This window comes from Lynx rufus, unplaced genomic scaffold (assembly GCF_022079265.1).
Source record: "Lynx rufus isolate CCGP_SWC_20201006 ecotype Redwood Valley unplaced genomic scaffold, mLynRuf1.p SCAF_27, whole genome shotgun sequence".
NCBI lineage: Eukaryota > Metazoa > Chordata > Mammalia > Carnivora > Felidae > Lynx > Lynx rufus.
This window is the reverse complement of record NW_025814842.1, coordinates 726,789-864,663: the sequence shown is the minus strand read 5'-3', so window position 1 is coordinate 864,663 and position 137,875 is coordinate 726,789. Positions and strand designations below refer to the sequence as shown.

General features: G+C 59.8%; 3 protein-coding genes and 2 long non-coding RNA genes across 11 annotated transcripts; 2 read left to right on the top strand and 3 right to left on the bottom strand.

The window, feature by feature from the left end:
• Positions 1-13,276: 13,276 nt before the first annotated feature.
• On the top strand, positions 13,277-14,966 carry LOC124519263 (uncharacterized). Its single transcript, XR_006964071.1, has 3 exons — positions 13,277-13,666; positions 13,756-13,848; positions 14,202-14,966. It is a non-coding gene; the product is annotated as an uncharacterized LOC124519263 (long non-coding RNA).
• A 10,005-nt stretch (positions 14,967-24,971) lies between these two features.
• Positions 24,972-133,157, top strand: CUNH7orf50 (chromosome unknown C7orf50 homolog). Of its 2 annotated transcripts, XM_047089128.1 has the most exons (5): positions 24,972-25,054; positions 33,019-33,142; positions 122,399-122,595; positions 127,956-128,037; positions 132,497-133,157. In XM_047089128.1, the coding sequence occupies exons 1-5, from the start codon at positions 24,972-24,974 to the stop codon at positions 132,677-132,679; spliced, it is 669 nt and encodes a 222-aa protein (XP_046945084.1). In that variant the 3' UTR covers positions 132,680-133,157. The 2 variants fall into 2 exon arrangements, with proteins under 2 accessions (XP_046945084.1, XP_046945085.1); XM_047089129.1 differs by lacking the exons at positions 24,972-25,054; positions 33,019-33,142 and adding an exon at positions 120,770-121,523.
• Positions 62,417-63,496, bottom strand: GPER1 (G protein-coupled estrogen receptor 1). Its single transcript, XM_047089124.1, has one exon. The coding sequence runs from the start codon at positions 63,494-63,496 to the stop codon at positions 62,417-62,419; it is 1,080 nt and encodes a 359-aa protein (XP_046945080.1).
• Positions 87,789-104,968, bottom strand: GPR146 (G protein-coupled receptor 146). 6 transcript variants are annotated; one of them, XR_006964034.1, is made up of 4 exons: positions 104,880-104,968; positions 103,546-103,661; positions 88,772-93,471; positions 87,789-88,357 (listed from the first exon to the last, which is right to left on the bottom strand). XR_006964034.1 is itself a non-coding variant. In XM_047089125.1 (3 exons), the coding sequence occupies exons 2-3, from the start codon at positions 103,555-103,557 to the stop codon at positions 92,461-92,463; spliced, it is 1,023 nt and encodes a 340-aa protein (XP_046945081.1). In that variant the 5' UTR covers positions 103,558-103,661; positions 104,880-104,968; the 3' UTR covers positions 87,789-92,460. The 6 variants fall into 6 exon arrangements, 2 of the variants coding, with proteins under 2 accessions (XP_046945081.1, XP_046945083.1); XR_006964033.1 differs by having other exon boundaries at positions 87,789-90,509; positions 90,960-93,471; XR_006964035.1 differs by having other exon boundaries at positions 87,789-90,435; positions 90,960-93,471.
• On the bottom strand, positions 101,990-103,539 carry LOC124519127 (uncharacterized). The gene is made up of 2 exons (XR_006964037.1): positions 102,670-103,539; positions 101,990-102,419 (listed from the first exon to the last, which is right to left on the bottom strand). It is a non-coding gene; the product is annotated as an uncharacterized LOC124519127 (long non-coding RNA).
• Positions 133,158-137,875: the final 4,718 nt, after the last annotated feature.

The window sequence follows — 137,875 nt, the reverse complement described above, 5'->3', positions numbered from 1 at the left end:
TGGTGGTCTGCCACAAGCAGGGGCCGGGGAGGACCCGGCTTGCATGTACACCAGAGACTGCTGCCATGAGGTTTTCTATCCGGCTTCCCCAAACCCAGATGCCACTGAAGGAGAAAGGTGGGAGGAGTTGAAGAAAGACGCCTCAGAATGACCAAGATTGGAGCCCAACGGTGAATGAGGTCGAGATAAACTGGACCCAGACAGAGGACAAACAAGAACACTGCGGGCTGGGCTATACTAACGAGCGAGAACAGCGGCCTGCACACAGCAGCCCAGGGCTCCAAAGCGGAGTTCCATTTTACAACACAGACAATGTTGGATATTCTTCGTACGGCTGTGTGAACTACGCATAAATCTTGTTCCCTGTCTACTCCTCAAGGCCAATCTTTAAAAGTTTTCTACGATACCTCTTTGCATTCAAGATAAAGTCTGAACGGTCCGGTCCCTGCCTGCCTCTCTACCCTGATCTCTGGCTAGCATATATAGGGGACAGAGGAAGAATTCAATTTCAAACGGGGCCGCAGGAGATCGTGTTTCGAACACTTCTGTGCCTCAGTTTCCCTGTAGTTAAAGCTGAGATCAGAAGAGTGAGCTGTTGGGCATCTCTTGACAGAGAAACGCGTAGCCGGAAGTGCACTGGAGCCTCTTCCTTTGAAGCAGACTTCTTGACGTTTCCTAACCAAGGCTCCGAGGTCTGCTTCCCCTTCCCTGTGGAGCATCACGAGTATTACAAGGTCATTCTTTTCCTGGTGACCTCAAGGCAGTTCTCAGAGGACATCTTAGGAAGCCCTCAATCTTGATGTGGTAAGAAGCTTAGAGGTAGGAGGTCACTTGACTTCTGCTTGGTGGCAGCTCTTTGTATCCATGTGGACGTCAGTCAATGGCAAAGCTGCACGTCAAAAAAATCTGACCTGATAATCTTTTGTTCCCACAGCAATTTGGTGTGGTCTGAGCCAGATCAGGACCAAAAAGAACAGCAGAGGTACATCTAGTGCGCTCCTGGGTTGCCTACCTTCACATCTTTCCCTGACACTCCCCACGTGCCAGCTCGTGCTGTGGGTGAATTCTTTCTGAGAGCACGCAACTGCCCACACATGTATGTGCACACACGTATGCTTGTGTGTATCTGTATCTGGGAATGGGAGACAGTGGTGTCCAACCAATTACATTTCTCTTCTTTGGTAAGAAACTCATTTATGAATCTAGTTGTTTCGAAAACATTTATTCATAATTTTTCAATATTTTTCATTAAATGCTTTTTTACATTTCAAAAAAGGAGATAAAAGTATAACACGGAGAAATTTTAACATCTTACTTTTATTTTGAAGAATCTTGTCTTTCCTTTTTTTTTTGTTAAATATAACTTTTGTCAAGTTAGCTAGCATACGACGTATACAGTGTGTTGGCTTCGGGAGTAGATTCCCATGATTTGTCAAGAATCTTGTTTTTCCTAATGGCAGTGTGGTCACTACCTGTGGTAGCAGAATAATGTTCCTTCCACTCCCATGTCCATGTCCCATTCCCTGGAACCACGAATCTGTTATTTCACATGACAAAAGGGACTTTGTGGATGTGCTCATGCTAAGGATCCTGAATGGCACGGGCAGGCTCAATGCAATCCTTCTACGTGAAAGAGGGAGAATGAGAGTCAGACGAGGAGATGTGGCAATGGAGGTAGAGGCTGAGGTGATGTGATTGGCCAAAGAATGTGGGCAACCTTCAGAAGCTGGAAAAGGCCTGGAAGGTCCGTCCTACAGCCCCCAGAAGGAACAGTGCCCTTCTGACACCTTAATTTTAGGCCTGTGAGACGCACTTTTTACTTCTGACCTCCAGAACCATAAAATTTGTGTTGTTTTAGGCCACATAACTTGCAGTAATTTGCAAGAGCAGCAATAAGAAATATCCTACCAAGTGCAAAATTATGAATCTGTAGCATGGCATGTTTGATTCCACGCAAGAATTTGATTTCTGCTCTAAAACTCAGTAATGTAAATAAAACATAAAACTTTACGTTTTAGTGTGTTACAATTGGTTCTACCAAGACTCAGATAATCTTGGAATACATGGATCTAAAGACATTTTGGGGCACCCGAGTGGCTCAGTCAGTTAAGCATCTGACTCAATTTTGGCTCAGGTCACGATCCTAGGGTTTGTGAGTTCGTGCTCCACATTGGGCTCTGCACTCACAGTGCTAGAGCCTGCTTGGGATTCTCTCTCTGCCCCTCCTCCATTCTCGCATGCACTCTCTCTCTCAAAATAAACTTAAAAAAAAAAGACTTTTCATTTCAACATGTGAGATAAAATTTACGGGAAAGGGCAATATCTAACCCACTTTCCTGATTAATAATGTGTATATGATTTTTGACCCATGAATAACAACAATCTTAAAAACTTGTATTTATGCTTCCTTAGTAAATTGTCCTCTCTTATAGAAAACTTGTGGAAGAAAACTGAAGGTTTTGATTGGCACTGGATTTTGACCAACTGGAAGAAGGGAGGAGCAAGAGGAGTTCGTGGAGGACGTGCCTACGATTGCTTAAGGTGCTGAAGGAGTCTGTGCAAAGTAGGTGAGGTGACAGCCAGAGTGGTCTGTTACATCAAGCAAATAAATAGACCAAAAAATAAGAAAATAGAATAATGTGGGGCACCTGGGTGGCTCAGTCAGTTGAGCATCTGGCTTTGGCTCAGGTCATGATCTCACGGTCGGTGAGTTCGAGCCCTGCGTCGGGCTCTGTGCTGACAGCTGAGAGCCTGGAGCCTGCTTGGGATTCTGTGTCTCCCTCTCTCTCTGCCCCTGCCCCACTCCCACTCTGTCTCTCTCTGAAAAAATAAACATTAAAAAAAGTAAAAAAAAAAAAAAAGAAAATAGAATAACGAAACCTAGGTTTTTTATTGCTGGAGGAGTTATTTACAAACACAAAAAGAGAAAATTCGAAAAATCCTGAGGTGTTGGATTGGAATTGAAGGTAAGAATACGGATGTTTTCCTAAAAAATACACACACGAGTACAGATGGTTATGACGTGTAGGTATATGTGAGCAAACATACATACATTTCCTGGCCCATGTCTGCTGAGAAGGCCTAGAAGCAACGACACCCTTGTAGCAATAGGCACACCACACACTCAAATCTTGATTTCTAAATACCATCCTCCGCTAAAAAGGAACAATGCTCCTTGGAGAAATGGTGGATTCCAGCACTGCAGCAGGAAGAGTAAAAAAATGAGCCTGGGGCATCTTGTACCAAAAGTAAAGGAAGGGAGCAAGGAAGGGACACGTCAAAAGGACTCAAGAGCCAGCTGCGCGGGGCTCTCTGGCCATCAAAATAAATAACAGCAACAGGGGCACCTGGGTGGCTCAGTCAGTTAAGTGACTCTTGGTTTGGGCTCAGGTCATCTCACGGTTTGTGAGTTCGAGCCCCAGGTCGGGATCTGTGCTGACATCACGTTGGTATTCTCTCTCTCCCTTTCTCCGCCCCTCCCATGCGTGCTCTGTCCCAAAAATAAGTAAACTTAAAAAAACGACAGCAACAGAACATGACGCACTGAATAAAAGAGAAATCCACAAGTATACACTGATACAAATAAATGGATTAAAAAAACAAACGAAAGGGAACTATCTCCCTTATAGAATGCCAAATAACAAACGTAAAAGGAATGATGGAAATTTTAAAAAGCACTATCTGGACGGCACCTGGCTGGCTCAGTCGGTAGAGCACATGACTCTTGATCTCGGGGTCGTGAGTTCAAGGCCCACATAAGAGCGTAGAGCTTACTTTAAAAAAAGTAAAAAGCGCTACCTGGCAACGATCACAGTGATCGAGGCACAAGTCACTGACGCAGCTAAAGGTTGCCGGGCAAAGGCTGATGAAGAATAATGGTGGCATCTCAGAGTAACTCCCTACAAGATACTAACCAATTTACCAGTGACAAAAAGGAGAAACCTAGCAGCCATCCACATGACTAGGTAATCGAGGTGAGGATCACCCACGGTAGGGTGGGTCGCGGCACAGCACCATTCCTGCAGCATTGCTACTAAAAAACATGACCTGAATCTGGTCCCGAGGAAACATCCATGGACCCCGAGTCGTTGCAGTCATCTCACATGTAAGAAAAACCTGTGGCCTTTAATAAAAACTGTCAGGGACAGAAAGGATGGAGGGCCCGTCCCAGCAGGGAGGAGACTGCACACGTGATCGTGGATGGGACCCTGGAGCAGGAAAGAAAAAGAGACGTGGGCACAGTGTGGGTTGGACCTTAATGCTGTCTTGATACTGACTTCCTCACGTGGACGGCCACGGAATGGTGATGTAGGAACGTCTGCTTCCGGGCACACGCACACTAATTGTGGGGGGTGACGGGGCACCCCGGTCATACTCGGCATACTCGCAAACGGCTCAGAAAGACTAAAAACATGGGTATGTGCACGTACACATACACACACGCCTGAGGCTCTCATGTGTGGATCCCACGCGTGCGAAGGTGCCCATGTGAGACGTTCACTTGCAACTCCAAAAGCGACGCTTGCGGGACTGGGGCAGCTGTTCGCAAACGCGTGCAGATGGCGAACAACTCGAGCTGCCCGAGGAACGCACTTCCCTGCCAGGGTCACACAGGATGACACGCACCTTCTTTCGTGTTTCCCCTCTGATACAGTTAAGTGTCCATTCCGCAGCCTATCCAGGGTCACGGTCGTCCCGTTTTTGGGCTCTCTGGCGGGAATCTTGCCGTCTAAAGCGGCCCCAGGCGGGAGCCCGCGCGCCGTCCGGTTTCCTAAGCACAGGAGGCCGCGACGCACCGCACGGAGATCAGCGGCGAACGGGCCCGGGCTCGGGCACGGGTCATGGCGCGGCGGGCCGTGACCTCAACGCGAACGAACCAACGACACGTCAACGCAAGTTGTCTTCAAATAGAGACACACGTAAAACAAGGTTAGGGACCGACGGCTGGCTGTGACCACAGGCCCCGGGGCGGTGAACCCCGCGGCCCGACAGCACCCGCGGAGCCAGTCTGCTGGGACCTCACAGAACCATGCGCTCCCAGAGAGAACACCAACCGCGGCTCCTTTGCGGGGGGGACGGGGGGGGGAGCTGAGCAAGGGAGGCGACGGAGTACGGGGCCATGGCGAGGCGGGACAAGTAAGATGACATGGTGAGAGGCCCAGGGAGGTGACACGGCCGGGGACCCGGGGATGCAATAAGGGGACAAGTACCGGGACGTGGAAAGGGGATCCGGTAAGGGGACAAGTCGGGGGATGTGGCAGCGGAACAAAGTGATACAGTGAGAGGAAAGGGGTGAGGAAAAGGCGACACGTTGAGGGGACAAGGAGACAAGTGCGGGGGCGCGGTGAGGGGACCCGGCGGGGGGACAAGCACGCGGACGCGGTGAGGGGGCAGGACAGGCCACAAGCGCGCGGACGCGGCGGCACCGGCGGAGCCCCCGAGGCCGCGCCGGGCGTCGTCTCCCCGGGGCCGGGCCCTTCTCTCCCGCTGGGGAAGCCCCCGCCCCGGCCGAGCCGGCTCCGTACCTCGCGGCGGCCCCTCTGCGGCGCGGACTCGGGCCCTCCGTGCGCGGCCCCGCGCGACGCCGGCCTCCACTCAGCCCCGGCGCCGCGGCCTCGGCCGCCCCGACACAGCTTTCCCGCGCCGCGCCGCGCGGCCGGCCCGGTGCGCCTGCGCGCAGCCGGCTCTCGGCGACCGAGCGGGCGGGGGGAAGCGGCCGGACTGTTCCAGAAGGAGGAGGAGGAGCGAGGAGTGGGCGGGCCGACGGGGGCGGGAGGGGCCGGCCGCTGACGTCATCGGGGCGCGCCGGGCGCTCTCCGAAGCCGCCGCGGCGGATGAATGGCGGGGGCGCTGGCGCCGCGAGACGCCTCGCTCTCCCGCGGGCCGGTCGGCTCCCTGCCGCGCCCCGGAGCCCCTTTTCCTCAGCCTCCCCTTTGGTCTCGTCCCCCGCGGCTGACTGTCGGAAGGGGGGGAGCCGGCTGCCCGTCTGCGCCGCCTTCCGGTCGCCTCCGCGGCCGCCCGGGTCCCGATCGAGAGCCAGGTGCGGCGCCGGGCCGGGGGCATCCCCCGGGGAAGGGTTTCCCGTGCCGCCGCGCTGCCGGGAGTGGGCCCGCGCCGGGGCAGGGGCTGCAGCGTTCCCGCCCCGGGGGCGTGGGAGAGGGGACGGGCCCGCGCGGGCCAGGCACCGCGCGGCGGCCCCGCCCCGGCAGGGAGGGGGCCGACGGGGAGGTGCGGAAAAGCCCCTGGGGGACCCGGCTTCTGCGGCGGCCGGGCCGTGCAAGGGGCCTCGGGAGGCGCGGTGCGGACCGAAGTTTCCCCTCCGGGGCGGTAGCTTCGCTTGTCGGCCCGTTTTCCACCGGGAGTGAACGGCTTGTCCTCCTCCCTCATCACCCCCGGGTTGCTGTCGTCGGGGAGCCGGTCCTGAGTCAGCTCTCCGCGGGAGGGAGTTGAGGGGCTCAGCAGGGGCAGCGCTGAGTCTCTCCGGGGTAGCGGCGCGAGCTAATGGGACTTAGCACCCGGCGACACTTGGCTTACGTCAACAAGTATACTCAGCGGATGAAACTGTGCCCCAACTCGTTGCGGGCAGTTGTGGGAATTGAATATGGGAAACGCCTGTCGCTGCGAGTCCAAGTGGTTTAATGCACACCTGAATTCGGGGGGAGCTTTCTCGAGTAGGGATTTGAAGGACCAAGAAGCCATCGCTCTCACGACAGGGGTGATTCTGAATGAGCCAGTGCTTGTACCGAACGCCTCGTGTCTCGGCAAGAATTTGAGACGCTTTAGTCCCCTGCAGGGGCCGGGGGTCACTTGCACACCGAAGGCTTCCTACAGAGCAAGTCTGTTCATTTTCATCAGCTGGAAGTTAAGGAACGCTGGTGACTGAAAATCTGGCCACACTCAACCGACTGAGCCACCCAGGCGCCCCTGGCCGTTTTTCTAATTAGCTCTTTAGTGTTGGGAGGCCGGCCTGAGGTCCAGGTTCTGGTCACGGTTGCTACGTAGCCTCTTCTGAAGGCCAGGAACCAGGGCCAAGGCCAGGTGGATACAGGTGTGCTGCTTAAATATTTCTGGGACTACATGGGATGGGGTTCTTTTGAAAAGACAGCTTCACAGGTTAGGTTCTTCAGAACCGCTGTCATTGCGAAAGTCATGGTCCCCAATTTTTTTCTCACCTGTGGTACTTCAAAGATGTATTTGATAGGCATAAAGAACTGACCGTACATAAATACCTGTTTAACGTGATCTATAATTTTTTCATCCTAATCTTTAGAACACTTCATTGTTTTTTTGGTGTTTGTTTTTTGTTTGTTTTTAGATTTTCTTCCGTTACAATGCGATGTGTGTAAACAAGATTTCCATAAAGACCATTTTACTTGTGCTGCACATAAATGTCCATTTGCATTCGAGAAGGTAATTGGTCGTATTTTATTTCAAAGATTCTAGCTTTTGTTGTCTAAAGCTGTGCTGTCCGAAAATAGTAGCCATTTGCCACATAGAACTAATAATCTCATTCGGATGAAGTAAGACTTAAAATCTGGTTTCGCCATCAGACTAGCCATATTCCAGGTGTTCGGCCACCACGTGTGGCCATGGGTGGTGCAGATACGGCATGTTTCCACCATCACAAGAATGTCTGGATGGCACAGCTCTAAAGCAACAGATTCTATTTTCAGGGGCTCTCGAAGTCAAATTGTTGTATCCAAACCTTGAAAGTTTATTTCGCGTGTGAAAATATTCAGTTCCTTTGATTCATCGTGCTAAGGAAGAACATAGTGGTGTCTTTGTGAAGCACCAGAAATGGTTAATATCCGACAAAGAACCTAATCTGGAAGCCATTAAAAATGCTAGTTTATTTGGGTGACTTCATGGCCGCTGTTTAGTGGCAAATAGTACATTGTAGAAACAGGAAGACGAGGACTCTAAGAAGACCTACGTGCATGAGTCCGAAGGAGTGACACCTTGTTATTGGCTTTGCAGGTGGCTCTTGACCTGTATTCGTTTTGTTCCTGGTGGTTCTGAGGTTTTGTTTTGTTTTTTTTTTTTTTAAGTTTATTTATTTTGAGAGAGCATGAGCAGGGGAAGGGCAGAGAGAGAGAGAAAGAGAGAGAATCCCAAGCATGCTCTATGCTGTCAGCGCAGAGCCTGTTGCAGAGCTCGAACCCATCAGGTGCCCCCGCTTGAGCCGCTCAGGTGCCCGATTCAGAGGTTATTTTAGTGAACTCTATAGCCTGAGTGTTGCTTCCTTGAGGTGGCAGTTGGAAAGGTGAATGACTTATTAGCATTATTACATGCTTCCATTAGTGTTGGCTGGGGTCTGACCTTCCAGCGTTTTCTAGGTCATTGGGGGGGGCGGGGGAGGGTGACTCCTATTTACCAGGCCCCGATGACTAGGCCAAACTATCCAGTTGATTTGTTGACTTGACCTCCCCACGTCCCTAGATAGGGAGAGTCTGGCTAGACATCAGTAGTAATGCCTTATTTGGCACAGAGTTGTCAACTGAGGGAGTGTTCCTGGCGACCCTGCGGCTTGACCCAGACGGCAGGCCTCCTCACACTCTGTGATGACACGTTTGGATGTCAGTTGTCACGTCCGTCCGTTTTCTTGCTGAGCTTAGTTTCCTTAGCTCCTGCCCTGGCTCTGAGGTTTTTAACTGCTGGGCGCGCATCTGCTGGGCGCTTGGTTCTTCCCTATAGAGCCCCTCCCCCGCCGTCTGCTTGGGTGGCTGTTAATGAACCTGAGAGCTCAGCCTAGCTGTGTGCTCTCCAATCAGCCGCGTGCGTCTCCCTGCGGGTGAAAGCCACAAAAGGATCAGGCGGGCTGTTGGCAGTTGAAGGGAGCCGGAGGCTGTTCACGGTAGTGTTCTCTTCCGTTCTCTCTGTTCCGGAGGTGTCCGGGCTGGCTCCCCACCTGCCAGGGCGGTGCTGGATGAACGGCCCTGCTGCCCTGAGACCAGATCCGTTTCACCAGCTTTTCTTTGGCTGCCTTTCACCGTCTCAGGGCCGTGTCCACAGCTGGTTAACAGTCTGTTAGGTTTAAATTCTACTGGATTCCACTTCCTGTCCTGAATCTGTAGGGAAGCCTTACTATTCATCCTCAGGGGTAACAACGCCGTCTTCTAATGAACAGTTGGAATATCCGTGCTTGTCCTCTATTTGATTTTCAATGCACTATACCTTTTCCTTTTGTGAGTTTTGTCTGAATCTGGAATATGATTTTATATCATTATTTTTGGGACGTTCGGGTCCCAGTATGCCCACTTTGTAACAAACCAGTACCAGTAAAAAAGGGAGAGATCCCAGATGTGGTGGTTGGTGAGCACATTGATTGAGAGTGTAGCTGTCATCCTCGGAAGAAAGAGAAGGTGAGGACAAATTCTGTCCATTCTGTGAATGGGGATTTTTTTCCGTAGGGGGGAAAGGTCCATTATCTAACTATGATCCGTAGTCCTAATCGTCTGCTTACAGATGAAACCTTAGTGACGTCAGTGCTTCCCCGAGTAGTGGACGGCATGGGCTTTTACAGATACGGAAACGTATTTTCTAAATATAAGCGTCTCTGCTAGGATCTGCTGCTTCTATAGGAATTTCATACTTTGTCTCCCAAAGTGAAGAGCTAATGTGGTTTCTAGAACCGTTTGGTTAAGGTGCGCTTTTATTAGCTGCTCCTAGTGAAACGTAAAAGGATATATACAATTTGACCTTGCAGCGTTCTTCGTGAGAGTTGTACGTTTGTTCACTTGGAGTAAATCATGCCAGTGAAAATAGCAGGCCCCATTCTCCTCACCAGTCTTGGTCGCTTGGGGTCCATCCTTTTCTCCAGGTGAGTGCGCTGTTGTGTCTCGGGTTTGTCTTATTCCCTTGTAGTCGTGGGCATCGTTAGCTGGTTCGGCACGGTGTAGGCTGAGCATGGGCTACCGGCCCCATTGCTACGCTGCCACCTGTCTGGCTGCCCGCCCCCGCCCCGCCCTGGAGACGAGTGGGGTCCCTGCACAGGCCTTCCGGGGCTCGTCTCTCTGAGGACACAGCTGAGCGATTCTGTCTGTATTTCTCTTAAGGCTAGATCCAAGTTTCCCTACTTTCTGTGTCTCGTGTTTTTTTTCTTAGTTTTTCCCTGATGTGTGGGGAGGCCCATGCCCCCGCTGCTCCCCGGGAAGGACTGTGGAAGATAAATAAATGGAGGCCGTGTACCTCGCCGGATCTTCATTCTTGGTTTCCCCTGGCTTAGCGGCATGAGGTAGCAGCCAGGCTCTGAATTCTTCATTTGGGTACTTACCCTGTTCATTTCCTCACTTGCGCTGTTGCCGTAGACAATTCCGTGTAGTTGTTCTACCGGGTCCTTTGTGGGGCCAGTTTGCTTCTGGCAGTTGAAGGACCTCCCCCTCGTCCCAGAGTCTGGAAGCTTCCCACCGAGTGTTCCTGGTGTAGATCCCTCTTCATCTGTCACACTAGGCAGGCAGTGGGCCCTTCCAAACCGCAAATTCCAGCGCTTCCGACTGGAGTTTGGATTCTTTGATATTCTCTAGCCTTCTGTTCCTTAGGTGCTGCACTTTCTGGATCGGTCTCCTTTTTTTCGCCCTGAAGTTTTCTTTCCCTGTGAAATCTGTGTCCAGGGTATTTTCTGTGCGTCACAGTAAATGTCCTCCTCCGTGCCCGATCTGCTGGCTGCCCACTCGCACAGTTGGTGCAGTGTGAACTCTGGCCTTTGCTCTGGGGCATCTGACCGGCCCACTTTCTCGGGAAACCCTGGAGCCCTAGGACGTCGGGGTCTTTCTCTTAGGCTGATCAGGTTCCCTGGAGAAGGTGGGGTTCTGTTCTGTTCCCTGCCTGGGGAGAGCACACTGTGGCTTCCAGAATCATGGAGCCAGGTGGACAGAGCTCTCGCCTCTCCCCTTCGTGGAGCACAAGCTCCTTGCTGCCTTCTGCGTGCCCCTCCCATATTTGTGGGGGTCCTCCTGCCCGTTGCTCCCCAGGCCAGAGCCTCTGTGAGACCCTCTGCGGAGCATCCGTCTTGTGCCAGCGTTGGGTGGAGGTCTGATTCTCGCCCTCTCCCATTGTGGTCCCACGTCACCCTCACCTGCCGGCACTGCTGATGTCTGAGCCTTTGAGGGTTTTGTTTCATGAAGAGGGGTGCTTCTTGACTTTCCCCACCAGCTCACAATTTGGCTTTCTCACTTTGCCAAGCTCATTGTTGTCGGGTGCTTTCTTCTCTAAAATCTCGTTAACTCTTTTTTCTCTCGATCTTGTGGATTTATCCCTTTCCAAAAAAATCTGTTTCCTGTCGTTTCAAGGAGACTTCAGCAGAAGGCACGTGTCTACGTGCCCTTTCCTCTTGGACCGCACTTTCTCAGAGCCTCTCAGGCCTTCTGGGGGCTGGTCTGGGCCAGCTCCGCAGCTCGCCCTTCCTGAAGGCCCTCCCAGGTTTCGGAGACGCCCTGCTTATGCTCCATAGGCAGTGATTGCAGGAAGTAAGCAGAAAGCCTATTAACCCCTTACTTGCTGCTCTCGGCCTCCAGCACGAGAGAGCAGCCCAGCACACAAAACCCTTTCTTGACCAGCCGACTAACCCTAACCCTAACCCTAACCCAGTCTCCCCACAACCCCGATCTGTTCCCGCTGCTCTGGCCGTATGGTGGTGTGCTTTTCCCTTCAGGCCCTCTGGGAGCTCTACTAAAACCTCCCTGCGTCTATACAAGACCACAGCTCCCCTCGCTCTGCTTCCCCCCCGCACTGACAAGGCCCTCCTCTTTCTTGGCTCACCGCAGATTCATGACCCAAGCCCACCCCAGGGCGGGCATGCCCTCCTTTGCTCCCCTGAAGCAGGCCCTCTGCTCCCTGCACTGGGTGCGCATGCTCAGGTGACTTGAGGCAGTCCACGGCTGCCCGTCCTTGCCGGAAGGCTGCCCTTAGGCCACTAAGTGAGCATCTCTTGGCTGCCACCCTTAGCTCACAGCGCCAGCAGTGCCTGGGAGTCTATACCACTCCCTCCCGTTAAAAGAAAACAAAACAACCCTTCAGTAACCGATGGGAATAGGGGCTATAGATCTTTAGCTCCCTGGAATGTCCCCAGAGCCTCCCGAGTCAGCTCCCCTCGGTGGGACTGTGCGCCATGCCGTGGGCTTGGCCTCCTTCCCTCCGTCCCCAGTCCCCACTCCGAACTCTCCTAGGTCTGAAGGGTTTTTGCTGAGGACACGTCCAGGTGCCTCGTGTGAAGACCAACTTAACGCACTGCTTTCTATTACTTGCTAAAACCTTTTAGTTAGTATCTGCGTTTGCCCGACAGTAAGATGTTTGTGTAAAGTCTTGGCGTTTTTATTTCTTGTAGCTAAGAACTGATTCTAGTTTAAATGCTGGCAGTCTTATTGGGTGTTTGTTAAATAATTGCTTATGGAAGCTATTGAAATGCCCAGTTGGTTCCGTCAGTGGGACATGTGACTCTTGACAGCAGGGTTATGAGTTCAAGCCCATGTTGGGTGGAAAGATTACTTAAAACAATAAAAAAAAAGAAACGTTAAAGCAGCCCTTGCTTTCTCAGATTTTTATGTGCCGGCGCTCAAAAGAGGGGTGCAGGAAGGAGATGCTGCAGGTGATTTGTGACCAGGGCCGCGGCAGTTTCCGTATTCAGCGTAGACACCCTCTGGATCACAGCTGCCCACGCGGGAACCTTGCCGTCAGTGTAGCCGGGTGAGCAGAGCGGCTGAGCTGGGACGTGCTGGCCCGCGTACACGGACCCGGAACCCTTACGGTGGGGATAGTGTACCTTTGAGCATTGCACTGAACTAAGTTGTTGACGTGAAGTATTTGTTGTAGAGACTTGGATAAATATAATCTAAATTAAAGTTGGATTCTAGTTGTGTTGTTTTCTTGTGGCCGCCAGAGCAAAGTACCACGGCCTGGGCTGCTTACGCCACAGAAGTTCATCGTCTCCCTGCTCTGGAGGCTGGAGTCCAAGATGGGGGTGTGGCGGGGGTGTGGCGGGTTCCTCCCCGAGGTTCTGGGGAGATGCCACTCCGGGCCGCTCCCCCCACTGTGGGTGGTTTGCAGGCTGCCTCTCCCCAACCTCTCTGTCTGTCACACGGGTTTTCCTTATGTGTCGCTGTCCAGGTGTCATCTTTTTTTTTTTTTCTAAAATTTTTTTTTAATATTTGTTTATTTTTGACAGAGAGAGAGACACAGTGCATGAGCGCGGGAGGGGCAGAGAGAGAGGGAGACACAGAATCTGAAGCAGGCTCCAGGATCCGAGCTGTCATCACACAGCCCGACGCGACGCGGGGCTCGAACTCACGGACCGCGAGATCATGACCTGAGCCGAAGTCGGACGCTCAATGGACTGAGCCACCCAGGCGCCCTGGGGCGTCTTCTTTTGATGAGGACACAGTCATGTTGGATTAGGATCCCACCCTTTTCCACTCTGAGCGCATCTCCTTTGATTACATCTCCGATGACCTTACTTCCAAACATCACGTTCTGAGGTCCCGTTTAAGACGCATCGGCCTATCTTTCTGTGGGGACACGATTCAACCCACTCGCTAGTAGTGTAACCAAGAGCACCTTCCTCAAGTCAGTAGAAACATCTCCCTAAACCTGCTGTTGAAGGAAAGCGGAAGGGTAACCGTCTTTTAGTTTCTGCTTATTTCTCGCATTGTCTGTGCCCGAGCCGGGTTGACGGGTGAGTGCCCTGGCTCCCTAACTGAGCACGTGGCTCTCCGGGTAAGCCGACGGAGGGGTCGTGACTGCTGGTCCAACCTTTCTGTGTAGGTGTGCAGCTGCCAGAGCCTCTGATTCCGAGCCATCCAAGCCGTCGGGAGCCCTGAATACGTCGTCTTCCAGTTGGCTAGCTCAGCGACTCAGGTACTGGTCCGAACGGTGTGCACAGATTCACTTGCCTTGTCCTGGGTGTGGCGGTTCTTGTCGGGTGAGCACGGAAAAGTCGGTGCAGTACAGGTACTAACTGAGCGGTTCAAATTCTGTACTCCGAGTTATGTACTCCTGGCACACGGCTTAGACTAGACAGGGTGATCGAGAGTCTGGATTGGAGCTTTCTTGAGCTCCGGATTATCAGTGCAATTTATTCCAGCACAGAGCGGATCACACGGTTGGCGTTTTATAGCTGTTTCTGAAATACAGATCTTTTATATGATCAGCTGCTCCGGGTTAGTCAAGATGGACCTAAAAAAATAAGCTGTTGTTTTGTTCTCTTTCAGATGGAAAGTAAAGAGATGATGTGACTCAGTCCACATGGAGACATTAGCTTGTGTTGCGTATTTTAACTTTACAGACCGTGTTTGTGCTGTAGCGCCTTTACGCTTCTCATGGCAAACAGTCTGGAATGTCATTAAAACTTTTCCAGTAAAATGTGCAAATTTTGGCAAAACAAACAGAAGGGTATCGATATTCTGAGCTTGGCTAAACTGCGTCAGCCCCTGCTTCCTCCCTCCTGCCCCCAAATGAAGTGACGTGGAGAGCAAAGGGCCTGAGTATTACCCGGCCTGAGTCCCGCAAGAACCTGGCACTGTGGAGGCCTCTGTCCCTTACATACCCGCACAGCTGATGGCACTCTGTCTTTATCAGTGGCTTCCGTGGTGACCGCCCCTGGAGCCCAGAAGAAGGGGGAGGCCTTGGGCCTACTTGGCTAAGGGCCCGTGTTCAAAGGCGGCCCCCACTCTGAGAGAGCAGCCTTGTGGCCATACGGACTATAAATGCTGGGCTCCTACTCATGGCCTCATTCCAGGAGAGAGCCCTACGCCCGGTGACCCTGGGCGCTGGGAACCAGTGAAGCAAAACGTCCCTGTAGCCGGGTCCTGATCTTAACCCACTGGTCGTCCACCTGCGCACCCCTTTTTCCTGGATTAACAAAATCCAAGCAATTACTCACAGCTTCAACACACGATGGGGGGAAGGGCTCCTGTTCAGTTTCCATTCCGCAAATAGGTGATCAAAACTTCTGCGAGTTGTCTTGGTGGCGTTTGTTCTGGACCAGTGGTTCTCACTTGGGCGTGCTCAGAGTCGCCTAGAGGGCTTGTTCGAACAGTGCCAGGCCCCACCCCTGGAGTTTCTGGTTCTAGGGGTCTGAGTGGGCCTTGAGATTTGCACTTCCAGCACGTTCCCAGCTGATGGTGATGCTGTGGGTCTGAGGACCCCACTTGGATCAATCACTTGTCCTGTACCCCTGCCGTCCGATATGCAGTCGCTGGCCACAGATAGCGTGGAGCACGTGAAATGCAGCAAGCCCAGCTGGAGGTTGGATTCTTAGTTTTATCTAACTTAAAGGCTGTTAACTTGATTTACTTTTTAGAAAAATCCTTCAGTACGTTAGGAACTTTGGTATGTGAATCTGGTTTTTCAGTTCTGGATTTTATTTATTTTTTCATTTATTTATTTTTTTTAGTTCTGGATTTTAAATACAGGTCAGGCCTTTCTCATGAAAACTTAATGTCCAAATTGAGAATCTGAAACACACTTGAGCTTTGAAGACAAACCATAAAATACATCATTGTTAAAAAAATTATTCACGTGTTAAAATATTTTGGATATGATGGATTAGATAAAGCGATAAAGTTAATTTTATCTATTTTTCTTTTAACTGTGGCTACTAGAAACTTTAGAAACAGGTAGGTGGCTTGCCTTACGTTTCTGTTAGACGGTGCTGTTCTTAACCGAACTGAAGGATAAACACCCACATTTAAGCCGGAAGGACGGTCAGCCTAGGAGTCCGCTGGTGCCTCCGTCTTTGGGTTTGACTTGGGACGGGACGGTGGCCCCCTCGGCACAGCGTTTGCCCCTGTGGGTGCCCGAGACCGCGGTCTGTGCCGGACCGTGTGCGTTGACTGTTCTCTCTTGTACACACGTACCTGCGGTAGAGCTTGAGCCATGAGTTAGGCTCAGCGAGAGGCGATCGACGGCAATGAAAGAGTAGTCGCGATTACACAGGAACGAGACCTCATGCCTGCCGCGCCCGCTTCGTCGTGCAGCATGTCTGTAACAGAAGTTAGGAGTGTTCTCTCTCTCAAAATTCTTTTTTTTTTTTTTTTTTAAATCATTTTCGAGAAACAGCGTGAGCAGGGGAGGGGCAGAGAGAGAGGGAGACACAGAATCCGAAGCAGGCTCCAGGCTCTGGGCTGTCAGCACAGAGCCCGATGCGGGGCTCGAACCCACGAGCCGTGAGATCATGAGCTGAGCCGAAAGCGGATGCTTAACCGACTGAGCCACCCAGGCACCCCTCTCTCTCAAAATTCTCACTGTCCTGCACTCCCCGTTCTTGTGATGGTGTGAGATGATAAAACGCCTTCCTCATTAGATGGAGGAGGGAATGACCTAGGCCGGTGACGAGCCTGGGTCTATTTTGGCCTGAGGCTGTGTCAGAAGGCCGCTCATCAGCTTCTGGACCACTGCTAGGGCGGGAGCTGGAACCAGGGTGGGGGCGGGGTTGGGATGGCTGGGATCTTCCCTCAGGTCCTGTTAGATATTCAGATAGCTCCAAGGGTGTGAAAGGTTGGGAGGGCAGAGGCATCCCGGCTCCTTGTCACGCTCCCGGGCGCTGACTCCCTGCTCAGTGTCCCTTGCATCAGGCAGCTGTGTTGTCACAGATACCAAGGTCCCAACCTGCCTCTGCACCACCTGCCTCCTCCTGGGAGCCCAGCACGCGTTCTCCAGCAGCTGCACGGTCTGGCCGGTACCTGCCAGCTCTGGGCGGCCTGCGAGGGGTTTCCTGGTGTTAGTGTCGCTGCGCCAAAGAGGAGGTCCTTTTGGTAGAAGGTGCTAAGTTGTCTAAAATGTCATCCCAGCGTCATGAGTTTTCCATGCCCTCAGTACCTGCCTTTGGTTTAGTTTTTTCCTAACCCGATGAAGACACGGTGTCCCTTTACTCTAAAAGAACGTCTTGAATTAGCAAGGTTGCTCATCTTCTGAGAACCGTCCATGTGAAGAATTTAAGCTAAGGGAGTTCATTCGTGTAGGTGCCCTCACGACGGGGGAAGAATTCGAATGTGACTGTGTGCCAAGGACTGGAGAAGCCACAAGTGTACAGGTTTTCGTGGAAAACACCGAGGTTAATATTAGCCTAGTAAATTTTTTTAGCGCTCAAAGTTTGCGTGCAGTTTTGAGAAAAACGTAACCCTGAGTTTTGTGCTCTGTGTTCGTCTGTCAGGGGTAGGACGGGGCTCACTTTCCTTATCTGGAAATGGAGAGACCCCGGTGGGTGTTGATTTGCTGTGTTTTCCTGAGATGATATGAAGACTCGTGATCACGGTGGATCACGTAGAAGGTGCAGGGAGGAGGAGAGTATCCGGCTGGGCTGTTCACTAAATGTGTGAAGAGGCGGCTTGCAGTTTGCTTTTAATTGCTTTGCCCGAGCGGGTCCTCCTTCCTCCCTCTCACTAGGACGTTAGGGGGAGCTCTGCCCACACCCACGTTTGTAGCATTATTACCTCCACCCCTGTTCTCAGAATGCATCCCTAGCTAAGATTTTCCTGCAATAAATGCTACAAGAACAGCCTTTTAAAGTGGTTTGTAAAAAACGAAAACAAAACCCTATGCCGACAGGCAGAGCAGTGGGTTAATTTACATTCTGGAGATACGCCGAACCAGAGTAAAGTGACGTGTGTGGATGGCTTTGCTTTGCCTCCGTCCTGGTGCGGTGAGACGTGTCTCCCTTCCTGCTTTCAGGGAACGTTCCCTGGAGAACGAGAGCAGTCAGAAGGGCTGCTGTTTCCATAGTGCCAGGTAGAAAGCTCCTGGGGTGCCAGGGACAAAGTCAGGCTCTCTCTGTTGAGCCCCCAGGTGTTGGCGCAGACACGGTGCCGAGACGTGAAATCGTGGCTGTCCTCTGGCTGGGCGTTCGTGACGTCCCTCTCCCACCGCAGGCTGGTCCCCGCGCTGCGCACCACAGAGCCCTGGCGGCAGGCCGACTCTGGTCTGTGGGGCCACGTCCCCTCCCACCCACCCCCGCCGTCATACACCCCCATCTAACAGAGGGCAGGGAGCCTTGCACGGTTTGGCCAAAGCAGGGGTCCTCAGACTTGTTCCAGAGCCTGGAACCCGCCGTGGTGGTGTGTGTGTGCGGGGAGCCTGCGGTAAGCTTCGTACGTGGACGGGATGAGCTATCCCGTCCTGGAATCCACCTGTGCATCCAAGGGTCAAGGTGGAGTTTGTAGGAGGAACAAGTGGAGAAAACGGGATCCCCGTAATTCTTGCTAAATTAGGAAAAATTGTGTCAATTAGGAAAGCAGTTTTATCGCATCTGAGGCCAGAGGCTAGTTGGGGGGGGGGGGGCGCTCAGGAGTGTCTTGCGGGAGTTGGGCTTGATCCGCGTGGTTCGCGTTCCTGCCGAAACGGCTGGTGACGTGGCAGAATCACCAGGTCTCCTTATGGTTATTTATTTGAACTATAAGCCTGGGGAAGGATCGTTTGTGATTTGGCTTTTAAAAAAATTTTTTTCCTTAGCGTTTATTTATTTTTGAGAGAGAGAGAGAGTGAGACAGAGCCTGAGTGGGGAGGGCCAGAGAGAGGGAGACACAGAATCAGAAGCAAGCCCCAGGCTCTGAACTGTCAGCATGGAGCCCGACGCGGGGCTCGAACCACGGACGGTGAGAACGTGACCTGAGCCGAAGTCGGACACCCAACCGACTGAGCCACCCAGGCGCCCCTGTGATTTGACTTTTTTTAATTGATGAACTTATTTGTTAGCTTCTAAAAGTATAAACTCCGGGAGCACCTGGTGGCTCAGTGGGTTGAGTGTCTGACTGTTGATTTTGACTCAGGTCATGATCTCACAGTTTGTAGGATAGAGCCCAGTGTCGGGCTCTGTGCTGACAGCGTGGAACCTGCTTGGGATTCTCGCCTCCCCACCCCACAAATAAATAAACTTAAAAAATAAAAAGTATAAATTCCATCAGGGTAAAGAATACCAGAGCCGTTATGTAGCAAAACCACCTCTTAGTCAAAGAATGATTTTGCAGTAATAGAAATACAGCACACAGCAAAATTGCTGTGCTCCCTCCCCGGTTTTGAAATTGTTACTTCTATAGCTGCGTTATTACATGGCTTAGTTACGAGACAGGTATCAGGCTCCCGCCTGGCAAATGTAAAAGGAATCTATGAGGCTGTGGGTTGCTGAGGAAACCTTGGGGGAATTTTAAAATTACAAACATCGGGGGCATCTGGCCGGCTCAGTCAGTAGGGTGTGGGACTCTCGATCTTAGAGTGGTGAGTTTGAGCCCCAAGTTGGACATAGAGATTACTTTTAAAAATTATGAATATCTTACCCTCAAAATGGAAAAATATAATCATTCGATCCACGTTCTAAAGTGATCTTTCTGGAGGTACCTGGGTGGCTCAGCCGGTTAAGCATCTGAGTCTTGATTTTGGCTCAAGTCTTGATCTTGTGGTTGGTGGGATTGAGCCCTGCGTTGGGCTCTGTGCTGACAGCGTGGAGCCTGCTTGGGATTCTCTCTCTTCCTCTCTTTCTACCGCCTCCTCCCCTCCCCCACTCGTGCACTTTCTCTGTCTCACAAAATAGTAAATTAAAAAAATTTTTTTAATGTTTATTTATTTTTGAGACAGAGAGAGATCATGAACGGGGGAGGGTCAGAGAGAGGGAGACACAGAATCTGAAACAGGCTCCAGGCTCTGAGCTGTCAGCACAGAGCCCGACGCGGGGCTCGAACTCACGGACCGCGAGATCACGATCTGAGCCGAAGTCGTCCGCCTAACCGACTGAGCCACCCAGGCGCCCCCAAAGTAGTAAATTTTAAATGCCAACTGCTTAATGAGTTTTTTAAAAAATAGTGATCTTTCTGGCCTTTGTGAGGTGGTGAATGCATTAGGAGGGCAGAGTGGGTGCCCAGGTGCCCGGTTGTGGAGCCCTGGGCTAGACGGGGGCGGGGGACGTGGAAAGTGTGTTAACAAGATGTGTAGGTGACGGGCAGAGAGGAGTGGGGACGCTTTTCTCGGTGGCACTTGGGTTGGGCCACTGGATGCTAAGCACGATGAGGAAGGGAACAGGTTTGGAAGGAAGAATCCCAAGCCTGGCTGTGAGCGTGTTCCGTCGAGATACTTACTGACCTGCTGTGTAGAGAAACCATTTAGGCAGGTGGGTAAGCAAGTCCAGGGGGCGAGGTCGAGACCAGAAACAGGATTTAGAGTCACTGGCATGTTTGATCGGAAAGCCACGCCAGGGTGACACCGCAGAGTGGGAGAGGGGGGAGGGAAGGAAGACTGAACACTGAACCCAGACTGAGCTCTAAGGGATGGAGATGTCGACGAGAAAGGAACGCGAGTATCTCAGTTCTCCGTGACAGACTGTTCAGTAAAGTGGGACATGAGAGACAACTTCCTTAAGATCATAAAATGTACGTAGCTCCTCCGATGAAAGAATTTCAAAAGGTAACAGGATATAAAACTGACAGACAGGAATCAGTAACCTTCATCGCCGTCATGATAACCCAAAGATACAATGGAAGAGACAAATCGCGTTTACAGTGGCAATAAAGATAAAATACTTAAGAATAAACTTGAGATGTATGCAAGATCCATAGCGGACCAAACTTTAAAACACTCACGAAAGATACAAAAGTGGACACAACCCAGTAAGACAGCGCTTGTTCTTGGAAAGGAAGGCCACATCCGAAGGAGCTCCATTTTTCCTAGATGAATTTTAAATCTAAGAGGATCCCAATATAAATCCCAACAAGCTGCTTTTCTGGAGCTGGACGAGCTGACGCTCCGGTTCATATGGCAAAGTGCACATGAAAGAAGAACAAAGGAGATGGCGAAAGCCCTTCCCCGACCTCCCGGGGCATCGTAAAGCCCCGGTGTGTGGAACAGCGCGTGGAGTAGCGTGCTGCAGGCTCGGCACCGGATGGACCTGTGCACTGAGGTAGGAAACCAAGTGTGTGTGGAAACGTGGATGTGATGGAAGGGAAGGCGCATCTCAAGTCACGAGCCAGGATGGGCTTTTTGAACAACAGTGTTGATTTAAGAAGATAGCCGTTTAGAGAAAGGTAGCATCGGGTCTGTCCTTATGTCACGCGTACGAGGACTCCTGTCAGAAATGTGAGTGGAAGGAATAGGAGCACCTGGGTGGCTCAGTCGGCTGAGCGTCCGACTTTGGCTCAGGTCATGATCTCGAGGTTCGCGGGTTCCAGCCCTACCTCGGGCTCTGGTGCTGATAGCTCGGAGCCTGGAGCCTGCTGTGTCCCTCTCTGTCTGTGCCCCACTCCTGCTTGTGCCCTGTCTCTGTCTTTCAAAAATGGATAAACGTAAAAAAAAAAAAATTAAAGAAATGTGAGTGGAAGGAATGAAGCCAAACAGGTCATGGGACGAAACCTTGGCCAGGCTTGTCCAAAACTGGGAATGGGAAAGGCTTTCTTAAGATGACGCAAAAGTAAGATGGGTGAAGGAAAGGGTTCACGGTGGCGAAGCACGGTTGCGTGGCAGAGAACGCCATACTCAGGACCAAAGCACAGGTGACAAACTAGGACAAAGTATCTGCAACACATGTCCCAGTAAAGGTCGATGTCTCTAGTACACAAAGAATGTACACATTGAGGGGGAAAAGATCGGAGACCGGGTAGGAAGATGGGTGAAGGATGGAGCGACGCCACAAGAGTGTAGAAGGATGACCCCAGGGTATAGGAAGGGTTGTTCCGCCTCACTTGAGTTAGGAGAGATGCAAATTAAGATTAGATGAGCGGGAATCCAAGCTTGAAAGCCTACTCTGTTGGCAAGGCTGTAGGCGAGAGAGACGTCCACACGTGGCAGGTGGGAATGCCAAACGTCAACCGTTACCGAGGAAAATCTGGCTGTACCCAGCAAAATTCGTCTATGTTTGGCAGTCCCACCCCAGGAGCCTATCCTGAAGGTGTGCCACCAACAGTAGGAAAACCAGTGTGCGCGACTGTTGAGCGCAGCTCGGTTTACAGCTGGAGACGGTTCCTGTGGATGGGCACTGGCCATGTGAGCCACGGTAAGGCCCCCCGCAGGGCCCCGAGAAGCTGTAGGAAAGGAGAGGGTGCCTGTAACGGAAAATTTCCAGGGTTCGTTGTCGGCTGGAAGGAGCATGGTGCCGGAGAACGTGTGCTCTGCTGCCTTCTGCGTAGGGAACGGGGAGTAAGTGTCATAATACCCACGCATCTGCTTGCTTTTGCTGAAAGAAACACAGAAGGATAAACGAGAAACTAACGAAGCTGGCTACCTGGATGGGGTGGGTGGCAATGAGGTAGGAGTGTTGGGAGGGGTCCAGTACTTTCTTGTGCCGTCTTAACTTTTAGACTCCTGTTACTGTTGCTGAACATACTCAGCAAAGTTCAGCCAAGATGGCCGGGCGGGGGCGGCGGCTGGAAATAGATGCGAAGGAACACAGCCATCTTCGACGTGAATAATAGCCACGTTTATGGAGGAACCTGACGGTGGTAAGAAACACAAAACTCACCATTTTAAAACCATCTCCAAGTGAATAATTGAGCACCATTTAATACACTCATAGTGTGCAGTCATCACCACCATCTAGTTCCAGAACGTTCTCGTCCCAAAAGGAAACCTCGTACCCACGAAGCACTCCCCATTCTCTCCATACCAGCAGCCCCTGGTGACCACTAACCTATGGTCTCTGGACTTGCCTGTTCTGGACACTTCGTATGAATAGAATCATCCAGTGTGTGGTTACAAAGAGCCTGTGCCTCCCCTCCCGTGTGCCCTCTTGCTCACTCACCCCAGGGAAGCCAGCTGCTTTGTGAGCTGCCCTGTGCAGGAACCCATGTGACAAGGAGGTCAGGGAGGCCTTTTGCCGATGGCCAGCGAGAACCGAGGTCCCTCAGCCCAATCACCTGTGAGGAGTGAGTCCTTCCAGTAGCCACGTGTGGCTTGGAAATGGACTGTCCCCCAGACAAACCTTCTGACAAAACCACAGCGCTGGCGGACGCTTCGTGGCTCTGGGAGGGACCTTCTCTCAGACAGGGCTCAGCCGCTCCGGCATTTCTGACCCCTCAGAAACTGTGAGTGAAGCTGCTAAATTTACGGGCTTAAACTAATAAGTTCTGTGTTCATTTGTAATGCAGACGTCGAAAACAAACTCAATTTTCTGCCACAGAGAAGCAGAAAGTAGCCTTTTTGGATGTGGGAGGCAGCACGGACCAGAGTTAACATGAGCACCACTCATGTATTGGGAAACTTGGAAGTCTGTTGGTTTTGAGCAGGGCGCAGAGCACTGGAAGATTCTGCAGCACATCCAGTCCGTAGCCTCTGCTGTCCTGCGCTGCGGCCAAATAACTCAGAAGGTCCGCTGCAGCTGGAGATACGCATACGTGTTTCTGAGGCCGTGTGGTCTCTGGCACCAAGCTGTGCCCTCCGCTGCAGAGAATCACACAGCATGCCGAGAAGCTCCTGATGTGCTCCCCGGCCTTAGACGTCACGTCAGCATGTGACTGGAGCTGTCCCATCAGGAAGTGGACGTTTTCAGACCGTGAAGTTATAACGCTGGCTGAGAGTGTCAGCGATTCATTGTACAGTGAAAATGGTACCTCCTTTTTCTGGGTTTTCTATCATGTGTTGTCTTCTGTAAACAGCTGTTTTCTACTGAGTGCTGGACATAATATATGGACAATTGTAGTCTGGGGCACAGGATACTAGACTTTTCTCCTAGAACAGTTTTACCCTTTCTTCTTTGAGCAGGCTAGCGGCAGCAACGATAAACCCTGAATCACTTGCAGTTTCAGAAACTGAGATAATCTAATATGGATTTTATGAAGTCCCTGCAAGCCTGGTCTATTCTGTTCATACTCACTCCCCTGGTGTAGCCTTTCAGGGTCTCAGCTCAAAGATGGGACATTACAAGAACCCTCTCCCTTAGCGGCCCTAGCCCACCAAGCCAGCAAAATCTCTGTTCAGGTTCTCTACCTCTTCCAGAATGGATTGAGCCCTGAGTAGAAAGTGTTGCTGAACATCAAGTTTAGTGCTCTGGGTTTCCTTTATATCCCCTGTTAGAATATTTCACTATCCAATTAGCACACTGATGGCATAGAACCCAGCTATTTTTAAATGATTATATTTTGGCCAGCTTTTTATGCTGTTCTCAATGGGAGGCTGATCTGAACGACCTATTCCTACAATATGAGCTCTGGAAAAAAAGGACAACTAAATATATTACACATTTATTTATATATTTTTACATTACATTATATACTATTTAAGCTTGTACGTGGATAAAAGCTTTTCTGTATGTTGTCGGAAGGCCGGTCGGGTCAGTTTGAAAGCAGGACGGTTTCTCCCAAAGTCAGCAAGCCTGGACGTCCCCGCACCTGCGTGCTCAAAGGCGGCGTGTGACCGGAGCAGCACCTGCGCGCGTCCCGAGGTCGGCGAGGCTGCACGTGCCCGCACCTGCGCACGCGGGAGAGCGGCGTGTGACTCGAGCCGCGCTTTCCAGGTGCTCGCAGCAGGGGAGGGGCCGCAGAGCTGCACCTGCTCCCTCTGCGGCCCCGCGCTGCCTGCCCGGCGTGGCGCTCTGGTTCCCGGACCCCCAGATGCTCTGCGGCGGCCACGGTCCCCTCACTCGGGCACCTATCACCAGGTGGGGTAGTCCGGGCAGGGGGCGCACGCCTTCACCGCGGGCCGGCCGCGACCTCTAGGCCGACGACCACATTGCCGGGGCTCCTCCTGTGCGGCGTCTGAAACCGGTGCACGGTTCTAACGTTATAGTATCTTCAGCTCATACAAATGTGTATGTTTAATACAACTCCCAAGCGCCCAGACACACAGGTCGGGGTCCCGGCCCGGGGTCGCCTCGCCCCCGCGGCCGGAAACCGGGTGAGGCTCCCCAGTCCCGGCAGCCAGCACGCGGGGGGTTGCTAGGCAACCTGCGGCTCCCGGCAAGCGGCGGCGCCTAGAGATGACGCTGCCAGCCCGCGCCTGCGCCTGAACCCGCCTACTCGCGGCTCCCGCGTGCCGTTGGCCGGCGGGCAGATGGGGGCGGGCCTCGGCCAATGGGCCACGCCGCTCCGGGAGGCGGGACCGTGTTACCTTGGCGGCGCGCCTGCCGGAAGCCCGCGTCGGCGGCCACGCGCAGGTAGGCGAGGACCGCAGGGTCGGGGGTCGCGGGGCGGCTCCCACGTGGGTGTGCGGGCCCGGATGGCGTCGGAGGGCACCGGCGGAGGCCCGCAGGGTGCGCGCGGGGTCCGAGCCGCCGGCTGCCCCAGGCTGTGCCCCTCGAGCCGGGCATCCCCTTCGCCACAAAGCGCTCGTTGACTGAAGCGTTCGGTGGGCTCCCGCGTGTCCGCACTGTCCCGGGCCCCAGGCGGCCGCCGGGCTCAGGGCGGAAACGACGCCGACCCGGGGCGCTTGCGTTCTGAGGACACAGAATTAATAAGGTGTGGGAGCCTGCAGGAAAATAAGGCGGAGCAGGGCACCGCGAGCGAGTCGCGTCGGTGCCGGCAGACGCCCCAGGTGGAGGGATCCCGGGCGCAGCAGCAGCCGCTGCAGCAGGAGTACGAGCTGGAGAGCGGGGAAGGAGGCGCGCGGGGCAGCCACCTGCGCCCGCAAGGCCTGGACGAGGACGCGGACTCCTCTCCGAGCGAAATGGGAAGGTGTCCCGCAGAGCCTGACCTGGACGTTCTACGAGTCATGGTGCATGCTGTGTTGGAAAGGGGCTGGAGGGGCAAGGGCGGGGACCGTGAGTAATGCAGACGGGAGGGTAGTGACGGCACAGGGAGTGAAAGGTAGTCACTGTCTTCGGGATGTGTTTTGGAGGCAAGGCCGACAGGGTTCATGGCTGTGTCAGATGCAGGAGATGTGGGGCACCACAGTCTTTAGCCCGAGCAGAAGTCAGGATTTCCTGGTGGCCGTTCATGGAGAGGACAGATGCCCCCAGGAAGATCAGAAGTGTGGATTTTGACGCCTTGCGCCTGAGATGATGTGTGTGGGTGTTGGTGATACGTGTACTAGTGCAATTCAGGGAGAAATTCCAGGTGGCTGGTAGATGGGAGGTGTTTAAAGCCGCGCAACTAGATGAGATCACTGAGGGAATGAGTTTAGGCAGAGAGGAAAGTGGGCAGGAAGCATGGAGCTCTTCAGTGCCCAGGCTCAGGAGGTGAAGAGGGAGGAGGAAAAGCAGCAGGGTGTGGTGTCTTTTTCAGAAGCCGAGAGAAGGAAGCATCACCTGCTAAATGCTGCTGTTGGGTGGAATGGGGAGAGTACTGAGACTCGCTGTGAGATTTCACGTCTGTGGCGAGCAAAGCGGCAAGGGTGGATTTTGATCAGTAGTAACTGTTGCGGTAGGGACGAGACCGCGTGAACCGAATTCTCCTTAGGTCTGTCCAGGGGCGAGTGGGTGTTTTAAAGGGAGATTGAGGGAATGGGGAGGGGAAAGGGGAGGCACTCAGTCGCCTTAGGAAGTGAGACATTACAAACAACCAGGAAGGGGGGGTTGGTCCATGTGAAACCCACCCGGGGTTGCTGGTTAGCGCTTATCAAAGGTAGGCTGCTACCCTTCCACAGGGCTGTCGGGTGGGGTCTCCCCGTGTTGGCTGCATTCTTTTGGCAGCCTTGAGTTTTCTCAGGCAGGCTCTCTTTAAGGGCGCCAGGGTCATCTCAGGGATAGGGCCTTGAGCTGATAGACACTGCATTAGTGGGCCAGGTGTGAGGCCCTTTGGGAGAGAGGAGCCTGGGTAGAGTTTGGTCACACAGCGCGTCTTTGTCCGCATGGAGTCGTTGTGATCTTGGGAAGAGCAGTTCTGGTGGAGGGGTTGGAGAGAGGAGGGAGGGAAGGAGTTCCAGGCCGTGCAGGCGACTCTACAGGGTTTTACTGCAGAAGGAGGCAGAAATAGGGAGAAGAGCATGTGGGATCGAGAGAGTTTTTATTATTGCCTTGTGGGAAGCTTTAGTTGAGTGAGTAGATGGGAAGCCGGAACCGAGAAGGAGGGGCGGTGCTCAGAGTGATGTCCCTGCGCAGGTGGGGCTGGAACCCAGCTCACCAGTGGAGGGTTTGGCCTTGGTCAGAACCTGGCCCGTTTCCATCAGAACAGGAGAGGAGGGCAGGTGAGTAGATATAGGGAGCTTGCAGTTCCCTTCCCCTTGTTTTGTGATCAGGAATTAAGGTTCTCAGCCAGAAGGGAGAAGACAGTGGAGGTTTGAGAGAGGAGAGGGTCGGCCAGGCAGGTGCAGAGGTGGGGAATGTGGTGGATCCCCTGGTGAGGCTGAAGGGTGATTGGGCCCCGGGGTGCTGAGGGGGTTGAGCTGGAAAGATGGGAGGTGGGCTCGGTGAGTGAGTAGTGACAGGACTTCGAGATTGGCCATTGGAGGGACAGGGAGGGGTGGGTTAGGTACGAAGAGAGCAGAATGTGGAGGCCGTTCGTCTAAGTGGGCAAGTCAGAACTCGGACTAGGCTTGGATCAAAAGGGACAGGAATGAAGTCCCAGGCCGGCTCAGGCGCTAGGATCCCGCTCCTGGACTCCTCGGACTGATTTCCTCGAGGGCTGTGGATTGTGAGGGCGCAGACCCTCCCGAGGGAGGCTTGGCCCTGTGAGTTGGAAGGTGTCCTGCCCCCGGGACACATCAGAGGTAACATGCGCTGGGTGAGAGGGGCCATTGGGGGCTGCGGGTGGGATTTTCAGATTTTAAAAGAATTTTTTCCTGTAGGGTCAGTTATTTTTTTTAAGATTCTGTGGGGTTTCTTTTCAGCCCTGGGGACCCGGCAGCCTCAGCCAGTTGGCGCTGAAGCGTCCTGACCTGTGAGTGTCACCCCACCCAGACGGTTAGCCGCCGTGTGTGTGTCTGACCTGGGTCGTCAGCTTTCTGCTGGCGGAAGCATTTGCTCCACTGAACCGGAGCTGGGTATCTTAAAGCTTTTGTAGTAGAAATGACAAGAGTAGAAGGGGGAAAGCCATACTTGTAATTCTCACTTCCTAAAATGTTAATATACTGATGTGTTTCCTTCTAGTTTTTCTCTTTGTGTGTGTGTGTGTGTGTGTGTGTACAATTTTCCTCACAAAATGAGGGTCACGGGGTACACACGTAGCTTTGTGCCCCACCTTTGCCCTTGACGTTGCGCCATGAGCTCTTACTCCTGTGGCCGGATGTTCTGCGCCGTCCTGCATAGGCCTGCCCCTTTGCACACGGGCATCAGTCGCTTTCCCAGTCCGCAGTCCGCTGTTGTGGGACCGTCAACGGTGTTTTCCGCTCCTCGATGTCAGAGGCGTTAGCAGGCTTTATACGGAGTAGTTGTCCCCCTTGTGTATGAATCTCAGCCCGTGATTATTTCATCAGGAGAGGTTCCTGGAAGTGGAAAGCACTTGATGAATGTTATAAAATTGCCTTAAAGAAAGACTGCACCAATTTCTTCTCCTGTCAGCAGACATGATCCCGGACGGCCTTTTCACCATCCTGTGGCTAACGCTGAATAATACAATTTTAAAAAATGGCGTTTTTAACCTATCAAATTAGCTGGGTGATGTGTGCGTGCAGCTAAAAACCTCCAGCCGTAGCGGCCGAGGGACAGAAAGGATGCCATCAGCCTTCCCCCCTCCCCCGCCAGGCCCCATCCCTGGAGCCCGGCGGTGTCCTCCCTCAGCTCTTTGTGCCGGGATCGCTTGCACACTTCCCGGGAGCGCGAGCGCAGTGCGTGACTCGGGTATGCCAACCGTAGGAGCCATCGGTTGGTGTTCCCCTCTGACAGGGACGCCCCGGTTTCCTCACCCGCGTGCCGCCCTCAACGGCCACACGACGGAACCGAGTTCGTGTGTGTCCTGCACTTAGAACAGGACCTGGTGCCTGGTCAGCTCTCAGTGAAGGGAAGTTTTCAGAATTGACTCTCCTAACTAACCCTCCCCCCCCCCCAACGTGGCCTCCCTCTAGCCACCAAGTACGGGGCCACCTACCGAAGCTGGCAGAGCCTGGGGAGCCTGCTGTTTTGCAGAAAGGCCTGGGAGGTAAAAGAAACCTAAAGGAGGGGTCTTGACCCCCGTGAGGCCCCACCTTCCCCCGGGGCTGCTTTCCTCACCACCGCGCTCTCCCTTTGCTGGCTCGTCCTCTGTTCTGGCCTCACACCAGGAAGCTGACGCGCACTTGTGGGCCCTGGGTGTGCCGATGCCGTAGACACGCGCACGCCGTCCTCACAACCCTGTGAAATAGGGTTACCGCTAAGGGAAAAAAAGGAAGGAAAACCAATACAGGGGCATTGTGTTGCTAAATTTACTACAAATAATTGAGAGAGGTGTGAGGTTTTCTGTTTTTTTTTTTTTTTTTTCAATCTTCCCGTGTTTTAACGAATTCACAGCGTTGTGTGACCGTCACCGCAACCTTGTGTCAGAACATTTTCCTTCTCCCAGGAGAGACCCCGGACCTATGAGCCCCTCCTGCCCCTTCCTCCGCCAGCCCTGAGCACCCACGGAGCTATGTTCCCGCTCTGTGCGGACTTGTCCTGGACACCGTGTGTAGACGAGCTTGTACCGTGTGCGGGAACCCGCGACTGGCCCCTCTCCCGCGGCAGGACGGGGCTGAGTCGCCCGGTCAGTGCCGTCCATTGCGAGGGCGTCCCCACGTCTTGTTCCCTGTTCAGCAGTTGCTGGATGCGTAGGTTTTTTCACCTTTTGGATACTATGACGAATGCTGCTGGGAACGTTAGTGTTGGAATTTTTACGTGGACGTGTTCATTTTCTTTGGTAGGTATCTGCATGTGGAGCTGTTGGGACCCATGGTAACGTGTTGGACTTTTTTTTTTAAAGTCGGGCTTGAATTTATAACCCTGAGGTCAAGAGTCACATGCTCTACTGACTGCCAGCCAGGTGCCCCGACATGTTTAACTTTTTGAGGAACCACCAGGCTGTTGTACAGAGTGGCTGCACCATTTTATATCCCACCAGCGGTGCATAAGGGTTCCAAGTTTTCAGGCATCACCAGTATTTGTTGTTGGAGCCAACCTAGGAATGTGAAGTGGGGTCATTTGATTTACATTTCCCTAACAATGGATGGTGTTGAGCATCTTTTCCTGTCCTCATTGGCCACTTGTGTGTTGTTTGGGGGGTAATCCGAATTCAAATCCTTTGTCCGTTTTTTCACCGAGTTTGTCTTTTTTATTGGGTTGTAAGAATTCTTCACACGTGGTGGATACAAGACTCTTGTCAGTTACATGACCTACAAGTATTTTTCCATTTCTTGATGTTGTCTTTGTACTTCTTTGCTCGAATTATTTGCAGCACAAAAATTTTTAATTTTGAGAGGTCCACCATTCATTTTTTTTCTTTAGCTGTGTGGGTTTTTTTTGTTTTTTGTGGGTTTTTTTGGTGTCCTGTGTAAGAAACTGTTGCCTAATCCAGGGTCATAAAGATGTACCCCTGTGTTTTAGCTCTTACACTTAGGTTTGTCATCCATTTTGAGTTAATTTTTGTGTTTGGTGTGAGGTAGGGCTCTCAGTTCATTGTTTTGCATGTGGAAGTTCAGGTGTCCTGGCACCTTTTGTTGAAAAGACTGTTCTTTTCCATTAAATGGTTTAGGCGCCTTTGTTGAAAATCACTGACCGTGAATGTAAGGAAATGTCTTCTATACCCAGCATCCGTTGTCTCAAAGTCATGAGACATACCATCTCTCAGAACTATTAAAAGAAACCTTTTTATAATATGGAAAAGTCTTTCTCCCTTTTTAGCAAATAGACTTAGTGATTACACTTTTTAATGATAACTTACAGAAGGAATAAAGATTTAACTTAACTTTTGTGGTGACTGGTGTGTAAATATTTGCTAAACTTTTCTTATTTCCCCAACAAGGTAATTGGCTGATGGAGTCCTTTGTCTTTTCAAAGCCCCTGTGTCAACAGTCTCTTGTTCTTTCACGATTTCTTATTATACTGCTAATTGAAATTTGTAGCCTCTGGCTTTGAATACTTTTTTTTAGATAAGGCTTAATTAAAGACTGTGGAGCTTGGAATTTTTCTGATTCCACAACAGTGATACTCTTTCAATATGCTATAGCTGATCGTAGCCCCAATTGGGGCAGAAGGAGCCCTCCATGCTGTCTCTGTGTCCTCTGGAACGTGGCCCTATGTTCCTTGACTATCTCCTGCGTTTCAGCACAGCTTGATAACCCAGGTTCTCCTTGCACTTTCCTTGCTCTGCAAAGGTTCCCAGACCGGGAGTCTAAGGAGCTCCCCTCCCCGCTTCCTTTTTCATAGAGGATGGTGTTGAGAACCAAAATCTGGGCTCTCCGTGTACTCTGTTTCTAGGCCTTTTCCACTGTGATCACCCTTTATGGTCACCTTTCCCGTAATGCTTTCCCTCTCTGTTTGGTTGCAGGTTACAGTTATGTCTCATGTGTCCTGTGTTTGTGTCCCCCCATAAGCCTCTTGGACTGCGAGGTCTAGCCTGGAGCAGCTCCTAGCACATGGTTGGCACTCTGCAGGTGGTGACAGAGTGACTGGCAAGTGCTGATGTACGTGGGTGGATTGCTTGGTGGCGGGGTGTGCGTGTTTCATTCCACCAGCTGCCCCCTTGATGTAATTTTCCCCTTTTGCCCCCATGAAAACGGTTTTGCTTTGGGGGAAATCTACATCTCAGTAGCGTGTTCCTGGGGAGCCCACGTTCTCAGAACGCATCTAGCCTTCGCTCGCCTTCAGGGGGCCATCGCCCTCCATCTGCCGTCCCTGCCCGCAGGCCCTTTAGGGGGTCCGGAGGCCCGGCTTTTGCACCTTTGCACCTGCCTTTTGCACCTTTGCACCTGCCGTACCTTCTTCATCCGCACGCACCACTCCCCTCCCCCGCCTCCCCCTCCCCCTCCCCAGCCCTGCCCTTTACCGGCTTTCTCCCAGAGGCCTCCTGCCTGTACGTCACCTGCGCTCGCTTCTGTCCTACCTTCCCGGTAGCGTTCATCCCCACGTAAAAGTATTTTCTCACCTGCACGATAGATCTCTCTTGCCCACCACAAGGGAAGCTTCACGAGGTCAAGGCTCTTGCGTGCCATGCGGTTCGCTCTGTGTTTGGCACCCCGCACAGTGCCTGGCACAGAGTTGGTGCTCACAAAGTATTTGTTGAACTTCTGTTGTTAGAGCTGGTGTTCAGAGAACTACATTGGGTTTCTGTCCCTTTTCCCGTATACACAGCCTTGAACCGCAGGTCTGAAGGTAAATTTTTAAAAAGACGTAGACATAAATATACAATATGTACGTGTATAATTTACATGTGCCTGTAAGATCTGGAACATGGAGAATGTTAACTGGGAGTTAGTTGAGCATGAAAAAACGAAATACATTTTTATAGTTTGTTAGAACGAAAGCTGATATTAGTAGACCTTATAAATACAGTTTGAAAGGACTGGCGTTAAAAAACACTCCGAGGTCTCCCCTCCCACATACCCCCTCGCAGGAAACCTCTCGGAGGTCCCAGCAGCCACCGGCAGTGCCCCTCAGGGGAGGGCTCTCCCTGACCTGTCGGCCTTCAACCATGTCTGTTCCCTGTGGCACGATCCCACGAAGGATGTGGGTTTTAGGGTTCCCGGGCTTTTCCTGGAGCTCTGCACACCACTGTGCTGGAGAAAGCACACCTGTCAGATGCCTCTCACACCGTGTCCTGCCTTATATGCGGCCCGGGTGGTGCTGCTTCTACAAGTCGAGGGGCCCGGCCCGGGCCCATCACCATGACCGAATGCCCTAGCCACGGCGGCGACGGTCGCCTGCAACATCCCCAGATCATGGGCGGTTTGCCTAGGGGATTTGACCTTTCCCCTAACTCGTGTAGATTTTCCATATTTTCTTTCTTTCTTTTAAATTTTGCTTATTTTGAGAGAGAGCAGAGGAGAGGGGCAGGGTTAGAGGGAGACAGAGAATCCCAAGCAGCCTCCGTGCTGTCAGCCCAGAGCCTGAGTGGGGCTTGAACTCCCGAACCGCCAGATCGTGACCTGAGCCAGATGCTTAACCCACTGAGCCCCCCCAGGCGCCCCTGCCTTTGTTTGGACTTTTATAGCGGGAGAGCGCTCTTCCCCTCGGTCACAAATGTGATGTGGCCCAGGACCTCTCGTCACGCACTTAGCAGTTTACCTTCTCTGCTGCAGGATGGCAAAACGGAAGAGAAAAATTACCGAAATGACAGAGAAAAAGAACAAAAAACTGAAGAAGGCGTCAGCGAAGGAGATGCCACCCGCGGCCACATCGGGCACCGGGGAAGCGCATGCCGAGGTGGGCGCACGCGGGGTCCCAGTCCAGAGGGAGGGCGCAGCGAGGGCGGGATGGGTTACAAGCCTTCACGCTGCGGGGCTTCTGGGAGCGGCTGTAAGACAAGTAAGAGGGTGGGTGAACTTCAGGTTCGAATGCCGCGACCGCCTTTCCTTGGGCACAGCGTCCACCGACCGCCGTTGGGGTGCCGTGCTGTCGGGGGCACTTGTGTCTGAGACAGGAGGCGGCGGGACAGCACGGGCTGCGCTCTCGGGAATGGGTGGTGTGCCGTGCGCGCAGTGACGCGTGGAGCGTGGCCGGGAGTCTGTCCTGAGGAATTCAGATCTTGGGGCGTCTGAGGGGCTCAGTCACTTGAGTGTCTGACTTTGGCTCCGGTCATGATCTCACAGTTTGGGAGTTCAAGCTCCACGTCAGGCTCGGCTGACAGTGCAAAGCCTGCTTGGGATTTTCTCTGTCCCTCTGTCTCTGCTCCACCGCGCCCACCCCCCCCCCCACCTTGCACACGCATGCTCGCTCACGCTCTCTCTCAAAAATAAGTAAAAATAAACATTAAAAAAGAATTCAGATCACAACATACAAATGCTCATATTGAATGGGACAGAAGTCTGTTACAAAAATACATGCACTTAAATTTGGTTCCTGGTCTGAGCGTTAACGTTTTTCTTGATTGAGCTGTCTTTACAATTCCTAGGATGCGGTTGATGGAAACAGTGTAGGGTGTCACAGATTCTCCCAGATTGCACATGAAGTAGAACGTGATTAGGCGCGTATCCCGTGGTGACGCGTGCATCTGTGGGCGGGCGCTGCTCTCTTCGGAGGGGACGGGATTTCCTGTGGGTCCACGCCTGCCTGGAAGCACCGAGAAGCTCGTTCACACCGGTGAACGTGGGTGGAAGCGTCGTCTGGGCAGCGTCGCTTAATTCCTTAAAGTCGGAGACTGTTCCTGTGATTTGGGGGCACGTTTGGTCCCAATGTGTTGTCAGAGATCGGCCATTAGATGACAACTTGACGAGGTCCTTCTCCAGTCCTTGTGGAGGAAGAACTGGAAACCGTCTGACTCGGTCGGGGATGCGTCTCTGGCCAGTCGCTGTTGTTGTTTGTGGCACCCGTGATTCAGACCTGCCTCCACTTACGAGAGCCCTGTGGGCTCTTCTGCCCTCAGAAGCGTCCCCAGCAGGTTTCAGGGTGACAGGTGGCTTTTCTCTCATAAGATGGGGAAAGGACCGTGGTGCAGGGGGAGGAAGAGAGGAGGGCCCTCATGACAACGCCGACTCCTGACCGCAGGCCATTCTGGCCTTTGAGCAGTTTCGGCGCGAGTACACATGGAGCACACGTGGCGTTAGGGCCCTGGGAGCGTGCTCCTGAGACCACCCGAGCTGTAGACGCCTGGGTGAGTCTCTGTGTCCCTCAGGGGGTGTGCACCCAGTTCGATGACTCACTGGTCCGGGTCACTTGAGGCCTCCATCCACCGAGGCATCTCTGTGCTTTTTTGCCAGCTGGCTCCCAGGCCCCCGCCTAGTCCCTGGCGATTTATTTTTGATAGAGATAGAGCACAGGTAGGGGAGGGGCAGAGAGAGAAGGAGACAGAATCCGAAGCAGGCTCCAGGCTCCCAGCTGTCGGCACAGAGCCCGACGCGGGGCTCAAACTCACAGACCGCGCGATCGTGACCTGAGCCACCCAGGTGCCCCTCCTCCGTTTTTTTTTTAACTCCATCCTATCACCTTGGTGATTTTAAGTTTTGTTTAAAACTTGCAGCTTTCCTTTCGGAGTGGCCTGCTTGCCGGCTGCTAGCCCGGGGCAGGCCCCGCAGAACAGGGCGGGTTGACAGTAGCCGTGTGCACAGGTTGGGATTTCTGCCTAACCTCGGGGGGACCTTCTTTCTGCTGAGTTCAGGTCATTTTTAAAAGTGTGTGATTGTTTTTTGTTATGAAAGCACACGTTGGTTAAAGTAGATTTGGAAGACGGAAGAGAAGCTTCTGGTTTCTCTTTTGAGGCCTACAGTTTTGTCGGGGTCTGTGGCGTAGTGGACAGAGTTGCTGCTAGAGTCCCGTGCGCTTCCGCTTGGTTTTCGGTCCCCGGGGTGTTGACCTGGTGGCAGGCTGGCCCGGCTGAGGAGCAGGAAGCGGTGCGTGGGAACGCGGGGCCCGGCCACCAGGGGTCGCCGCCCCTCCGCCTGCAGGCGGCCCGCAGTCCTCTCCCGGGAGGAGCTCCGGCCTAGCGCGGTTACGGGGCGGGAGCACTCGTAGGGGGAGTTCTCTGAGGTGCGGCGCTCGTGGGCTTGTGTCCCAAAGACCCCTTCTTACATTGCCGGGCTGGTCTCCCAGGGAGGGGCTCTTCCAGGCGGACATACCTTGGGCTGCGCTAATAAGAGGATTTCTTCACTCTGCTTTTCGTGGGAAACTATGGAAAAGCCACGTCAGGCTCATTTTTAAGGAAAGCACATGGAACACTGCACCTAATTTTGAGGCGGGCGGGTGGACCAGGCCTGGAGAGCACATCCCATTCCCCTGGGAGCTCGTGGAAAAGTACTGTGCTGTCCTCCCCGCCCCTCCGCCCCACCCCCCCCCCCCCCCCCCCGCCCTGGCTGCAGGATCAAGCCCCAGAATCCATCCGCATGAGGAACAGAGAAGCCTCTGTCCCCACTTGGACCAGTGTGCCGTCCTCCCGGGACCGGCTGTCTGGATAGGCCCGTGGGAGCCCGTGTGGCCACTTCCCACAGCACAAGCGCCCTGAGCCAGCGCCAGGAGGGCCAAAGTTTCCCCAGGGCTGGCCCTCCGTGGCCCCGGGGCAGCCTCCTCAGAGCCGTGCTTCCTGCTGGGAGGGGAGCCTTGGCACACCCAGCGGACTCCTCTCTGGCCCTCTTTTGTGCGCTCCGGAACGTAGGAAGCCGTTTGTGCGGCCCCGGGCGCTCAGAACCTCCCTTCTTTGCGCATCTCACCAGCCCGTTAGTTAGCCTGCCGAGGCCCTCGCCGCCGGAGGCCGGGAGAGGGTGTCTGTGACGCCCCCGGCACGGGCCGAGCCCTGCTAGTGCCTCCCTCAGCGCCCTGGATATGGTTCTGGCCGGCCGGCCGGCCGCGGGCCTCACTGGAGACCTGCCGCCCACACCACACCCTCTCCCGCCGTCCTGCTGCGTGAGGGACGCGGGAAGTCGCGGTCCATGGGCCCGTCCTCTGCAGCAGGGAGTCTCTGCCTGCTTCACGGTTTCTTGAAACCCTCCCGCGAGCCTGGGCGTCGGGCCGTACAGGCCCGCCTTCAAGCTGCTGGGCCCCTTCCTTTGAGAGGGTGGCGAGGGTTAAATCTTAGACAGCAGGCGTGTCCCGAGAGGTTGCCGACCCGTCATCAGTCATCAGTTGGGAGTGGAAGGGGCAGAAGCCCAGGGGTTGGTCCCGAGGGTCTCCCCACCACCGCCGAGGAGATAGTCCACCGTTCGGTTTTGTCCCGGACAGCGAGCCCCACGACAGGGAGACATCACGCGGCTGCCCCGCTCACGGGCCAGTCAGGCCCCTGCAAGCCTCGGTGGGCACCCGGCAGGGGCGCTGCGGTGCCCAGGCCCTTGGTTGCCTGGAGGCGGAGGCGTGGCTGGCAGTGAGACAGTCCTCCCCCGTCTCTTGGGTGAGAACCCCTGCGTTTGCACGAGACCGTCCCGATCACAGCGGAGTCCTCAGGCCCAGCGGCCCCGGGTGCCCGGCCCGGGGGTGGCCCGTCCTGGTCTCACACACGAGTTGACCGGAGAGGCGGCCGCTTGCCCAGTCGCTCAGCTCTCAGCTGGCTGGGACAGAGGAGGGACTCCCACTTGGGCCTCCTGTGTCTGCTTCCCTTTCGGAGCACCCGAGGAAGACAGGGACCCACGGGGTGCCTGGCCTCACTCCTTAGTGTAACTGGGCTGAGGGCTGCCGGCCGGCGGGCGGCTCAGCCGTGTGCGGGGGTGGCGAGGCCCAGCACCGTCTAAGGAATAACGCGGCTCCTTTGGGGCACCCATTTCTGCACTGCTGTCAACGCGGGTGTTGTGTCGGGAGAAGGACCCCGGATTTGTCCGGCAGACCACCCCACGCTGGGAGTGAATGTGTTCCTGGAGCCTAGAGGGCACGGTGGCAATAGCAAGCACTTTTCTTCTTGCAGAATGTGACGGGCCGTGCGTAAGCTGGGTGGCTCCACAGTTCCCCATGCCACCCCACGTGCTCTGTGTGTTTTCACGGGCCCGACTGGAGCGTGGCCGGTGACAGCGGGGCTGAGAGAGGCTGGGCCCCGCACCGCCACACCCTCAGCGGCCGTGGAGTGGAGTGTCGCCTGTCTGGAAGGGGGAGACACCTGCTCCGTACGGGACCACCCTCTTCTCTCGTTTGTGATCTCGAAATCGGGATAGGAATTACGTGGGTGTCAAGCCGGCGAACGCTTCCGAAAACCGTCACGCGAGGTTGTGAACTCCGCGGCCTTGAGAATTTGCTCAGAACCAAAGTACTTCTTCCTAATGGTGTTTTGCCTCAAGAAAATACGCGGGTCTGGCGGCGGAGTTTTGGTTGTGAAAGTAGCAGCTGAGGGGTTGCCGATCTTTACAGGCAGCTCCCTGGGAGCCTGAATTCCCCTGTTGCGTTGTCTTTGTTTTCTCCTTTGTGACTACTGAACGCGGACTTGTCAGCCAGTTAGTTATAAAGTGATGGCCGTGCAGGGCTGGGGGAGTTGGAGAAAAGGGACCCAGAGAAATTCCCTGATAGCCCCGAGGCTCCCGGTGAGGTGTAGGGGACCGAAGTCCCCCTCGTCCTGTTGTGGTGACCTCTGTTGCCTCCTGAGGGCTTTCCTTTTCACTGCCCAGTAATGTCCCACCCACCGCACGTCCCACGTGTTTGTTTCTCCGTCCCCTGGTCTTTGGACTTTTAGCTCGTTTCCACTTTGGGGCTATGGGAGTATGCTGTGACTGTATGCGAGGTTTTCTGTTTTCCTTTCTCTTGGGTAAATTCTCAGGACTCAGATGGACCACAGTGTAAGTGTATGTTTACTTTTTTATTTTTTTTTAAGAGAGCGTGAGTGGGGGGAGGGGCAGAGAGAACGGGAGAGAGAATCTTAAGCAGGCGCCACGCTCAGCACTGGGCCCCGCGCAGGTCTCGATCTCCCAACCCTGATGGCCTGACTGGTGCCAAAATCAAGAGTCGGTCGCTCAGCCACCTGAGCCACCAGGCACCCCGTGTGTTTACGTGTGCGAGGAGCTGCCAGGCCGTCTTCCACGCCGGCACGCGGGGGCGCTGGTGCTCTGTGTGTTTGTCAGCACTTGTTGTTGTCGGTATTTTTCGTTTTGGCTGCTCTCGGGAACGTGGTTGTGTCTTCCTGTGTGCGTGGTTTTCACAAGCAGGTGCTTGAGGCGTAACTGACGTGGGGGAAACCACCCGCATTGAAATAATTTCTCGTAGTTTCTGCCCCGGTCGCTGACGGGCGTGAGCATCTGGCAAGCCTTGTTTCTGTGCGTAAGGTCCCGTTGGTGAAGTGCTCGCACAGCTCTCTTCCCGCTCTTAGTGGCGGGTTTTCTTACGGTGGAGTGTTGAGAGTTTGTTACCTATTTAAGATGTAGGTGTTTTATCCGATTTCCGTTTTGAAGTGCATTCTCTCCTGATCCGTGGGTCCCCTTCTCATTTGCCAGCAGTGGCTTTTGAAGAGCAGCAGTTCTGACTTCTGATAAAGTCTGACTTAGCTGTTTTTCTTGTACGGTTGTACTTCGGTTGTACTTTCTGTTAACACGTCGTCAGGGGCGTGTCCGGAGATGCTTCCAAGTCCGCAAGTGTGGATCTTCGTGGATCTTCCGAAATGGTAGGATTTCCCGGGTGGGGCGGTGGCATGTCTCACAGCCGCCCTCTTAACGGTCAGTTAACCTCGTTTCCCACGTGGATGCGCCTGCCCGGCACCGGAGTGCCGTTGTGCACGTATGCGACCTCTTCTCTGGGCCCCCAGGGGCCGGAGCGGCGGTGGGACGGCGTGTGGCCAGTGCCAGGGAAGAGACGTCCGGGCCCGAGGCCGGCGCTGGCGTCTGCCTCCCCTGTGTGCCCTTCTGCAGCCCGTTTTATTGGTGTTGTCCTGGTCAGCAGCGGGACTGAGACGTTTTTCAGTCACTTATGGAGCGTCTTTGTCCTGTGAGTGTCCTCACCACATCTTTCTCCTCTTTTCCTGGTGCTCTGGTTGCCTTTCTGTGCACGTTTTACACATGCTTTGTCCCAGTTTGACTTTGATGACGACATTCTCCGTGCGTGCAGGCAGATGTCAGCCCTCATCCCAGAGATAATGGCCGCCTTCTCCCTCCCACCGTCACTTACGAGCATTTTCTCTTCTGTATTTTCCTCTCAGCTGGGCTGCACAGCAGTCCATAAACGTGTTATATTTAACTTGCTTGTCACCGCGCTGCTCCCTTCTTCAGGTTTTATAGGCTTGTTTTAATATTGAGTAGAGTAAGTACCTCCAGTTGTCATGTGGACCCTGTTTTTGGATGTTTTCACCTAGTTTCTTATTTGTACGAGGTTTGGAATCAGCTTGCACGTTTCATGAAAAGTCTTTTGGGGCGCCTGGGTGGCTCAGTCGGTTAAGCGTCCGACTTCGGCTCAGGTCATGATCTCACGGTGCGTGAGTTCGAGTCCCACTCGGGCTCTGTGCTGTCAGTCCAGAGCCTGGAGCCTGCTTCAGATTATTCTGTGTCTCCCTCTCTCTCTGCCCTTCCCCCGCTCACACTCTGTCTCTCTCTATCAAAAAAAATGAATAAACGTTAAAATATTAAAAAAAAAAAAAAAAAGAAAAGTCTTTTGTGCTTTTTTGAGGTTGTTTTTATGTCATTCAGACGATCATGCTTCTCTCCTAGGAGATTTGCGTGTCTGGCCAGGAGCAAGTGACCTGGGTAGGGTCCCTGTGGCAAGCACAGGGCAGATCCCATCGGTCTGTCTTTCCCTGTCACACGATATCAAAATACACAAACTACAACTCAGGAATGGAGTCTGGGTCCCCGCAGAGGACACTCCCAGGCCTCCTGGGCCCCGCTCTGACCGTCTCCGCCCGGCCACACGGTATGCCCTCTTCTCCGTCCGGGCAGAGGCTGTCTGTCCCACCTTCCTTTCAGAAATTGACCTTTCTGGCCCGACCAAGCTTTCGTTTTCTTCTACCCACTATGTCCTCACACTCTGCATGGTGAGCCTTCACCTAACTGTTCTGTAACCAGTCAAACCCAGCAGCAGCTCATGGGGATCAAACTGGGACGTGAACTTGTTGAGCAAGTAGGTGTTAAACACTGGTTTTTGTGTTGCTATGGGAAGAAGTTTTATTTTAACGTTGAATTAACTTAGGTGTTTTCATATATAGTAGGTCATAGGAGCGTTCATGGTTGTGTATTTTTTTCAACCGATTCTAATAATTTGCGGCAAGAATTCTTCAGTTTTATAAAGGAAGGTGAATCAGGCAAGATGATCTTTTCTTTTTTTTTTATTATGGGGGTTGGGGTAGAGTTTAGACGGCTTTAGGACGATGGCCTCCTCTTTGTCGTTACCTGCACTGGCTTTTCTCACATATAACTTGCAGTAAAACAACAGCAGGTGTGTCAAATTGTACGTGTTTGAGACAGAGCCATGGTTAAGTCACCGTGTCACTTAGCGTCTGGGTTTACAGCCAGCGGTAGCTGTTGGGGTGGAAAAATCACACAGAACGTGAGAAAACCCAATGATGGACGAGTTGTGACCTTGGAAGTAGGGAGTGTCTCTCGCCGACTTCCTCCCATTTGCGTTAAGAGGCGAACGGCGATTGGATTGGCACCAGAGGGCAACCTGGCACAGGCCGGATCTCGGCTTGGGTGTTTCCATACAAACAGAAAGGACCTGTGTCTGCGGCTGTTTTCATCTCAGTACACGCGTGCGGAGCACTGGGTGAAATTTAACGTCTGTACATGATTAAAAACAATCTCTCAGGGGCGCCTGGGTGGCCTAGTCGGTTGAAAATCTGACTTTGGCTTAGGTCATGATCTCGCGGTTGTCGAGTTTGAGCCCCACATTGGGCTCGCTGCTGTCGGTCAGAGCCCGCTTCAGATCCTCTGTCTGTCTGTCTGTCTCTCTCTCTCTCTGCCCCTCCCCCACTTGCGCTCTCTCTCAAAAAAAAACCCAAAAAACAATCTCATTCCCCCCGCCCCCCCCCCCAGAAGTACACTCTCCCCCTTAAGAAAACAATAAAGGTCTATTATAAAACCAGACACATCTTTTTAGCTCTTACTTCTCTCAAAAGGTGAGAATGTCTCAAGAAACCAGAGACTTTAGGAGCACCGGGCTGGCCCAGAGTGTGCGACTCTTGACCTCAGTCAGGGTTCTGAGTTCAGGTGCACGTTGGGCGTGGAACCTGCTTCATTAAAAAAAACAAAACAAAGCAAAACAGAGACTTGGAAGTTCTTCACCGGAATCTTAGCTTTCACACTCCGCGGCTGGTGGAGGACGCCATTTTATACGTTCACACGCACAGAGCACACTCACTTTTAGAGCACACTCACGCATAGCAGACTCACAGCACTCACGTAGAGCACACTCCCACGCGCCGAGCACACGAGGCCCACGCGGAGGCCGTGCGGGGCTCTCCGGCAGAAGGGTGCTCCGGAACGGTGGAGAGGCTGAGGGTGCCCGGGATGGCTCTCTGCCGCTGGGCTCTCCACCTCGCCGGGGGTGGGGGTGAGGGGGGGCGGGGGAGGGCCCTGGCCTCCGAGCCCGTCCCCTCAGCCCGGGAGGTGGCCAGAGCCGAAGCCCCTGACTTCCGGGCACCGGCGGGTGGCCTCGGGACAGAGCGGCCCCCGTGTCCTGCGATGTCTCTGGGGACTAGCTTCTGGGTACCGCTCGGTTTGGGTCTGCAGATGCCCTGTTTCGTCAGTTCTTTGACGCTTTATGAAAATGGTCATTTTTTGGTCTCTCGGTCAGTGTTTTTGGTCGCCATCCTTTCCCCACCTGGCCAGAGAGTGGGTCTGAGGCAGATCAGGGCTTGGCAGATCTCTCCTTTCGGGCCAGCGTTGTGGGCCGTGTGGTCTCCGTCGCTGCTCAGGCTGCCCGTGTGGGGCAGAAGCACACAGACGGCACGTAAAGAAATGGCCACGTGCAAATGCGGTGTACTTACCCCGATAGGCGGGCACAGGGGACTCGGCCCAGAGCGCGCATCCCCCTGCTGCGAGGCGTCCAGCCCGCCGGCGCTGGCCTCTGGAGCAGTGCTTCCTGACAGGGGTCTTCCTGCCCCAAGTTCCTGGGTCTCCACGGTATGAAAGGAAGCCCGGGGATTGTACTTTGGGTAAAGGGTAGCCCGTATCTATAGGGGCCCTGGGAGGCTTGGCAGGCCTCTGGGTTTGTCCCGGGGACCGATGACGGCCCTGTGTCATTGCTGCGGGGGAAAGGTTTTCGTGGACACCGCCACACGGAGGGCTAATTAGGAAAACAATACGGCATCTGTGACCGGCAGGAGGACGTTCGGTTTGAAATATAAAATTAGTATCTATGTAGACGGGAAGTTGGACCACCGAGAGAGTGGTCCTAACGTGCCACTTCCTGAGCGCGGGCACTCGCGTTGTCTTCTGGACGCAAGCCCCGGCGGTCCAGGGTGCAAGCGTGGGGCCCTTTGGCCACCTGAGGGGCTCCTCTGTCCTGTGTGGGTGTGGAGGCCGCTGCCGGAGCTGGCTGCAGCTTGCTGGAGAAGCGGATACACATCCGCGGAGCACGGAAGCCGTGACTGGAAACCGCATGAGGAAGCTCGCCGGACGGTTCCAGAGGCTGCGGGTGACGCAGAGGACAAAACCTTCTGCGGGCGTGCTAGGGGGCATCTGGGTTCTCCCCTGCTCAGCCGCCACGGGACGGTTGGGGGGCCCGGGGGCCTGAGGCCCGTTTTAAGGAGCTGACCTCAGGGTGGTGCGGCTCGTTGTGCGGCGAGTCCCCGACGCTGCCTGTAAGCGCTGGAGGGGCTTTCCGGTGTCACAGCGGGCCCTGTACCGTGCACGCACGCTCCCTCCTGCTCTCTGTCACACCCGGGAACAGGGGCCGAAAGCACAGGGAGGTAGATGTTGGCCTGGATGGGGCGGTCCCTGACAAAGTCAGCCATCTAATAAACGGGCGAGTTCACCTGTCCTTGGGCAAGTCCAGCCGAGACAGGGTGGACGTTTAGGGGTCACGCTGGGAGGCTTCCTCCGGGAGGGAGCTGGAAGTGGTGCCCTGTGAGGCCCTTCTAGTGCTCTGGGCCCATTCCACCCGCTCTGTGTCCCCTGGAGCCAGGCGGTCCCTTAGCAACCTCTGATGATACCACGGGACCTTCTCCACGCGACGGGACGGGCCTTCTCCCAGCCACTGCCGAGCGTCCGTGCTCGTGCTTGCGGGTGTGCTCCTGTGTGTACATTCCTGCGTGCGCTCGAGTGCTGGCGTGTGTGTGTGTGTGCGTGCACCCGTGCGTGTGCCTGCGTCTGAGTGCAGTTCTGTCACAGCTCGGATCGCTGCAGCCGCCAGCGCGGTCAAGGCTTAGAAGTGCTCTGTCGCTGCACGGCTCCCTTGGGCCCTACCGTTCTAACCACTCACCCCCCGAGTGAAGGACGTTTGGGTCGTTTCCAGATCGTGGCTTTTAGGGGTAAAGCTTCTGTGAACACCCACGAGCAGCGGCGCTCGCTTCTGCGGGGAGACGCCCGGAGCATGGCCGCGGGCCGGGCCGGCTGGTGGGGCACGGTTTTTGAGGCCCGCCAGGCGTCCCGAACGCGCGGCTCTCCTCCCTTCCGCTCCCGCCGTCACCGTGCGCGAGGTGAGGTCCTCAGCACGCTCACCAGCGTTCAGTGTTTCTGGTCGTTATTTCAGTCGTTCTGATGTCTGTGCTCACATTTCAAAGAGGACAGCCAGAGCGCCCTGGGAATTAACTTCCTGCTCGGGGATTGGCGACACATGCTCCTGGCTTGGAAACCGCCGTGGGCTGGTATTGCGTATTGCCCCGGCCTCGTGGTGGCGCCACCCTGGTGGGCCCAGCTGTGATGTGCCCTTGTCTGCCCTGCCCGCGTGCGACATCCTTTTTCTCCAGGGGCTTTTGAGTGGTGGTCTTCACCGGGCAGCGCTCAGAGTTGGCTGGCACGGGTCCGCGGTCTGTTAGGCCGCCCTCGGTGTGCCCCACGGTCTCCACGGTGGAGACACGGTTTCTCCAATCACTTGTCACATCTGGAGAATTGCAGAAAACCTAGAAGCTGATCAGCTTCTCTGCTGCCGTGGAGACCTGGCAATTGTCATTCTGGGCCAGAGAAAACAGGCTCCCCGCCCCCACCCCCCCCCACCCCACTCCCGCCAGCCCTGCCGTCCACCGGCCATAGCTAATGCCCTCACTGCTGCGGCCGTCAGCCCGGGAGATGTGTGTGACTTTGCCTCCTTGTGCTCAGCAGAGAGCAACTCGGCAAAGTGGAATTTTAAAAAAGCAACGTTTGTTGTTTTTCCTGAGTTATACATGGCCAATGTGAAAAAGAAAGAAGGAGAAACTACAGAAAAGCACATGGAAGGAATCAGGCTGATAACCTCGCGGTGAACGTCGCGGACATGTTCTCCATGTTTTCGCGGTGGGTGTACTTTATTTAACATATACGAGAGTACCCACGTCGGCTCTGGGTACTAGGGTTTCCGTGTTTTCTGGTACGACCAAGAAGAGGGTAGCTCGTGGTTGCTTTTACTTCAGCTTCTTTGATCACGACCGCAAACGGTCGTTCTCCATGTACATGTTGGTCATTTGCTCCTGCAGCTTCTAGATTTTTTACCAGGTCTGTTTGCAAAGTTGACCTTCTCTGTATTGATTTGAAAACACTGCTCATGCTAAGGGCTCTTCATCTTTTTTTTTTTTTTTTAAGAAAGAGAGGCAGGGAGAGAGGGAGATCGAGAATCCCAAGCAGGCTGCACACTGACAGCACAGAGCCCGACATGGGGCTCATCTCACAAACCATGATCACGATCCGAGCCGAAATCGAGTCGGTTGCTTAACCGGCTGAGGCACCCAGGATCCCCCTTTCATCTTTCTTTTACGTGTCAGGTAGTTTTCCAGTCACGTTACTCTTGTTTATGGCTTTTGCCCTAAGCAGACAGCCCCTCTGCCTCTCCCAGCCTGCAGGAGCTTCCTGCCGCTTCTGGGCCCTGCACCGGCCTCCCTGGCGAAGGCCTCGCTGCCTCCCCACACCCCGTCTTGTCCCGTGCCCCCTCGGGGTTCCTTTTCTCCAGCCGTTAGAGAAAGACGAGGGTCGAGCAGCAAGGCATCGCCGGCTGCCTCAGAAAGCCAGGGGCCTCCCGTTCGAGGGCTGGCTTCTCAGCCTCTGCCATACTTGGACCGGCTCTGCCCCCTTGGCTGGGGGAGGCCCTGGGTTTTGACGGCCGTGTTGAGCTTTCACTGGTGAAGTGGGTCCTTCTACGTCTAGTGTCTCCAAAGGCAGATCCCAGGGAAGCTGAGAGTGGTTGCCTGGGGGTTATCAGCACGCGCCCTCGTGGGTGAAGTCCCCCCACCGACCAAGTACTTGGCCCCACTGAGCCTGTCTCCTGTTGTCTAGGAGCGCCTGGCAGCCCTCTGGCCCTGGCTGGGCCGCACTGTGTTGTTGCCCGCCTACAGTCCGTCAGCCCCGCGGGATGGGCTCGGGTGTGGCTCCCGCACCATGCGGTGCTGGGGCCTGAGTCATTCTCTGTGGGGAGTGGGTGCATGTGGTTCGGGTCCCCTCAGACGAAGGTGAGGAGGGAAGAGGTTGCCTGGTGGACAGAAGGGAGTCTTTGCTGGCTGTGCGCCCGGTTAAGTGCCGGACCCTGAGACGTCGCTACAGACGGGAGCCCAGAAGCCAGAGCCAAGTTAGGGCCTGGTTGGGGGAAAGGCCGTGGCCCTCAGCCCTGGTCCAGGCTCTGACACTGCCCCCAGAACAACCGTGGCACGTTAGTTAACTACTGCCAGTTGTCATGCCCGAGAGCTCACTGTGCTCGAGGGAGGCCGTAGGCTGCATGGTGACCTGGGGGTCAGGTGGCATGGGGGCTGTGACCCCTAGAAGAGTGAGCTTGGCTCGGTAGCCGTGTGGGAGTCACCAGAAAAGGGCTCTGTGCCATAGGTGACCTGGAGCCTGTCAGGTCGTCAGCCTGTCGGGAAATTTTAGGTCACGCACGTGCGTAGAGCCCTTGCCAGTCTGGTGGACTGGCTGACGTGAGAAACACCCTGTCCCGCTTCAGGCGCGTGAGCGTGTGGAAGAAGCGTGACGGCAGAACCGTGTGGCGTAGCTGAAAGCGAGCCACGAGTGAGAGATACAGAAGCTCGAGGCCAGACTGGTGAGCGAGACTGGAGCCGGCGGGCCCAGAGTCATCGGAACCGGGCTCGCGTTCTACCAGTGGCACGGCCACGCGAGGTGGCCCGCCCCCTCACGGGCAGGCGGTGGAGCCGGACTCCGGCCCCGAAGCCAAGAGCCATAAATTGGAGAATCCTACCCATTGGGCAGATAGAGCAGGCAGGCAGGGTGGACGAAGAAAGAGCCCGTGATGGAGAATCAGAATCCCAGACCCACGGCGTGCGTGGGGCCAGACCCAAAATTTCAGTGACCCGCGACCTGGGAGCCCCCAGCCAAGAAGTTCACCGGGAGACTCGTTCGGACCTCCGGCAGAGATCAGTGCAGAACCGGCCCCCGGGGCCTCCCCCGGAGAACGGCCCTCCTGAAGACTTCCACGGCGGAACAGCCCGGTCCACGGGACCACGGGAGGAGGGAACCGTGGTGACAGTCCGCCGGCAGGACGGGGGGCGGAATTCACGAGAAACACGAGGCAGGGCACCTGGACGAGGCTAAATGGGTTTGCGGTTTTGGGGGGATGAAGGGAGGGAGAGTCAGCATTCTGCCCCGTCTCCCCCAGCCTGGGAACAAACGGGAAGCTAAGCGGAATCTGACTGAGACGGCAAAGGCAGAGGCGTCGGCGTGGAGCCCAACAGCGGGCCGAGCGGGCCGAGCGGGCCGAGAGAGGCGAGCACCCGACCAGGTGTGCAGCGTGCGGGGCGGCGGGGGCCCGGCGGGGTCCCTGCGGCGCTACTCCTCAGGAGTGCGGAGGGAGGGGAGGGACGGCGGCCAAGGGCAGGGTTTGAAGGTGGCCTGGCGTGTGTGTTGCAGGGGCGCGTCCGGTCCCTAACTCCCGCTGGTGCCCAGCACGGCAGCCCGGGGGAGTGGGGGGCGACAGGCAGGGCGGGGCTGGCTGGCGGGAAGGAGCGGGGTCCAGGGCCCAGACGGCCGCTTCCCAGGCTGTCGCCCCGAATCCTGGCAAATGGGAGGCCCGAGGTCATGGCCTGAAGCTGACGTGGGAGGTGTGCTTCACCGGGAGTGACGTCGGATGGCAGGAGTGGTTTCTGGGAGTTTTCCGGTGTCTACAGATCGTGAACCAGCGGCGTTCTTTCAGGGGAGAGCTTGGCCGGGGAGAAAGATGGAAAATGAGTCAAATCTTGGTAACTTTTTCTCACGAGACGCTGCCGCGCAGCCTGGGGTCCCACCGGGGACACCGCCTAGCGGACTGCCGGGCGCACACGTTTCTTGACCTGGCTCCTTTCTCGGGCCTTCGTCTTGGTCGTGGCCTGGATTGTCCGTGGCGCCCAGGCACACCTGGGAGGCGGGGGAGGAACCCGCTCGCCTGTCTTTGCCGAGAGCGATTCGGGGGCGCCCGCATCTGTGTGTGAGCGGCTTGCTGTGTGCGCCGTGTGGCCACGCATCGTGCCGGGGGGCCTGCGGGCCTTCGCCATCCCGGCACAAGGTGGTCGTGCCGACCGGCGTCCGAGAACACCGACAGACAAGAAAAGAGCTGCTTTCGGATAAGTCGCGCATGCTGTGTGCCCTGGAAATGCTTCGCCTGTTGACTAAAGTGGCCTGCAAACAATGAAAAAAGAAAGTTAACGGAGGAGGCCCCCTCCGGCTGCTGACGTCAGCGCGTTCCGTTTTGCGTGTCCTTTCCATTCCTGGGATGCCGGTCTGGGCACGCGTCTCTCGCACGTGAGCTCTTCGTGTGTCGCTCGATTTACGCCTCCAGGAGCGTTCTTTGTGTTTGAAGACAGAGCCCCCACCCCACGCCAGGCATGTAGAGCACAGCCATGGTGAGGAATGCAGAAGACGTGGAAAAGCCGAGAGAAATGTCTGGTGCGTGAGCACATCTGTATTTTTACAGACATGCTTAGCTTTCACGCAGGCGGGCACACTTCACTTCATCACGCGAGTCTGTGAACCGAGCCAGGATCCGACTGTCACTGCCATTTTGGAGACTGAACTGTGCTCCATCGGCCCCCCCCCCCCCAACCCCGTCCCCGGGTTTGGGTGGCTCCACTCCATCCCCTGCTCTCCTTCATGCCCGGCGTCGTCACCCCCTGTTCCACCACAGCCCTGGGAGCCCCAGCCCAGACTCTCCCCCCTCCTGCCCCGGAAAGCAGAGCCCCCCCGGAACCCGGCCTCCCGAGTGAGTCTCTGCTTCGGTGGCTTGTTTTTTTGTTTTTCTTCCCTCTTCGCCTTAGAGGGGGTGTCCTGTGGTCTCGAGAGCTCTTGGCCCTGGCGCGTGTGGGTGTTTTAAAGCTACTGGGAAATTCTGCCCCAGGGGTGCCAGGAGCTGACTGGTGACGTGTGTGCGTGCCTTCCCAGGTGGTTTTGCCCAGGGCCGCCAGGCCGCTTCCTTCACCAGAACCACTCTTCTGTAAGGTCACGCATAGTAATAAAACAACATGCTTCCTGCCTTGCCCTCCTCCTGCTGGAATTATCGCCACTTCCTGGCTGTTCAGAGGAAGCCACTAAATTTGTTGTTTTCAGTCGAGTGGACACCACATTTATTTAAGGAAGCTTATTTCATTATAACATTCGCTAACGTTTATAAGGAATATTAATCGCTGGCTAATCAGACAATGTGCGCAAGAAAGCTCTTCCATTTCGGGTCTGAAATACCAGAATGGGCAGATTAGCCTGAATATTTGTTCAATCTTTTCAAAATTATTTTTGTAATGGTATGAAAAGATTTCCCAGGATGGAGTATTCACAGCTGGGAAAACAGTCGCCGCTTTGAAGATGGTTTTCCCAGGCACAGAGCTCACGTCTCCTGCTGCGAGGAGCGTAAACAGTGTAACAGTGCCTAGTGAAACTTGCCGTTCTCTTGGTGAGTTTTCGTGGCATACGATGGCCTTCTTCCGGCCAGGCTGCACGGTCCCCTGTCGGGAATATGCGTTTACAAACCTGGAGGAGACCGAACGGCGGTCTGCCCAAACAGGCCGGGGAAGCAGTTGCGGGTGTCGGACTCCCCGGGTGCTGAGTAGCTCACTTTGTGCTCATAGGTCGTATCTTTCAAGGTTGAGAATGAAAGTGGAGGTTGAAGTCTTGGCTCTCACCGACCCATCAGGTTGGTCTGGACGATGCCGTCTTTACCTCTAACTCCAAGCCTCTGTTGGCCCCAGGGCCCCACACATTCGCTTGGACTCCACACAGCCGCCACCCGAAGCCCCCTGGCCTGGGTACCAGGTCGTGGTTCGGCGCAGGTCGGAAACGTGTGGCTGCTGGACGTCAGGCTGGGACGACTGTCCAGGGGCCGCCACCGGGAATACCGCAGGCGGGGCACGGGGCTCAGCGTGCAAGATGGGCTTGGCGACTGTGTTAGAAAGGACCCAAAAAGTAGGATCTAAGGAAGTGTGAGGTTTACACATCTGTATCAGGGTATAGGCCAACGCCCGAAGCACAGAGAGCCCGAGATCCGGTACCTTAAGTAGACTACAAGTTTATTCCACAGGCCAGGGGTGAGTAGCGGGGAACCCGGGCCCCCTTCACCTTACTGCTCTGCCTCCCCCCGGGGTGCTGTCCCTGCTGTGGGGTCAGCGGTGGCTCGCTCTGCACCAGTGTTTTAGTTCCGGGGCAGGGGACAGTCGGAGCGAGGGTCAGTGGCTTCATCTTCACAGAGATGGCTGGGACGCTGCGTGCCTTCCGCTCACGCCCTGCTGGCCCCACCCGGGTCATCGGCCCGTCTGGCTGCAGGCGAGGCGTTGACCGTCACCCCCACCTGGGCAGCCGGGAACCCGGTCAAAACCGGGGGCTATGTTCCCAATGGCAGGAAGGGAAACGTGGGCGCTGGGGGAGTCTGCCACGGGCGGGACCGCCTCGTCGTCAAGTCCCGAGGGGAGGCCTGCGGGCAGCGCTTAGTGCCGCGGGCTTGTTGGGTGACCTGGGTTTCGGCAGGGCAGCGGCACGCGGCGTGACCTTGGCACCCGGCTTCTCCCTGATGGTACGTCCGATGGGGATCGCGCGCGGGTAGCACACAGGCAGCCACGAGGGTGCGTGAGGTAACAGATGGAATGGCTGACGCGGTTCCTGCCACGGGTAAGTGCTTAAGAAGTGGCCGTTGCTCCTGTGCTCGTTGGAACGAATGACACTGGTCACACGCATCCCTTTGGGATGCGTGGGGTTGATGTTTGCCTAGGTGGCCCACAAGCGGATTTGAGCAAACCTCCGCGTTTGCTGAGAGCAGTTTGGTGACTTAGCGTTCTGTTCACATTATTGCTATAAAACCCGGTAGGTAGAGTCTGGCTGCGGCATCAGAACCCGCAGAAGCCTCCCACTTCCCTTCCCCTTGACCTGACTCCTCTGTGCTCCAGCATCACATCTGAGAAGTCGGGGTGGCCGCAGACCCGGCTCGTGGCAGGCAGGGGACCTGAGACCGCGCACGGGAGACGTGTGGCGCGGCCCTGGGCTGTGGTCAGCACTCAGTACGTGTCGCTGGGACTTGTTCTTTTAATCAAGTAATGTGTGAAAATGGGGTCGGGATCTCTTCCGTCTCGATCTCCTACCAGGAGGTCGGGCCTCATGAGCTGGCGTCTGACGGTATGGCTGAACTTTGGGAACACAAAGTTATGTGACGACGGCCTTCTCGGCCGCAGGCATTCCACGGCGGCCACGTTCGTGTGAGAAAATGTCATCCTAGCACCTGGCGGCTGGCCTTCTGTCCTTGTGTGTTGGGGTGCAGACGGGGGGCGTCTCCCCGGAGGGTGACGTGTTCCTCCTGGCCCAGTGGGATGTTGTCATTGCCCTGAGCAGCCGACTGGCGGTCGCTTGTGAAGTACAGACTCGGTCGTGTGGCCCCTCTGTGACCGTAAGCCGTTTTGAGTAAGGTTAGCAGAGTGCCATTCCTGAGGACCAGAGAGGCCACTTGAGTGCCTCTCCCAGCGGCCTGTGGCCTCTGCCGCCCTTTGCAGGATAGAGGCGTCTCACCGCCTGGTGGATTGGGTGGAGTGCTCCCAGAAGGCAGGCCTGGGGGACCCAGGTCAGCGAAGACGTGGGTGATGCACGGGCAGTGCGTCCGAGCACATGAGTGAGTGTGCGCGCGAGTTGTGTGAGGGTGCGTGTGTGTGCGTGAGGCTCTATCGTCCCAGAGCGCCCTGGCACTTTGCGGCCACTCCCAAGCGCGAGTGTGGGTCCCGTGCCACCTCGGCTGAGCGGTGCTCCCGGCCAGAGAGCCTGGGGCTGCGCCTCCTGTGCCCCAGCCTCGAGGGCGGCCCGCGTTCTCCGTTCTCCGAGCTGCAGCCCGTCCCGGCCCCGTGGGGAAAGCAGGTGTCTCGAGGCAGCTCTGCGCCCCCTGGGCGTCAGCTGGGCCCAGACGCTGGCCCTGGACGCACGGTTGCCGCCAGCCCGTCTGACACGGGTCGTGAATTTGTAACTCGGGCCGCGGGGTGGATTTGTTCCCGAGCACGTAAACCGAGTTTCCCTGTCGTGTGTGTTTTGTGAGAAAGGAATTCAAACCTGTGGTATTTTCTCTTTCCTGTGGCCCCCACATCCTCCTCAAAACAAACACCCTCAACCCCCACGTTGGCAGTTTGTGCAAATAAGCGATCCGAAAATTAGAACTGCCCCGGGTTCACACAACCTCACGGAACTTTGGTTTTAAAAAGAAAACAGAACTTTCTTCAAGAAAAACAAGCAAGGGGAATTGTACTCTCAGAATGCAGACCTGGAGTCCCCATGTCCGAGCAGGGCATTCGCTTGACTAGTATGTGGCTTACCTTGACCCAGGAGCCCCGCGGGTGCACGGGGTCTGGGGACAGACGCGCTCAGGGTGCCCGTCCTGGAGCGGGCCGGCTGCCACCCCAGCCTCGGGGCCAGGGAGAAGGGAGTGGAGCTCTCTCCGGCAGGCAGGTCCTTTCCTCGGGATAAATTATTTGTGGCAAATACAGTCGTAACTTTTTTCTCAGTGTTTGTGTTCGTTACTGGCAGACTCAACCGTACCGAAGAGGTTTCAGGGCGCAGCTGTGCACCTGTGGGGCTGCCCGTGAGCACGAAGCCAGAAACGTCGTAGGCGTCTGGGGGGGGACGAACTGATGTAAGCTTGTTGGGGTGGCTGGTGGAGGACAGGCCGGACCCTTGCACGTCCTGGGGATTGTGGGGGCAGCGCCCGGTGACCCCGGCGGGGAGCCAGGAAATACAGGGAAGCGGTAATACCAGGGCGCAGGCGGAGGCGGTGTGTTTCCCCCTCTCCTCCCGGCTCCCCCCAGCCCGTTCCGCCCTGTCCACCCCCGCGCATGTACACCTCCTCTCCCTTCTCAGGTCTGCCCTTTAGGGGAGACGTCTTTCCTCCCGACTGAAGTTTCTAGTTCTGTGATTTGTGTTATCCACGTCCGGTGTGAGCTTAGTGTTGACTTTTAAAAACCGGTGCCTGGACCGTGAGGTGGGGTTTGCGAGACTCCTTTGCTTGAAGGAGGAGGACCGTGTTAATCTGGGAAATGGGAGGACCGTTGGTACTAAGTTCTCGCTCGAGCCTCTGGTTTGAAGCGGGGCAGCTGGGCATTTTATTTCCGCCTGCAGACAGCCAGAGCTCTGGTGGGCCTCCTTCCCTCCCGTTCCTCCTCCCCCTTCCCTTCTTGTTGTAAAACCTGCCGGAGAAAAGTGCTAGGCTTAGCGGAAGCCACACCCAGCTCCAGAAATCATCACCTTAGGCCCTTACCGTCATCACCTCCTTGCTTTTCTCCAGAGCTGTGCTTCTCGGGTGTGCAGCCTGTTACACAGCTTGGTTTTGCTCGTATTCGAGCTTTGTGTGGGTGCAGTTGTATGACGCGAGTTTTTGGTATTTTACTTTTCCAGCCAAACTTTATTTGTATGCATTATCTGTGCAGCAACGTATGCTAGACCGTTCATTTTTCTCTGTGTGTGGATGTACCACGGTTTACTCGTTATTCCAATTTTGGTTGTTGTAGACAACGCTGTGATGAATTCTTTCACCTGTGTCCCGTCCCGGGTGCGTACACGTTTCTCGGGGGCCGTGGACCTACTCGTGGAGTTGCAGGGTCTCGGGATCCGTGGTCTTCATCTCTACTAGATAAACCTCTATGTTATTGTCTGTTACCGTGTAACAAATTACGACACTTAGTGGCTTAAAATAACTAGGTGTGTGTGGACGTGGGTCTGGGCGGAGCTCACGTGGGTCTTCAGACTCGACTCTCTCAGGCCGCAGGTGGGGTGTGGTCTCACCCGAAGGCCTGAAGGGAGGCGGGAATCTGCATGCAGCCTCCCTCCGCAGCTGTTGAAGGATTTGTCCTCGCTGGCGGGTGCACTGAGGGCGTCACTTCCTTGCCGGCTGTTGGCCTAGCGCCTTGCCGTGGGGGCCTCTCCGTGGGGAGCTCACAGGATGGCACCTGCCTCTGTCACAGGGAGAGAGAAAGGGAGGGCACGAGAGGGGGCGTCATCATCTTTTGCGGCCGGTCTCGGAGGCGGTTTCCCCTCGCTTTTGTTACGTTCTCTTTGTTAGAAGCTTGTCACGAGGTCCGGCCCCCACACGTGGGTGTGGATGTTGGGAGGCGGGGACCGTGGGGACCATTTTAGAAGCAGCCTGCTGCAGCCCCACTGTCTTCTCAAAAGTGCGGCCCGCGGACATTCGCACAGCAGCGGGTGAGAGCTCCCGATGAGCCCTTTTTCGGCAGTGCTTAGTCTTGTCAGGCTTGTAGTAATATTCTTCGTGTGATGAGCATCTCACTGTGGGCTTTTAATATTTTGATGACTTTGTACTCAGAGGGAAAATAGAATAAAAGGCGAAGACCGTAGGGACCCAGATTCGAGGCCTTTCGATAAGCACTCGCCCCTCTGTGCTGGAAGGCCCGGGGCCTGCCGTTCGGCCGCCCGCCGCCCGCACTCTGTCCGTGCCGGCCTCCTCGACGCAGGTGCCACTGCTCTGGAACGGGCCTCCCACGCAGACCTCGCGGGCCTCAGATCCCTTCACCCTCCCGCCCCGCTTGAGTTTCAGACTCTCCCAGAGCTGTTCGCTCGGCCTCCTCCCGGTGGGCAGTGGTAACACCCCTGCTCTGGCCGCTCAGGCGCGATGCTTGTATTTATTCGTTCTTATTGTGGTAAAATACACATAACATAGAATTGACCATCTTAGCCACTTTTCAGTGCGCGCTTCGGGGTTACCGAGCACGTTCACGCAGCTGTGCAGCCGTCCGCACCGTCCGTCTCCAGAACGTTCCATCTCCCCACACTGAGACTCTGTCCCCGTTACACACAGACCCCTCCCCTGGCCCATCGTCTACTCTCTGTCTCTGCGAGTTGGACTCCGGCTCCTCACCAGGGGAACCCACGGCGTGAGTCCCTTCATGCTTGTGCTTGTCTGTTGGTGCTGCTCTGTCTCCCAGCCCATCCGCGAGTCCCAGCGACTTGGGAATGTAGCCTGAGCCTGGCCACGTCCTGGCCCAGGGCCTTCACCCTTCCTGCTCTGCCTCGTGGCCTCCCTTGGGGCTGTTCCGAGCGCCGCTGTTGGTTGGTAATTTCAGACGGAGGCCACACCCAGGTCCGGACCTGTGGGTCCAGCTTACCTCTGCCGTCTTCCACACTGAGTAGTTGTTCGGTACCAAGTTGAGGAAACTGTCCCCTATTCCTGCTTTTCTCCAGTTTTTATCATGAATGGATGTTGGATTTCGTCAGGTGCTTTTTCTACACCAGCTGTTATGATCACTTGCTTTTTCCTTGTTAGCCTGTTGAATACGGTATATGACCCTGACTGACACTTGAATGTCGAAGCAGCCTTGCATCCCTGGGATGAGCCCTCTCCCCGCGGTCATGGTAGATAGTCATGTTTACATGGTGCTGAATTCTGTTGCCAATATCTCAAGGACATGTGTTTCGAGGTTCACGAGGAACACTGATCTATAGGGTTTTTTGTACAGTCTTTGCTTGGTTTTGAATCAGGGTATTTCGTGTCAGCTCTTCTTTTAATGTTGGTAAAGTTCTGTAGTGGAACCCTCTGGGCCTGGAGAGTTCCGTTTCAGGGGCTTTTAAACTGTGGATTCGGTTTCCTTAATAAGCTGCAGTGCTACTCAGAGTAGCTCTTGCTTATGACTTGTTGGTGGGGCAGTTTGTGCTTTTGGAGGATTCACTCCACTTCCTGTTTCTTTTTATGGGTTTATGTGCCCTGCACGTATTTTCACGTGTGACGTGTGTGTCTTGAAACGCGGTAGCAGGTGTGTCGGGAGCGGCCTTGGGTGTTCCGGTGCGAAGTCCGCGCCGGCTCCTGCGTCTGGCGCGTCTCTCGTTGTTACATTTGCGTAGCTGCTGCTGTCACTGCTGTTGACAAACCCTCAACGGGTGTTTCTGATGCCTGGGACGGCCGCGTCCTCCTGGAAGCCTCCCTGGCTCCCGCGGGGTGTCTGGGGTGCCGCTGGCGAGCGCCACCTCCACCTCTGCCCGAGGCTGGCCCGCCGGGCCCCAGGCTCAGACAGGTCCCTCCGTCCCCCTGTGGCAGGGAGCGTGGCGCTCCTCAGTACCCAGGGCGCCTGTTCACTACCTGCTGTTGGCATAGTGTGCGCTCGCGTGTGTGTGTGTCTGTGCACGCGCATGCACGTGCGTGCACTCGGAGGGGTGGGGTGAAGGTGATGTGGGGGCGCAGGGCACTGGCGTGTCGGGGGGGAGTACTAGCGCAGCCCTTTGGGGCCTTGGCTCACTGCAGGACGTGGGGGTGCCCTCAGAGGGCAGGACAGGTGCCCTCAGGACATTGGTGACTTTTGCGTGCCATCGTTCCCCTCCCCTGTTTCCTGCTTTCTTCCGGAAACCGGTCTGGGCGTCCTCCGCACCTTCAGGTTTCCCGTGTTTTTAAGGTACAGGACACTACGTGTGTCGCCAGGTCTAGCCATGTCCACCTTGTCAGGGGCAGGTTGGTGCGGGCGTTGCCCTGGGACCAGGTTCTCGAGCCCCGGGGGACTTATGGCGGGCACTCTGGGGCAGTTCTGTGCGGTGATCTCAAGGGCAAGAGCCTTCGGCCCTGTGGCTCCTCAGAGGAGCTGGGACTCTGCAGCGGCCTGCTCTGATATTCTTCCTTTTGGGGTGATTTACATTTTTTAGTCAACAAAGGAAAAGGCTACTTCGTTTGCTGAAGACAGGTGTCCTGGACGGGGCTGTGTCTCCCACAAGTGATGTGTACCCCCCTTCCTGTCGGCCGCCAGGGTTCGCTGTGTCTCCTGGGGGACCCAGGACCCTCCTGTGCCCCAGGTGGCAGCTCAGCTACGCTCAGGCCTTGAGAGCCGCCCTCGGTCCTCCCTCCACATAGCAAGCGCTGCCTGCAGAGCCCTGTCGTAGGGGCCGTGGGGTCTCACATGACCCCCTCCTTCTGGAGTGGGGCCAGGGGTAGTAGCCGTCCGGGCAGGGGCAGGAGGAGGGGGAAGTATCCAGGGTGCTGCCCGCTACTGTGCTGTCCTTCAAGGGACCTGCTGTCAGTGGGTGTTCGTACTGGGCGGGACCAGCCCCCTGGGAGAGACTGGGGGACGTTGCCTTTTCTGAGAATAACTGGCATCTTTCCAGGACTCCCTACAGCTGATTTCTTGTGATAAGTTTTAGATTGATTCCACCCTGGGAGAAAGGCCTGGAATCACAGTCAGATCTGTGCACTTTTGTTTTGTGTTCCTTTGGCTTTTAAAACCCTTGTTCCCACATGAGAACCCCCACCCCTTGGACAATGGCAAGACCCAGATTAAGTCGCCCACAGCCAGCCCGTGTGCCGCCACCGAGGTGGGGGTGGGGGTGGAAGCCCGTGTTGTGTGTGTCTGTGAGGCCTGGGCGGGTGCCCCCGCCGCTGTCCTGCCGTTCCAGACGGGGCCACCCCCCTCACCTGGGAGTCAGGGAGAGGCTGGGCCCGTGGCTCCAGAGGGCTTGCTGGCAGCGTGGGCCGTGGGTCGTCCGGGAGGGGGTGGGGGGTGTCGGGCACCGGGAGTCGGGGAGAGGCCGGGGCCTGGCGGGCGTCTCACCGATGACACCACCCGCCCTCCTCGCTACCTCCCTTCCAGTTCGGGGTGTTCACTGGGCTGACTGACCTCCCGCATCCTCGCCACCACCCCTGCCAGAAGCCGGGAGGCGGAGTGCTCACGGGCTCCGCGGCCGGGCCTCAGTGACGGGCTCTGGAAAGGCGGTCCGCCGATCGTCGTGTGAGGAAGCACAGCCTCTCTTCCCGGCTCGGGTGTCGAGCGGGGTGCGGAGGGGAACGGGGTCCCGGGCGCTCAGACTCGTCACCCGACTCCGAGCCTCGGTGTCACAGACAGGACGTACGTGTCGCAGACGTGGGTGAGAACAGCCCGTTTGCTAGGGACCAGGGACCCGAGCCCCGAGCCCCGTGAAGGTGCCCCAGCGCGGTACGCGGCGGAAGAGATGGCCGTCGGCCTGAGAGTCCACCCTGGAGACTGACGCCCGGCCTGGGCAGCGTCCCCTGGCGCCTAAATTGGGCTTTGCTTTTTACTACAGTTCTGTTCCTCTCTTTCTAACTTGCCGCGTACCTTTCGGTTACCCGGTTTCCCACCGGGTTTCCCACCGCGGCGAGGCGGTGTGCGAGGACGGGTCCCGGCAGAAGGCAGCTTCCGGGACCCCAGGCGTCTCCGCCGTTCCCATTCGCAGGTGTCCGTGGCGCGCGCGAAGGGTGCCCCTCTGTCTCTGGCCTGACATTTGGGATGGATGCCCTGATCCCGTTTTGGATCTTGTTTGCTCCTGACCGCATCGAGGTCACGGTGTCAGCTGAGGACTCGGAGACGTTGTGCCCTATTCAGAGTCCGCATCCGGACTCCCCTGCTCCCGCGGGCTCCTCGTTGACACTCAGCTAAGGGCCGTCCCACCTCTGCTGCGTGGTGCCCCCGTCCCCACACGAAAGCGGCCAGATGTCCTGCTCCCGTCGGGTGTCCTGGGTTTGGCCTGCCCTACGGATTCTCACAAGGCACGGCTTCGCTGGGACGGTCGACAGCCTGCGGGCGCCCTCCGCTCACTCGCCCGCTCCTGTGTGCGCCTGCGCCGGGTTTATTCCGTGTTCATCTTGCGTACAGTGCGTGCACGCGGGCCCGTTACCGCAGCGGACGCACAGGTCCTTGTCTTTCGGTAGTTTATAATCGTCTTGGTGCTCACGGTGCGCCGGATCCGGCCAGTGAGAACCGTCCGGCTAGGTCCCCATGTCCTTTCGCTGTGACTTCGCTGTTTTCTTGAAGCTTTTCTTCCTTGTGGCAGGAAACCATGTGGCAAGGCTTACTCCGTCCCTCCCTGTTCTGGCCGGGTCGGCTGTTTATCTGGGGAGCCCGGCTTCTCCTGGGGGGAGGGCTTGGGTGTCGGCGGGCCCCCAGCCGCTCAGGCCCTTTCTGGCCCCTTTGAGCAGGTGGAGCTGGGGTGCATGTGACATGCCCGCCCACGCGCACACATGGTCCCGTGTGCCCTCCTGCACGTGTTCTCAGTTCAGAGATCTCGGGGTTCGCTGGCCGCCCACAGTTCCATCACCCTCAGGCCCTTCTTGCCGCCCCTTCTCCCTTCCGCGTTGCACCTCCCACTGCCCACCCGAGAACCACTCTGGGTTCACTGGCGAACATGCACGACCCATAATACGTGTGAAAGTTTCAGGATCGCTTCGGCCACGCCGCATCGGAAGACGAGGGGACACACACCGGTGACGCGGTAATGGTGCCTCCACCCCTCCAAGGGGATGCGGGGTCTGGGAAACGTCACGGTCATGATCAAGGGTCAGTTATTAAGCACAAAGAGAATTAGGAAATCGCACTCGGTGCCGGCGCCGGCTCCCAGCTCGGCCCTTGCGAGCTCTTGCTGGGGTTGTAGGGCCTGAGTAGCGGGAGAGCTGGGTTACCAGGAAACAACAAAGCAATCCCACGCCTTGATTTTATCTTGTGGCGTTCCTGACAAAATAATGAAATCAGCCTCTGCTCCCGGGCACATGCTTTGCAAAGGGGCTGTGCTCGAAGGGGCCGGGTAGCCTGCGCACAGAGCCTGCCTGGCTTTGCCGTCTCTGCACTGTCTCCCTGGCACCGGCTCAAAAGAGGCTCCAGAGGCCGCCTGCCCGGCCTCCGGCGCAGTGAGGGTTCCTTCTTGTGGAGTCGGGACCTCTACCCACTTCTGCTTCCAGTGACATCCAGTGGACCCTCAGTTCTGCCGCCAGCTTCCACATCTGGACACAGCTTCCAGAGGTTAGAGGTAGGAGCTGTGTCTGGCCCCGTTGGACCTGTGCCTCGGTCAAGCGCCAGCGCCGAAGGCCTATTGAGGGGCCATTCGGGAGCAAGAGTTGGCTTCCGGGCGCAGGGCCAGCCCCTCCCAGCTTTCACGGGGTGTCTGCCACGAGGACGGAGGCCCCTCTGACCGAAGCTTTGGGGCTTTGCTCAGACACGGTTCCTGCCCAGAGGTCTTTGGAAGGGATCTCCCTTCTGCTCCTTCCTGCCCAGAACATCCCATCTGGACAGGGTCGAGCCTGTGACTTTGACTGACCTCTTGATCCTCGGGTGCCGTAGAGGAAGGGATGTGGGTTTTAGAGACCGGGGCTGGGCGTCGGTTCCTGGCTACGTCGTTACCCTTGAAGATTTTGAGCGGTTCAGGACTCTGGGTAACGGGGGCAGTGTGTACATCGTGGGTTTTTTGGCAGGATCGGAGACGAGGCCTGGCCTTATTCCCCAGCGTGTCGTCCGTCTCCCCACCCGTCCTCGAGAACCACGGCCAGACAGCATGGGTCTCCCAGCCCTGCACTCCGTCAAGCACCTGTCTCTCACCGCTCGTCACGCTGGGAACGGTGCATATTTGATGAGCCCCTTGCACGTCTCAGACGCTCCAGGCTGGGGCACCCGTCTGTGCCTTGGCTCTGCAACTGGGAGTCGTCAGCACTGGGGCCAAAGGGGGGACTTGGTGATGAGCAGGGAATGAAGGCCAGGGGCTTGGGCAGTGCCTTCTGCCCCAGCTGGGCCCTGGGGGGGGGGCAGAGCCCCCCCCAAGAAGCTGTTCACAGAGAGCTCTGAGGACGTGGGAGGGAAGGCATCTTAGACCCCCTTCCGGCTCTTAGAGGACGAGGTGTGTCAACGGCGTGTCTGTGCCCTTTGCGGACTTGTGACTTTTGCGGGTTCTGGGGAGGCGGAGGGCGGAGGGAGGACTCTTCCCTGGAAGTTACTCCGGCATCTAGATCACCGGCTCACCCTCACCGTGGCTGTAGGGTGGGTGTTCTGGGACAGCGCCGCGGGCCGGCTCATGCGGCAACCCCACGGTGGTGTTCCACACGCCTGACCTGCTGGTTCGTGGGAACCGTCCCCAGCTGTCGGTCGGTCTTCCTGTCCTGCATTTGGGATGTTTATTTAGAAAGTGAGTCTTAAGTGGGACTTCGGTGCTGGAGACGGCATTTCTGCGAGGTCACAGTTGGTCACTGAAAATATTTACTTGGGACGGATACTCTCTCTCTTGGTGATTTGCACCCACAAAACCCATTTAAACTACAGATGGCTCATTTGCCTGTTACCTAAACACTGTCTCACCTCTCCTTCGGGAAGCCTTGCCTGTGTGAAGGTCCTTGAGGGCCCCACTTTTCTGGGGAGGCGGTCCTCTGGGTGGAGTATGTGGGGCAGGAGGAGTAGGGTTCACATTGATCCTGGCTTAGCCTGCACTGGAGGCCGGGGGCCCCCAACCCCAGCCCGCACTGGGGGCCGGGGGTCCCCAGTCATAGCCCGCATTGGAGGCCACGGCTCCCCAGGCAGCACGAATGGACGGGCCCCCTCTGGCCTCAGCCACGTTGGAAGGCAGGGGCCGTAGCTTGTGCGCATTAGAGGACGGGGTCCCCAGGCTGGCCCATGTCAGAGTACGGGAAGCCATCCCCACCGAGCTGCCTCAGGAGCACCCTGAGCTACTACAGACTCCACGCCTGATGAGGACAGTACAGAACCTTCTGGAAGAGCCAGGGCATGTGGTCCGTCTGCAGTAAAGCTCACTTTGGCCCCTGGAGGTTGTGCGGCAGTGTCTGACATCTTAGAGACGCCGGGTGCGTGCGGGTGACCGGACGTTGATGCTGACCTCGTGAGTGAGGATGGGCGGTGAGCCCCAGGTGTGTGTTTTCCTCATGAGGAAAGACCGACTGCGCTGCCGGGGCCCCAGCCCACCCCCGCCCCCGCCCCCCATCCACGGGGAACAACCCGGAGCACTGAGAATCAGCACATGACTATGTTTTATTGACAAGGCCTCACCGTTCCTGGCGGTCGCGAGGTTTTCTCTTCTACATTTTAGGGCAAACGGTTTACGCTGCCTTCATCTTCACCCCCACCATCGTTCCCAGAGGCCAGCTTTGTACCGCGCACGCTGGCTCCACCCCCTCCCCCAACCCGACCTGCCCCTCGCGGTCTCGATCCGTGGTGGCGGTGCAGGTGACCCGGACAGCGGCGGCGGCTCTGGTTGGAGAAGAACCTCCCGGCAGAGGCGGCTCGGGTGCTCAGGGTCACTTAGCCGGTGGCGGCGAGCGGCTGTTCTGAGCGGGCTGCCGGGAGAAGGGCTTCTCCGCTCCTGTCTCGCCCGAGCACACTTGTCCGTGCCACAAGGAAGCTACGTGCCGCAGACGTGGAGAACGGACCACACCGTCCGAGTCACATCTGCCCGGCGTTTTCTGTCCAGACTTCTTTTTCCCCGAGGGTGGCAGACTTACGGCGGATCGACCTCGAAACCGAGGGATTTCCTCCAGAGCGTCCCCTTCTTTCTGCTTTCATCGGCCGGCGTGAGACACGTCTTCTGCTGCGGGACACAGTGGGTGTGGAGTGGAGGGTGAGCCCACGCTGGCCCCCGTGCCCAGCCGCCAGCGCCGCGAGCTGCCGCCGTGAGCGGGGGTGGGGAGCCCCGGCGCTGTGCGCACGGCCCAGAGTCAAGGTGGCTGGCGGTGAGGGCTCCTCGGGGCCCGGGTGTGCCCGCAGCTGGGGCGCGGACGGTCCGGCACGTTCCGACCGGGCTCAGGCCGTGGCGTGCGGCCCAGCCCTTCCTCCGCCCGGCCGCGGGGCCGACTCCGCGTTTGGGCTCCGCCGGTCCGGCTCCGCCGTCTCTACACCGCGCTGCTGAACTTCACGTCGGACTGCTCGGTGCTCTCCGGGATGACCGCCTTCAGGGCAGCGTGGCAGAAGCGGTTCAGGGCCGACACGCTGGTTTTCTGCTCGATGTACAGCCTCAGTTTGTCCCTGAAGGTCTCCCCCAGGAAGCTGTAGATGAGGGGGTTCAGGCAGCTGTTGGAGAAGGCCGCGAGGTTGACAATGTGGCCGGTCAGGGGGTAGGCGTGGCGGAAAGACTGCTGGCAGGGAGCGGCTCCCGGCTGCGTGCGCTGCAGCAGGTGAACGCTGATGAACACGTTCTCGGGCAGCCAGCAGATGAAGAAGACGAGGACCACGGCGAAGATCATGCGGAGGGCTTTCTGCCTGCGGGGGCGCAGGCCTCGGTGCCTGTGGGCCTTGACGAGAACCCGGACGATGAGCGAGTAGCACAGGCCGATGATGGCGAAGGGGATGATGAAGCCCAGGGTGACCTCGAGCCACTGGATCTCCTTGACGTCCGCGAAGCAGAAGCAGACCTCCTCCGTGTGCTGCAGGTGCACCGCGGTGAAGGGCAGCAGCGTGGCGGAGACGGAGGCCATCCAGATGAGGCCGCAGCTCAGCCTGGCGTGGTGCTTGGTGCGGAACGGGCCGGAGCGCATGGCCTTGGCCAGGGCGAGGTACCGGTCGAAGCTCATCCACGTGAGGAAGAAGATGCTGCTGTACATGTTGATCTGCAGGAAGAGGGACATGAAGGTACACAGCACGGCGATGTCGTAGTACTGCTCGTCCAGGTTGAACACCTCGATCAGGGAGTCGGCCACCAGGATGAGGTCGGCCGCCGCCAGGTTGATGAAGTACAAGTCGGGGATGGTCATCTTCTCCCGGAAGCTGATGTTCACCACCAGTATCAGGATGTTCCCCACGAAGCCGATGGGGAAGAGGAAGATGGTGTACAGGCAGGACAGGAAAAGCCCGATCACGTACTGCTGGTGCTCGGAGAGCTCGCCCGTCTGGTTTGCCAGGACGCTGCCGGGGAGCGTGCGGGACAGGTTGAGCTCCGGGGGGGTGCCGTTGTAAGCGGCCACGTGCGTCTCCATGCCAGAGACGGGCGCCGGGGGCGTCTCGTCCGTGTCCCCGGGGGCACAGCGGTCAGGGTCTGCCGCACGGCTCACAGAAACCCGACGTGAACAGTCAGTCCGTCTCCGGAAAGACAGGCGATGCTCTGTGAAGTGAGCCAGGCGTTTGCAAAATCCGAACTCCTCCCGGGCAGCACTGGAGGCGGCGCGGGTCTGTTCCGCGGGCAGCCGGGCAGCCGGAAAAGGCCCTCCATGTCCACAGCACGGGCGGCGCCTCGCCTGGGCCCCTGGGGGGCGGCGGCCGCTGCGGTCAGGCCCGCCGGGTGGCGCTCACCACCCGCACACCTGAGAGAAAGAGACAGAAGAGCGGTGAGTCTGTGACTCGAGTCTTCACGGCTCTCCGCCAGGACGGACGCCGTGGCGGCGGGTGGCCCCGGGGGGGACGGGTGGGGTGGGACGTGAGGTCCTGGCGTCTCGGAGATTTGGTTGTCACTGAGCTGAGGGAGAGGAGTGAAGTGCAGAAAGTGCCCCCATTTTCTGTCCCCAGGGCTCCCGGGCCGCTCAGTCCGAACCGCAGCCTGGGCGGTGAGTCATGCTAAAGCGCGGTGGACGCCTTTCTTAAAAATAGCCGAATAGCAGGCTTATGAAGTAACGCGGCCGTTGGGTCTGGAACTCTCAGGAAAAGTACTATCTGCCAGCAGAGGACGTCAAATTTATTTCGGCAGCTGTTGGAAGGAGGACCAAGATGGGAAGGGAAAAACCCAGCGTCTGTGAAGACGGTGGGCCCGGGGTGCTTGGAGGAAGCTGGAGCAGAGCCTCTCACGACAGAAAACAGATCTAGGTTTTCCTGCTCCCCACGCTCGGGTGCCCCCACGTGGAACTTTCTTCGTGACAGGACCCGAAGGACCGAAAACAGTCCTTGGTTTAGGAAATAGTGTTCACTCAGCATTTTGATAAACTATCTGAAACAGCGAGTGCGTTTCTGCAGTGAGGTCTGTAACCTAGAAACTGCGTTAAAAAAGCCTCAGCCGCCCACAGGTCTCGTGTCCGAGGCCGCCCACCGCGACTCGGCTCGGCCCGAGAGTCGGGGGGAAGGGAGGGGAGTGCTGTCGGCGGCCTTGTCTGGGCCGCCACCGCTGGGGTTGCTCCTGGCCTCCCAGGGCCGGGGGCCCCCCACAGAGGCCAAGGAAGCCGGCCCTGGCGCGTTAAAACGGCCTTGAGTTGTCTTTCTCCCGAGGGTTTTTGCTTGACCCTGTGAGACGGTCGGGGATCACTTTCCAAGTGTCGCCCAACCAGACTAGACGTTCACTGAACCCCTGCTCAGAAGTCGTGCTCCAAAGGAAACCCTGAAAAGCAGAGCAGAGAAAGCCCAGTCTCGGCCTTCAGGTCAGATAGTGATCGAGAAGCGTTCGGCAAGCTTTGCTCAGCCGGCGTGGAGACGTCTGTGCTCTGTGTTGTGTCGTGTATAGCAGATAATGCCAGCGTGGACCTCATGAATGTCTAGCGTTTAAAGCCTCTCTCGGTAACTTGTCTGTAAGGAGCACGCAGAGCGCTTGTTTGGCTCTCTAAGCACGGAAACCTGGGCCGCTTCCGACCGTCTTCAGAGGAAGACACGGTGAGGGGCCCTCGGCGCGCGCTTCCCGTCGTCGTCAACATAGGCTGCGCGGGCAGTTTTAAAGTGAGTCCTCTGCTCCTTTCCCACGCACGTGAACCCGCTGATCCTTGACAAATACTCTTATTGTCACCGTGCTGTAATGACGGGACGCGGGAACGAGTATGAGCTGGCTACTGACACAGCACCCTCGCGAAGGTGGACCGTGGATGTGTAAAGGCGAGTGTCATCGTGGTTTCGTTTTGGTTCGAGTTTCCACTGCCTGTCCAGCTCTAGAAAACTAAAACCAGGGCTCAGTCGGTTGGGCGTCCGACTTCGGCTCTGGTCACGATGTCGCAGTTCGTGGGTTTGAGCCCCGCGTCGGGCTCTGGGCTGACAGCTCGGAGCCTGGATGCTGCTTGGGATTCTGTGTCTCCCCGTTCCCCCTCCCCCCCCCTCTCTCTACCCTCCTCAGCTCATGCTCCGTCTCAAAAATGAATAAACATTAAAAAAAATTAAAAAAAGAAAACTAAAACCACATTTTGTCAGGCCAGCTGGGTGTGTATCTTTGTGAAGGAACACCGGTCCCCCCGGCCGTGTCGCCGGGCAAGCGTTTTCGTTGACTGGCTAACGTCCTAACTGGAGGCAGGGCCTCGCTTGACCAGCCTAGCGACAGAGCGCCGGGGAGTCGGGGGACTGCTGCACTGGGCACGCGTTACAGAAAGGACCTTTGCAAAGCCTCCGCCCTGCAGCCCCGCTGGGGCTGAGCCAGGTGCGGGTTCGTGTGCAGAGTAGAGGCTTTGTAGCCTCGGTGCCTCTCTCACCGCAGGGTGGCCTGTGTGCCCCCATCTGCGTCCAGCTGTGACCACAGCGTGCCGCACCTGACGCGGGCCCACCGAGCCGGGCCTGCCCTCGGTCTCCCCTCCCGTGATGGAAGAGGCTGCACGGCGGGTCCGCGGACTCCCACCGCGGCACCGACCCGAACGCAGAACCGGGAACCCGGGACCGAGACTCACCTGCGACGCAGCCGGCCACCCCAGCCCAGGCCGGCTCTGCGCAGGCCCTTCTCGTGTCCCTGGGAGGGCTTGTCGGCCGGCCTCGGCGGGTGCGCTCCCGGCAGGCTGGAGGTGCGGCCGAGACTCTCCCTCGGGTGGCGGGGGTTCTGGCCTCGCTCCCCCCCGTCGAAGAATGCCGGAGCGGTGGTCCTGCAAGGGGACGCCTGCCTGGGGCACGAGGCTGACTGGCCAGAACGCCCGTCATTGCTGCGGACTCGGAGGCACCGCTGGCTTTATAGGCTTCCCAGGGCCGCCCATTGTGCCCTGCTGGACGGCCTCCCGAGGAGGCCGGCGTTAACCATTTTTTTGCCGGCTACTTTTCGCCCACGCCGTGGCAGTGAGCCCAGGCCCACCATGCATTTTTATGGAAGTTTCCAGACTTAACTGCTTTTCCTCACCCGCTGATTCGACTTTCTTAAGTTTGAAAGCATCGTTAAGTAGGTTTTGTATACCTTTTAGATGATGACCCGTCGTCACCTACTGGAACTTAAGTACTCTTGCTTGTCTTTAAAACTAAACGGTAAATTTCCTGAACCTACAGAGTAGTGTGCAAATTATACAGAGAATTTAACCTAGGAATTTCACAAAGGCATTTGCAGAAAGAAACTTAAACCTAAGATATAGCAGGTATTTGGGGCAAGCACGTTAGGAAGCAGAGTGGTTTCTCGGCCGTGGGGATGAATCGTGTCTCCTCTGTCTCCTTCCCTTTACTCTGGAAACCGCCGGAGCGTACCTGCCCTGCACGCTCAGTGACCAGCCGCGGCCACAGCCCTTGTGCGGGGGGGATGGCCTCGGTCCCCAGTCCCGGGGCCTGACCGCCCCGCGAGTAGCTGCTGTCTCCCGGCACCCCGGCGGCCTGGAGAGAGGCTGGCAGAGCCGCCCCGTCCCCAGGCGCGTTCCCAGGTGCGCGCGTCGGGTCTGGAGGGCCTCTAGGACCTGCGGGCCCTGGCTGCATGCACCAGCTAATGCGGTTGTCAGGGACATCACGTTTTCGTTGATCTCGTACCTCCCTCTTGGTGGCTTTTTTCTTTTTAAGTCCTTTTGAAGTTGTGAGATTGAAAACTGAGGGCCATCTTTCATATTTCGGAGCGTGAATGAACCAGATGGCAGCAGCTGGCACGGTGGAGGCTGCCGTGTGCTCCTCCCGGAGGGGAGAGAGGCTGGTTTCAGGCTGGAAACGGAGGCGTCTGGCGGCCCGTGGGTTGTCGGCACCGGGCACCCCTCCGGTCACCTGCACGGTGGCGGCTAGCGTGGCCCCCCTTCACGGTCTGTTTTCACAGAGCCTGTTTCAAACGAGCTTGAAGGTGTTTTGAATGATCATGGCTTCACATCTTTCAGATATTTGTTTTGGGAAATATACACGTTTATCAACAGAGAATGCTGTGTTAAATTCCTTTGGGATAAATCTTTAACACCCAGCGTTCTTTCCGACTTAGGATTGAGCCATGATCCTGATCTGTTAGCTTCTTACAGTTTTGAATGACATCGTGACATCGCGGATGCCATTGTGAGCTGAGACCTACTTCAGCCGGCCGCTCCCTCGCACGATTGCGACGCTGCAAGTGCCCAAGGACACCATTCTGAAAGAAATGAGTCATGAGAAAGTTAAAACTTCTTCTTGAGTTAAAAGTAAATAAATAAAATAAAAATCTAAGCCTAGAAATAGCCAAGACACGTCACGTAAAACAGCCGCGGACTGCTCGCCCCAGCCCGTGGCCTGCTGGCCCGCGGCCCCACTGGGCCCCGTGGCCGGGGAGGACCTCCCGGTAGCTCCGGGGGTCCCCTCTGCGCGCCCTGCTGAGTTCACAGCGAGCTGGAGGGCCCTGAGGCCGGCCCGCTGACGCGGACGAGCCTGGGGCTGCCAGGTCTCAGGGCACCAGAGGTGGTCACCTGCCGGCCTTCGCGACTAGTTACCATAAGGGACAGAACCCTGCTTTTAGGGTTTCAGTCCACTGAACCCGAGCTGGCGTTTGCGTGGCCAGGGATGAGAGCATCTCGCGGACGTCTTGTAATGCGTGGAGACTTCCTGTGAATTTAAAAATCTCCCCTTACAGAGCGTTCACGCGAGGCTTCATTTGCTAAGCGCTGAGTGTGTTGCATCCGCTGGCCCATGTAACCCTCGCCGAGCACCCAGTGCTGCCCGCGTGAGAAGCCTGAGCTCAGGCACGGTGGCCTAAGCCTCAGTCTGGCCACTCTGAGGCCCAGGGTCCTCACTGGCACACAGCGTGCTTCCCACGTGGCTGGTGCCCTGTAACAGGATTGTCTCAGTGCTGAAGTGGACTCATTTGCAGGTTTTTCTGTCCGTCCCCAGGATGGGATGATAGGGAAACGTCAAAGGAAATCAAGTCTGGTCAGCTTTCATTTAGTTAAATTTGCAGATGCAGCTCGGTAACGGGCATGGTGCAGAGCACAGACATGTAGTAAAGCCAGGAGGCCTGCCTGGCTGAGGGGACCCCGGGAACCCTCACCCTCATTCCCAGGTGCTCCAGGTCCAGCGCTGTCTGCGTGCGGCGGTCGACCTTCCCCACGTCCCCACCCCTGCCAGCCCTGCTCCTCTGTGACAAAGAATTGTGCCCCCACCCACAGAGGGACCCCTGAGGTGCAACGCAGCGCCCCGGAGGGAGGACGCCCAGTCTCTGAATTGCCAGGCCCTGCTTTCTCCCTCTGCGGTCAGCCGCCCCATGACCCTGGGTAAAGTGGGGGTGCAGGGGGGCGTGGTTGGAGCTGCGTGATGCTGGACACCCGCCGTCTGTCGTCCTTGTCCTCGGGTGGGGTCCTTCCGTCACCAGGCGGCCTGCCTCACCAGACGCCGGCACGGTCCCGGACGGCTGGGCCCCCATTTCCCGTGGCTGCCACAGGGAGAGCGCGTGTCCATCCAAGGGGTTCGCAGGGCAGCCAGCGGGACTCGGCTCACGGTTGGGACCCCGAGCGACGTGGCTGCCAAGCGTCAGAGCCCGTCGTTGGCGGGAAGCACAGCCCGGCCGGTGCGCTGCTTGGGGGAGGGGTTAGCGGGGGGGGGGGGGGGCAGGCGGGCGACACCGCCCACACTGCCTTTCGTGCATTTTCTCTGCTTAGCCGAGCTGGGGGAAGCCGGGAGCCCCTGCCCGTGCCTGGGCAGTAGGTTTCTTTGAGACACTTACGAAGCCCTTCTGGGTCTCGTCCTCACGAGACCTAACCCTAACCCTAACCCTGAGCACTCAGGCAAGCACCACCTCTGTGAAGACCGAGGCCGGGCCTAGAGCGGTGGGGGCACGAGCGTGGCCGAGGATCGCTGCACATGCTCCCCTCGGGGAAGCCGAGGGGCTCAGTCTGCCACAGGCTGGCCGGGCGAGGAGTGGGCAGTTAGGAAACACTGCAGGCCCGCCTCGAGTCCGCAGACATCGGCCGGGGCCGAGTGTCGGAACCTGGCATTCTGGACGAGGTGGGCGCCCCCTCCCGTTTGAGCTCTGCGCCCGTGCCCGTGGGAGCGTGCGCGTCGGCACGGCCATCCGTGCGACCCCGGCGGCAGGCAGTCCCGGGTGCGTGCGAAGGTGTGTGTCCAGACCGGGGCGCGCCGAACAGATGCCGTCTGCGCGGAGGCCGTTCCTTAGAGAAAAATCGACGGGAGTCCGCAGACCCGCCATGCGGCCTCTTCCGTCACGGGAAGGGATCGTAGGTGTCCAGGTGCCGGCCGGCCTCCGCGCAGCCTCGCTCTCCACTCACCCTCGGGCACTTTGTGACACCGTGAAGGCGCGGTCCCCATGGTTTCGCTGCTGTTGACTCTTTGGACAGCTGGGCCCCTCTCAGCCGTTGCCCGGAGCTCTCTGCACATTTCCTCCAGTCCTTTGAGAGCGAGGTGCCAGCGGCAGCCGGAGCGCAGCGCGTGAGGCTCGCACAGGTTAGGGATGGACAGCGCACACGCGGTTCCGCCTGGGGCCGTCCGCCAGTGGCACGTCCTAGGAGGTCTTGCTGGAGACCTGGGTCGACCTGGCTCGTCAGGGAGAGGCTCAGAGCCGGAGGAAGTGGCTTCTCCCTCCCCCTCCCCCCACCCCTCAGTTCTGACTCATCCTTGTGAAATCGAGCTCTCCTGTCAGCCTCCTGGGTGCACGTCTCACCCCACTGCTGGAAAGCCACGGTTCTGCACGCTGCCTTGCTTCTCTGTGGCTCCTGACCCTTCTCTTGGCTCTGTCCTTGAAAAGCTCCCGTGGTCAGTGTGTCCCATCTGTCCCCGGATGGGGGGTCAGCGGACAAGACCTGCATGGCACGTGCGACAGCCGCCCGTCCCCACGGGGCCTGCTGTTCCTGGGGCACCTTCATGTTCCAGAGGACCGGAACCCACCTCCTCTCCCGGTCAGAGCAGGACCTCCTGGTGTCTCAGACGTTGGGCCTCTTTATACGATTTGTTTAAAGAAAGGATCCTACCGCTCGAAAGAAAACGTTTGAGAACCACCCACTGACATTCCTGTGGCTGGGTTCTAAAACTACCCCTTTAGCCAGAATGCTGAGAAACTCAGTGGGATCAGATTCTCTAGGCCTGGTTTCCGTGTCTGCTGTCCCAGCCCCACTCAGCCGTTTCTCTGAGGAGCGCCGAACACCCGTGAGCCTCACCGCTCTTTCGGGTCGCAAACTCACAGGCTGTCGGTGTCTGTTACTATGTATTTGTACATTAATTAGGTCCTTCCGCCTCTGGCCGTGAATGAGTAACGTAAGGGGGCTTGCCATAAGCCATCAAAAGCTGGATAAAATAAAAGAATGAGCTGTTTTGAGACGTTGGGACGGTAGGCAGTGCGGGACCGTGGCCTCTGAGGAGGAAGCGAGTGCAGTGAGCCCCTGTTCTCACCCGGGCACCCGTCCGGAGTCAGGAGGGGTTCCTAGCAGCGCAGGATGACCGGACCACGTTGAGGGGACGGGATTGGATTTCTGGAAGCCTGAGGGAGCTGGAATTGGCAGGAGACCGGGCTGGGGAGTGGGGAGCCACGCTGAGAAAGGGCCCCCGAGGTCTGGAGAGCTGAACATGTCTGCGTGCAGAGTGCAGACAGTTGAGGCCGAGCTAGGAGCAACCAGAGGCCACAATCTGACCAGCTCCCAGAGTGTGCATCACGCTGGTCCGTGTCCTAATTCGCTGGTCGGGAGAGAGGTGTTTTTGAGCGTTTACGACAAAGAGAGACGGGGTGCCTGAGTATTTAGGCCCCTCCAGACCTCACTAACAAAGCTTAAACACAGCTCTCCAGAGAATCCCGCAGATCTACAAGGAGCAAAGTGTCCTCCAGAGTGAACTTCAGTCCTTTTTAAAAGGCGAGCCCGTGTGAAGTTCAACACTCAACAAGGGACGTTCACAACGTCCAGCATCCAATCCAGTAAAAAATTATTCTATCGCATGGGAAGGAGCGGCCCTCACACGTCAGCCGGGATGCTCTTTGTCCTGCTTGAGCCTCCTGGAGGGAGGGAGCGTCTTCCCTTCCAGGGGCTCCCAACTTCCTTGTTCGCCCCCTGCCAGCCTCTCCGGACGTGCGGGCGTGGGACTCACACCTGCCTGCCGTCCACGGCACAGGCCGTGTGGGTGTGCCAGCGCACAGAGGAGCAGAAACGGAAGGGGAGGGGTTGTTTAAGCATGGAGTGTTTTAATGGCATGTTACAGAAGCTCCTTAACCACACGACCCAAATCCTGTTTTTGCAAAGAAGTGGCATCAGCATTGAAGACAGGCTTGCAGACGGCACGCCTTGGCCGTTAGCTTGCAGAGGAACATAAAATATCCCTAAGAGTGGAAGCCATCCAGACAAAGCAGTGTTACTCAGCCCCGGAAAGAAGGGAGCCGCGAAGCCAAGACGACGCGCAGGCACCTTCGATCCAGGTTACTGCGTGAAGGAAGCCAGTCTGGAGAGGCCGCACCCTGGGTGATCCCAGCCGAGTGGCCTTCTGGGAAAGGCAGGGCCAGGGAGCCGGTAGAGGACGGGTGGGTGCCGGGGGGGGGGGGGTGTGGTAGGGGTGGGGGAGGGCAGGGGTGGATAAGCAGGGCACGGTGGGGGGGTCTTAGGGCAGTGGGCACGCTCTGTGATGCCTTAATGAAGGACACGTGTCAGTATAGGTCTGTCTGCACCCCAGGAGTGAGCCCACGTGGGAACTGGGACTCTGGGTGACGGTGACGTGTCAATATAGGTCCATCCCATCCATGTTGTGACAAACGCTCCGTCCGGTGGGGGTGTCACTGCGGGGAGGGTGTGTGGGTATTCCCTCCATTCCCTCTCAGTTCAGTTGCAAACCCAGTAAAATTGCCCTGAACAGTAAAGTTTTGATAAAAAATCAAAGCTCTCTAAGGCATGGGTTTCCTACAGCCAGAGAGACACCTTCCCTTTGCCCGTCTCCTTTCTCTGTTCAATCAAGAAAATCTTGGTTTTTGTTTTTGTTTTTTAATCTTTATTTTTGAGACAGAGCACAAGCGGGGGCGGGGCAAAGAGAGAGGGAGACACAGAATCCCAAGCAGGCTCCAGGCTCTGAGCTGTCGGCACAGAGCCCAACACGGGGCTCGAACTCACGGACTGTGAGATCATGACCCTGAACCGAAGTCGGACGCTTAACCGACGGAGCCACCCAGGCACCCCGACCAGGAAGATCTTAATATAAATGTAGCAAGAATGGTAAATGTACATTTTGGATTAAGATTAATCATTGAACCTCGTATTTTATGTTTCATATGTTACCAACCTTTCTGCAAATAATGTCAAATAGAGCAGGGGAGGCTTTAGGCACAGAGCTTTTCGCGGGCCACCCAGAGCTCCTGGCGGTGGGCACCGGCTGCCTGCCAGGCCACAGCGGGGCAGGAAGCGTCTCGTGATGCTTTATCAGCACACGGGTGACACTCTCAGACTCCGCCGATGGTGGCAAATTTAGAAAGATCAAAGCAAACTTCTTTGCTCTTGGTGCTACTTGCGTGGGCCAAACTCTCTCAGTGTTAAAGGGTAACCAGGTAAGAGCCCTTCAGGGCCAGATTATAACACGGCCATAAATTCTGTCGTTGTCGTTGTCTGACCGGGGTAGGGCTAGAGACCGGTGCCGGCCAGCGGACACGCTAACCGTGGAATCACCCATTAGAATTGAGGACCTGTCAGCCCAGTCAGATGTGTCCGGCCGGCTCCTGCCCCGACACTCACTGCACCCTGGATTCGCAGGGTTTCTTGTCGCTGCAAAGCCTTGGTTTGAGCCAAGCTCTGGAGCGTGTGCGTAAGTGGAGCCGAATGCCAGGAAGCTCGTTCTCCGCGCCTTCAGACGATCCTGTTCCCTACCCGCCAGGCACGCCCCCTCATCGCCCATCTTGCTCGTCTGCTGCATCGCCTCCCCCCCCCCCCCCCCCCCCCCGCCAACCCTCTTCAGGAACAAGCCGTCCCGGGCCTCTCCCTTCCGGCACCGCCGGGGGAGGCCTGGGTGAGGTGCTCCGGGATGCTGAGCAGGACCGGCCTGCGGGGCCCGTGGAGGAGGAGGCCGGCCAGGGAAGTCACACGGCTCTCCCCAAACAGGACCCGCTCTGCAGGGCTCGTGAGGAGCTCGTCCCCAGGCGAGCCCCCGTCCCTCTGCAGCGTTAGCCAGGCCTGCCACAGGAGTGCGGGTCGTACGCCGGCCGGCGGGCAGACGCGCTCGGGGCGGTGGCCGGGACCACGGGGGGAGCAGGGGCCGCGTCCCTCCGGGGAGGGGCTGCCCACTGGCCGGCCCGAAGCCCGGGCTGACCTTCACGACTTCATACTCGGGCCGGGCGGTCGGCAGGTCTCCCTGGCACAGAGTGGCTTCGTACGGCACCCTGGACGTACCCGGCGGGGCCACCGGCCCCAGGGAGCTGCAGGAGGCACGGCCCACCGCGGCAGCCGGGCTCGCCGCAGGCCCGTGGGCACCCTTGGCAGCCGGGCGCAGGCGGGGCGGAGAACCCCGCGGCAGGAACTTGAAGGGCATCGCCAGCCGCACGTACCGCGCGTTGAAGTAGCGGATGCGGGCCGCGAAGGAGAGGACGGCACAGCCCGGGTTGCTGGCGGCACTGAGCGAGAGCAGCGTCACCAGCACCTTGGTGACGGCGGGGTCTGGCCGGAACGCACACAGGCCGCCCCGCCAGCCTCGGCCCTTTGTGGTCAGGCCGAAGAGCCCGGACGCACGGGGCCACGCAGACGCGCAGGCGCCTGGAGAGACGCTCTGTGCGGCGAAGACGTCTTCCACCGCCGTGGAGACGCGGCTCGGGTGCCGGGTGGTTCCCGTGGGGTCACCGTGGGGTCCCGCCAAGGGGTCGGGGGCTGTGTCTGTAGGAGGGGCCCCCACCAAGGTGAGTGGGCACGGGGATTGGTGTGGCAGCCCCCTTCTCTACGCGAGGCGCCCTGGAGCAGGGGCCTGGGTGCCTGTGGCACCGGGCAGGGGTGCAAGGACGTGCCCACAACGCTTTCCAGACGGCCCCTCGGCCCCTCATCCCCAACGTCAGCAGGACCGTTCTCGGCATGAGAGAAACGCCTTCTCCGAATGAGGTTACGTCCAAGCCCCGCCCCGAAGCTTGTGCACCAGGGGCCTTGATCCCCCAACGCAGCTGGAGGACCCGGTCCGGAGCCCCGCCAGCGAATCGCGCTCACTTCGGCCGGGGCTCTGCCTCGTGGCAGAACGGCCGCAGTCCGCACGGTCGTGAACCACGTCGTCCAGCTTCTGGACCCAGAAAAATTCTGACGGACTCTGGCCTGTCTGAGGGGACCGTGCTCGCAGCGCCCCCCGTAAAGACTGAAACGTGGCGCGCCCTGGCCGCTGCCCCCAGGGCCCCGGGGGGGCCCTTGCGCTCGAGGCCGGGAGCTGTCTTACTGCCTCCGGGCTGTGAAGTCCTGAGTCGGGGCTTTAAGTGACAGTGCCGTCAGGCTCGCAGCCTTCCCAGCCGGTCCTTTGTCACAGAAATAATTCCGTTTCCGTGGACGTGTGTCCTCCCCGTTAAACTTTAGCTAAATAGCAGGTGAGGCTGCTCGTTCTTCGAAGGAAGGCGAAGGAATAAAACCGGGAAGTTGACGTTAATGGAAGGCTCCCGGGTGGGCCTGGCCCCATCGCCAGCTGTCGTTTTCTCTGCACGGCGCCCCGAGGGCCCGGCTGGCAGAGCCACGCGGTGTGGCCACCCTCGGCCAGCACGTGATTCAGAAGTAGAGCGCGCAGGTGAACGGCCTTTCTTCCCCCCACACGAGGGCGGTCTGAATAACACCCTGTTTACTAGACTCGCAGGTTGTCTTGCGCGGCGTCTTCGCGCACACAGACTCCTCGCGGGCTCTCCTTCTTGCCCCCTGACGCCCCCCGGTGCCTCACCTGTGTGACAGCTGTGGGGTGCACCGTCCGGGGGCTGGTGGGGACGCCTCGTGTGCTCGCTTGATGTGGCGCACGGACAGCTCTGCCCGCGGGCTGACCCTGCTCTGACCGCTGCTCCGCACCCCACCTCGGCGCCCCTCCTCCGCACCCCTGCTCCGCACCCCTGCTCCTCGCCCCACCTGTGCACCCCTGCTCCGTGTCCCTGCTCCACACCCCTCCCCTGCACCCCTGCTCCGCACCCCACCTCCACACCCCTGCTCTGCACCCCACCTCCACATCCCTGCTCCACACCCCTGCTCCACACCCCACCCTGACGCGATGTGAGCGCACACGTTCCCCAGGCGCCCATCTGGCCGGCTTTGTCCGAGAGACACGGTAAATCATGATGTTGTCCATTGCTGCTACTTATGGCGATGAGTGATTCCCGGGCCGCTGAGGGACCTCACAATTAAGAATAGTGGCCGGACTGAGAGGAAGTGATTCGGCATGTTAATCTTTAATTAAGGCAAATTGGGAAGCAGATCCTGTGAACATTGACCACAGGTCGGGAAACCGCATTAGGCTGTCCCCGTGTCCGATCCCTGCAGCTGACCAGTGTTCCGGGCACTTCCTGGGTCTTTGCCGGTGGTTTGGGGGGCATCCGTTGTCAGGGGCCCCCTGGCTGGTGCCAGTGCACTCTGTCATCTGATTTGGTGGCCGGGCTCTGGGTCACCCAGCCAGGAGGACGGAGGCCTTGAGAGCTCGTCCCAGGCTCGTCAGCCTGTCGACTGCTTCTCGCCTCGCCCTGCGCTTTTCTCCAGAAGCAGGGGGCCTTCCTTGGGGCCGAGGGGGCTCCAGCCTCAAATGGCGGGGCCGTGTGCCGGCCTCCACGCTTGCTCGTGTCTGTAGACCACCCGCCTGCTCGCCAGGCTGCAGGACAGCCCCTTCCCAGGCAGGGGGACATTCAAGGAAAGGAAGGCCCCAGTGTGTCCCAGCAGCACACAAAGCAGGGTTAATTCCGGGATTTGGCTGTCACAGCTGCTTTACGGTTTTGATACACGAACGTACATTTTTACAGGCAAGCGTAGTATTTTTTCCCCTTGGGTGGATACTTATAAGCGGGAACGCGAGGTTTTCTTGTTTGTTGTTAAATTTTCCGTTTGATGTGACGTTACGCGTTGCAAAGACGAGGCGTGTGGTGTGTTCCTGTGAGGAGAGTCCCGCCGTGGTGGTGTTGGCGAGGCCTCCCGTCATCCTGTCTGCGGTCGTCAGCTGTACGCTGGGTCTCTGTCGCCTTTGTCCCCTTTGTCACCTCCCGTTCACGTGTGTGTCCTTACACGTCGTTCGTTTTACCCCCACCGCCATCCCTCCATAACCACCGTCTCCCTGGTTTTTTTCTTTCAAAAAGTTTATTTCAAAAGACGGAGAAGCGTGTGAGCAGGGGAGGGGCAGGAAGAGGGAGAGAGAATCCCACGCAGGCTCCGCCCAACCCTGGGCTCCACCACAAGCCCAGAGACCGTGACCTGAGCCCAAACCAGCACTCTGAGCCACCCAGGTCCCCGCCACTTTTTACAGTACGTTTAACCTCCTTAGCTCCCACGTGTGTGTGAGTCACACAGGGCTTGTCCTCTGATTTGCCTCGCTGAGCGTGGCGCGTGGCCGGTCCGCGTGCCGGTCCACGTCACGGGTGGATGCCGTCCCACTGTGCGCGTGCCCCGTGTCTTCCTGCGCCGTGTGCCTGTCGATGCGCTCGGACTGTTTCTCACCTGCCGTGAGGCCGCCCGCGTCGGTCCGCGAGGCCGCGCTGGTTTGCTTCCCTGCTAGAACCTGCACCTCCCGCCCCTGTGCTAAAGCCCAGATCTTACCTGAGACTCCGAATTCCCTGGAGACGAGCCGACCCTCCAGGACCGCCCGTGCTTTGTTCCGGTGCCAGTTTTGGGCTGAGAACCAGGGCTTCTGGGGCCCTTTTCTGAGCCACGAGGAAGGGCTGCCAAGGTCCAGCTCCAGGGTCCCCGGGGAGCTGGCCAAGGCCAGAGCCTTGAGAATTTTGTGTCCTTTACAGAAGCTCGTGGCTGTAGCTCCTCGGAAAGTCTTCCAGGATGGGAGGAGGGTGGGTGCGCGGGGCTCCCTCATCCTCCCCGAGCCGGGCCCTGGCCGGTGGGGCAGCCTGTGCTCCCCCGGGCCGTCCCCCTGCGGCTGCCTCCGCCCCCCTGGCTGCGTTGTTAGGGACCCGCGTGCCGTGGTTGAGTCTCCCTCCCGTCCCTGGGGGCTGCGCTGGGCGCGCTCGGGTCCCTGCTTCTGCGTGGTCCTCGTCATCCCACCCTCTGCCCGGCCTCTGGGTTTTCGCTCTCGTGTTTGTGTTTTGCTGGGTCCTTTCCAGTGCTGTGCCCGTCTCACAGGTGATCTGGGAAGGACATAAGCTGCTTCTCTGTGTGGAAAGAGCGTAAGCCTTTGAGGTCAGATGGGGGTGCGCTGCGTCTCCTGGGGGGAGGTGTGTGCACGTGTGCACGTAAGTGCGTCCCCTGGAGGCAGCGTCCCGGGTGATTCCGCTGTGCTCTCAGCCCGGCTGGCCAGCGGGCACACACCACCCCCTCGATGCCCCGCGTCCCCGTGCCTGCAGCCCCATGGGTCCCACAGGTGAACCTTCGGGCACCTGTCACTCGGGGCGCCACCGTCTCCACCAGCTCGTGGCGTGGCGGGCGTGTGAGCGTGTGGTGGCCGCGTTACACGCTCTGTGTCGATCTGGTGGCAGGGAGGTGGGCAGACGTTGGGTTACAGGATGGAGCACGTCGACGGCCTCTTGCCCCGCCCGGGCCCTCGGGAGGATTCCTTCCCGCGGTGTCCTTCCCGCGGTGTCCCGAGGCGCCAAGCCCTTCTCCCTCGTGGCTCCCGCGCTCCCTCTGGCAGGACTTGGCTTCTTTAGCGCCTTCGGGTCTCGGCTGCATAAATGTTTCCATCCCAGTCTCCTGTGCTCCCTGCAGACTGGGAGCCCTGGGGCCCGATGAGTCACCGTGCAGCCCCTCCGTGGCCAGGCCCTGCGCCGCCGTCCAGCCCGGCCCGCTTGACGGAGGCGCGGCGTGGAGGGCGTGAGCTTTCGTGGACCCGTGGGCTGGGACAGGAACACGAGGGGCAGTGTGGCTGCTGGCCCACACCCTTCTGTGGGGACCTGCTGCCGGGCAGCCCCCTCGTCCCCATCCTGGTCGCCTGAAGACGCGAATTCCTGAACTGTCCAGAATGTCGCCTGTGGCCTGTGGGGAAAATAACCTCCTTAAAAGGGTGAAGAGTGAAGGTTTCTTTCCGTTTTCCTCCATTTGAGTTTCCTGAGACCTTCTTCATCTCTCCTGGACACACTTGACGTGCACACGTGCAGACACCTGCCTCCGGGAGACACACGCGGGCGCGCCCCCCCCCCCCCCCAGGGCACGCAGCTCATGCCCTCTGACCTGGAGGGAGCACCCGTTGTAACACAGTGGACGGATGCCCCGTCTCGCCTCTGTCCCCGCAGCCTTCGTGGGCACCTCTATGTCCCTGTGTAGCTGGGAGGCCAGACCACACCTGTGGAAGGGCTTGCCCCTCCTGTGAGGGCAGGCCTGGCTCTGGGCGCTCCTGTGATCTCTCCCTGACCCTGGGCACGCTTCCCCTGGGTCCCCTTGGCTCTGCAGCAGCGGGCTGGCAGAGACACAGTGAGTGGAGGGCCCCATCCTGGAAAGGCCCATCCTTTCAGTCCCCTGTGAGAAGCTTCCCCACCCCCACCCCCGGTCTGAATGGTTCTCAGGGCAGAGACGACGGGGATCTCCCAGCTTAGGGGCACTCGTTTGTGTCCACCGGAAGCCCCGGGGGCCTTGCGTTTGCCGGCACTTTCCATCTAGCGTGCCGAGGACAGCCTCTCCTCCCCAAAGCTGAGCCTGGGAGAGCTGGTTTTGCAAACCCACCCGTGGTTTGGAGATGCACCGTCCATCCACGTGGCCCTGGTGGCTGGGCGCCATGGCCCTGCCCTCGTGGGCCATCAGGGCTGTAGCTCGAGAGAACCTGTAGCTGGAGCCCGGTTGGACAGGGTTGGTGGCCCCGTGAGTGAGACCGTGAGCCCCACAGAGCATCGCGGCAGAGGGCACTGCACGGCCTGCTGTGGGGTCTGGGGCTGGGTGGGTGATCTGGAGGAGGGTGGGCGAGGGAGGAGGCACCCGTTTTGACCAGATGGGAGGGTGTTGGTGTTCCGCGACCTTACGCTGTCTGCTTCCTGCCCGTCCCAGGACCACCTCCGATGCTGGCTCTCAGGGTGCGTGTCGCCCTCTTAGGGCCAGACTGGCCATCAGACTCTTATTTCTGTCCTCCCCCATGTGGCCACTGCAGTGTCCTGTGTCCTGGACTGCAGTGTGGGACCCTCGGCACCTCATAGCCAGCCAGCCGCCTGGTGACGGGGTGCTGGAGCCACTGTGCGGCCCTGCACACCTCTCCCCTGCAGTCATTGCTCTGCCGTCACTACCTTTCACGTCCGGCCCGGCCCTCTGCTGCCCTGACCCTCCTCGGGCTCCCGGCCGAGCCTGACTGGGAGCCGCCTGCCCCCTCAGGGTCCCGCGCGGGACCCAGCCCTGTCCCCAGAGGTCAGAGGCTCGGCCCCTGGGCTTCCGTCATCGCCCTGTCCCAGCAGCAGGGGAACACTGGCGGTCTGTGGGCTGGGAGGCCCAGCTTTTCGCACCGTGGCTCTGTGATCTTGGACGAAGCGATCAGCCCGTGCGTGTACATCACCACCCGGCATCTTTATGAAGATTTTGTCAGACGGGGTGGTGTGTGGGGGCGCCCGGTTCCCTCCCGCTCACGGAGAGGATTCAGCTGGTGGGGGGACCCTTTCCTTCCACACCACACTGAGCGTCACCTGAACACAAAGCCCGCCTTGTGCGGAAGCCCGGCCGCCCCTGCTCGCGTTGAAAACTTGAACCTTCCTTCCCAGGCCTCTGGGTAGAAACGCTGCCAGGTCTGGGCTCCCAGCTCCTCCCGACCACAGTCGCGGAAAGAGCCCCCGCCCCCCGCCCCCGATTCGTGCCCCATGAAACATACACGTGCCAGATGTGGCTGCTGGAAGGCATACACTGTGCTCTGCCAGACGGAACCTTCTCCGTGTTCGTGCCCCCGCGCTAGCCACGCCTCTGGCGGCTTCAGTCTGCATCCAGATGTGTGTGCTGCCCGTGGACAAGCCTTTCCGGTTCTGTCTTCGGGACCCAGCGCTGGAGCCACTGATCATCTTTTTTGAACGACGAAGCCCTGAGCGGTCTGTTCAGTCACTTCCAGGCTGAAAGTCTAGGAAAATGAACTCTGTTTTACTTTTTACTGGAGCCAATCTACAGTATAAAGAAACCTGAGTTTTCAGAGTGAAACGTCGCTCAGCCGTGAAATCGCCCGTCCCCCGGCCGGCGGCTGAGCGGGTGGTGGGGAAGCAGACGGAGGCAGGGAAAGAAAAGGAAGCCCAGAGGGTCGGCGGCTGACTGTGCCAGGGCCTGTGAGCTGTGCAGGCGGCTCCTGTCCGTCTCCGGTCCTCCCCTCTCCGCGAGCTCCCTTGCTGGCAGCGGCCGGGCAGAGACCTCCGGTTCTGTAAGGAGGACAGGAACTCAGTCTCAGGTCGTTCCAGCCACACAGGCTGCACTGAGAACAGCATATGCTTCGGCCGCATGACCCAGACAGGTTCAAGTCGGCCTACGTACAGAGTCACCGGTGTGGCGGCCGGAACAAGTAACGCGTGTGCCTCCCAGCGACTGTGGGCACCCAGCGGATTCCACACGCTAAACAGTCCCTCCCAGAAAGCGGGCAGCGTCTGCAACTTGAAATAGGACCTAAAACCCCACCCGTAATACAGAAGAAGCGCTCACAACCTGTCTAGCCAAGGGAAAGTCCCCCGAAACCTTCCCTTGAGAGCACTCGGCCCCAGGGCCCGCGTTGGCACCACCCAGGCCCGGGCTTGGGGCTCTGCCCTCTGCCCCCCGACAATGGGGTGTGGGCATCAGGCAGCCGGAGTCCTGAACACAGAGGCGGACTGATCCCTTATTGCCCTGCGGGCCTATGCCTAGAGCCTCCCTCGGGGTCAGGCAGAGTCAGGGCGCTGTCGCCTGAAGGGCGCTGGTCACCTGTGGCCTGGCAAGGCTGGGCATGGGGCAGGTGCGAGTTTTGGAGGGATCATGGGGTCAGCACGGAGAGTCAGGAAGTGGCCTAGGGGTCCCCAAATTCCTGAAGGAGGGGGCATGCCTCAAGGAAGTAAGAGCTGAGACACGGGTTTGGACGCGTGGCTTCCCTGAGCCAGCACGGGTGGGAGACGTGACGTGCGGAGCCCTCTGCCTGTCTCCCCCCCCCAGGTGTCTGCGTCCCTTATGCAGCGGGGGGACTTTCTCTGCAGCGCCCTGCCCGCTGGGGTCACTGATAGCATCCAAGGGCCACGTGAGCTCCGTGCAAAACCCACAGAGGCTCCACAGAGGCGAAGGACGCCTCCGGGAGCCCCGCGCCAGCAAGGCTGGGGCTGGAGAGTGTTTTGTTTGAAGGTCTCTCACAACCTGTGGCCCCCACGGCAGTGTTGTTGCTGGTGAGCAGCTGACAAGGAACCGGCCTGGGGCCTCTGTTCCCAGAGACTGGGGTCTGAGGAGCTGCTTTGGAGTGGGGGAGCCTCCCAGAGGTTTGAGGACCACTGATAGGGGCTGACCTCCCCTAGAGATGGGAGACCTGGGGCCTGGAAGAGGGGGCTGGGCCACTGCCAGTCTCAGGCCTGCGTTCTCCTCTGGGCTCCCAGGGTGACGAGGTGCCTTGTCATTAGATCCCCGTGGCCACCAGCCCCCCGTCCCTGACGAGCGTGCGTGGCCGATAGGGAAGAAAGGCCTCCAGCCCCTGGTGCACAGGCGAGCAGAGGAGACCTGGGCTACGGCAGGGCCGGGCGTGCCTCCCTCGGCCCCCTGTGCGGGCGCTTGGGGGTCCGGAGCCCCTGTGTGTGACCCCAGCAGGGTCTCCAGGTTCCGAGTCCCCGTGTGCAGCCCCAGGCCTCCCCCGCCACCCCGCTTCCTGTCGTGAGTAGGTTTACAGAGCTTCCCGCAGCTATCGGAAGGATGCCTGGGGATGACGCGGCCGGTGGGTGGGCACTGCCCCCAGAAAGGGCCCCTCCTGTGGACGGTGTCGTGGGGCGACGTTCTCGTCAGTGGAATCTGGGCCCCCCTCCTTAGGCGAGAGTGAGCTCCCGGGGGGCAGTACCCGTTTCTGTCGTACGCTTTGTGGGCATCCTGCCTCCCGCGCCCATGACCTTGGGCCTTGGCGGTCTCTTCCTCTGAGAGCCCTGAGTTAGCAAGATAGCCTTCCCTGTGAACTCCCCCAGCCTCGCAGGGGAATTTCTGAGCTACTGGACGAGTGACAGGCCTGGCTGGCCACCCGCCCCCTCCCCGCCCCGACCTCCTGTCTTCCTTAAGCCGACAAAACCACGGTCCTCCCCAGCTGCTGCCACCGGGAGGGCCGGTGTGTGGCTTGGCTCCTGCCTGCGGTGCCCTCGGTGCGCTCGCTCTGTGCCGTGGCCCCCGCTGGCAGAGAGGCAGCGTCCTCCTCCGGCCTGCATGGGCTGCTGCCTCCGCTCTCTGGGGTGCCTTCCCCACTCACCCTGGCCCCCTACCTGCCCAGGCTTCAGCCGAGCCGGCCGTGGGCCGGTGGACGAAACACAGGACAAGCGTGGCTGCTAAAAGAACCACGGAGACTTACATCCTGAGTCCCTGGTCCCGAGTGGAGGGGAGAGCCTAAAGCCTTGACATTGGGGGTGTCAGGCCGGCTGCTTAGCCCCCAGGACTCCGTCCCCTCCTGTAAATTGGCAGTAATTACAGCATTGCCCCTCGGGGTCTTGGAGGGCTAAATGAGCTAGCACACCTGGACGTGGGGGGGCCCAGGACAGTCGGCAAAGCCAGGTTTCTGCCACGAGCCGGGACCCTCACAGAGACGAGGCCCCGCGTGTGTCTGAGGTGGGCCGGCCTCTGTGGCCCAGCCTGGCCTGTCCCCCTGTCCGGCCCGCTGTCCGTCTACCGCTCGGGCGCCCCAGCACCCTCCTCCTGAGGGGTCTTGAGGACTCGGCCTGTCTTCTTGTCACATCCTGGCTCTGCGTGTCTGTGGACCCGCTTGGGATCCCCGCTTGGGATCGTCTGCGCCCCGAGGCCCCGGGCCCTGAATCAGGGTTGAGGTGCAGGAAGACACGGCTCCCGGGACGGGGCGCTGGGCCGCCTCACCCCCGGGCCTGCCGCCGCCTCGTGCAGCCACGTGCCCTTGGTGCCACGTGCGGGGCCAGGCAAAGGCGGTTTCCTGGCAGGCGCTGGCGAGGAGGTAAAAGTGTGTCCGAGCTCTGCAGACACGAAGCGCACACGGGCCCTGGAGATGGGCGAGAGCGTGGAGGGGATGCCCTAGGCCCTACGCCCTCCCCTGCTCACGGGGCCGGCCCGTGGGTGAGTTGTCCCCCTGGAGCGGGAACTCACAGTGCAGGCCGCGGCCCAGCGTCCCCGTCCCCGATTCGCCGGTGCGTGTCGCTGGCCCCGTGTTGGGAAGGCGGCAGCTCGTTCCGGGACCGGCGACTCTCTGTCACCCACCCCCGTCTCCCAGGGCCCACGGTTGGGTGATGTCCTTGCACGTGAGGACACGTTCTCTGCGGGAGGGACGTCTGCCCTCGGCTTTGCCCGCGGCGGGGGTCGCGGACGTCACCGCGCCGTCCCGCGCGGCCTCCACAGGTGGCCTTCCCCCGTGCAGAACGGGCACACCCGTGTTCACGGCAGCCCCCCCCCCCCCCCGACAGCGGCCACAGGCGGAGGCAGCCCCGTGCGTGTCGATGTGTGTTGCACGAGGGGATGCGGTTACTCGGCCGTGAGGGGTGGCGTTCGGATACCGGCCCGAGGCTGGGGGGGGGGGGCGGGGCGGGCCGTACAGACGGGGCGCTCAGTGGGAGGAGCCACGTGCCGCGTGAGTCCACCGCCGTGGGTGTCGGGGGAGGGAAGCAGGTCCCTAGAGACGAAGATGAGTGGCTGCCCGGGGGAGTCACCTCTTCTGTCGCTTCCCGTAATACCAGCACTAACGACCCCTTTGTCTTGACTCTTGTCACTAAGACACCTTTCCGAGTTTGGGAATGGATTACTTGAGGCAAACGCCGCTGGCCTCCGCTGTTCTTAGGTGCGTGGAGCTTGCAGCCGCGCCCTCAGACGGCTTCCTCCTGCCTGACGGCAGCCGATCCCCGTTCCCGGGCTCTGTCCCCCTTTGCTCTGTCGTCGTCCTGCTGCTGTCCGGTCAGCAAGCGGAGGAGAGGGTGGGCCGACTACGGACTGACGCCTCCGTTCCAGCCCAGGCCGCGGCCTGGGAGCGAGCCCTGCAGACGTGTGGGCCGGCGTCTAGGGCTGGCCTGTCGCCAAGGCGGCTGGCCTGCCGGCTGCTTCCTGATTTGTCTCCCGGCTCGTGTGGCCTCTGTCACCCGCGGAATCTCACAGCAGACCCATAGCACTAAGTAACGGGGCTTTTTCAGACACTGGGGGAATCTAGGCTTTGTGGACACATCTCTCAGAGGAAAACCGTATCTGGGTTATTGTGGCTCCGACCTGCCTTCCCGTCGCAGTGCACGGCCCGCTGGCCGTGTTTGCCCGGCTCTCCCCTTGCAGATGGGGCGCTGCGGGTGGGGAGGTGAAAGGCGTCGGCCGAGGCCGGGAGGGGTGCGGGCTCCGTGCTCCTGGGGGGGGCAGGCGGGGCGCGAGGTGCAGGGGGCCTGCGGGAGCAGGCGCTTTGCAAGAGCGTTGTTCACACCCTGTGGAACCGTGGGTCGTCACAGAAGCATCTCCTTGACCCCCTCAGCGAGTGGAGGGACTCGAGGGGCAGGCCCTGTCTGTCTGCGCTGCTGTTCGGGCAGGTGTCCGTCCACCGTCCTGACAGCGCACCCGGGCGGGGATTCACCGCGACGGCCTTTCCTTCCCGGCCCGCAGGTCCCGCTGCCCGAAAGTTGCCGTGTAGCGTGGGCCACGCTGCGGCAGCTGCTGGCTTCTAGGAGAGGCCGCTGTACGTCACCCGTGTCTCAGCTCCCGCGAGGCCCGGCCCCTGTCCGGTGCCACTAGTCGTATGACCGCACGACCTGGGAAGTCGGAGGGATATTGAGCCACGTGTGACCCGGCAGGAGGGTCACGGGAACTCCCAGGTGGCCCGGGCTCTGCACAGGGAGCAGTGGGGGGCCACGGAGAGGCTGGCAGTGCCCCTGAGGGCTTCCGTCCTCAGTCTGGGGACCGCCTACAGGGCTGCCTGTGGAAATAAGGAGGCCAGGAATTTGGGAGTCCCTAGCCTAGAGTCCAGGGACAGTGGCCCAAGGAACAGTGATGGAGTCTGGGAGACAGTTGGGGGATTGGAAGGCCACTGGGATCCAAGCTCAGGACGTCTGGACCCACCAGGCATTCGTGGTCTCCTTCCTTTGTGGGGACCCGGCCCGCCTCTCCACGCCTCCGCCCTGACTCCCCGCAGGACCACTCCACCCTGCACCGCCTCCCGCCCGTCTTTTGGGTTCTGCCTCTGCTACTCACCTCTCCGTCTTGGGGCTGATGCTCCCCGGTGTGGCTCCGGCCCCCCCGGGGCGCTGGCCAGCCCGTCCTTTGCCTGCCCGCAGGCCAGGCCTTGCCTTTCGGGCATTAGCCGTGGCCGCACAGCCTGACCCCATGGCCCCTCTCAGGGGCACTGAGGCCCCTCCTGCCCTGGGTACAGGTGGGCGTGTGCTTCTGGAGGGGCGACGGGCCTGGGCACCCTGCTCACAGGCCCCCCTCGCTGAGAAGTTGGCCGCAGGTGCTGCTTGGACCACATGGACGCTCCTGGCCGTCTTTGCCCACAGCCTGCCTGCGCAGTGCCCATCCTTCCATTCCTGAGTCGGAGACGCGCTGGTTTTCTCCTTTGCTTCCTTTTCCCCTCTGCTTCCTGCCTTTTTGAGTGTCTCTGTGGACTTTTTTTCCCTTTTAATTCTTCACTGTTTGTTTGCTCAAGTTGTCCCAAACATGGCCAGGAGGAACCACTTCCAGCCGGGGCCTGGGTCCTGTCGGCACTGGGGGCATGGCCGTGGTCATCTCCGTTTGTCCTCACTGCCTAGGTCAAGGTGCCCCAGGCCCTGCTCCGTGGAGCCCTGTCCCTTTGTAGTGGCGCTCCGCAGGCTTTGAGACTATGCACGGGAGGGGCAGCCCCGCGGAGCAGAGGCCGGCCTTGTGGGGCCTTCCAGCTGGCCGTTCACGGGCAGGCCCGGAGGCCACGGGCGGGAGCACTTTCCCCTCCAGCCCCCTGCCACTCACCACCGCCTCTTTAGAGAGAGAGAGACTTTTCAGCGTTTCTTTTTAAGTTTATTTATTTACTTGGTGCACACGCGTGAGCTGGGGAGGGGCAGAGAGAGGGAGAGAGAGAGTCCCAAGCAGGCTCTGTGGGGGCCGCACAGAGCCCGAGGTGGGGCTTGATCCCACCCGTGAGATTGTGACCTGAGCCGAAGTCTGGAGTCGGAGTCGGATGCTTAACCGACAGAGCCACCCAGGCGCCCCTGCAACGTCTTTTAAACGCGTTTATAATCTTTGAACTGTCTCTTTCTCTCCTATGCTCCCTGACACGGCTTCAGCTGGCGATCGGAAATCTCTGTGTGGGGTTGCCCTCCCTGGAAACATAGTGCGCGGAGCCGAGCCGTAACCGCGCAGAAGTACGGCGTCCTAGGCCGGACTTGGCTGCTGTCCCTGTCTGCGCCAGGTTCTGCTGGCTCCAGTGTGTGTGTGCACACGTGTGTGCACACGCGTGTGTGTACGGAGCAGCGCCTGGGTGGTCCGAGTGCTCCTCTCCACTGCTGCTGACCACGTGTTTTTGGAAAAGCGCAATGTGCCCTGAATTCCCTGAGTCACGTGGCATCCGCAGGACGGAGTTGCCCTCGTCCGATTGTTGGGGAGCGCGGGGCGGGGTGTCTGCTCTTCCGCGGCTGGTTTGGGGTGAGAGCCCCCAAGGTATAAATCACCGAGCGCCACCCGCCGACCCTGACCACATGGGCGGTAAACCCTGCGAGAAGCACCCTGTGCGGGCGCGGTCAGGGTTCTGTGGCCGGCGCCCAGCTGCCCTGCAGGGCGAAGCTCTGCCGGCGGCCACTAGGTGGCGCCCCGCACACACGCCTGCGCTCCCAGCTGCCGAGAGGTTCCGAGTCCCGTGTTCCCTGCGGGAACCGAGAAACGTACCGCGCTCCGACTTCACAGCATTTCGGACGGTAGCATCGTTTCCTCGGTTCACGCGATGTTAGTGGCACACGGGCCCGCAAGAGCCTCCCGGGAAGCGGTTTTCAAATACCGGGAGGAGGGGCGAGAATGTCATAGCCACTCAACAAATGCTTGTCCCGGGACTTCAGTGTTACACGTGTACGGAATGAGGCAAATCGTAAAATTCTTTGCGCCTCGCGTTCTTTATTAACGTAAGATGGGTAAATTGGGATTCTTTCATTCCCAGAGACTCCCTGTTCGTTACTCAGGTTTACTCGCCGTGTGCACGGCACGCTCCCCTCTTGCCCGGGGGGACGAGGCCCTCCCGCCGGGGGACAGGCCCTCCCACACGGAGCCGCCGGGGCCACTCAGTTCTGTCCTCGGCCCTCGGGACGCGTCAGCAGTTGTCAAACGTCCGTTCTCGGGAAAGAACGTTTGCCAGACTTGGGGGGCTGTCTTCACGGGGCTCGGGGTGCGCCCCGCCCTGCCTGAGGGAGCGTGCAGGCACACGCTGCTGCTGTGCCACTGCAACAGAGGAGTAACGAACAGTGGCGGGCCCGTGTCACCAGGGGAAATAGGCTAAGTCCCGTGCCGGTTTCTGCTACACGTCATACACCCCTGGAAATAGACATTTTGAGAATTCCGAAGCTGGGTGATTTGTGTCGAGTGACTTAAGTCTTCAAACGCGTGGGTTTTTCTTCAGCAGGATCTTCTTCGTGATTTACGTAGAACTCGAGGCAAACGGTACAACCTCTGGAAGAGACGCAACGGATGAGAAATGAAAAATCCCCCCAGTTTTCCAGCTGATTTTAAATCCAAGAACTTCACTTGTAATTTAGCTTCTTAATCATTTTCTCCAGGTTTATCCTTCACCACGTGCGTTCTATGAAGGACCGGGGGTCTGCCTTCCCGATGCATCTGCAGGAGATGCATTAGCAGGAGATCTGGTTTCCCGTGATAAATTTTATAACCTTCGTGAAGCAACCTAAAATTAAATTCACCTTCTAGAATCTTAAATAAGCACGACAAGGTAGATGAGTTGTTGTGATTAGCAAAATTAAGATTAACTTAAAAAGTATAATAGGAGGGACTGATAACAAAATTAATGGCCTTGGAACATAGACTTCCACTGGGAGACATCGAGATTGGTGAGTTAAAAAAACACACGTGTAATATGTAGGATCACGTTCACAGTCTGCTGGAGCCTTTCCCGACCGACTCCTCATTCTTCTCTCAGCTCAGAATTCTTTCCATGTCTTGGGCCACGTGGCAGGAGCACTGGAGGCAGCGCCCAGTCGCCCCGGATCCAGCCCAGGTGACTGTGGATGGACAAAAGCCATGTGGGAAGCACATGGGGCTGGTGGCGGAGGTGTCCCCAGTGGGGAGAAGAGCACAGAGGCCAATCAAGCCGTGAGACCCGGGGATGCCGCGAAAGCAGCGGAGGGGTCTCCGTGAGACACCCAGCCTGCCACCCATCCCCGGGGGCCCTCTGTCACCGGCACGGGTGGGACCCGCTCAGGCCCCCGGAGGTCACCAGAAACAAGCCAGGTTGCAACCAAAGCCACTGAGAAAGTGAAAACAAGACCGTGATTTTCGGCCCCTCTTCTGTTTGGGGGAGCCCAGCTGGGGTGAGGGACTCCGGGGCTATGGGCGGAGACCCACGTGGCCCTCGGCTCTGTGCCCTTGGGATCTCCCTCTTCTCCTAGGAGCTCTTTCTAGAGCAAAGAGCAGAACAGATGAGCGAGGCAAAGGGTCTTTTTATTTGAAATAGCACTGCCACCCCAAACCAGCCCACCCGCTGGGTCCCGTGTCCCCTAAGAACAGTGTTGGCTTCCTGACCCAAGAGCCTGGCCGTGTGTGGTGGACCTGGGACTGACCCTGGCCCCAGCCCCACCCACCCGCCGTGAGAGGACGAGGACTGAGACTCCGTGACGGCAGGTGTGTGTGAGGTCAGAGGCCCCACGGCTGCGATGCCGGGCACCCTGCAACCCGCCATTCGCTCGGCCAACACGAGAGTTCCCCAGCGGAGCCGGGGCCACGGGACCCCCCCCGCCGTGCAGCCCATAGCTTGAGGAGTGGAGGGGGTCGGGTCTGAGACTTTCAGGACTGGGGGAAACCCTGCAGCAGAGGGGCGCTGCGCCCTTCAGTAGAAATAGCACGTTCACGGACAGAGGCAACCCAGAACCTTCTCTAATTCTGCCCCCGATTTACTGGCCAGGAAGTAGATTAGGCCCCACCTGTCCAGAATTTCACAGCTACCAGGGGCGAGTAAGACCAGGACCCTGGTGTCCAGTGTATTTTCATGCTTCTGCACAGGCAGACTCTGAACTCAGTCATCGCATCACCCCGGAGGGGATATATTCTGCAGACAGAAACACAATGGCAACCAAGTCATGGGCTAAATCTCCCGAGAGACCAGGGCCAAATGGAGCGATTTCCCTGAATGGAATGTGGCAAAACACAGAGCCACACTTTGCCATCCTCGGATCAGATGTGTCAGAATTAAGTTTTCAGGTTGTCAAAAGTTAGTATGTTAATATCTCTGGTAAGGGACCAATCTCCAAAATACATAAAGCACTCCCACAACCCAGTAGCAAAATAAAATGTGATTACAAAGGATGAGAACAGACATTTCTGCAAAGAACGCAGACGGCCAACGTGTACGTGAGAAGTTGCTCAGCGGCACTCGTCAGAGGAGCGCGTCAGAACCCCAGCGGGTGCTCCTCACGCCTGCTAGGGTGCCGCCACCAAGAGGACACCGAGCGCTGGCGAGGGAGTACGGGAAAGGGGTCCTCGTGCACCGCTGGTGGGGATGCGCACTGCCGCAGCCACTGTGAAAACAGTACAGACGTGCCTCAGAAGTCAAAAGCAGGTCTACTTATCCAGTGATCGCACTTCTGGGTATCTACCCAAAGGAAACAAAAGCACTCAGTCAGAATGGTGTCTGCACCCCCGCGTTCACTGCCGCGTTATTCACAACAGACCAGACACAGAAGCAGCTGAGTGTCCCTTGACGGACAAGTGGATGAAGAAGAAGGGGGGGGGGCGGGTACACGCACCGCGGAATATTAGCCATAAACAGAAATGAAATCTGGCCACTTGCGACAACACGGACGGACCTGGAGAGCACTGTGCTAAGTGAGATAAGTCAAAGAGGAGTAGAACATGATCTCAGTGGTACAGGGGATCTTTAAGAAAAACAACCAAGGCCACGGAAGCAGCATGGATTGGTGGTTGCCGGCAGGGAGGAGAAACGGGTGAAGGGAGTCAGAAGGTAAAAATAAACAAATAAATAAATAAATACGGTGTATTGCTGAGCAGCGACAAAAAGCAACACACTTTTGGATGCACAAACCTAAACGCGGGTTGGAGTTCCCAAGCTGCCAGCCCCAGCCGCTCCCTGTCACCGTAACCCCGCAGGAAAGCGTAGGGTGACATACGAATGAGATCTTAAGGCGTGTGCATACTTCCGGCTGCTTTTGGCAAACGACCTACGTTCACCTGTTCTCTGCGTTTGCGCGCACACAGTTAACATGCTGTGTGTGCTGCGTGTTACGGGGCCCTGTGGGGCCGGGCCAGTGCCCCGTAATCACATTCACACTCCTCTTTCCTCAGAAAAGCGCTCTCCTACTGCTTCAGCTCAAGGTTTGCTACCAAGGGAATGTGCCGCAAACTTGAGAAATAAATCTTCTGTTTTTAGAGCTTTGTGGGTTTCAGAGGTGCAGTTAGGGGGCTGCAGGCCTGTGGTGCGTCGTGACGTCGGGGTGCAGGTGAGCGGATGGTGTCGAGGAGAGCAGGGGGCTTCTACTGCCACGGTTTTAGAGCAGGTGTTTACGGGACGCGGCGTGGAAGGATCCAGGCACGCGCCGCGTCTGGCGAGGCAGGCTGCTGTCGGGTGCGAGGTGGCAGTGGTGGCCCCACGCTCTGCCCCGGTGCCAGACCGGGCTCCGCCTTGCAGGCCTGTGACTCCCCAGGCGGTCCCTCCCAGCTTCTGTGTTAGGTTGGAAATCCTCGCCACGCTTTCCTCTCTTCGGTTTACTATTAGCGTGGGGTTCTGTGCACACTTTGGGGAGTTGGCTTCCACTGAAGACGGTTAGCTGAGGTCACCGGGGAGGGCAGCAGGGGTACCAGTTAAGGGCCCTCCGCCCAAGACCAGCCACACTGCTGGCCCTGTCCTTCTGAAGCATTTGCACGCTGCCTGTGTGCGTGGCACGGCACGCGCCTCTCCCCGCCTCACCGCACCCAGCACGACCCTGCGGTAGCAGGAGCCCGCCCGTCCGTCCAACGGGAGTGCCCTTCGTGTTGCTTCCTTCGCTTTCAGGCTTTGGTGACTTCTCTCGAATCTTTTTATAAGCGCAAGAGACAGAATCGGGTATTTTGTCAGCACAGAATATAAACACTGGATTTGGATTCTCCTGACTTCGTTCAGAAACCCAGGGTGGAGGCGGCCAGGCTGAGGACGCTATTGCGGGTGTGGCCCCGCACGACCGAGCAGTGCGTCCGCCCGAAGCAGGTGGGCAGGCAGCTGTTTTTCACGCCAGGCCCCTCCCGCCTTGGACCGCGCGGCCTTGGCCTGAGAGCGGCCTGTCTGGAAGCAGAAAACTTGGAGAGAACACGCCTCGTGCTGTTCTGGGTCCCGGCCTCAGTGACGTCCTGGGGAAGAGCGTGACAGAGCGGGCAGTGACAAAGTGCTGTGCATCCAGGTCAAGTGTCGGTCGCCTGTCTCCCAGGAGGGGGCCCGGACCGTGCCTCCGGGAAGTACGCCGTTGACTGCCCGTCCGATGACCCCACCCGGGGCACTGGTGGAGGCCCCAGGACCCGCGCTCAGCGAGCGGCCGCGACCCCAGCCGCCGGCTCTACGCCATCACCTGCTGTACCCCCGCTTGGTCCGGGGAGCAGCTCTGGCGCCCGCAGTGCATTTTCTTTATCAGCCGCCGGAGTTTGCTGGGGAAGTTTCTGTTGATGTAGCGGTAAAGGAGCGGCACCACGGAGCTGCTGGAGAAGGCCAGGAATCTCGCCACGTCCTTAGCGAAGAGCAGGATCCCCAGGTGGTGCCTGTCGACGGGCTTCCCCCGCAAGGCCAGCAGCGTGTGCCCCAGGAGGGTCAGGTAGTGAGGCGTCCAGAGCCCGAACTGCGTGCACACGGTGGCCACCAGGAGCCTGTGCACCGAGGGGTCCGGCCTCCCCGCGTCCTGGTCGAGCGGCGTGTCCGCCTTCCGGATCCTCGAGATGAGCGCGAGCGCGTAGAGCACGGCCAGGGCGGGGACCACGTAGCCGATGAACACCATGATGGCGTCCGCGGCCTGCGCGTCCCGCATCTTGGAACACTCGACGATCCTGGCGGCCACGTGGCTGCAGACGTAGAAGAGCAGGGAGGAGAAGCTGGTGAGCAGGGCCCCGCCCCAGACGAAGCCGCACACGTGTCGCGTGTTGTAGACGCTGGACATGTAGGTGCGCGGCAGCGCCCGCTCGATGTAGCAGTCGAGGCTGAGCAGGGCCGTGGAGTACATGGTCACCAGGGAGGAGACGTTGAACAGCACCAGCAGCGTGACGTGGGCCTCGCTGCCGAAGCCCCACAGGGCCCACCCGGAGGCGGTGGGGCCCAGCAGGTGCACGGGCGCCAGGGCGCTGAGCACCAGGCCCGCCACGGCCATGTTGACGAAGTAGACGTCAGGCATGGTCATGCTGCTCTGGTCGTGCAGGTTGACCAGGACGAGCAGGGCGTTGTAGCCCAGGCCGACGGGGACGCCGGCCACCAGGTAGAGCAGGGTGAAGACGGACAGGACCAGATGCAGGTGCTGGCACAGCGGCTGGTCCTCCGCGCCGCCCGTGCCGTTGAGCGGGCCGCAGCTCCACATGATGGCGGGCTGCGGGAGAAAGCAGCGGAAGGTTAGCCAGAGCCCCGGGCCCCGCCAGCCCCTCAGAGATGCGGAGGTGGTGCCCGAAGGGAGCCTCGCCCCTTAACCTAGCAGGGCAAGGGCCAGAGACCGCGGGCCCTTCCAGAAGAACTCCGTCCCGAGCGTGCGTGTTCTGGGAGAGCCGGGTCGCTGTCCGTGGCTGCCTTAGGTCCTGAGCTGGGCCCGCAAGGTCCCGATGCGGCCGTGACCCTGACGGCCGCGGCGAGCCTCCCCGAGCCCGTTTCTAGAGAAACGTGAGCACTGGATGATGCGCCCGAGATCCCGCCGGGGAAGCCGCTTCGGGCAGCCTTCACGCTGCCTCCCGTCCTGGCTTCTCTCCGCCATGCGGGGACACCCTGCAGGGCTCCCCACCCCCAGTCCTGGGCTCCCGTCCTGCCCCCCACCACCCAGTGGCTTTAAGCGAGCCCCGTGACCGCCTCCCTTTCAACCTCTTTACCGAAAGGGGTTTTAGAAGGACGGGTGCCCGTGGCGCGGCACGCAGGGCCGTGATGCGTATGGGCCTTCCCACGACAGGGCGACCCTCCACAGCCTCCTGGGTGGGAACAGCAGGCCGCCACAGCCCTGCCCGGACCCTTCGCGGCGTGCGTGGGAATTGTGCGTCCGCCTGCCCTCCACACCTGCGTCTGCGGTCTGGTGGCCAGAGACCCGCCCCGTCTCTCCTGCCACCTGGGCCGCACCAGCACGCTGCGCCTCTGTCCCCGAGAGCGGGTGTGGGCGCACACGTGGGAGCAGGTCGCGGGCAGCCGCACAGGCTGGCGTGTGACAGGTGCGCCCTGAACGCAGCTGGGAGAGCAGGAGGCGCTAAGCCAGGCGGTGGGAGCCCCACCTGAGGAGCGGCGCGGAAGTGGGGGTGGCCACCGTGGGTGAGAGGCTCACGCCTTGGTGTCCACCGGGCCGCCACGGGGCCCCGGTGATGGGGTTCCCTCGGAGGGAACCTTGCGCTGCGCTCCCCCCGTCCCCCCTCCCCGCTGGAGTGCAACCCAGTGGCCCGTGGTCTAGCACACGGGAGGCGTGGGTGTGCGGCTGGCCGGGAGGACCCACACGTGAGGAAAGAGCACACTCTTTCCGTGCAAAATGAATTTCGGCCCATCCTGATCTCCTGCTCTCAGAATAAGGAATCCCCTCGGGCGACCACGTGCGAAGTGCACGTCTGTTTCCTGGGCGTAGGGGCCGAGGGTTCTGCCAGCCCTGTTGCTGTTGGTGCCGGACCCCAGCCCCTGCCCACAGCTGCCGCTGCACTGCAGGCTGGAGCCTGGCGTGGGGGTGGGGGGTCGGGTGGGGATGAGGCGGTGAGCACAGACATCTACCTGCTGAGCCAGTGGGGCGCCAGGGGGTTAAGCAGGAAGCAAAGGGAGGTCGGGGGTCCCCACAACAGGAGTGCGCCTGCATCGGCTGTGACGGGCAGGGGGGCAGGCGGCGCGTGAGCTCCCGTTCAGGGACGTCGAGTCAGTGGGAGTGTTTTGTAGTTCTCGTGAATGCCGCCCAGCAGCCCGTCAGACGAGAGTGATGCTCGGGGCCGGGCCGGCCGGATTCTGCCCACACGTGCTGATTACCTCACTTTTAGAAGCGTTCGCTGTAACCCACGGCATGGGTCGGGTCCCTAAATCTACACCGCGCTCCTCAGCTTCTGGCCCTGGTGGGCGCCCTGCACCCCAGGAACCGGATCCTGGGGTGCAGCGGGGGCACTGGGCTGCTGGCATGTTCCTGGAACACCTGTGGCTCCTACAGGAAGCTTTGGTCTCCCAAAGCTGGGTGGTGGGGGGGGGGGGGTCCTTTTTGTGTCATCTTTTAGCTGATTACACGGCCGGTTTCCACTCTCCTTCCTGAACTCATCCGGAGCTGGCTGTGGATGTTTAAGTGCGGTCTCCTCTCCGTTCTGGGCTCCTGCACGCCGAACCGTGGCTCTGACCAAAGCGGGGGACAGCGAACGGGGGCCCATGGCGGTGGAGAGCTCGTCCACCGGCCTTCACAGGCCTCGAGTCCCCAGGAAACACCGCGCATCCTTGCGGCCACCAGACGTTTCACATCCCATCGCATCCGTCTCTGCCGTGGTCAGCCCACAGGCAGACCCCCTCTGGTCTGGCCCTGCCTGGCTCACATCCTACCCCAGGGCCCGCGGGGCCTGCCCGAGGCGTCGCACCTACTCTCGTGTACCGGCCTCCCTCCTCGTGAGGAGACCGAGACGTGGAGCCGCAGCCCCACAAAAGGAAGGGCCTTCCGCCATCTTTAAGACCGGCGTTGAACTCACACGGGGCAGCTGCTAGCGAGAAAGGCGGGCTCGCGCTCGGCGCCCAGGCCGGGACCCCAGGGTTCGCGCTCCTGGTGTGACGAGCCCGTCCTTCCCTCCCGGTTCAGGTGTGGCGGGAGGGGGGGCGGGGGACACTCGGCACTCACCGCTCAGGGCGTCCCCCCCCCCCCCCCCGCCGGCCCAGCCCCTCCCGGCCGCCCGTCCCCGGTGCAGCCACAGGTGCAGCCATAGCGGAGCCTTCGGCGCAGGCTGCTTACCTTTATCCCGAGCCCCGCGTTTCTGTGCGCCTGGACCGCAGACCCCGTCCGTGAGCAGCCAAGGGCGCCGAGAGGATCCTGTTTCTCTGCCCCCCACCCCCACCCCACCCCCCCCCCACCCCCGGGAGCTTATCAGCCGCAGCCGTGTAGCGCTGGCTTCCTGCGCGGGCGCGTGTGCGCGCTGGGTGCCCAGTGTGGACGCACACTTGTTTTCCTCCAGTAAATCACTCGGTCTCTGCCTCCCTTGGGAGGCACGGCGGCCCCTCCCCAGCTCTGTTTACAGCCGGTTTCACGGAATGAGGGTTGTGCCTGGAAGGGCCGGCCGGCACCGTCGGATCAGGCTCCTGCCCTGCCGCTCCGGTTTCGGGAGCGCCCGCTTCCTCCCCCCTCTGCGCCCCCGGCCCGCTCTGGGTGGCGGGGCCGGTGCGATGAGGCTCGTCTGGAGCCCACGTGGCCGCTCCGGACACTCGGGGTGCTGGGCGTGTGCACAGACGAGTTCCTTTTTTCCCTCTGCGAGGAAGCTGGGTGGCCACTAAGGGCGGAACGCGGGCCTCCCTGAGAGTTACCCAGTCACCGTGGAGAGGGGCCGTGGCCGCCTGCCCTGGGGCGTGGCCCCGAGAGCTCTCCAAAGCGGGCAGCGGTGGCTGAGGGCCAGGCTCGGGACCAGCAGGAAGAAGGGTGGGTGTCTTCTCGACGTCGCTGTGGAACACAGCCGGCCTGGAGCCTCCCGGCCGCGGGGTCAGAGCCGCGGCCCTGACTGCCCACGGCTGCCCCGTGGGGCCGCAGGAAGGGCCGCTGGCGGGCCGCCGCGCTGGGCTGAGGACGGCTCCGTTCTTGGGAAAGCCTCAGCCGGAGCGCGGTCTGTTGAGAGCCTCCTTCCTAGTTCACGTGCTCGTGTGGCCCCAGCTCGCTTGTCGGAGGGGGCGCTGCGCGTGCACGGTTCCCACGTGGGTCAAGTACACGGGCGGCCGTGATCTGGATGCAGACGGTTCGCTTTCTCTAGGCCTGACGAGAGGCCTCGTCCTTTCGTTCCGGCAATCCTCCGGGGAGGCCAGCGGTGAGGAGCCGCCTTGTGTCACAAACGGGGCCGTCTGTCTGGCATTTGCCGAAGCTCGTCCCTGTCTTTGGAGGGGGAGTGGGGGAGGCGGAGGGTGCCACCGTCACGGAGGCTCCCGGACGGCCAAGCGCCTGCCTCGAGATGGGCTCGCCCGCGCCCTGTGCAGACAGAACGTGGGTCCCGGGGAGCATGGCTGGCAGAGCCAGCCGAGCCCGGGGTGTGGGCAGGTGGCACGGTGGACGCGCTCAGGAGGCCAGAACTGCCGCGTGTCGAGCGAGCAGGACGGGCCAGTGAGAGAAACACGCTCAGGTCTTGGAGCCGGTGGCGCTCGTCACAGCGTAGACATTGCGGAGACCGTGGGCGGGGGTGCCGCCCGGTCAGGGCCCGGCCCCGGTGCTGTTCCTCGGGGCCGCTGCCCGCCGCTCCGCACCCGGGAGCCCGCGGACGCCCCCACGCCCGCCCCCTTCCCGGCCCTGCCTTTCTCTGGTCCCCGGTTCCTTGCGGTGACCCCACTTCCCTTTTGTGCACTCTGGTTTTGCAAGTCCAGGAACCCGGGAACAGAGACTTCCCCTCAGGCTGCCCGGGAAGCAGGCCAACCTGGGAACAATGGTTTGGCTCCCGCCCTCCCGCGCAGGCCTCAGACCACCTTTCCAGCTCGCCAGTTCTCGGTTCACTTCCTTCGGCGAAAGAGGAAGTTGGGGCACAGCCGGCGGGGAGGCGGCCTCTCCAGGGCCGAGCAGGCCTGCGCTCCACTCCCCACCCGTTTTCATTTGGAAATCTGCCACGTTCTCCCCAAATGGCAGGATCGACAATCCCAACTTCCGGGCCCTGCCACCTGCCGCAGCCCCTCAGCTGACGGGGTCAGGGTCAGCGGGGACCCCGGTGGGCCTCCCATCCAGGCTGGCTCTCCAAACAGGCCGGTCCTGTCACCACGCCTCCCCACTAGGACCCCTGGGCCCTTCCTTGCCGGAGCTCCCCGCTGCCTCCCTGGCCCCTTGTGCCTGCCCTCCTTTTCCACACGCTTTAGAGCCCTTTCCGGAAGGGTCCATTGGCAGAGACGCCTGGCCTGCTCTGCCCTTCCCGCCCCCACTCCCTCGGTGCCACTCTGCCTCTGCTGGCCCTGCCTCTAGCCTCCCAAAGCCTCTTCCAAGATTCCTTCAGGACTGACACCCCATCATGTCCATCCAGGTGCCCTGTCGGCACCCACAGCGATGGCTGTGCCCACGGACCGGCACCCAGGGCCCCCCGTGAGCCCCCGCTCCTGCCAGCCCACCGTTTCACTGCAGCTGAGCGCTGGGATCGTCCCCGAACCTCTCCGCTCCTCCCAGGGTGGGTGTTCCAGGTCGGAGCCCCTTCCCGACCTCACGCCACCGGAGCCGAGAAGCACACGAAAAGCTGCGAACGTCTTCCGAGAGCCCCCCTCCCCATCCCACCCCGGGTCTCCACGCATCCTCAAGACCCCCGCCGAGACGGGTCTGCGCTTCCCTGCGGTGTCACGAGCCCAGACCGCCAGCCGGCCTGGGTGCACAAAGCCAGGCGCCCCTGGCACGTTGGCAGGAATGGGCGCAGCAGGACCGCCGGGCCCCCACCCTCTGCTGGTCCAGAAGCGGGCCTCGGTGGCGACAGGCCAGCGCAGGGCGGGGGCTGCAGGAGTGCCGTGCGCCAGTATCTGGGCCGGGCGGCAAAAGGGAGGCGCTCTCCAGGCCAGCGACCACGCACCTGCTTGCGGCTGTCCAAGACGGACCAGGTTATGAGTTCATTCTGGCTTTTCCTGTAAAGGTGACTCACGTACCCTCTCTCTCTCCGAGAGCTTTCTGTGTGTTTCGTTCTCTAATCACGCTCAGAAGAAAGCCTCCGCACCATAAGGACTGGGCTGGCCTCTCGGGTGGCCACTCCCCTGCCCAGGCCTCTTCAAACGGCTTCGGGGCAGCACGGATCCAGGCCTGTGGGGCCAGTCGACAGGTGACCGAGGTGGGGGGAGGGCGGAGGAAGCCGCCTGGTGGAAGCAGGCGCCGGGACTGGCCTGAGAGATGGCTGCACGAAGCCCCCCGCCCGGGGTGAGCCCTCAGCCGACTCGGACCGTTACCGCGAACCCTTCGGCGGCTTGGCTGCGCACCCCAGAGGGGCGAGAGGTCGCAAATGGCCTGTTCGTCCAGAAAAACCTGAGAGGACCCGGAGGCTGAGGGGGCACCCCTGCACGAGGCTGGCCGTGCGGCGGGAACCCTTCGGAGGGAACAAGGCTGTGCTCGACGCTCCAGCGTGGGGGGGTCGCCTCTGGGACCCGTAGAGGACAGCGAGGCCGAGGTCCACAAGGGCAGGGTTTCTTGGTCAAAGCTGGCATTCCATTTGTGGACTTGGTGCCACGGCTTTGCCATCCAGGCCTCTCTGCGGGCTCACGGGGCGACCTCGGGCCAGCCTCTCAGAGGGCGCAGTAGTACGGTAGCCACCCCTGGCAGGGCAGGGGAGGCCTGACTAGCGCTTGTGGAGGGTGGAGCGAGAGGCCACCGGGCGTGCAGGTGTCTCAGCATTTCTAGGGACTTAGTTTCTGGAGCCCTCTGTCTCCCTGCATCCCCTACAGAGGCCTGTGTGTCCTCAGCTGGCTGCCGGTCATTTCCTACAAATGCTCTCGGGTAGAAAAGAAAAGCCACTTACTTCCAAGACCACCTCTGGGCTTCAATAATTATTTTTCACGAAGGTGCTTTCCTGGACTTGCCATTGCCAGGCCCAGGAGGTGTCCCGGCCGCTCCTGGTCACGTGGGGGGGGGGGGGGGTCGCCCTGGAGCCGAGGGCCCCCCTGTGCTGGGTCAGGAGGTTCTTTGGCTGGACTGCCAGCTCAGCACATGAGTGTCCAAGGGCTGTCTGTCCCCCGCCTGGGGCACGAGCAGCTGGACAAGGCCAAGCGACTCACAGACCTGGAGGCCCTGACGGGGTTGGGGGGGGGGGGGGTCTGGCGCTGGCCTGGCGGCCCGTGGGCCCTGAACATGCCGCCTCCGTAGGGGTCACTCTGCAGACAACCGTGAGGCCCTGCTGCGAGAGCAGGTGCACAGTGGCAGTGGTGGCCTAGTGTCCAGAGCAGCAGGGGTGATGGCCAGGCCTGGGTGACGGAGGGGGACAGACGGGGACAGCACAGCGGGGCTGCAGGTAGGCTGCCTGAGGCAGGAGAGCACCGGTCCTCAATGCCTCTGCTTTCAGGCACTGCCCTGGCCAACTCCCGTCCCGCACAGGAGACTCTGCAGCGGGACCTCCACGGTACAGGAGGCCACTTACGCGGAGACTTGAGCCTTGCAGAGGGGGCTCAGTTAGTGCCCGTGACCTGGCTCAGCGAGCTCTCAGGACAGCCCTGTGGAGCCTCCGGGGTGAGGCTCTGCTCACCCACCGGGTGGTGCCCGTGACGCAGGTTCTGTGCTGCCTCAGTTTCCCCAGCTTAGGAGCTCAGGTACCTGGAGCGCGACCGGGTGGGCCTGGGTGAGTCCCCGGCGTGGGGACGAGGAGGATCTGAGCCCGCACCCTCCTCCCCAGGCGCGCTGGGTGCCCAGAACGCTGGTGCGTGAACCTGCGCTCCGAATCAGTCACCTGAGACACGGCGAGAGGAAACCCACCGGGAGGAGGTGTGAGCACGTGACCACCTGTCACAGGCCCAGCGAGGCTGTCGGGGGACAGGAGCGAGTTCACAGGCTCTGCGGGCTGGGTTAGGGCTTTGGTGACACACAGCGATTTTCCTGGTGTTGCACTCACATTCAACTGGGGCATAAGTAAGCTTGTGCTTCCCTCGCGTGTGCTTCCCTCGCGTGCGCTCACGGCGTGCAGACAAGCCGGGACGCAGGACGGCTCTGGTCCGTTCTTTTCCAGCCCTCCCTTAGGAGGACGCCGGAGAGGCCTCTCCGCAGCGACTGGCCCTCCTCTTCACTGCTGGCAAGGCCCACCCGCCCGTTAGGCGGCCTGTTCGAAGCACTTTGAGGCAAGACATCGGCGGCTTGCTTTCTGTGCCTTTTCAAAGAAGACAAGATGGTATAAACCAGCCCGTCAAAACCGCACGTCTGTAAGCAACGGGAATGCGCTTGCCTGAGGCGCAGAGTGATCTCCGTGCAGACCGGGGCCAGGAGTGGGTCCAAGCAGCATGGGTGGGGGGTGGCTGAGCTGCTGCAGGGACGGGCAGGGGTCACGCCTGCTGCAGGGACGGGCAGGGGTCACGCCTGCTGGGAACCCTGCCTGCACACGCACAGACCCGGCAGACGTGAAAAACCAGCAAAGAGGAGTCACGCCGTTGAAAGGTAGCTGAGCTGGTCTCTCTAAAACCTTACCTGGTTTCCTTGCTTTGTTATCAGGAAACCCCGTCCTCTGGTGTGGGGCCCGTCTGGGCTGGGCACCTGCCCCCCACCCCCTGCCGGGGCCGGGCGGGGGTGAACACAGCTTCCCTCGTCCCTCGTCCACTGCTGTATGCACACACTGGTCCCTTACCTAGACTGCCTTTCCTCGATTCTCCGTTCCTTTGTGAAGTGCTAACTCACTCCTGAAGTTTTATTTTGGCATCAACGCCCCGGGGAGCCCTCCCTGACTGCTGTCCCCACCCCCCAGCCAGTCCTGCTGAGAGCTCTCTAAGCTCTCTGAACGGCGGGAGGGGGGAGGGTGATTTGTGCCAGAAGCCTGGCTGGCTGGGGAGGAGGACCGTTAGGTCACAGGCTCCTCCCCAAGGTGAGCACCAGAAACCCATGTAGTAGAAGGGACAGCAGACAGTGGGAGAGCTTCTTGAGGGGGGCACAGGGCTGCGAGGCCCGGGCAGTGCACCCTGCTTGGGCAGACAGCCCGGCCGGGCTGATGGTCCTGTGGGTTGTTTCTATTTGACATAGACCCGCCGTGCACCGTGAGACTCAGCTTCAGATGAATGTTCTAGAGCAACCAGAATGCTTTGAAAACGACTCCTGGATGTTTATTTCCTTTTGTAATAACGGGCAGAGGCTTCAGCTACAATTAACATCCAGCTGGCAGGAGCCGGACACTCCGGAAAGGCTGATGTTTTCAGAGGTTTTCAACGTAGAGGGCTTGCACATACTGATTCCTATCGCAAACGCTGCGCCTTCCCGGCGTGCGATAAGAAGCTGTTCTTCTACAGATGGCTTGTTCTGAATTTTATAGCTTTTTGCTTTTCACTGCTCTCGATTGCAGAGCAGTGAGTGGGCCGGGCAACCTGGCTGAGCCGCATAAACAAAGAGCCGCCTCCCTCTCCCTGGAAGAGAGCGGGCTTGTCTGCCAGCTCAGGAAGGGCTGCGGGGGGCTGAGACCAGGCCGCCCGGTCCGGGCCAGCGGGGCGCCTGTGCAGGCCACAGGCTTCCTTTCCCTGGAAGGAGATGGGACACACGCTCTTTTGTCTGCGGGAGCACTAGTTTCTTGGGCTGTTTTGTTCCCTGACTGACTTGGTTTGTGGCTCATGCTCCTTCCAGGTACCCCAGGCCAGGGGGAAACAGAGACTCGCTCAGAAATTCAAAGGCCTGAGAACAGACCAAGTCTCCCATTTCAGACTCTGGGCAGGCCTGGCACCCCATCTGGGTTCCCGACCTCCCCTAGCTATTAACTAGGTGTGCTCTTACCTGGGGCGGGGGGGGGGGGGTTGCTCAGAGCCCCTCATCTGGTCACCGCCTGCAGTCATTTCCGAGGGAGCAACCAGCTGGCTGTCTGTACTCAGAGTTGCTTCCTGGTGTGCTGGGTTCTAATTAAAACTGGGAAGCCCTTGGGCACGCCCCCCCCCCCCGGCAGGTATGGGAGGAAGGGGACCAGGCCAGGCCTGCTGGGGGACACACAGGACACCCGGCCCATTTCACCCTGTCCTGCTACTCCAGGACGTCCTGCTTGCACATGGGGCCCCCAGGGGACAGGACTCTGCTCCCCAGTGGGGCTGTGTCTTGGCATCTCCAGTTAGAGGGAAAACCAGCCTTTTTCTTATCTACACTGAGGACTGAGTCCTCTCCGCTCTTTGATGCCCAGGTGGTAATTTGGGTCCTAGGCCTGAGACCCCCGTGGGCACACGCGGCCTGAGGCTGCCCAGTTATACAAGTGGCTTTAGGCTTTGAGCCAGCAGCAAGCAAGAGGAAATAACCAGGAAACACTGTTTAAGGAAGAAGGAGCACGGTTTTGTCACGCGCACGAACGTGGAGGAGCTCATCCCCCACCCCCCTGCTAGCAATCCCCAAGACGTGGCCCTGCTATGTGGTTGGCTCCTTAAGGGCCAGGTGGCAGCTGTTTTCTCAGGATTCCAAATGACATCCTAGGGCCGTGGACGGGTGCAGCAGCCCCAGGACCCCCCTCCCCCGGCCCCCGGAGGCAGCACAGCCCTCTTCCCACCTGTAAATCAAACAAGCGGATTTCCCAACAGCGATCTCGGCAAGGATGTCACTTTCTCGCTATGTAATAGGTACAGTCAGTCTCCACAGCCCACAGCCCACATGACCCACATCAGGTGGACGTACCTTGGCTTCCATCAACCTACCATGCGCTCTGACTTGCGGGAACGCCAGGTCAACGCTGACAGTTACGTCCTGGCCTCGAGCCGCGTCCCTCTATCCCCTGGAGGTTTCCATCCTGACTGGAGAGGCAGGACACCCCACGGTCAGAGAGCGGCGTGTGGCCCCGGGCCACGGGCTTTCCGCTCTGGCCCAGCTTCCTGTGTCGAGGGGCCTGGTAAGCACTCCCCAAATACGAGCTCCAGTTTTTAGAAGCTAGGTGTCGAGAGGCCTGCTTCGTTCGGGGAGAGAGCAGAGGTTCTGGTCTGGAGAGCCGGGCCCCACAGCAGTTCCTTTAGGAGCTCTGCCGCGGGCCACGGACGGTGGCGTACGCTGTGCGTAATTATTAATAGCGCCTGTGTTCGCTCCCAGCCGTGCCCCAGCTAGACCCGGTGGGGACACTGGAGGATCTGGTCGCCGTGCATGAGCAGCCTGGGAACAGGGTCGGAGCCATTTTAGTCCCACTCTTGTGTTTGCAGAGGTCTGTGCAACCGGCTTCCAGCCTCCCACTCTGCTGGCTGCCCAGCTTAAAGCTGGGAGATCTCAGAGGAGGGCCTCTCCGGTGAGGGGACGTCACCTGCGCAGGCTCCCTCAGGCTCCCCCCAAGAGACGAGGCCCAGCCTCGGGACCAGAGCCGAGGTGTCCTGGCAGCACTGGCTGCCCGCAGAGCAGGTGGGTGTTCAAAGGCTGGGGGCCACTGCCTTCCTAGGAAGTTTTGCGGGAGCCTTTCCATACCCAGGGGAGTCACGTTTTCAGCAAGTGTCCGAGACAGTCGGCAACAGACTTGATAACTGCACTCAGACGTAGTTCCAGAACTTACTAAAAATTGTGTAATCACAAAGAGGAGGGAAGCTATAAGCACGGCCAGCCGTCGGCCTCCTTTCCCTCTCTCCCCCTCCCCCTCCCCCTCCCCGCAGGACACCGGAGGAACCCTCCACAGGTTAATGACCGCAGGGCGGCTGCCCGGTTAGCTCAGCGGGAGGGCTGCCCCAGGCTGGGGACAGCGCCCCCACCCCGCCCGCAAGTGGACCGGTGCCCCCAAACCTCTGGGGAACAACGCCTCCACCCCACAAGGGGACAGTGCCCCCAAACCCCTGGGAGACGGCGCCTCCAGCCCCCCAAAGGACGGCAACCCCCACCCCCCCTCCCCAAGAGGACAGCGCCAGGGCGGGGCCGAGGCACCCGAAAGTCCCAGCGGAGCACTGGCCGTGCGGGGCCGCCACAGCCCGGGGCTCGCTGTCCGCGCGGGCCGAGCCCCCGAGCGTGCCCGCCGCTCGACCCCGCGTTGGGCGCCCACTCACCGGCTCGCTGGGCCGCGGGGCGGGCGGCTCCGGGCTCCGAGGCGGCGGGGCTCAAGGCGCGCACGCCGCGCGGGCCTGTGTACACACGTGACCGCCGCCCGCCCCGCCCCCGGCCGGCCCCGCCCCGCCCCGCACTCCCGCCGCGCGGGGCGGGGGCGGGGCGGAGCACGTCCTGTGACCCGAGGTCAGCCGGGTGCGGGACGCGAACCCCGGCCGCTGAGGTGGGCCGGGGGCCCCCAAAGCGCTGGTGCTGGTCGTACCGCCGAGTCAGAACGCGCTCTAATCTGCAGGGGACAGCGCCCCCCCCCTCCCTCCGAAGGCTGTAATCTGGTCCTTCCAGGCGCACCTGCACCTCCCCAAAGCGCGCCAGCTGTCTCCAAGTTCACCCCTTACTTCTGGTCGTAGGAATTTGCCAGCCGAGCCGGCCACGGGGAGACACGGTGTACCGTCTGCAGCCGCATTCATTTCGTAGCGGTGGTCACGATTAAAAGTCGGGAGAGTTTAAAGAACAAGGAGGTTTGCTTTGCTGAAATTAGTACCTTAGCGCCTTCTAATTTAATGAAGATCCGTGGTGCGACCGGGGGTTGAACGGGAGAGCGGTCGAGGCAGTTAGCATCCCAGGGCCGCCTGCTTGCTCAGGGCCCCACCCCAGGCCCGCCCGCCTCACAGGTCAGCTTCCTGACCACGGATTAGAGACGGAAGTTGGGGTCAGCTGGGGGACCAGACTCCCTGTGGTAAAAGGGCAGAGCAGAGTCCAGGTCACTTGTGGACCCCACCGCCCGCGTGGCCCTGTCGTCATTGCCTTACCTTGCTTCTCCACCCAACGCCAGAAGTGGGTTTATAGCAGAGAGCCGCCTGAGAGCGGGCCACGTGTCCCCCAACGCCTCGACCAGCCACGGTCGTCCAGCACTCAGCTCAGACAGCTGGAGAGACCCCTCTTTGCCAGCTCCTGCCCTAGGCCCTCAGAACAGCCTTGGAAGGTTTTTACTTCCACGTTTCATCAGCTCTTAAGACATCATTAGTGCTACCCGCGCCGTTGTCTTATGAACCACTAAAAAGAAAACAGCTTGCCACAATTAAGTTCTGACACTGCCGGTTAGAAGAAGCATCCTGTTTTTAAAGGTGTTGAAGTGAGAGAGAAAATGTGTTTTAGCAGCAGTGAAATGCAGGATTCCCATTTTAAGTTGCACTGAGGCTCAGAAAACGTAAGGAACCTGCCCAAGGTCACACAGCCCCTGGTGGGGTCAGGATGTGAACCCAGATGAGTTCTCTTACCAACGCACCCAAGTAAACGTTATCGCCTTCGTATGAGTGGCCTTGGCAGAATTCCTGGTCACAGTCCCCGGGACGCCAGGTATAACGCGGTCTGCCCACAGGATGTTCCGCAGCCGTTTGCAACTGCGGAGAGCTGACATGTAGTACCGCCTAAGCCACTTAGCGTCAGGTCACCCACGCTGCCTTCTCTGCAAAGAAGGCCTCTTCCAGGAATGCCAGCGGGGCCGGGAAGGACGGCACAGTGTCAGGGCCACCCACCTGCAGCTGAGCCAAGGTCTGCACCTTCTAGCACTCTCTAGCTGGCTCACGTAAATCTCCCTCCGAGGGCGACAGCTTTGTGCCTTGTTGGCAGCTGCTCCCTGACTGTTCTGGCCGATTGCTGTGCAAGAGCCGAATGTCTGTGGGGACAGCACCACCGTCCTGGGCGGACGGAGTTGGTGTGCGAGCGTGACCTGATTCCTCCCGGGTTTCTGACCGCCTCACGCTCAGGCGTCCGTTTTCGAAAACCACACGGAGTTAGCCGTCCCCCGACTGCTGGTGTGGGTTCCTGAGGAGCAGGGGCTGTGTGCCCCCGGGCCCCAGGGCTGTGCTTCCGCAGCCGCTCTCCCTGTGGTCACAAGGCCGGTGCCCTAATTGTGCACCGCGCTCTGCAGCGAAGAGGGAGGCCGCAGCCCAGTGTTTTGCTGAGGTCACGGGGCCGCCTCTCCATGGATTATAGAAACATCACAATGGCCCTTTGCTCACCACATTCTGGAGACTTGGCGAGTATTCCTGGTGACTGGAGTGGCAGCAGACAAGATGGGCTGGGCTGCATTCCACACTGAGGGGACTCTGCTACCCAGAGTTTGTTTGCATGTGGTCATTCTCTGGGGGGGGGCGGGGGGGGGCTGGAGACGATGATGGGGAGGGTTACAGCTGCCTTGGCTGAAATGGCAGGGCCAGCTTCCTTTTGGAGATGCCCCTTCTCTCATAAGTATGTGCTCACACTGGATATTTGGTCCTACGTGATGTGTCGATCAGGGACCAGGAATGTTCGGAGTTAACTTGTTAGTTCTTGTGAGTCCGGTTTAGAGAAAGGTTCTATATCTGGACTTCTTCGTGGCTCTGTTGATGTAAGTTAATGTTCTTCAGGGCTCCCTCGAACTGTGGACTCTGATAAGGAGCGTGGAGGGCTTGGCGAGAGAGACCCAGCCTGGAAAGGCCAGTGGTGTAGGCGGGAGGCGTGCGGCCGGCGGCCGGCTCAGAGCCCGGGACGGCGGTTTGTGTGTCCTCCCCACAGGTTCACGTGCCCCCAGAGTCAGAGCCCAACTTGGCATTTCATCTGATCAAACTTTCCTGCCACAAGTGTAGCCGAAGAGCTCACGATTCAGCTTTCACACGATGGGGTGAGTAAAGACCCTCTGTCTTCTCACAAGAAGCTGTTCTGTGTCGTTCTGCATGTGTGATTTCTATGATTTTTTGCGTATCTTACACTGAACACACACACGTGTAACACCAACCCTAAAAACAGAACCCCCAGTTATTTTACCAGGATAGTAGCTCGTTCCGTATTCCAGAATGGCAAAGGAATCGCACTTACCACGGGCAAACCGTGGTGACCCCCGAGTGCGTCTGAGAATAGAAGGAAGGGGGGGCGCTGCTCAGGACGAGAGCCCCTCGGAGGAGGCCAGAGGGCGGCTTCTCCCTGGCTGGGCTGCTGACGAGAGAAACCTCCTTCCTCCTGCCGCCAGGCAGGTGCCCAGCCTGGGGCTCCTCTCCTCATTGGCCTGGGGCACGATGGAGCTCTGTGCTTAGGGGTCAGAAGTACGTGCTGAGGCTGGATGGGATGCCCGGGCTTTGCTTGGGGCGAGGCAGGGGCCCGAGGCGAGGGCAGGAGGGGGAGGCGCGACAATTCAGTATACGGTCTCCTGTGTGTGTTCGAATCTCCTGTAAAATTTCCGAAAGAGGGGGCCAAACAAAGAATGTGCCGCTGCCCGTGGGCCGGGCCTGGGCGCAGCTCCACGGGCTCGCAGGTCCCCGCAGGGCTCCCCGGGACCCCGGGACGGCCCCCCACCCCCCACGTCCCAGCCTCCGCCCCGGGAAGGGGCCTGGTGGGTGTGCAGACTGTGGGCGCTGAGCCCCTGCGGGGGTCGGTGGGTGCACGGAGGAATCTTGGTGCTGTTTGCCTTTTCTCCTCCCAAGCCTTTCGCCGGTGTTAAAGACAGTGCGTATGGAAGCGCTTCCTGCACAGAACAGGAGTGGGTGCACTTCGAACGGCACCCCTGGGTGTCAGCTCCACCCCCCACCCCCACCCCCGGCTGCACCCACCTGCCCCTTAGGCCCCGCCTGCTGTCTGCTGAAGCCAGAGGGCTGCTGTTTGCACGACGGCAAAGGACCCCAGCCCCCGGATCCGGCCAGCGTCCTGCCAGTCAGGGGGCTTCCACAAAGACCGGGTGACTGTCCTGCTTGCTTCCCCCGGCGCAGCCTGTCCAAGCCTGTCCATGCCGGTCCGTTCCCCCTAGTGACAGAGGGGCCGGGGGCTTGGCCGCGGGGCGTCTGTCCAGGCCTGGAGCTGGGCGAGCACCGAGCCAGGCGGGGTCCCCTCACTCCTGGCTTGGGCTGTACGAGCTCCTGTGGGGCCGCCTGGTCCAAGCCACACCCAGTCCCTCCGGACTAGAGGCACAGACGTTGCTGTTTTAGGTTCGGTTTCTGTTCTGGAGGGCACTCTCTCCTTTTGGCTTTTTATGTTTAAATAATTATAGATTCCCAGGAAGTTGCAAAAATAGCAGGGAGGGGTCGCTTGCACCTTTCACCCACTTTGCCCTGACGGCTATGTTTTACACGACTCTGCACAAAACGTTGTGTGTCCCACCTCCACCGCCTAATCCAGACACCGAGCGCCCCCCCCACCCCCTGCTGCCCCGTCACGCCACCCCTCCCTCTTCCTGGCAACCGCGGATCTGCTCTGTAATCATGTCCTTTTGAGGATGTTATATACACGGAGCCACTCAGTGTGTGTCTTTTGGGGACTGGCTCTTTTCCTGATCCTCACGTCCTGAGATTCAAGCTGTTGTTGTCCATCAACGGACGTCCTTTTTACTTCCACACGGCAGTCCGCGGTACAGAGTTTGTGCCCCGTCGTTCAGTCAGAGGCCAGTTTGGCACTATTCCAGGTAAAGCTGCTGAGCGGCTGTGACAGGATTTTGTGTGGAAGTAAGTTTTCAGGTCCCAGTTGCTGGGTCACGTGCTATGCGCATGTGCGGTTTAAGAACCAGCCAAGGGGCGCCTGGGCGGCTTCGTGGGTTAAGCGTCCGACTTCGGCTCAGGTCATGATCTCACAGTTCGTGGGTTCGAGCCCCACGTCGGGCTTTGTGCTGACAGCTCGGAGCTGGAGCCTCCTTGGGATTCTGTGTCTCCCTCTCTCTGTCCCTCCCCTGCTCGTGCTCTGTGTCAAAAATAAATAAACATGAAAAAAAAAGAACCAACCAAACCGTTCTCCAGGGCGGCTGTAGCAGTCCTGCGTTCCTACCAGCCGTGTGTGAGGTCCACGCCGGGCGCTGTCGCTGCTGGTTTGAGCTGCCCTCCTCGCCGGTGGGAGTGGAGCGGCCTCCTCCTGCTCTGATGCCTTCTCTGCCCTGATGCCTGGTGACGGCACGCACCGCGTCCCGTGCTTTGCCACCCATAGCCCTTTGGTGGCACGTCCCCGAGTTCTTCCCCATTTTCTGATTGGGTTGTTTGTCTGCTTTCGTCGAGGACAGCTGTCCACCGTTCCAGCGTCCTACAGAGTAGTCTCCCTGCTGGAAAATTCCTCCGTGGCCTGCCCGTTCATCCCTGTCCTCCGCCCACAAAACCCCCAGCACCCACCGGTCTTTTACCGTCTCCACAGTTTTGCCTTTTCCAGAACATCCTAGAGTTGGAGTCATTCAGCACGAAACCTTTTCAGACTGGCTTCCTTCACTCAGTAACACGCACTGAAGGCTAGTCCCTGCCTCTTCATGGCTCGACGGCTCAGTTTTCAGTGCCGAACGACACTCCTTTGCCTGGACGGTCCACGGTCTGTTTACGCACTCGCCCGCTGAAGAACATGGTTGTTTCCAAACGTGGGCAGTTGTGAATAAAGCTGCCGTAAACGTCTGGGTGCAGGTTTTGGTGTGCACGTAACTTCTCAGTTCCTTTCGGTAAGTAGCAAGGAGCAGGATGACTGGACCGCAGGGTGAGAGTAGGCGCATTTTGTCCGAAACGGCCAAACCGGCTTGCAAAGTGGCTGCACCGTGTCGCGTTGCCACGGGCGGGGCCGGAGATTCCCGCTGCTCCGTGTCCACGCTGGCGGCCACCGCGTCGTGGACCCTTCTGACAGGCGCGTGTGAGATAGGACGCCGAGTGCCTGCCCCCTGTTCATCTTCTGTGGTTCGAGGTTTGTTTTTTGCCTATGACCGTCCAGGACCGTTTGTTGAAGAGACTCTTTCCTCCAGTGAAGTACCTGTACACCTTTGCCAAAACTCGAAGTGCTAATGAGGTGGTTTGGGGTTCTCTGTTCTCTTCCGTTCACTCGTGCACCTGTCCCTCCGTCGGCGCCACACGGTCTTAATGGTGGCAGCTCTGTGATAATTGTGGAAATCGAGTAGAGGGACTCTTCTACTTTATCTTCCTTTTCCAAAATTGCTCTAAATATTCTTCTTCTAAATATCCCTTTTCTTTTCCGTGGAAATTTTAGGGTCATCTCGTACACCTGCACGGAAAGTCTCGCTGGGGTTTTGCATTGAACCAGCGTCTCGTCTCGTGGAGAACAGACCTCTTCACTGTGCTGTGTTCGGTCCGTGAACACAGTAGGTCTCCATTGATTTAGACGTTCTCTGATTTCTTTTCGTCTGATTTCCTTTCCCGTGTTCAGCGCATAGATGCTGTACGCGTGTCATTGGGTTTACGACCTCGTGGGTTTTTTGGAAGCGGTTGTAGGTGGCACTGGATTTTGAGTTTGAGTTTCTGTGTGTTGACTGCCAAGTCACGGAAACACAGTTGACACACGCACGTTGCTCTCGTCCTGCAACCTTGCCGAATTCATGAGTTCTTGGAGTTGTCTTGTAGGCTCCTTGGGCTTCGTGTGTTGGTCACCGTGCCGTCTACAAATACAGACCGTTGTATTTCTTCTTTTCCAACCTGCATGCCTTTGATTCCCCTTTCCTGCTTCATCGTGCTGGCTAGAACTCACTAGCAGCGGCCAGAGGATCTCTGTGCCCTTTCCCTGGTCTCGTGGGGAGGGGAGGGACGCGGACGTTATTTACCAAGCGGACAAGACTTCCCGCCACGAGTAGTTTCTTGAGGATTTAGATCACTGCTGCCATTTGAATTTTGTCAGACGCTTTTTCTGTGTCGGTCGATATGCTTGTGTGATACTTTGTCTTTTGCCTGTCGATAGGGTGGCTTCTACGGATTGGGTCTTGAATGTTGAATCGGCCTCACATCCCTCATTGAACAAGCCCCGCTCAGTTGTGAGGTACAGTTCTTCTTATATGTTGCTGATTAGGGTCTTTGCACATTTATTTGTGAGGGATCTGGGTCTGTAGTTTGCTGGTCCTGTACTGTTTTTGCCTGGTTTTGGTGTCAGGGCGGTGCTGGCTTTGTGGTCGTGCTGGGAAGTGATCCCTCCTCTCCCGTGTCGTGGGAGGGACCGGCCGCCTGGAGTTGGGTGACTCAGCGGTTAACAGAATTCCAGTGAAGCCCCACTCCCCTGGGCAGGAGACCCAGGGCTCTGCTTTGCAAGGCGCCGCCGTGCCGGGCGGGGGGGGGGGGGGGGGATTGCCGGGCCACCCCGAAGGCCCTGGGCTATACTTGGCTTGGCTGCCACCCGATCAATCGCGGCCGACAGCAGACCCTCTTTACCTGGGGCCTTACCCCCCCCCCCACCCCTCCACCACACACAGTTTCTGTCCACGCCGGGCCTGTCCCTGGAGGCTAAGTGGGACGGAGGTGCTGGCGCGGGAGCTCTGTGGGCCGTGCCTGCCGGTGTCCGGGTTCCAGGAGGGCCACGTCCGGGCCATGTCCTCACGCGGTGGAAGGGGCGAGGGAGCTCTCTGGGTCTCTCTCGTGAAGGCACCGGTCCCATTCCCGAGGCTCTGCCCTCATGACCCGTGCACCTCCCCAGGGTCCCACCCCCAACTACCATCACGCCAGGGATTAGGTTCGAACATACGAATTTGGGGGAAACGCCAACACTCGGTCCGTGGCTGCAGGCATTTTCGTCTGTTTTGTGCCCACAGCATAGCCCGCGATCAGAGTCAGAGGAGTCTTCGGTGTGAAGACGTGGCCCGACGACCCCTCCTCCTAACCAGGAGCCAAGTTTCGGGGGGGGGGGGTGGGAGTGGAGTTCTGGGGTCCCTTGGGACGGGAGAGCTGGTGCCAGGTGCCACTCCTTCCGTCAGCTGGGCCGTCCGCAAGGGTTCTCTGGCTGCACCAGGTCCCGCGCAGAACCAGGCGCGAGGACAGCGGCCCTGTGCCTGCTGCTGCTGACGAGGCCCGGGGCCAGACAGCCGCCGGGAGGCCGGGCCTGGCAGCACCTGCTTGGGGTAGAGCTTCCACGGGCCCAGCGTCCGGGCCCAGCGTGAGGCCCGCGCATGTGCCCCTGGGGGTCCAGAGCGCCTCACACAGGGCCTGGAAGGGACACTGTCGCGGGTAGGCAGCCCCCACCACCGAGCCCCAGGTTCCTTGCCTCTGAAGTGTGGGGACAGGGTGGCCGGGAGGGAGAGACGAGTGGAGGGCACGAAGGCACCCTCTCAGCCACGCGGCCCTGCGTGTGGTGCACCCAGCGGCACCGCCCTCCCTGCTGCCAGACCGGCTCCCGCCCCTTCCCACTCAGGTCTCCCAGGGCTGCTCTGGAGTCACCGGAAGCAGACTGGTGTGAAGAAAGGCATCACTCAGAGGGCCTGAAGGCTGTGTAGTGACGCCGGAATGCACTAGAAAATCAGCACGTGGGTCCTCTGGGACTGAGAAGTCCCCCAACGGCAGTCTTGGAAACTTTTTAAAAACCATTTCCGGGTTTCCTTACCTGTAAAGTGGGGGTGCTGATGCCTGCATCGCAGGGATGAAGCAAGACAGCACAGGTGGAAGACATCTGGCACAGAGGCTGAGGTCTCCGGCGGGCGGGGCTCCTCCCTGCCCTCCCCTCCCCTGCATCCGTCCAGCTGTGGCCCAGGCTCCTGCCATGCCCGTGTGCCTGCCCCCGTTGCCCCTGTGGAGCAGCCCGCGGTCGCGGTGACAGACAGGGAAAGCACAGAAAGGTTCCAACTTGGCTCCCGAGCCCTGGGGGTCCCCATCGGGCTGGGAAGCTGGCACGGCGACACCCGCCAGCCGGCACGCAGCGGGCCAATGAAGGGTCCGCAGCCAGAGTACAGAGCGTCCTGGGACGCCTGGCCCCCGACCTTTGCCGGACAGGGGGGCCAGAAGCCCTCCCCTCCCCCAGCAGCCCTGCCGCAGGCCCTGGGGTGGACTGGGCTCCCAGCTGCCGAGTGTGGTTTCCTCTTGTAGCCGGAGATTCACCTGCAGTCTCACTGGAGGGAGTGCAAGCTGGAGAAGAGACCTAGGGTGTTCACGTGGTGAGGGCGAGACTTTGTGACTCATTTGTTCAGCAGGCCGCGGTCGAACACTGGTGTGTTGCTGGGCAGTGTCCGTGGGGTGTGAGCAGACACAGCCCGACCCTCTTGGAGCTCACGGTGCTGGGGGGGCCGTCCTGTTGGGAGGGTGCTCAACAGGTGAAGCAGAGGTTTCCCTGATTCTGAGGATGATGGGGGAGCTAGTTGAGAGGCTCCAGGCTAAGAGAAGAGCGTGTGCAAAGGCCCTGGGGAGGAGACAGCAGCCCCGGTACACAGAGCCCAAGGGTGGGAATGAGGCCAGCTCGGGGGGGGGGGGGGGGGGGTAACCAGAGTCTGCCAGGGGGGCGTGGGTCCATGTGATGGGCAGAGAAACGGGGAGCACTTGGGGGCGCTGCAGCTGTGGTTTTCCTCCTCCCCTGCCCGGCCGGGGCAGGGCCTGTTAACAGGCAGGCCTCCGGGCGAGGGCCCTGTGGCTGCCACCTGGTGGTGCGGCGGGCACCGACAAGTCGTCCCGAGTCTCCATTCCCGCTCGCGACAACCTCCTTCCACCGGGAGCCTGCGTGGGCCTCGCCTCGCGTCTCCCGCCTGCTTCGCAGACCCGGCTGGGGCTGGGGTCCGCGCCCACGTGCAGGCCCCGGGGCCCCGCCCACACCCCCGAGCGCCCCGCGCCTGCGTCACCGCCCGGCCGGCTGGATCCGGTTCCAGCCGAGCCGGGCCGGCGTGACATGCGCAGTGCGCGGGCGCTGCGGCCGGGCTGCCCGGGGCCCGCTGGCGGCCCGAGACGCGGAGGTCAGTGTGCCGAGCCCGGGATCGGGGCCCGGGGAGGGGGTGGGGGGACCCGCCCTGCACGAGCGCGCCCGCGCGGAGGGCCGGGCGTGTCCCGGTGGGGGTGCTGCGGAAGCCCGGGGCCGGGAAGATCCCGGCCCCGGTAAGACGGCTCACCCTGCGGGTGGGGCGCCCTTCCCCCTCGGGTCGGGCGCGGGTGGGCCCGCGCCGCCGCCGAGGTTACCTCGTCGGGGGGGGGGGGGGGGGGCGGAGCGCCCTGCTTCCCAGCCTCGACGTCCTGCACGGTGAGGATGGGGCCCGAGTTGGGTCCTGCACCGGGGGGGTGGGGGGGGAGGTCGTGGGGGTTGGGCCCGAGCTATGTGCTGCACCAGGGGGAGGTCGTGGAGACTCTGAGTTGTGTCCTGCACCGGGAGGGGAAGTTATGGGGGCTTCCGAGCTGTGTCCCGCACCAGGGGGAGGTCGGTGGGGGGGGGCGGGGGGCTCCGAACTGTGCCCTGTGCCAGAGGGGAGGGGCCCCGAGCTGTCTCCTGCACTGGGGAGGAGGGCTTGAGGGGGCCTCCAGCTGTGCGCCCTTAACAGCTCTTCCTTGGGGAAGGTCTCTGGGGCTCGCAGCCCCTCCGATTGCTGTTTCAGAACCCCGGATTCTAGTCTCATCCCCCGGCCATGTGACCACACGGGAGTTCCCTGCCTCTCCAGCCTGTTTCTCTGCAAAACTGGGGAGTGGACTAAACCTTGCGCACCTGGGGACTGGTCTGTCCTTGCTCTCTTCACTCCTGGGACGGGTGTTGTCCTTTGCTTGGGACAGATAGCCCAAGGCGACATTATTTTAGCAAGTCCCACCCACACGTAGCACATCATCATTGTTGGGGGAGTGGGGAGGGCCTGCAGGGGTATCACCATTTTGCTTGTGAAGGTCTCTGGCTTTGACACATTATTTGGCAATGTGAATTTTCACGGTGCACGCTCGGGGATTCTGGCAAGGCGAGAAGCAGCTAACCCATGGTTTCTGTATGCTAGCTGTGCAATTATCTTGGAAATTATATTTAACAGTGGATAGAGTTGATTTAATCATACGCTGTATTCATCCCGTGCCGCGTTTGTTTTGATGTTGCTGGTTCATTTTGGAGCCAATGAGGTGGTGGTGTCAGTTTCTCCCCATAGCTCAGACCGTTTGCAGATCTTGCACAGCTTACAGGGCCCGGAAGGCAAGGGATCCCCGAGCTGAGGCTTTGGTCGTGTTCTCTACCCAAAGGCGAGGGCGTTTCCGCTTCCTCGGCACAAAAGCCCCTGAGGAAGAATGCAGCCCACAGACCGCAGCTGAAAAGGCAGGAAAACCTATTGGAAAATCTTGTGCGGCGGCGGCCTCTCTGCGGGCTTCGCACAGGAGAGCCTGTGTTCTGGGCCTGCTCCCAGCGCCCTGGCCCGTGAACTCGGGTGGCACGGAGCTGTCTCTACGGTTTTCTACTGGGCTTTCGTTATTAGGAATCTGATTTCTGTTAATGTGGCGAGTTCAGCACTGCCGGGTCAGGAACGAGCGTCTGCTGACTTCTTGGAAGTTGTCCAGAAGCATGTTTTTTGTGCGTTCAACGCTATTTTTAGACCAATTTACGATTCCTGTACTTCGTTTTCCTCCTGGCTCTGCCCGTTCTGGCCATCAACCTGCCGGAATGGCATTTCCAGATTAAAGTGAAAGTGCACCCTTCAATTTCTGGCCAGTCACACGTTTCCGGAAACGAGAGGAAGGCAGATTCAGAGTTTACTAGAAAGGGGGTGGGCGTGGCTGGGGGGCGGGCTCAGCGGCCTGCCGTGAACACAGGCGTGACTGTGCACGTGACCTTTGCCGTTAGATCTGGCATCCGTGCCTGGAAGCCATAACCGTGACATTCCACGGTCGGGCTGTTGACCGCACAATGCAGCTGGATTCCACGCCTTGCTGGCCTGCTGGTAATGGAGGAAAAGTTTACTGAGTCTAGATCGTTAGACCCCGCCGGTGGGCAGTCCTTCTCAGAAGTGACAGAGCTCGCACAGGGGGAGCCCGCCAGGGCCTGTGCCTCCCCCCCACCCCCGATGTAGGCAAAGTCACCCCAAGGCAGTGAGGGCTGGCAGCAGGGACGTGGTGCCCTTGGGGTCTGCAGTCCAGGAAGACCCACCTTGGAGTTAGGAGACCCTGTAGGTCCCTACCTCTGGCGAGCAGGTAACCGTTTCCTCTTCTAGCGGCGGAGGCTACGCCTTCGTGTGTGGCTGTGAGGTGCTGGGGGTGTGCCTCGCCCAGTACCGCGTCCTGGGTCTGGCTGACGGAGGCCTCCAAAGGAGGGGCCCTCACAGCCTCTCTGGGGACCCCGCCTGCCCTCAAAGGCCTTCAGAGCTTGTGTGCCAGACCAGGTGAACCCCCTCGGCCCAGCAGGGCGTCTCCAGAAATGGACACTAGAGTGCGGGGCTGCTTCCTAGCTCTGTTCTCCGTGGACTCAACGGTCTTCCTGTCCCCATGCGTCCTCTTCCGTGTGCCCTGTCATCTCAGATCTAAGACCTCAGGGCCCTGGACACTTTCTGTCCCCGAGCCTCTCCCGGCCTGTGCGGACACCCACGTTTGACATCTGAGCGTGTGTCCTGTGAATTGTGCCAAAACCAAGTCCGCTCCTCCCCTGGCCTCCCCCGTCTGCCCCTGGAGCTGGCGTCCTCCTAGTCCCCGTCCCCTTCTCCCACAGCCCTTGTCAGCTCAGCCTCCTCGCACCTCTCCTGTCTTCTGCCAGTGTCCACGGGCTCGGGGCAGGGCCGCGGCCACAGCTCATCCTGTTCGCACCTTGTTCCCTGTGCCCCTGGAGCTCCTTGAGAGCAGGGCTGCTCTGCACCTGTGTCCCCTGAGGCGCCTGCGCTCTGCCCTGGACGATGGTCCCAGATGGTGCCCGTGGAGCCGGCGCTGAGCCTGACCGAGTTGGACCCCAAACCTCCCCCCACACCTGCCAGGGGGAAGGGGTCACCGATGTCTGCCAGGTAGCTGTCCCCATCAGTCACTCAGCCCCACGGGCACCACCTGCACACGTCCCTCCGGGAAAGGACCCTGGGAGATTTCTCCACCCCCATCCCTCCCCCGGAAGTCTATCCTGTATGCTCTTTCTGTCTGTCCCCGTGTCTACCTCCACTCAAGAGCGGGCCCTCCCAGGACACGGCTGGACATGCTGATTTTGGGTGAACTGTCAAAGGGTAAATGTGCCCTAAAAAAAAGTCCTCACAGGGTCAGGGGACTTTGTCTCCAGAAAAATCTGCTCCTCGTCTCGGGGCTGGAGGTTCCCTGTGTCCCCAGGCAAAGGCACCAGCTGAACCCACAGAGCCCCGTGGGACACCCACAGTGTCACATTGCAGGCAGGAGGCTGGGCCGTGTGACTCACCCTGGCTTTGCCAGTGTGGCGGGGGGGTGCAAGGGGGGCTCCTCGCTGGCTCGAGACCACCCTGTCCCCAAAGGAGGTTGGTCCCCGCACAGCCCTGCGAGAGATGTGGCATCCTGACTCTGTCCCGGGCTGAAGCTGTGAGGGACCAAAGAGAGGTTTTGTGGGGCTGGTCCTCTCCAGCCTTCCTGCAGCCCCCTGACGCTGCACCTGTATCGGCCTCTCACAGACTTCACGTTCTGCCCACACTGCAAACTCCTGTTTGTGTCCTGGGGTTCGAAGAAGCAAGTGGGGGCACCCAGGTGGCTCAGTCGGTTGGGCGTCCGACTTCGGCCCAGGTCATGATCTCACGGTTCGTGGGTTTGAGCCCCGCATCGGGGGGGGAGGGGGGGTTCTGTGTCTCCCTCTCTCTGTGCCCCTCCCCTGTTCGGGCTGTGCCCGTGTCTGTCTCTGTCTCTCTTTCTTTCTCTCTCTCTCTCTCTCTCCTCTCTTTCTCTCAGAAGTAAATATTAAAAAGAAAGCAGCAACAGCAAGAGTGAAAACCGAGTCTCCTAGTGCTGAAACACAGGCTGGCCGCCCAGTGCTCTCCACCTCTGCTGGCGTCCCAGCTCTGGGGAGTCTGGTGCGCAGGGCCTGTGCTAGCAAGGGGGGTGGCGCCACGGCCCTGGAAGCCGGGACTGGGTCGCAGGTCCCACCGACAGCCCAGGCCATGGCTCTGAAGAGCGCCCGTATGGGAGAGCCTCTGCGGAGCACTGGCCTGTCCTCCAAGGGCCACTGTCCCTGCCCACCTCCCACCTATGACTGTGTGTGGACAAGACTTCACCCCTCCAGTTCCTCATTTCTGGCGACCAAGGAGGTCACCTCCACTGGGATCCTGGAGTCTGTTCCTTAACGTGTGTCCCTGGGTGTGTGTTTCTGGGAGGAGGGTCCGGCGGTTTTCATCACGTCCGTCCTCCAAGGCCAGGCGGGTTTAGGTGGCGAGAGCCGGGTGGGGAAGGAGCCTGGCTGTCCCCAGGGTCGTGGGGGACCTGCAGGCCTGGGCAGGTGGGCTCAGGTTGCAGTTATGTTTTTCACCCCGACTTACAGACCCAGGGAGTTTGAACCTGGATTAAGGAAACACTATTTGCACGGTCTCTCCTGACTTTTGGCATTTTCGCCGTGAATGTTGGCAGGCCGCGGTGGCATTGGCGGGATGTGTGGAGGGCACGGGCACTTTCCTGGCACGTGACGGGTGGAGACCGCTCCCGGCGTCACCTGTACTCGGCTCCCCTGCCCGGTTGCACGACAGACCCGCACGGATGGGTTCGTGTGGTGTCGACGGTCTTTTGATGAAGGGTTCCGTTTGTGCCCCGCATGTCCTGTGTGTTCCGTTTCCTGCATTTAAAAGCCTTCTGAGAGGGGTGTCCAGGCCCCGCTACGTTGTGCAGGACCCTGCACCCAGGAGCTGTGCCCCGCCAGGAGCCCTGCCGCCCTGAACAGCCGCTCTGACAGCCGCTCTCCCTGTCCTCCAGGAGCTCACTTACATCCGGCCGTGAGCTCCTCGAGGCCAGAGCCCGCGTCTGCCTCCACTCAGCGCCAGCCCGAGACTCCCGGAGGGCGTCGTGCCCGCCACCACACGCACCTGGAGACTCGGCTGTGTTCCAGGAGCAGCTTCCAGAATTGTCCGCACACACCTTTTCTGAAATCGTTCTCATTTTAACCAGGACGCTGCAAGCAAAACGAAAGGGGAAATTGTTTCATTCTCGCGGGCGCGAGGGGGTAGCTGTCGCTCACGTGTTACTTTAGCCGGGGGTTTGGGGGTGGTAAGAGGGATTGGGGAAATTAGGCTTTGAAGGATCTGACGGTTCGTACCTGCACGTTCCGTATCCTTCACTGTCACTTGAATCTGCTGCTGTCGCTGTGGGTTTCCGATCGTTGAAAGGGTTCTAGGTCTGTCTGCAGACGGTGCCACAGAACGTGGACAGAGGCCACGTGGGGGTCTGCGATGCCTCTGATGACTGTACCCGCGTCTTGTTTCAGAATAAAACATTTCTCTAAAACGTTGTAGGAAACGCTCTTTTTTGTTCTTCGTTGTTAGATAAGGGAAATTGTGCTACCGTGTGATACCTAGTAGTAAGTCGGATGAAGGTGTACTTTTGAACTAGAGCGAAATTTCTGAAGGTGCACAACCAGAGGCATGGGCTTCCTGCCCACCTGTTTCCTAGGTTCAGAACCAGAAGGAAGTGGGGCCTTCCTGGTGGGGAGGCCTGTGAGCCTGCTGCTGTTTTCTGGGCCCGACTCTGGAGTCCCTTCTGTCCCCCAAGCTCCGGGCCACGAAGCAGTTGACGTCTGGGGGCCCGGACTCCAGGGGGGCGGATCCCACCGTGACCCTGGGGAGCACCCAGCTGCCAGGAGCATTGGTTAGACTGTTGTGGACAGTTTACGGAGAGACTACTGTGGCTAAAGATCCTCGGCCCCGGGGGCCACACAGATGTGGCTCGGGCAGGGCTCTGCCCACATCCGTAAACCGAGGACCGAGCAGAGACTGTCCCTCCCCTGCCGGCCGGCCCTTCAGGGGCAGCGCCGTGTGGCGCTTAGGGTGAGTCCGTAGACGCCACGCACAAACTCCAGTCGGGGTTTTGTCGTCTGAGGTGCCCTGACCTCACGGCCCTGGGCCCTTTGCCACAGCAGCACCCTGCCGCCACCCGATAGCACTTTCTACGTGAACGGATAACCGGACCGCAGACTGTCGCCTGACGCTTCTCTCGATGCTTCTCAAAAACGTTTGCCGTAGAGCTGCTGCCACGATGAGCCGCCTTCTGGGGGGCATAAAGGTCTGGTTCTGGGGGGGGGGGGCCTGCCCTCTCCCCGCCCCCAGCCCCTGCTCACGTGCTGTGACTCCGGCTCTGGTCCCAGCTCTGCCTCCTTCGCCTTCGGGACGAGCGTCCAGACCCTGCAAGCGGCTTGGCTTTCCCCGAGCGCTCCTGGGGTGTCGTGACCTCTGCCCCCACCCCCTGGAAGAGCAGGGCCCGGGTGGGCCGGTCTGCACCCCGCTTCTCCTCAGAGGCCACCGGCAGGCCCCCTGGGACCCGGGATGAAACGGGCAGGAAGGGCGTCTTGCTCCCGCCCATCCTGCTTGGAGCACAGGCCGCACAGAAGTGGTCTCGAGAAACACTGGGTTTCTTGCAGTTTTGGCCTCTCTCCTAGGCCGGCCCCGAGGCCACGTCTTCAGTCAAGGTGGAGACCCCAGGAGGGCACCGGGCCTGCCCTCCTGCCTCCCATCATGGTGTCACCACTGCTCCCCTGGACCTCAGGAAACCCTCAGAAATCCCGATGGCCTCAGACAACTAGGCTCGCAGGCAGGGGGCATGTGCCGCCCCAGGGCTGTGTCTGTCCAGAGACCCCCCCTCTGGAAGCACCCCCTGTGCTGGCGGCCTGTGAGCCCCATGTGAGAGGAGCCGTGCGTGTGTGTGCACATGCGTGTACATGGTGCCAGGGCTGCTGGAGCCTCCCTGGGGCAGCCTGGAGGCCCCACTGCTGGTTTTAAAGGAGGCAGAGTGGGGAGCTGGAGAGAGAGCGTCTCTTTTGTTTTAGAAGATTCCGGAAAGATCTGGCGTCAAGTGGGAACACAAAGGTTGTCAAGGCACTGGCACTTTGTAAGCTGGCCTCTGGGGAGGCGAGAGGGGAGCGGAGGGGAGGGGAGGGGAGGGGAGGGGGAGGTCTGCAAACGCTGGATGTGCCTGGGGTAGCCTTTGCCCTTCCGGAGGCCTTGGGGCAGTGGCCTGGTCCCAGGCCAGAGGCGGAGTGACCAGTGCTCATGTGCCAGGTTTTCCAGGAAAGGGGACGTGTGTGCAGGTCCTGGGGTCATGATCCCCCGCCCCGTTGAAAGCCTGGTTTGGTTTGATATGGGGAGCGGGTTGGGGCTGTACTGCTGGGCGCAAGGTATCTGGGAAAATAGGGGTGTCAGGAGGCCGCGGCCCTATCAGGGGAGAGCGAGAGGCCGGCAGCCTGCGTCCACCAACTGCTTAACTGCTGGGGGAGGCACCCAGGCCTTCCTCGGGAGGGGTTCCTAAGTGGAAAGGCCTCTGTGGGTACCCCACCCCCCAACCTTGAGCAGTATGCTCTCAGCCCTGCCTCAGTGCACCTGGTCTGCGGGCAGCCTGAGGGCAGCAGACAGTGGGGGCAGCAGCAGGGCTGGGGGGCTGGGGAGAGGGAAAGGAGGAGGGGCAGGTCTCCTGCAAGGCTGTGGGGGGATGGGGCTCTCCTCTCCGCCCAGAAATCCTTGTCCCCAGTGCGTGAGTGCAGGTGCAGGGTCAGGAGAGAGGTCCGAGGTCAGTGAGCTTTGACACGTGCTGGGGTGAGATAGTCATACCCGGCCCTTCCCCGCAGGACTTGTCACCAGGCGCTGGGTCTCTTGGGTCCCTGGGAGGGCAAGACTTTGAGCAGCCCCTTCCCCAGGTACTGGGGGTGAGGGAGGGGGTCCAGGGAGCTGAGGGGCACCCTTCCAGGCTGGTTTTCCCTTGCCTTTCAGGGAGGAGCCGCCTGGGGCGCCAGGCAGGACACGGCCCTCGAGCTGCCCGAGCTGACCCCAGAGGAGAAGAGGGTCTTGGAGAGGAAGCTGAAAAAGGAGCGGAGGAAAGAGGAGAGGAAGCAGCTTCGGAAGGACGCAGCCCCGAGCGTCCCGGCCAAGCCCTCCGGGGCCCAGCTGGCCCTGGACTACCTCCGTAGGTAAGGCGACCCTCTCACGCAGGGCCTGGCCGGGTCTGGAGGGTCTCTGGTGTACCAGGAGGGACGGGGGCTCGGGTGAGCTGCTCCAAATCTGGCTCCTGGGGCCAGTGGTGTCCCTGCAGCCTGGGACCTGCCCTGGTGGGCGTCACCACAGAACCACCACCCCTAGTGCCCACTCGAGCCCTCGGGGTGCCTGGCAGACCCTGGTTTACCCTGTTCCCACGGCAGGCAGAGCCTGGCATTTGCCAACAGCTCTGTGCAAGCCTCTCTAGGAGCTCCTGGAAAAGCCAGGCCCCAGTGAAATCGCTGGCTTCTGTTGGCAGAGGAACCTGCGGGGAAGTAAAATCACGGGTTCCAGCAGCCTCCCCCCGCCCCCGCCGCCCACAATGGTTTTCCTCCTCCGGAAGTGGGGTCCGTCCAGTGGCATCAGCGGCCAGCACCAAGACGGGCTTCCCTGGGGAGACCCAGCTCGGACGCACTCATCTGTGTGTTGATCGTGGGGAGCGGTGTATGCGCAGCCGCCCCGGCCGCCGCCGAACTCCTTTGACTCCAACAGCAGCCCCTGCTCCCGGCACTCACTCCCCAGTCCCCTCAGACCGCCCCGCCCGCCTCCACCCAAGCCCTCGTCCACCCCGTGTCTCTGTGGGCGCGTCGATTCCGGACGATTGTGCACGTGGCAGTCACGCACAGCGTGGCCTTTTGCGAAGCGCTTCCTTTGCTCCGCGAAACGTTTGAGGCCCACCCACGTTGCAGCACGTGTCAGGCGTCCCTTTCTCTTTACGGCCAGATTCCACGCACCGCACGCATACGCCACGTCTCGTTTATCCGCTCACCCGCTCGTGGGCGTTCGGGTTGTTTCGGGCGCGGGGCCGTTGTGGCTGATGGCTGTGGTGTGTGTCCGCGTACGGGATCTTGTGGGGACGTGTCTTCCTCGGTCTCGGGCACAGCCTCGGAGCGGGATTGCCAGGGACCCCGTTTTTGCAGGAGCTGCAGACCTGCCCACGGCGGCTGCGCCACGTTAACAGCCCCGCCGGCAAGGGCCCCGACTTCCGCCCGTCCGCGCCCGCCCTCGCTGATGACAGCCACGCGGGTGGGTGTGGGGCCGTGTCTCGCTGTGTTCCTCGTTCGCATCCTGTACGTGTTAAACCAAAAATGCCGATAACCCAGGGGGCTGCTGAGCGGCGCCCTCTTGGCTCCTCCCCGGAGGGGTCCCTGGAAGGACTCAGCCAGGAAGGCGAGTGCCCCCGGTCCCAGCTCCGTGACTCCACCTGCTGGCCCCGGGCGTGGCTGCGTTGGGGGCAGGAATCCAGCACACCAGCTGGCTGGCCTCCTCAGGGCAGAGAACTGAGGGTCCCGCAGCCTGGCCCCAGTGAGGAGGACCCTGTCCGCTGGTCCCCATCCCCAGCCTTAGGGATGTGTAATTCTGAGCGACGTGGGACCCTGGGGCCTCTGCACTCTTGGCTGCTGGGCACAGTGGACGGGGCTGGAACCAGCACCCCTTAAGGAGTCCAGCCCCCAGTGTTGGTGTCACCTGGGCACATGCTCGCACACGTCCCAGTGAAGAGAGAGCTGGGTCTGGGGTCTGGGGTGCGGCTGGGGAATCTGCATGTGCTGGGACCAGGTCTCTGGCGCGACTCTCCCGGCCTCCCTCCCTAAACTCAGCAGGGGTGCAGGGACATCGCCAGCCCCCGTAGCCCTGGCAGAGGCTGGATTGGCCCTGCTGCATGTCATGGGTCTAGAGGGGTGAGCCCTGCAGGGACCACACACAGCAGCAGCTCGAGAATGCCGAGGGCTGCCTGGTGCAGGGGCTCAGCACCGTCCGTGCAGCCCTGTTCTCTGAGGTCAGAGCTGAAGGCCGTCCCCGGTTGGTGGCCAGAGAGGGCAGGAGCGCGTGGGTGGGGGCCCACTGGGACTTGAGGACAGATGCCTGCTGCTCCCTCCGCTGGCGTGCGGGTGTGAGGTCCCCGGCTCAGTTGGGCTGTCAGCACGGCGTGGGGCACCAGCCTTGGGGATGGCAGGGCCTGGGCTGGAGCCAGCCTGCTGGTTGTCAGTGTGGGTCCTCGAGCGAGAGTCGTCCTCTGTGGTCTCGGCTGTCAGTCTGAGAGCCCACGCGTGTTTCTGTGAGCGCGCACAGGTCACGGCTGGACACAGGAGGCCGCGGGGCCGGGGCTGAACAGAGGAGCCGGGGGACAGGCCAGCCACAGAGTGGACCTCAGGCTGTGTCACGGGCGCAGAGCCCGCCTGGGGTGGGCGGGGGTGAGGACAGGCTAGAGGCCTGCGGCCGCTCTTTGCGTAGACCCCGTGTGGACGGCAAGAGGCCTGGCTGCGGACCCGGTCTTCACTCCCGAGGCCACGCCTCCCGCCGCGGCGTGGACTGCCCAGCTCCCTGGCATTCACCCACCGGGGGCCTGTCCTGTCCGGATGCCCCATTACCTAGAGGCCGGCCCGGGGACGCCATCCATGTTGTGGTAGGCCGCCTGTCCTCTGCCGTCTGGGTCTCGCTTCCGGCCTCGCCTCCAGCCCGCGCGGGCTCCTGTGGCCGCCCGGCGTCCCCGTGCCTGGCAGCTGTAGGTCTTGTGTGGCGGGAGCTGCACCCCATGCGTGTGCTCGGAATGGTAGCGGTGGTCTCTGGGCCCGCGGGAGCCCCGAGGGCAGCCTGGCCCCTGTGGGATGTCAGACCCAGGGCCGAGGCAGCCAGCATGCTCTCCCCTGAGACCCCACACCAACCCCCCGCCGGGCTGGGGGCAGGGAGACGGACTCTGGCTGTTTCTTCCCTCTTCCACCGGGGCCCCTCCCGCCGACTGAGCCAGACACGGCAGCTCCTCCCTCACGGGGTGTCCTGTCCCGCTGGGCGCCCGGCCCCCAGCCCCATCCCCAGCGCAGGCCGGGACTCAATCAGGTGCTGCGTAAGCGGGGGTCAGCGGGGCGCGCGGCCTCAGCGACTCAGGGCCTGCCTTCCAGGGACGAGAGGCTGCTGGGCCCCATCCCTCGTTTACGCCCGGGGCCTGGGCCGGCCAGCCGATTCCAGCTTCCCGTGAGCTGAGAGATTTCTGCCGTGCAGACCGGGCCGTACGAAACCCGCGAGTTGTCTGATTGCCGCGAGAGCACGGGCTGCTCTAGGCCACGATGGCACTGCCGGCTGGAACGTGGGGGTTGGCACGTGTGAGGCCTGGGGCCGGGTTCTTAGGGTTTCCCTGAAGACCGCGGCCTTGGGGACAGGTTGGTGGAGATAGAGACACATTCACCGGCTCAGGGGCTCCAGAACCTGCCCGATGTTGGGGCTCAGGCGGGGCCCGTGGGACACACGTGTCTCTGGGCGGCCGTGGGCCTGTACAGCAGCTGCACGTGCTTCTGCCCGTCTGGGTGTTGAAGCGTCCTTCACCCGTGACCTCACGGAGCCACGTTCTGTGGGAGCCACTGACGACTCCGTACCCCCTCGAGAGGGTGGGGCTCAGCCCTTACCACCAGGGAGCCCGCCCGGCGCGGGGTCCCCGCTCCCTCCCCGTGGACCCTGGTCTCTCAGATTCTCTATCCCCACGGGTCCTGCCTCTCAGGGAGGCGTCTCTGAGACGGTGCAGGAGCCTGGAGAGGCGGGCTGGCTTGTTCGTGTCCGTCATCCCCAACTTCACTCCTGTGTCCTCGTCGTCCTGGTCTGGGGGCCTCCTCTCTGCCTGTTGTGGCCTAGGGGCTTGGGGCTCCCAGCCAGTGCCCCTTGCTTCCTTTGGGCCCACACGGCAGCTCTGAAGCCACCGTAGCACTGTCTGGGGGTTCAGGTGACCACAAGGGGGGTTGAGCCTAAGCTAGACCAGAGCCCTGGCTCGGGTCAGGCACACAGCCCGTCCGTGTTGTCGATGCCGTGGCCATGGCAGCCAGGTCCGTGGAGCCCCAGGTCCCAGGCAGTGGAGCTCGGCACCTCCACACCCTCCGTCAGCCCAGGATGGATCCCACAGACCCTGGGGGAGGTCGTGTGCCATCTTCCAGGGCAGGGGAATTGGCCAGCGTGCAGGTGGTCAGTGGAACCAAATGGTAATTTGAACAGAGAAGGTTTATCGTAAAGAATGAGTAAGCACGGCAAAGGGCTTGCTAGTAAGTCGAAACCCAAGACCCGGGAGGAGCAGACCCCAAGACAGCCACTCCTCAGGGCCGGACGAGCCCAGGGCCTACACCTTTGGGGGAGGAGGCACAGGAGCTGTGGCCACAGGACTTGCTGGGAAGGCTGCTCCCGGGAGGCCTGGCCAGGGCTTCGTGGACCGTCGGCTCCAGGGGGTTGCTTGCTGGAACCAGACTGCATCAGCCTCCGTGTCCTGTGTTTATGGCTCTGCGGCTCCTTCTGCTCAACGTCGCGCCACCTGGCAAACCCATTTTTTGAAGACCCCCCTCCCCCCAGCAGAGTGGGCGACGGACGGTGTGAGCCAGCGCAGTCACTCGATGACCAGCACGGGGCAGGGGCCCCTCGGGTTAACCCGCAGGGGTCAGCCAGGCACAGCGCCCGGCCTGGCGGCTCTTGGGCTCTTCCTCCGGGCCTCCTGTAATGACCACGGCCCGATTTCTGCCGCGCACTCGTTCCGGGCACAGGCCGAGGGCCACACCTGCGGGTGCGGGCGTCCGGGTCGTGGTGCCCTGAAGGCACACCGCTTTGTAGGGGCGCCGGTCAGTCTCCAGGGCCAGATCCCAGATGTGAATCCACGGGTCCCCAGCGGGATGGGAGCAGGGACCCGGTCTGGCTCAGGTCCTGCTCTGTGGCTGCCACGCAAAGTGCCCGTGGTCCCCGGCAGACGTGGGGCGGGGCTCAGGCGGCTCTGCTGTCACGTGACCGTGTGTGTGAAGTCGAGTAAGAGTGACTCCACCTCGGCCCCGCGAGCCACTGTCCCTCCAGTCGAGGCTGCAGCTAGGGCACATCACACACCCTGGGGGCTCACCCCCCGCCCTCCTGCCCACACCCCTCGGTGCCCCCGAGTCCCAGACACGCCGCCCTTCTCTTCCTCCTGCTTGTCAGCAGGCTGGCCTCGTGGCCGCGGGTTGGGTGGGGGCTGGGGTGGGGGGGTCACACGGCCTCAGGTGGCCCACACCAGCACGACCCTCGGGGTCAGGGTTCCTGGCTCTCCCTCACCCTCCACACACAGCTCTCGGTTGGAAGGCCGTCCCCGCTCTGGCGGGCACACGGTGAAGGCTGACGCGGGAGCGGCTGATTTCAGGAGCCTCCGGGTGGGTGAGGCGTCCTCCCAGCGCCAGGCCCCTGAGCCCCCTCCGCTGCTCCTCGTCTGCCACCCTCCAGCTGGGGAGGGGCCTCCACACACCTGGTGCACAGACCCTCTGTCAGTTCGCGCCGGCGCCTGACGTGTCCTGTCCTTGCTTCCCAGCTGGGCCCAGAAGCACGAGGAGTGGAAGTTCCAGAAGACGAGGCAGACCTGGCTGCTACTGCACATGTATGACGACGACCAGGTATGTGCACCGGTGGGGCGGGGGGGGGGGGAGCAGGGGTGTACACGCTGTGGGTGGTTTGGACAGGGGTGTGCACACGGCGGGGGGGGGGATGGTTAGGGCAGGTGTGTGCACGCTGGGAGGGCGTTAGGGCAGGGGTGTGCATGCTGGGGGGAGGTGAGGGCAGGGGTGTGCACCGAGGGGCAGGGGTGTACATGAGGCTGGGAGCAGGGGTGTGCACACTCGGTGGGGGTGGTTAGAGCAGGTGTGTGCACGCTGGGAGGGCTTTAGGGCAGGGGTGTGCACGCTGGGAGGGCGTTAGGGCAGGGGCAGGGGTGTGCACACTGGGGGGTGTAGGGCAGGGGAGGGCAGGGGGCTCGCGTGCGCACATGTCCGACAGCAATCGTGTGTGCACGCTGGGGGAGGGGAAGCACGCGCGGATGTAGGACGGCGACTGCCGTGTGCGCGGTGAGTGAGCGGAGGGAGGTGGAGCGTGCGTCCCCGGTGGGGAGGAGAGCTGTGTGCACCTGGCGGGGTGGGGAGTGCGTCTGGGAGAAGCCAGTTATCAGACACAGCGGGGGCACGGGGGTGCCCTCCCAACGCAGCTGGTGCAGGAGGTCACATGATTCAGGGGGCACCTGGGTTTGAGCGTGCGGTAATCGGCCATGTCTGTGGACCTGCTTCGGGATTCTAGAAACGCCCCGATTGTCACCACACCGTTGGCAGCTCTCGTCCTGGCCAGTGGTCGCCCTGGTGCTTGCCACGTGGTGCTCCTTGGTCCACCCTCGTCTGCCTTGGTCGGCTGGCTTTCCGCCCTTGGGCAGAGCCTGGCCGCCTGCCCCCTCCCCCGCCCCACCAGAGCCACATCCACGTCTGCGAGGGTCTTCTCCCAGGCTGCGTAACCCCCTGCTACCGCCGTCGGTTCTGACAAGTATAGCTTTCGTCACAAGCGTGACGGCCCTGCTACAGGGAGGTCCAGGGTGCCTGTGTGCCCGTGACCGGGGAAGGACACGCCTGAGAGCCAGACTCTGAAATCAGGGTGGGGGGACAGCTTTCCGAACAGGCGCCAGGGCTGGGCCAGCCTGTACCGCTGCAGGAGTCACGGGCCGGCCTTGTGACCCACCGCAGAGCCCGCACTGGGGCGTGACATCCCACCCTCCCTTCCCCGTGACCCCCCTGTCCCGCGCCGATCCGTGGCCGCTCCCCACTCGCCATAGCTCAGGGCCCACACCCCCTCCCCCCAGCACATCACCAGACTTCTGTGCCCAGAAGCCCGGGCCCCGCGGACACACCGTCCCTGGAACTCTCTGGAGCAGGTGTCACACACACGGAGCCAGCGGGCAGCTGTGGACAGAGACCTGTGTCCTGACCACCCTGCCCGCCCCCTTCCCCCCCGGGGCCTCAAGGTGCTGGCAGGTGATGGTGGCCTGACACCCACTCCCAGCCTGTGGGGACTCGCTGTGCCCTGAGGAGGGGCCTAGGCGCCTCGGGAACCGAGGCCTTGCTTCCTGAGGCCCCTGGAGACCACCTGGTCACTGCACGCCGGGAGGTGGGCTGGGGACGTGTCATAATTTTGACAAAGCCTGATTTTTGTCTTTTTTTTCTGTCACTTGTGCGTCTGGTGTCATTACTAAGAAATCACGGTCTCACCCAAGGTCAGCAGAATTACCCCAGTGTTTCCTTGTGAGGGTTTTGTAGTTTCTGTTCTTACCTTTAGGCCTTTGATCTCTTTGGGGTTAACTCTGTGTGTGTGTGTCAATTAGGTTTCTGTGAGTAGACTGTCCCCCAGCGGATGGACTTGGCACCTTCCCGGTATCCTGTCATTTACTTAGCCATCTGCCCCGCTGGGACGTTAACCTGGAAGGACAAGGCTCGTCGGCTTTCACGGACCCCCACATCTCTGAGCCTAACGCCCCGGGCTGCCCGGGCTCCCCTGGGAGCCGGGGCACGTGCACCTGAACCCAGCTGGGGGGAGGGGTGGTGTCCGGGGCCTTTGTGGAGGGGCCGATGGATTCATTGGTCTCTGGTGAGCCCCCTGAGGTCAGGGTCAGGGTTCACTTGGGGTCCAGCACAGGCAGTGGGATAGAAGAAAGCCCTGGACCGCAGCGGATGACTGTGGCCGAGGCGCCTGGGGGTGGGGGGGTAGGAGGGGAGTCGCGGAGGCGGGGAAGGGGGAAGGGCCCTGGGAACTGTGTGCCCGGCCCTTGGTTCCGCAGACGCTCCCGGGCCTGCGTGACTCAGCAGGCTGCTGGCAGGAACAGGAGGGGACCCCGGGGCCAAAGCTGGGGGTCCTGGTTGCTCCGGCCCCCAGACGCTAGACGGTGTCGCCTCCTGGCCCCACACCGAGCCCCGCTTCCCTTTGTGGGCGTCCTGCCGTCCCGCCCACGTGCCCCGCCGGCTGTGTGTGGCCCCGGAGCAGAGTGCCGGACCCTCCTTGGCTGGACCGTGGCAGCAGTGGTGCCCCGGTGCTGCCCGCGGGAACAGCAGAGGCCGTGACGTGAGACGAACCTGTTCTGTGGTCCCACGCGTGCCCTGTCTTCCTGGTGCGCCTACTTGAAGAACCCCCACCCCCACCCCCACCCCAGCCTCACTTCGAGCCCCTGAGGCGCACGGGCCTGACCTCATGGCCGCCACGTGTCTGCGTGTGTGCGTGGGTGTGCATGAGCACTTCCTGTCGGGAGCAGGATCTGCGATTCGGTTTCACGGATGAGACAGAAGCCACATCCGACCCCCGTGGGGGTGGACTGACAAGGGAGGGGAATAGAAAGCCCGGAAGGGAACGAGTACGCTCAGGGTCCACAGAGGCGGAGGGAGCCACCACCATTCGATGGGGAAAGAATGGCCTCCTCCGCAAGCGGAGTTTTGCCAGCTGGATTTGCACGTGTCAAGGAAGGAAGGTGACCCCACCGGACCTCTGTCAGCAGCCCTCAAAGTGGGTCGAGGCCCCGGATGTCGGGGCTGAAACTACAGCTCCCAGAAGCAAATGTGGGGGCACCTGTGTGGCCTCAGGTCGGGCACAGGCGCCGACTGCCCCAGCACAGTGACCGCAGACTCAGACTGGCGGGCGGGGAGATGGCCACCCACCCACCCACAGGAGGGAGGAGGTGGGCGCAGACCCCGATCTCACGGACTGTGGGAGCTTTTCTAGGTCGACAGAAGGGCAGCCCAACTCTAAAACGGACAAAGGGTGTGCGTCAACCTCTGTCCAGAGCAGACGATGCAGGTGGCCTTTGAGCGAGTGTCGAGGAGCTCAGTGTCACGGGTGTTGGGGAGGGGCCGGTCAGAGCAGGATGGCCCTGTGACCAAAGACAGACTGTGACCCGTGTCGCTGAAGACACAGCCGTTCTCGGCGGTGTTCTTCTCTCGTGTTCTCAGTGGATCGTGTTTCCTTACTTCTCGAGGATGTCAGTAACACCACTTTGAAGTCCCCTTCTCTCCGCACGACATTTATCTTGTTCAGGTCGCTTTTGGTTTGTTTGCTTGGCCTCTGACTTTGAGATCAGACACTTTGTTCTGACGTGATGCCCTGTGGGGTCAGGAAGGGCCTGGAAACCTGGCCAGGGCTGTGCGCACCCCAGGGGCCCGTGTCCTGAGCTGAGACCCAGATCCTGAGCTGATGGGCCGGGCTCAGGATCTGGGTTTTCTCTCTTGTGTCCTCAATTTCACGGTAGAATCTTCTAGTCTTGCTGCAGGACACAGGCTTGGCCGCCAACACCGGGGAAGCCTGTGCAGGGAGGTGGGGGGCTCAACAAGGGGTGGGAGAGGGTCCGCATGCGAGGGGAGTGATGTGGGGGCCCCCTTCCCCATCGAATGGTCTGGGCGCCCTTGTCGAGAGCCGGCTGACCATGGATGGAGCGGTTCCTGCCTGGGCCTGGCTCTGTCCCCTTGCCCCGCGTGCCTGTCTCTGCCCCTGCCTCCACTGCTGAAGCTTTGGAGTTGAGGCCTGTGAGTCACTACCTGCTTTGTGAGCGGACCCGGCTGCCCCTTCACTCTCCCCTCGGGACGGGACCAGCCGAGCCTGGGGTCGGGGAGCCAGAACTCGGTTTTATCGGCGGGGGCTCCACCCTCAGACCCCCGGGGTGTGTGTGTGTGTGTGTGTGTGTGTGTGTGTGTGTGTGTGTGTGTCTCAGAAGATTTCTCTCCTCACAAACGCGCCTGTTAACTGTCGACTGGCTGGCCTTTCGGGAGGGGGTGACATCCAATGGCTGCAGGGCCCCGAGCCCTCGAAAAAGACCGGGAGACTGGCCTGCCCTCCCCGCCTCCCCCAGCCCCGTGGTCCCACAGCAGCGGCACGGGGTGGGAACAGGGGTGCGGCACACGGGGCCCCGCACCGTCGGCGTGCCCGGGGCCGAGATGACGCCGAGCTCTGCTGCCTGGAGGAGGAGGCGGTGAGCCGCCTGACGCCCGGGCCCGCTCGGTGTCCACGCTCGTCACGTCACCCCGCCCGGCCCCTGACGCTCTGGTCCTCTTCCCCCACCAGGTTCCCGACGAGCTCTTCTCCACCCTGCTGGCCTACCTGGAGGGGCTGAGGGGCCGGGCCCGAGAGCTGACGGTGCAGAAGGCCGAGGCCCTGATGCAGAAGTCAGACGAGGCCAGGGGCGCGGACACCCTCCCGCTGGGGACCATCCAGCGCGTCCGGCAGGTGCTACAGCTGCTGTCCTAGGGCTGCCGGCGGGCCGGGTCACTGCCACAGCCCCAGGCGGTCCCGGGCCTCTCGGTGAGGGCGACAGTGTCCTCCCGGCAGTGGGGCCCCAGCGAGGGGCAAGCGGGGTCACGGCAGGGCAGCGGCCAGTGGGCCCGGGGACTTCCGGGGGCCGGGCCCCTGGCCCTCGGGAGGACTGACTCCACGATGACAGGTTTTCACGCCTTCGCAACCGAACGGGAGCACTTGGGGGGCAACCTAGAGACACTGGCCTGGCCTCTGCGTGGCCTCAGAGCCCACGGGGAAGCCGAGGGAAAGGCCTGTTTTCTACTGGAATGACTCAGAAATCCACCAGAGCCAGCCCTTCCCGCCAGCAGTGGTCCGTCCCTGTTGGGGGCTGAGGGCGGTCCCTCCGGTGGCGGCCAGGGCTGCCTGGCCACCTGCCTGCGTTCACCGACCTTTTCCACTCCTGTTTGCAGTAAAACCATCCTGTGTCGGCCGTGGCTCTCGTTCTGTGTGTTTCGTTCTCATTTGTGCGTTGATTGACCACGAACGTGCGTCAGGCCGTGGCCGTAGCCCCCCCAGGACGGCGTCCTGGCGAGACTCCCCATGTGGCGCTTCTGCCTGCGGGTGCCCAGCACTTGCTCTGCAGGCCGCTGTCTGCACGGACCCGGGACAGGCTCGTTCTATGCCGAGAGGAGCGCTGGGTGCGTTGAGCTCCCCAGAAGTCACGGGGCTCCCAGTGCCCCGGAGGCTGCGCTCGGGGCACCGCGGCCCACACCTCCTCAGCGAGTGGGGGAAGTCGGTGGGCAGCCGGTGCCGGGACCACCTTCAGGAGGCCTGCACTTCCCGGCACCTGTACGTGGAGAATCACAGGGTGGTGGAGATGTGGTGGTTTTAAAACTCATCCACCCAGGCTTTGGCGCTCTGCCCGCGGGGACGCGGGTCAGCCTCCAGCATGGGATGAGGCACGGGTGGAGCCGTGCGGCTGTGAGGCCAGGACAGGAGGCGGAGGCAGGCGGCGCCCTCTGGACGTGTGCCCTTGGGACTTGGCGGCCTTCACGTGGGAAGCCCCTGCCGGATGGGGAGGCTGCGTGGGGAGCCACCTGGGTGATGGCAGGCCCTCCAGCGGCTTCCAGCCCAGGTGACACCGTGCGAAGCAGAGGTGAGCTGTCACCCCCGGGTCCTCACCTTGCAGGTTTGTAAACCTGTTGCTGGGGCGCGTGCAGTAGACCACCAGGACAGCACGAAGGCGTGTAAGGTGAACTGGTTGTGTCCTGTCACGGTGCCGACAGTGAGTCACGGGCTCCTGGCCTGTGCGTAGACCCCTCATTCCAGAAGAAGGCCTGGGGCCTCGCTGTGGTCGCACCTGGCCGGGCCTTTCCAGCCAGGCCTTCCCCCGAGGCGTCCCCTCCCAGCAGTGTCCCCAGCCTCCGTTTCTGCTTTCACTTGAGCTTCGGGGACCGTGAACCACCCGTGCCGAGGGATGCTTCTCCTTGCTGGGGTCAGGCCTCAAGGTGAGGGTTCCCCAGGCCAGGAGGGGCCCAGGCGTCCAGAGGGCCCTGGGCTGGTGCTTGGGACCTCCCCTCTCTCACCTGTAACCCACACCCCTGGGTTCTGAGGGTCACGCGGCCCCACCTCCCACCCAACACCCGCGCCCCCCCCAGGGGCAGGGGTGATACTCCGCCACTCCCCGGGGGCATCTGGCTCCGCCCCTCCCACTGGTGCAGCTGAAACCCCGCCACGTGCACACACACACCCACTTCCGGGCCAGAGCACCTGGCCGCCCCCTCTTTGGCTTTTAGAGACAGAGGGGAGGTCCCGACCCTCCAGGCATCAGTGAGATCCCGAACAGGAGGCACTTTGGAACCCCGAGTTGGCGCAGGCCTGTGAGTGCATCACCAATCCGATGTGTTGGCATCACGGCTCCACAGATAATCTGGGGGCGTCAAGCAATCGGGGTGCCAGCCTCACAGTGCCTAAGCTTTGAGGAGGCACCCAAAAGACACATTAAGGGGCGCCTGGGGGGCTCAGTCCGTTGAGCACCTGACTTCGGCTCAGGTCATGAGCTTGCAGTTTGTGGGTTCGAGCCCCACGTCAGGCTCTGTGCTGACAGCTCGGAGCCTGGAGCCTGCTTGGGATTCTGTGTCTCCCCCTCTCTCTCCCCCTCCCCTTCCTTTGCTCTCTGTCTCTCAAAAGTAAACATTAAAAAATACATTGAAAAGTAGACACACAAAGGAAGATGCATAAGCCAGAAAAGGCATTTTTTTTTTTTTTTTTTTAAGGAATCAGGGTTGATTGATCAAGAACCATAGCTCTGGGTTTCCTGGCAGCCAAGTTGAAAAGGGGAATGTGATGGGTCCCAAGTCCTCATCATCTGTTAATGGAAACAGTCGGGAGAGCAGGGCACTCCCTTCACTTGAGCACAAACGCTCCCGATACCAGATGGGAGAGGGCTCTTTCCTCCCTAAGGGCTCCTTCCAGGGCATAAAGTGCTGTCTACTGCAAGGCTCCCCCTGGCAGAGCGAGGAGACACAGACATGTCACCTGGGCACACCGGGACCAACGTCACTTGCTGGGGGTGTCTGTCAGAGACGGCATGGATGAGGCCCCCGGGGCAGTGACGTGGGAGAGTCTGAGCCCCGGGGCCAGGCCACGGCATGGGGTGGGGGCCGTGCGTGCTGAAGGACGGTCTGTGAGTCCCTGACTCACCAAGGTCTGTGTGGGGCCCCTGGGCCAGGAAGCTTGACCGTGGCACTGTTTGCCCGTCGGCACCCCCAAGCCGGAAACAACCCAGACGTCCAGCAGCAGGTGACCGGGACACCAAGGCAAACAGCACTCAGCAGTACAAGGACAGAAACGCTGACACAGGCCACAGCGTTGCACTGGGCAGGGGACCTCGGACCACAAGGGGGACCTCAGACCGCTGTTCCACTGCCACGAGATTCTGGGAATGGTGAGCTTGCTCACCTGCGGTGACAGAGTGCCCAGGGGCAAGGGCGCCTTCGGGGACTGCGGCCACACAGCGCGTGCAGGTGTCAGATGCGTTCCGGGGAGCAGAGACAGAGCCTCGCGGGGCCGAGCTCACGGCAAAGCATTTTGGAAGGAAAATGGTAAAGAAGTTCATTGTCACCTTAATGTCTGTTCTCACCAAAGTTCCCCGCGTCCCTCCTGGAGACCATCTCGAGCGCTCCATCGAGAATGGGTGAGGGAGCGACCAGACTTCCCGGCCGTCACTGCCGACGCCATCACCCTGCCCCACCCTCCAAGGAAGCGTCCTTCCTGGGACTCGTGTCCGAGAAACGTTCAGGCAGGTGTTTCTGTTGACCTCCTGCAGTGACCATTGGCCCCCCGCCAAGCTTCCCCTTCCGGTGCCCCCCGGAGAGCGTCCTTGTTTAGTGAAATCAGTGCTTATCCAGCAGGAATGTCCCTGACAGGTGACATTAGGTGGCCATGAGCCAGGACCCCTGCCCTGGGAACGGACCTTCAGCCTCTTGTGTGTCTGCCCTGAGGGTAGGTGTCCCAGCGGCCCTGGGAGCTTGCTTCTGGTTTGGGGGCCAGTGGTGTGACGGGACCAAGAGCCACCCGCCGGCCCCCAGGGGCTCCTTCCCTCACAACCAAGAGGAGGGGCGCTGTGGCCATGGGAGCCCACGTTCAGGGGCCCAGCTGCCCCCCCCTCACCCGCAACGTCTGGGACCCTTGATGGACGTCTGCAGAGGCTCCTCCCGAAGCCCATGCAGGCTGGAGGCTGAGCTCTTTGGAGATGCAGCCGGCAAGAAACGGGACCCCAAACTTGGAAGTGTCCACCATGGATGAACGGACAACACAACACGCTCCATCCACCCACGAAACACTATTCGGCCTTAAAAAGGAAGGAAGTTGTGGCACCTGCTCCAACATGGGCGGACCCTGCAGACACCACGGTGAGTGACACAAGCCAGACACAGGAGGACACGCACTGGGACGCACTCCCACGAGGTCCCAGGGTCGTCAGACTCACGGACACGGGAGGACACGCACCGGGACCCGCTCCCACGAGGCCCCGGGGTCGTCACACTCACGGACACGGGAGGACACGCACCGGGACCCGCTCCCACGAGGCCCCGGGGTCGTCACACTCACGGACACGGGAGGACACGCACCGGGACCCGCTCCCACGAGGCCCCGGGGTCGTCACACTCAGGGACACGGGAGGACACGCACCGGGACCCGCTCCCACGAGGCCCCGGGGTCGTCACACTCACGGACACGGGAGGACACGCACCGGGACCCACTCCCACGAGGCCCCAGAGTCGTCACACTCACGGACACGGGAGGACACGCACCGGGACCCGCTCCCACGAGGCCCCGGGGTCGTCAGACTCAGGGACACGGGAGGACACGCACTGGGACCCACTCACTCGAGGTCTCGGGTCGTCAGACTCGCGGACACGGGAGGATGCGCACCGGGACCCACTCCCATGAGGCCCCGGGGTCGTCAGACGCACGGACACGGGAGGACACGCACTGGGACACACTCCCACGAGGCCCCGGGGTCGTCACACTCACGGACACGGGAGGACACGCACTGGGACCCACTCCCACAAGGCCCCGGGGTCGTCAGACTCAGGGACACGGGAGGACACGCACCGGGACCCACTCCCACGAGGCCCCGGGGTCGTCACACTCACAGACACGGGAGGACACGCACCGGGACCCACTCCCACGAGGTCCCGGGTCGTCAGACTCAGGGACACGGGAGGACACGCACCGGGACCCACTCCCACGAGGCCCCGGGGTCGTCAGACTCAGGGACACGGGAGGACACGCACTGGGACCCACTCCCACGAGGCCCCGGGGTCGTCACACTCACGGACACGGGAGGACACGCACCGGGACCCACTCCCACGAGGCCCCGGGGTCGTCACACTCACGGACACGGGAGGACACGCACCGGGACCCACTCCCACGAGGTCCTGGGGTCGTCAGACTCACGGACACGGGAGGACACGCACCGGGACCCGCTCCCACGAGGCCCCGGGGTCGTCACACTCACGGACACGGGAGGACACGCACCGGGACCCGCTCCCACGAGGCCCCGGGGTCGTCACACTCACGGACACGGGAGGACACGCACCGGGACCCGCTCCCACGAGGCCCCAGGTCGTCAGACTCAGGGACACGGAGGAGACGGTGGGGCCGGGGCTGGCGGAGCAGGTAGGGGTCTGTGTGTAATGA

Excerpts from the sequence above, each read along its gene's own strand:
- CUNH7orf50 (XM_047089128.1), top strand. The coding sequence starts at position 24,972 with ATGGGCCACGCCGCTCCGGGAGGCGGGACCGTGTTACCTTGGCGGCGC. Across the intron at positions 25,055-33,018 it reads GCGTCGGCGGCCACGCGCAG|GATGGCAAAACGGAAGAGAA; the intron begins GTAGGCGAGGAC and ends TCTCTGCTGCAG. Across the intron at positions 128,038-132,496 it reads ACATGTATGACGACGACCAG|GTTCCCGACGAGCTCTTCTC; the intron begins GTATGTGCACCG and ends TTCCCCCACCAG.
- GPER1 (XM_047089124.1), bottom strand. The coding sequence starts at position 63,496 with ATGGAGACGCACGTGGCCGCTTACAACGGCACCCCCCCGGAGCTCAAC.